Here is a 137539-nt window from a genome sequence, read left to right as displayed (position 1 = left end):
AAATGTATGTCCACACATACATTTTGTACAAGAAACTTGTACAAGTATGTTTACATTAGCATCTTTCATTATAGCAAAAAAAAAAAAAAAACACCAATAAAAACAAAAAATAGGTGTCTCCCTAGAGGCATAGGGATTAAGTCTCAGAGGTATCACGCTATCACCACTACAGCCTGAGTTCCATCCAGGCCAGGAAACTAACATGGTGCAGCAGACCTCTCCTGTTTCCCCGCTGCTCCCCTCAGCAGTGTATTGCAGTCAATCTGCCTGTTCTGCGCCCCACTGTCTCTGGTGACTCCTCTCACCCCTTCCTCCCCCCACACCTCTGGTCTACATCTCAGTTTTTGTATGCATAAATAAATAAAAATAAATCTTTAAAAATAAATAAATAATAAAAATAGCCAAAAGGTAAAAGCAGTCCAAATATATATCAACTGATAAATAAATAAATTGTGATCTATACATAGAATACTATATGGCAAAATAAAAAGATAGCAGTGATACATGCTACAGTTTTGACAAAGGTGGCAAACATCATGCTAAGGGTAAGAAGCCAGACACAAAGGGTGACACATTGTATGATTCCTTTTATATAGTATATACAAAATAGAGAAATTCATACTGATAGAGAGCAAATTAGAGGTTACTGGGGGATGGGGTCAGTGGGACTGTGGAGTGATTAATGGCTATAGAGTGTTTATATGATATGATGAAAAAAACTTTGAAATTCAAAAGATAGTGATTGCACAACATTGTGAATACACGATATACCACTAAACCGCACACTTTAAAATGCTTAGTTGTATGTTACATAATCTTACCTCCAAAAAGGGGGATTTTATACAAAATCTCCCTTGTAATCCTATTGCCTGGCTCTACTACCCCTTTTCAGTGGTAACCACTGTTTTGCTGTTAGTTTTTTTTTTTTTAACTCCATTTACAATGACTATTAATGGAGAGAAGCTTTTAATTTAACAAAGACAAATTTCATAAATATTTTCCTTTATGATTTCTACTTTAAAGTATTTTATTTTGAAAATTCTATCTTATCCCAATAACCTAAACATATTGTCCCATACATTTTTCTAAAAGTTTAAACATTTTGCTTTTCATATTTAGATCTTTAATCCAATTGAACCACCTTTTAGTATATGGAATAAAATAAAAATCTAGTTTTGGGCCTCCCTGGTGCAAGGGGTTAAGTCTCAGCACTATCAGCAGCCACTGCAGCACAAGTCCGATCCCTGATCAGGGAGCTGACCCACATGGCGCAGCAGATCTCTCCTTCCTCACCTGCTGCTCCCCTCAGCAGTATGTTTCAGTAGATCTGTCTGTTCTGCTTCCCACTGTCTCTGGTGAATCCTGTCACCCCCATACCTCTAGTCTAAACCCCTATTTGTCTATGCCAAATAAATAAATAAATAAATAATTTTAAAAAGGCTTCATATCCATAAACATAATATGTCTTTTATTTATGCTTTTAGCATCTTTCAATAAAATGCTGTAGTATTTCTCAGAAATTCCTTAAATATTTTTGTTTGATTTATTTCTAGTGAAAATTTTCATTGTAGGGCCTCCCTGGTGGCTCAGGCAGTTGAGCGCAGCACTGTGAAGCTATCCGCAGCCTCTGCAGTATGGGTTTGATCCCAGCCGGCTGGGGAGATACCCACATGGTGCAGTAGACCTCTCATGTCTCACCCACTGCTCCCTCAGCAGTGTATTTCTTCAGTCTGCCTGTTCTGTTCCCCTCTCTCTCTGATGAATCCTCTCACCCTCCTGCACATCTGGTCCGTACCCCAGTTCTTGTATGCATGAATAAACAAATCTTTAAAAAATAAATAAAAATTTAATTGTATTATAAAAGATTTTATAAAATTACATATATTTTTGCTAATTGCTACTGGTATAAAGGAAACCAATTATTTTGTTATTAATCTTGCAACCTGTAACATTTCTAAGTTTCCTCTCTGTATTAATAATGTGTTGGGTTTTCTATATAGGCAATCAAATCCTTATAAATAATACATTCTTTTTTTTCCCCTTTTATGGTCAGGTTAGCAATACACACATACACACACACTGCTTGGTTTGATTTTCAAAACTTTTGTTTCAGATTTTTCCAAAGATGTCAGTGAGATTCACCAATAATTTTCCTTTCTTGTACTGCCCATGTCTAATATTGTTATTAAGGTTATATGAAGACTCATAAAATAGTTTGAAAGTGTACTTTCTTTTTTTCTCGTCTCTGGAAAGGTGTAGTTGTTTTTAACATTGGTTATAACTTTTTATCCAGGTAATAACTGACTCAAAGTTTTTCTACTCTCGGGGCCTCCCCGGGTGCGCAGCGGTTGAGCGCTGGGTTGCGAAGCTGCCCGCAGCCTATGCAGTGCTGGTTCGATCCCCGGCTGCTCCCCGGCTACCAGAGGAGGGTCCCACATGGCGCGCAGACCTCTCCTGCCGCCTGCTGCTCCCCTCAGCAGTATACTTCGGTCCTTCTGCCTGCTCTGCTCCCTGCTCTGGCTCTGGTGAATTCTCTCACCCTCCGGCGCTTCTGACTGTACCCAGTACTTGTTTAAATAAATAAATAAATCTTTAAAAAAAAAAAAAAAAGTTTTTCTACTCTCAAAAACAATTTGTACAATTTGTGCCTTTGGCCCTTGTAGGGTAAATGATTATCAGGTTTTCTCCCCTCAGGCTATTAGGATTGCATGCCTGATGGTGTATACCCACATTTTTTTACATTGTTATATTCAGTTGTGTTCAATTCTGTGGGCCACGGCTACAGTATTTACATTTGCCAAGAGAAGAGTGACAGCAAGAAGAAGAGCAGAGAAGCAGAGGCAGGAGAGAACGCCAGTGAGCCTAGTCAAGAGCGAAGATTCACCCAAGACTGGGAGTCCAGCCCGCCTCCTGGCTCCCCAGCACCCTTGCCTGCCGTGTACCTGGTTGCCACACTACATGTAAGAGCTCAATAAAAGCCTGAAAAAGCCACCCAGGGCTCCAGGACTCTCCTTTACCCCTCTGCTCGGATCATAGAGAACCAGCTCTGTGCCTTCCTGGCACTGCAGCCCTCCAGTCTTCTACTGGGCAAACTTCTACTCATCCTTCAGGTATCATGAACTCCACATTCTTAGAAAGCTCTTTGCTGACTCACATTAGATTAGCTGTCCTAAGCTACGGGATATGTCCCATATCTCATATATTATTTCCTCTATCATAACTCACATCAAATTTCGGTTTTACCAAATGTTAACATTCTCATCTGGACCACACACTACATGGACAGAGACCTAACTTTTGTCACCACTCTACCAGTGTTTAATACATTGATGGTACAATGTCAGCCATGATAAATATTTGTTGGCTGTGTGATTAAGTGAATGAATGACTGAAACAATCTCAAAATAGGACACGAATCAAGTTATCCTGGGCAAGCTTGAGCTCTCTATGAAAGCTTCTGCTTCGGAACAAGGAAGAGGATAAGAAGCAAGAAAGACCACAGCCCCAGTTGTGCAAGCAGAAGCTTGTGGAAGGAAATGATTGCGCCATCTAGTCTTTGTACAGAAGCCTCGTATGAAAAGACAGTGACACGACAGTACTGTGTCAGCATCAGGAAGCCTGTGCTCACGGGTGATCTGCTGGAACCCTAGTGATGTGACTAGTGGTGTCCCTGAGCTCTGAGAGATTCTGGGACCATCATTCTGCCACCTGAGAGTCAACTCCAGGTGCTAAGTAGGGGCCTGGAGAAGACAACAGGAATTCCTGGAGATTCTCTTATGGAAAGGGGCCTAGACAGGGCTAGATTTCCCTTTATACAGTTGGCAGAGATCCCAAAAAAAGATAAGTTTAAATGGGGGGGGAATAGGATTAAAAACATTTTTTACTGCGTGACCAAACTGTATCCAAACCTAAGAAATTAGGTTATACCTTCAAAATTCCCAAACCTACTCAAGCCAGAGAAAGCGCGGTATTTTCTACAGGCCAGGAGAGAAACCTCCCTCATTATGTCCTGACTCCTCTGACTCAGGTTTAGTGATTGTCATGTATAGTCTGCATCTGAACCTTAGTACCAGGAGGTGCCTTGGACAGGAACAAGAAATTCACTTACCCACCAGAAAGACATCTGTAGGGTCAGGATAGGGCACAGAGCCGGTTCTTTATGATTCGAGCAAACCAAGTAAAGGAGAGTCCTGGAGCCCTCGGTAGGTTTCTCAGGCTTTTATTGAGCTTTACATGTAGAATGGCAAGCAGGTACAGGCAGGCAGGGGTGCTGGGGGGCCAGGAGGCGGGTAGGCCTCCAAGACCTCAGCAAGTCTTCACTGTGGGAATCTCTGGCTTTCTTTCTCCCCTTCTCTCTCCTGCCTCTGCTTCTCTTGGTGACTCTCTCAGTACTCTTCCCATGGCCCACAGAATTAAATAAGACAGTTTGCAACAATGTAACAACTGAAGGTGCCCCATCAGGCAGGGCAATCCTAACCATGGGAGGGCAGAAAAGCCTGAAAATCATTTACCCTACAATCTACCCCCCTCAGGATTTTCTGCCATACAATCTATATAGAAGTATATACAAGTTTCCTTTAACAAATACAAAGACTGCAGCCATGGCCCACAAAAGAAAATAGCATACAACTGAATAATAAAAAATACAATAGAACACAGATAATTCCAGGCAGGGCACCAACCTAGTGGCAAAAAACAATTATCGAGGGCCTCCCTGGTGGCGCAGCGGTTGAGCGCTGGGTTGCAAAGCTGCCTGCGACCTCTGCGGCGCCGGTTCGATCCCCGGCTGCTCCCCGGCTACCAGAGGAGGGTCCCACATGGCGCGCAGACCTCTCCTGCCGCCCGCTGCTCCCCTCAGCAGTGTTCTTTGCCTGCTGTGCTCTGCCTGCTGTGCTCCCCGCTCTGGCTCTGGTGAATTCTCTCACCCTCCCGCGCTTCTGACTGTACCCAGTGCATGTATAAACAAAACAAACAAACAAACAAATAAATAAAGCATGCCTCTATAAAATAAAAAAATTAAAAAAAAAAAAGACAATTATCGACACCAGCAGATGATCCACCATTTCTGCTGCCTAAGGCACTGCTCATGTGAGGCGGGAACCACTCAGGCATCTGCTGTCACATGCCAGGAGCCATCAGGCTTCCTGGCCTTCTCTGGCTGTGGTCTAGGCCACAAGCCATATACCGCATCCACCCCCAGGACGCACTCACTCTTGGACTGGCGATTCTGTACTCTTTGGGGGTAATCGCCCAACCCTCAGGGTTTCTGTCTGCAGTTGCTGCAACACTCGGCTTTCATAGCCACCAATGAGACACAGAGACCCCTGCACTCAGGCCAACCCATTGCACAAGCACATGGGTCGGGGATCCGTGGATACAAACTCCACATGCGGCCTCTCTTGGGTCCCCTCTTTGGCTGTGGGCTCCACCACAAGCCATGTTCCCCATCCGCCCCCCAAGAACAGGTTCCTCAACAACTCACCCTCACTCAACAGTGAGCAGGGCGTCACCCACAGGTGATTTTAAGAGACTCACTGGCCTTCTTTAGCATACTTAGGCTGCTTAACAGCCACTCAGGGCTTCCCAATCTCAACACCAGCTTTTGCCTTTCTAAGTTGGCTTTTCCTCTGCCTGGCTGCTGGGCAGTACACAGGCTGCTTTTGGCCACCAAGGCCTACTGGCCACCCCCAGATTCCCATCTCCTGGCCAACAATATCATCCTCCCCCAGGGTCCCCAAAACAGAACATTACCCTGCCAAAGTTCCTCCGCCTTCTGGCGGGATTGTCAGTCCAAGTCCATCAGTCTTTTCCTGCATCAGCACTGGGCGAGCTCTGAATCGTGGTCCTTGCTTCCCTGACGATTCTGCTGCCTCAGGGGTCATGGGCTGGTCCTCGCCGACCATCTCCTCCACTTGAGGTTTCGTCCTGCAGCTCCTGTACTTTGTCCACCTCCTGTGCTCCTGCAGCATCTTCAGCTCTTTCCACAGCTCCTGGACTCTGGTCACCACCTGTGCTGCCATGGCACATCCAGCGTTGTCACAGGCAAACCGTCTGCTGCGCCTCAGTCCCTCCTGAGATCTTCGGAGGGCTCCATACCCGGCTATTATCTTGAATTATCTTGCCGCCTTACACCAACTGTAGTGGCAGGATGGGCCACTGAGCAGGGTATCTATTTGATCAGAGCAGACAGGGTGGTTAAAGGAGAGTCCTGGAGCCCTTGGTGGCTTTCTCAGGCTTTTATTGAGCTTTACATGTAGTGTGGCAGACAGGTACACGGCAAGCAGGGGTGCGGGGGTGCCAGGAGGCCAGAAAGCCTCCAAGCTCCAGGCAAGTCTTCACTCTAGGCTTCTCTGGCCTTCTTTCTCCCCTTCTCTCTCCTGACTCTCTCCTGCCTCTGCCTCTCTTGGTGACTATCTCAATACTCCTCCAGTGGCCCACAGAAGTAAACAACACAGCTTACAACAATGTAACAACTGAGGGTGCCCCATCAGGCAGGGCAATCCTAATGGTGGGATGGCAGAAAAGCCTGAAAACCATTTACCCTACAACGTCCCACTTACCTATCTGGTGTGACTCTCTAGCATCAGTAAGCTCCTTGAGCTTCAGCAGCTCTGAATACACTGGCAAACGGACCTTTAGACTTGCAATGAGCACCTTCCAGCTCTGATCCTACATGGTTCTTTGCTCACTCATTCAACAAACCTTACTTGAACACCTTGGTAAGACACCATGGTTGGGTCAGTCCCTGGTCTCTACATAGACAACCAATTCCAAGTGACCTAGAAACCTTGATCTATAGAGTAGACCTGCAGGCTGATGGCTTAAGCCTGCTAGTGTTAAATTTCCTTTCCAATGTTTCAAAGGCGAGTAGGGTGATAGAGAGAGGAGGTGTTTGAGAGGACTTGTTTTACATGTGCATGTTGATTAAGTCATGGAGTGTGGTCACCATCACTATGACATCTCTCACTGCATAGAACTCACAGCGACCAGGACAAGCCCACATCTGAGGGGGAAGATGGGGGGGGGCGGTTAAGACCCTGGGATCCTAGTCCCCACTCTTCTCTGAGTTTTATGACTTCATAACCAGACCAAGGCCATGTTAGTTATTCACTGCCATGCCAGGACCTTCCTTTTTTGGGGTACCATATGGGCATTTAACTGCATTGTCCTTTGATTCAATTGACAATTATGAAAAAGACTTTCAGCCCGACACTCACACAAGGTTTGATAGGCAGGATATCATAATAGGTGAAAGTGGAGTTGTAAATGAAATATCACAAGTGTGTGTAATAAAATAGCAGATTATAAAAAAAATGCAGAGGGAATTCTGGTAATGAATTTTTATAACCCTTAATTAATGAAATTTTTAGCAATACGATTCCTTTTATGCAAATTTCAAAATAAAGTAAAATTAAGCAATGTGTTTTTTGGAGAATCATACACAGATGGAAAAATTACAAACCAAAACAAGGATATTATTCACATAAGATCAAGGATGTGGTTACCCCTGAGGTTTGGGGGAGGTGCTATAGAGAGCACACTAAAGGTTTCTAGGTTGTTGACAATGTACTATATTTTAACCTGAGTGGTATGTTTTTTAATGCAAAATCATAAGGCAAAGAGAATAAAGAAGAGCCAATAGCAGCAAAATGTTGGAAATTGGAAAGCTGAAAAGCAAATGGTAACATTCAGTGGATCAGAGAATGCTGGGGAAAACAGAGAAACAAGTAAATTCACATCACAGAAGCTGCACAAGAATTAGTGACACTTGTCACCTATGCACATGAGCAGGGGACTTAAAACAAAACTTTTGGCTGAAAGTCTACCTCAGAGAGTTAAACCCCAGACATCTCTCAGAGGAGAGGTGGGTACCCACCCATACCAGAAGGGGCCTCGCAACCTCCTACAAGGCCCAGCCAGTGCCCATCCAGATTGACAGAGTCTCCATGACCTTCTGAGGACCCCATCAGCACTTGCTTCAACCTACAGAGGCCTTGTTATCTCCCCCCTGAAATAGCAAAAGTCTGAGAATTTATACCCTGGAGGGTACCAATTAGAGAGTCTCTGGACTGGGGGACACCAGAATACAAGAGTGGCATCCGGTTCTCTCACGTTCATTCAGTGAAAGTTTAAAGTTTCCCATTAAGAGTTGAGATTCTTAGTCTTTCCTCCCCCATAGCTCACAGAACCCTGGCAGCCAGACTAAAACCTTCTAGAGAAGAGACTGTAAAGGGAATACTAGGATAAAAGAAAAGACCTAAAAATAGTGACAGGAGTTCCCGAGTAACAGCCCAGGTAGGTGACCATAGGAGACGTCACAACCTGCATCATATCCCCTGGGCAGGGCCACTTCAGCGTACTCTTGCTACTTCCACCTGCTTGTATCTGAGTCTCTTTGCTGAGGTTTCTCTCCAAAGCCAGGGAAGGCTACTCTACCCAGGCACAGGCTGGCCAGAAGTGCTAGGGACACACTACCCTCCTCCCCAGGAGCAGCCCTCAACCAATGACTGTTGAGATTTGATATATAATACTCCAGCTCCCTTGCCCTTGCATGCAACAACCAAGGTGTGTATGTTATACCAATTCTCCAGAGCTCCTCTGAATGATTAAGCATTGGTCACTCTCAGTCATAGCTAGCATATGGCTGCCTGCCCTTCTTTGTCTCACTTCCGGAACTGTTGTGTTTCCACTGAATATTTTCCATTGAATAACTGTCTCTATGCTTTTGGGTGGGGAGGGGGGTCCCCAAACTAAGACAATCACATTACAGTTTAAAAGCCCCATGAAAATTGAACAGAACTTCTAATAAGCCTTTTAGTGCCCCTTTAAAAAATATAAGCAGATAGTCAAGGATCACCATAAATTTAAGGAAAAATTCTAACTTAAAATACAGAGATCGGAATAAACAAAAATAAAAGAACTTGAAGAAAACTGACTAAAAGGAGATATTAGTAATATCGTCAAGAGAAAAGAAAACAGGACCTCCCTGGTAGCCTAGAGGTTAAGTCTCAGTGCTATCACTACTACAGGCTTGAGTTCAATCCCTGGCCAGGGAACTAAACCACATGGCGCAGCAGACCTCTCCTGTCTCACCTGCTGCTCCCCTCAGCAGTGTATTTCAGTAGATCCTCCTGTTCTGCTCCCCACTCTGTCTCTGGTGAATCCTCTCATCCCCCGGTACCTCTGGCCAACACCCAGTTCTATGCAAAATAAATAAATAATTTTTTTTAAGAAAAGAATACACTAGTATTAATATCTTCAAGACAATTAAGAAAATACATTCCTCAAAAAAAAAAAAAAAAAGAAAATACATTCCTGAAATAAGACCAGAATACTATAAAAATAACTTTTACAGAACAAAACAGAACTCTTAAAAAATTTTATAATTAATGCAGGAATGAAAAACATGCTAGGAAATTTGGAAACTAAAGTTGATAAAATCTCCTAAAAAGTAAAGCAAAAAGAAAATGACAATGAAAAATGAGAGATAAAAAGGAATGAAAAATTTAGAGAATTACTCCAAGAGGTCTAATATCTGATTATGAGATTTGTGTTAAAAGAAAATGGAGAGGGCCTCCCCGGTGGCGCAGCGGTTGAGCACTGGGTTGCAAAGCTGCCGGCGACCTCTGCGGCGCCGGTTCGATCCCCGGCTGCTCCCCGGCCACCAGAGGAGGGTCCCACATGGCGCGCAGACCTCTCCTGCCGCCCGCTGCTCCCCTCAGCAGTGTACTTTGGTCCTTCTGCCTGCTCGGCTCCCTGCTCTGGCTCTGGTGAATTCTCTCACCCTCCTGCGCTTCTGACTGTACCCAGTGCATGTATAAACAAAACGAACGAACAAACAAATAAATAAATAAAAACATGCCTCTATTAAAAAAAAAAAAAAAAAAGAAAATGGAGAAAGTTGGAAGGATCAAAGAAATAATTGAAGAAAATTTTCCATAACTGAGACATGAGTTACTACAGTAAATGAAAATATGCCAGATCCAGAGTTATATCATTATCAGATTTCGCCACTGAAGATAAAAGACCCTAAAAACTTCTTGAGAGCATAAAACAATTTTTATACAAAGGGTTAGAAGCCGGAGTGCTATCCACCCGAGGCAGGAACCAGGTGGAGCAATGCTTTCAATCCTCTGGGAGAAATGTTTTTGCAATCTAGTATTAAATGCCAAACAAAAATATCAATTAAATATAAGTATGGGGGGCCTCCCCAATGGCACAGCGGGTTCAGCACAGTGCTGTGAAGCTGTCTGCAGCCTCTGCAGCGCGCATTCCATTCCCGGCAGGCCAGTGAGATACCCACATGGGAAGGCATACCTTTACTGTCTCGCCCACTGCTCCCCCCAAGCAGTGCTTTCGGTCCGTGTGCCTGTTCTGCTCCTCGCTCTGTCTCTGGTGAATCCTCTCACCCTTCTGTACCTCTGGCCTGTACCCCAGCTCTCTTATAAATAAATAAAATCTTAAAAAATAATAAGAATAGGATAAATATACATTTAGACAAGCAAGATCTCACAGCATTTACTTCCTACACACATTTTCTCAGGAAACATTTATAGGATGTACTCCATTACATCAAGGAGATAAACAAAACAGAGACTTGATATATCTGAAACAGGAGATCCAATACAAAAGAGGAGGGAGAGAATTCCCAGGAAGACAATAAAGGGAGACCCCAAAGACCACACTTGTTTGGCAGGCCTGGAAGGCAGCCAGTCCCCACTGGATCTGGTCAGAGGCTTCAAGAGTAAATTTCATGCAGATGATACAATAGATTGCTTAACGTGTTTGAACAAACTGAGAAGAGATACATACTGGGGGCTGAATGCATGGCGAAATATACAAACAATACACAACAGGCAGTTTTTTGGTCAAGGGAAAATAAGAGGTTATGCAGTGAGTACTGCCTGAGCAAATAATCCATCTGACTAATGGAATATCTAGTCCAATGAACATCCATTGGACTGATGAGGGATGAGAAATGGGCATCACTTGGGGATGTTGTTTTCCATAACTAACCCTGTAGAACTATTTGAATCTTTAAACTATGTACATGAATAATAAATAATAATAATAATAATAGTATGAAATTAATACCAAAATAAACAACTAAGTAAAACAAAGGCTGGGATGTCTAAATAGGAATAGAGGTGAAAATAGGATTCAGTGGCCTGTTGTTTTTTCTAAAAAAACCTCATCAAATACATGGCTTTTTTTTTTTTTTATTTTCTTCATTGAAGTTTTTAAACTGAAGTACAACATGCATGCCCAGAGTGCTCACCTATCATAATTTTATATGATGAACATAGTCTTGTAAACACCATCTAGATAAAAAAAAAATAGAACATTACAGAATATTAGCTCGGGCCTCCCTGGTGGCGCAGGCGGTTGAGCACCGCACTGTGAAGCTGTCCTCAGCCTTAGCCTCTGCAGCGCAGGTTCGATCCTGGCCTGCTGGCGAGAATCCCACATGGCGAAGCAGACCTCACCTGTCTCACCCACTGCTCCCCTCAGCAGTGTATTTCATCAGTCTGCCTGTTCTGTTCCCCACTCTGTTTCTGGTGAGTCCTCTCACCCTCCCACACATCTGGCCTGTACCCCGGTTCTTGTATAAATAAATAAATCTTTAAAAAAAATTACCTCATCAGATGGCCACATATACGCATACTCCAATCAGTACCCACAAGGGTAATCCCTCCCTGATGCTAACATCATAGAATAATGTTGACTATTTTGTATTTAATGAATCATACAGCATGTTGTCTTTTTGTGTGTGACTTCATTGTGTCAATGAGACTTATCCATATTATGTGTAGCTGTAGTTCATCCATCCTTGTTGCTATAACATTCCTTTGGAGTTTGTCCCAATTTATCTTTTCTACTTTGATGGTATGTGTGTAGTTTCTAGCCTAGAGCTACCATGGCTAGTGCAGCTATGAAGATTTGAGTAAATATTCCAGGTAGACATTATACGTATTTCTACAGGATAGATAGACTTAAGAGTGGTATTTTGTGGTCATTGATAGTGCCAGTTTTCCAAAGTGGTTGGACCAATTTAGATTCCCACCAATAGAGTGTAAGAGCATTCTAGTTGCTCTACATCCTTGCCAACTCTTACTATTGTTAGTCTTTTTTATTTTAGTCATTCTGGGGATATGTAGTGGGATTGCACTGTGGTTTCCATAAGCTTTCCCTGATGACTAATGAAGTTGAGTACTATTTTATGGGCTTACTGGCCATTTGAATATCATCTTTCACCAAGTATCTCTTCAAGTTTTTTCTTCCTTTTTCTATTGTGTTTTATCCTTTTCCTTTTGATTTGTGGAAATTCTTTTTCTTTTTTAAAAAGATGTATTTATTTATGCATACAAGAACTGGGGTACAGGCCAGAGGAGTGAGGAGTGAGAGGATTCACCAGTGACAAAGTAGGGAACAGAACAGGCGGATCTACTGAAATACGCTGCTGAGGGGAGCAGTGGGTGAGACAGGAGAGTTCTGCTGCACCATGTGGGTAGCTCTCTGGCCGGCCGGGGATCAGGGATCTAACTCATGTTGCAGAGGCTGCAGATAGCTTCACAGTGCTGTGCTTTACCCCTTATTCCACAAGGGAGGCCCTGTAGAAATTCTTTACTAATTTTCATGTTGGCCTTTTGTTATCTATATGGATTATAAATATTTTCTTTCACTTTAAGGGTTACCTGTTTTATTTTTGAACTATGTTACACAAATGAAAACAACACCCAAACTATATGTTCTCTACACATCAAATATAAAACCATGTATAAGTTAAAAATAAAAGGATACCAAAAAATGTGCAAACATTAATCAAAATAAAGCAGGGGGCTGATATTAATACTGACAATTAGGCTTCATGATAAGGAATATTACCAATTATAAAGAGGGTCATAATGATAAAGAAATCAATTTTTGAAGAATAAAGCAATCCTAAATGTTCATGCATTAAACCTAGCTTCAAAATATATATATCAGGGCTTCCCTGGTGGTGCGGGGGTTAAGACACACACTATGAAGCTATCCACAGGCACTGCAGCATGAATTCGATCCCCTGCCAGGGGGATGGCACAGCAGACCTCTCCTGACTTGGACTTGCCCACTGCTCCCCTCAGCAGTGTATTTCAGTCAATCCGCCTGTTCTGTTTTCCACTCTGTCTCTGGTGAATCCTCTCATCCCCCAAACCTCTGGCCTGTACCCCAGTTCTTGTATGCATAAATAAATAAATCTTTAAAAAAATACAAAATACATATAGCAAAACTTATAGAACTAAAAGGAAAAAAATAAACACACAATTACAGCTGGAAACGTCAACACTCCCATCTCAGTAATCAATAAAAAAATGAGACAGGCGATCTGAGAAGATATGAAGACCTCAATACACTATCAACTAATTTGACCTAATGGATATTTATAGAACATTCTACCCAACCACAGAAGAACAACCTTCTTCCCAGGGGTACATGGAGCATTCATCTGGTTAGATCATATTCTGGGTTATAAAATAAATTAAAAATAATTGAAACCATAAAAAGCATGTTCTCTGAACCACAACTGAATTAAATTGGAAATCAATAACAGAAAGATATCTGCAAAATCTCCCAAATACTTGTAAATTAAACACACTTTTAAATAACCCATGGGTCTAAGAGGAAGTCACAAGGGAAATTAAAAACATTTTCAGTTGAATAAAAATGAAAACACAGCAGCTTGTCTGCCCGCCTGTGACTATGCAGGTGTTTCTTTTCACAAACTTTGCAAAGTAGCAGCAGCAGCAGCAGCAGCTCTTTCTGCCTGCTTGTGTCTGTGCAAACACCTTCTTCCCTTTTCCTACTAAACCTGTCCTTTAAAAATGTAAAAAAAAAAGAAAACACAGCACCTCAAAAATTGTGGTATACAAAGTGGTACTTAAACAGAAATCTAAACAGTAAACTAGCAAACAAGTTTCAAATCTGTAATAAAATCTTCCACTTTAAGAAAAGAGAAAAGAGAAGAGCAAATTAAACCCAAAACAAACAAGGAAGGAAATAAGAGAGATTAGAGCAGAAATCAATAAAATTGACAATACAAAAACAATAGTGAAAAATCAATGACACCAAATGAGGGTTCTTTGAAAAGATCATTAAAATCAATAAATTACCAGACAGACACATCAAGAAAAACATATTAAAAAAAAACTAGGGCCTCCCTGGTGGTGCAAGGGGTTAAGCACAGCACTGTGAAGATATCCGCAGCCTCTGCAGCACGAGTTAGATCCCTGGCCAGCCAGGGAGCTACCCACATGGTGCAGCAGACCTCTTCTCACTTGCCCGCTGCTCCCCTCAGCAGGGTATTTCAGTCAATTTGCCTGTTCTATTCCCTACTCTGTCTCTGGTGAATCTTCTGACCCCCTACACCTTTGGCCTATACCCCAGTTCTTGTATGCATAAATACATAAATCTTTAAAAAATAATCTATAAGGGCAGAAATCAGATCAGCACTTACAGAAGCTTCACGTTGGGAGAGAGGATGGACTCCAAAGGAGCAGGGCAGGACTTTTGAAGGGGGATGAAAGGACTGGGTTACACATGTGATTGTATCCATTTGCCATAACACATAAAACTGTACACATAAAACTGTACACCCCAAAAGAGTGAATATTATATTTCAAGTAACTTGATGTTAAAGATAATACAGGAAGAGTGCGTTTTAGGCAGGAGTATTTCATGAGACTTTTGTTTTAAATGTGTGTTTGTTCTGTATTGCAGGGTAGCATGTGGTTTTTATGTCCTAAGTTGTGGTTAAAAAGCAAGCAAGCAAGCAAGTCATGACCCTAGAATGTGCCAAGGTCTTTCTGACCTGGAAACTGTGTACTAGACACACCCTTTGCCTGAAATGCTGGGCTAATTCATACCCCTACTTCAAGTCCGCCTTATAGCCCTGTCCAGGCCACTCTAACAAGTAATGAAGTGTCTCCCCACTCTCTACAGCTTTCTCTCTCTTTCCTTCATATCACTTATTACTGTAATTTCTTTCTTCTGAAGCGCTATATCAAATATGTTGATTTACAGATTATAATCAGATAATAGCTTTATCCTCTTCCCCACCCCCCATGCCCCCAATCTCCCTCTGGCCCTTGGAATCTGTTCTGGAACAGTTCTCCTGACCTATATCCAGAAGACCACAGAGTGTATCTCTTAACCTCTGGTCTAAAAGGTCCTCAAGACTTCATTTTTAATTGTTTCTCGGGGGCCTCCCTGGTGGTGCAAGGGTTAAAAACACAGTGCTATCAAGCCATCCCTGGCCACTGCAGCAAGAGTTCAATAGCCAGATGGCCAGGGAGCTACCCACATGACTCAGCAGACCTCTCCTGTCTCGCTAGCTGCTCCCCTCAGCAGTGTATTTCAGTGTGCCTGCCCGTTCTGTTCCCCACTCTGTCTCTGGTGAATCCTCTCACCCTCTGTACCTCTGGCTTACACCCCAGTTCTTGTATGCATAAATAAATAAATCTTTATATAAATAAATAAATAAATAAATAGTTTCTTGGTCAGCTAAGACTGGCTGGACATGGAAAGATTTGGTAGGAAGTCAGCAGTCTGATGGGCTTCTCCAAGCATTTCTTTCCTGCTTCGCTCAGTGTCCCATCCTTGTCATCAGTGACAGAAGAAGGGAGGTGAGGAAGTAGAAATGTTTTAGATGCCAGTCACAGTCCAGAAATGGTTTTGGTTTCCTCGGCTGTAGCAGATGTTCAGATTGATTTTTACTCTTGTGGGATGTTTGTGGGGTTTTATAGCCCTCAGTTACTGTCTTTCACCTGCACTTTGCATCCCAAACCTTGAATTTGTCTAGGTGTTGAGTTGCCTGCAGTTCTCCACCACTTCCTTTGATCCAGACCTTACTATGTGCCTTGGCAGCTGTTCCATCAAAAAGTGGAGTCTGGAGTCCTGCTGGGCCCTCCACACCAGCCAATCGTGCCCAGTCCTTGCAGCCAGCCCAGTTAGTCTGCCCGCAACGACCCCCACTGCAGTGATGGACGCCATCTTGAAGATGCGGATGGTAAAGCTCCACAGGGAATGTGCTCTCTACTGTGCCTGGTGGGCCGAGGCTGGAAGAAGCAGGCTGAGGACTGCGGCAAGCTGCTGGAGGACAAGCAGCAGGCCTTCCAGAAGAAGTTAAAAGGAGCTGAGGATGAGGTGGAAAAGTATTCTGAGCCCGTGAAGGATGCGCAGGAGAAACTGGAATAGGCCAAGAAGGCCACCAAGGCGCAGGCAGATGTGGCTTCCCTGAACCACGGCATGCAGCTGGTAGAGGAAGACCTGAGCTAGGCACAAGAGTGCCTCACGACTGCTCTGTAAAACCTGGAGGAAGCTGAGAAAGCTGCTGATGAGAATGAGAGAAAATGAAGGTCTTGAAAACCAAGCCATGAAGGATGAGGAAAATAGGGAACTGCAGAGATGCCACTGAAGGAGGCCAAGCATGGTGCTGAGCATTCAGACCACAAATGTGAAGAAGCTGGTGACCTTGGAAGGGGAGCTGGAGCTCAGAGGAGAGCAGAGGTGGCTGAGAGCTGAGCCAGGCAGCTTCAGGAGGAACTTCAACCATGGGCCAGGCCTTCAAGTTCCTGATGACCTCAGAGAAGGAGTAGTCCCCAAAACAGATAAATATAAAGAGATCAAACTGCTGGAGGAGAAACTAAAGGAGCCTGAGACCCAAGCAGAGTTTGCTAAAAGATCTGCAGCAAAGCTGGAGAAAACTGTCCACAGCCTGGAATAGACTGTGGCCAGTGCCGGGGAGGAGAGTGTGGACATTCACCAGACCTTGGATCAGACCCACTGGAACTCAGCACCTCTGAGAGCCCCTGGCCAGGCTAGAGTGCCACCCCAATGTAATAAAACTGATATTGGGGTATCAGGGAGGTGGATGAAAAGGAGGTGGAATTTGTTTCCATACTTGCTGAATCTGGATTGACCCGGTGACATACTTTGGTCAATAGAGAAAGGTAGACACAGCCTTGCGCCCGTTCTAAGCCTCACCCTTGGGAAGCCTTGCCATACACTTCTGCTCTCAAACCTGGAACCCTGCCAGCAAACAGGCTCATAGTAGTCTTCTGGATGACAACATCTGTGGCCCAGATACCTCTTGTCACCTCGGCAACACCCAGTTGCCCTCCAGAAGCTGAGCTGTCTAACTCACCAGCAGCTGATCAAAAACATATAAGTGAGCTTCGCAGAGATAAAAAGAGTTGCATACTTGAGCTCAGCCCCTGCTGCTCACACAGAATCAGGAACTAACTGAATGGTTGTTTTAAGACACTGAGCTTTGGGATAATTTGATACATAGCAATTAGCTCACTGATACAGTCTGTTAAGAAGTTATTTGTGCCAGTTGGATTCTTTTCATAATTTGCATGGCTTTAATTTTTTGTATGTCCTTATGATTATTTTTTAAAAAGTAAATAATAGGACAAGTATTATTGTTTGTTTTCATCTCTCAAGCTGACTCTCTTTTTCTTGGCATAGGCTCTTTGACTCCAAGCGGTCTGGCTCCTGAGCTAATGCTAGTAAACACCATCCATTCTGTTCCCTGTCATACTGACAATATTTCCTGGACTGTATGTAAGCCAGTTTGAAAAGGCGGACTTAAAATAAGGTGTCTAGCGAAAGCCAACCATGTTGATGCTGGACATGCTGTAACAAACAGAAGAGGAATAAGATGGAATGTCAGCTATAATTTGTATTTCAAATAGCAGCAGCCGGTATTTGAAGCTCTCCTTATAACTAAGACTCTTACTCTACCAAAGAGTTGAGTCACCCATAACTAATGCAAAACATTTTCATTATTCGTATTCAGATAAATAAAATGCAAATGTTCTTTAATTAAAAAAAAATAAAATAAGGTGTCTATATATTGCCTTTCCAAAAATTATTTCTAAATAATAGGCAGCACTTCCCAACATATAAAAAGCTCTTTCGAATCAATAAGAAAAAGACTGACAACCAGTAGAAAAGGGTCAAATGGTTTTTCAGTCATTTGATTGAAGTTGAAACATGCTCATTTTCACTCATAACTCATTAAATGTACATTAAAATAACAATGATGGGGCCTCCCTGGTGGCACAGGAGTTAAAGTCTCAGTGCTATCAAGCTATCACCAACCATTGTGACATGAGTTCGATCCCTAGCCAGGGAGCTAACCCACATGGCACAGCAGACCTCTCCTGTCTCACCTGCTGCCCCCTCAGCAGTGTATTTCAGTAGATCTGCCTATTCTGCTCCCCACTCTGTCTCTGGGGAATCCTCTCACCCCCCCACCCCCCCATACCTCTGGCCTACACCCCTGTTCTTGTATGCATAAATAAAAAGAAATCTTTAAAAAATAAAATAAAATAACAATGACATACTATTTTTCACCCATCACATAAACAAAGATAAAAGAGTTTAATAACACACTCAGTTGGTAGCGGCAGGGGAAAGAAATTGGTACTGTCGCATGTTTTTTTAAACATTTTTTTTAAAAATTGAGGTAACATTAGGCCTCCCTAGTGGTGCAAAAGGTTGAGCGCAGCACTATGAAGCTGTCCCCGCAGCCTTTGCAGCGCAGGTTCAATTCCCGGCCAGCCAGGGAGATACCCACACGGCATGGCAGACCCCTCCTGTCTCACCTGCTGCTCCCCTCAGCAGTGTTTTCAGTCCATCTGCTTGTTCTGCTCCCCACTCTGTCTCTGGTGTATTCCCTCACCCTCCCATGCCACTGGCCTGTACCCCAGTTCTTGTAAAAATAAATAAATCTTTTAAAAAATTGTGATAACACTGGTTTACATCATTGTTTATGTTTTAGAAGCATAGGATCTCCCTGCTAAGGTGTTGTTACCACATCACACCTACCTCTAAAATACCCATAGTCCACCACCACAGTCCACTAAGCTCCCAGCCCACTTCATTCTTGCCTCTCCCCTCCCTTCAGGTAGCCTCAGATCTGTAGTTTGCCCTCTAGGATTAGTTCTTGGTTTGGCTTTAGCTGACCCTTTGTTTGGCTTCTGTATATTCCACCTAAAAATGACATTATCGGGCCTCCCCTGGTGGCGCAGTGGTTGAGCACTGGGCTGCGAAGCTGCATGCAACCTCTGCAGCGCTGGTTCAATCCCTGGCTGCCAGCGAGGGTCCCACATGCGCGACAGACCTCTCTTGCCATGTCTGCTGCTCCCCTCAGCAGTGTATTTTGTCAATCTGCCTGTTCTATTTCCCGCTCTGGCTCTGGTGAATTCTCTCACCCTCCCATGCTTCTGATTGTACCCAGTGCTTGTATAAATAAATCTTAAAAATAAAATAGGTCCTTCTGACCTATTTTGCTTTGTGTAATCCCTTCCAGCTCCATCCATGTTGCCACAAATAGCAAGAATTTATCTTTTTTGATAGTTGCATAGTATTCCATTTTATATTGTTGGAGACCCCTAAGATGTGAAGTGTGGGGACAAGGAAAATGTCAGGGTCATGACAGGAAGACTGGTCAACTTGGACCAGAAGACTGGCCCATGTCCAGATCACTATGTCCTTTCTTGTGTCAGCAAAACTATGCCTACAAAACAAACTAGATTAGAAAAGAGAACAGAACAACCTGATAACATAGAAACTTGGTGGTGAATGTGTGCGGGAATAATGCTGAATACTAAGTAATAATAGAATGAATCATTGTCTTGTAACCAACCCAGGGGGTGTGTTTTTTACAATAAAAATGAGTTGCACTGGACACTCGGAGCACTTGTGCCATGGAGCCCTGCATCCCCTGGTCCTGCTTCTCTTAACCTCTATTGTTTCTTGGTTCATTCGGCTCCCTCTCTTAGACCGTGCTCACGGGACTGGTTCCAGCAGTGTATGTATACCACATCTTCCTGATCGCCTCATCTATATCTGGGCACTCAGGTTTTTTCCATACCTATTGTAAATAGTGCTGCAATGAACATGGGAGTTAATGTTCCCCTTCAAATTAGAATTCTACTATTCTTTGGGTAAATACCTAGGAGTGGAATTGCTGGATCATATGTCAGATCTATTTCTTTTCTTTCTTTTTTTTTTTTTTTCAAGAATTATTTATTTATTTATACAAGCACTGGGTACAGTCAGAAGCGCGGGAGGGTGAGAGAATTCACCAGAGCCAGAGCAGGGAGCAGAGCAGGCAGAAGGACCGAAGTACACTGCTGAGGGGAGCAGCGGGCGGCAGGAGAGGTCTGCGCGCCATGTGGGACCCTTCTCTGGTGGCTTGGGAGCAGCCGGGGATCGAACCGGCGCTGCAGAGGCTGCGGGCAGCTTCTCAACCCAGCGCTCAACCACTGCGCCACCGGGGAGGCCCCCTCTGCCATTTTTGATTTGATTATTTGTTTTCTTGTTGAGTTGAATGAGTTCTTTGTTGATCTTGGATATCAGCCCCTCTTCAGATGTATTGTGTGCAAATATTTCCTCCCATTCAGTAGCATTTTTTTTTAAAGATTTATTTATTTATTTATACAAGCACTGGGTACAGTCAGAAGCATGGGAGGGTGAGAGAATTCACCAGAGCCAGAGTGGGGAACAGAACAGGCAGACTGACCAAACACACTGCTGAGGGGAGCAGCGGGAGGCAGGAGAGGTCTGTGCGCCATGTGGGACCCTCGCCAGTGGCCGGGGATCGAACAGGCGCTGCAGAGGCTGTGGGCAGCTTCACAGCCCAGCGCTCAACTGCTGCGCCACCAGGGGAGGCCCTCAGTAGCATTTCTTTTTGTTTTAGTGACAGTTCTTTTTTTTTTTTTTTTGCTGTGCAGAAGCATTTTAGTTTGATGTAGTCCCAATTATTTATGTTCTTTTTGTTTTCCTTGCTGTTGGGGACAAGTCCACAAAGACATCGCTGATGCCTATGTCATGAGTGTTTTCCTCCATTTATTTTTGTCACATACTGTTGACATTACACTGGTACAATCTCTAACAGAAGGCAATTTTACAACACCTACCAAAATCAAATATTTGCATATTCTTTGACCTGGCAATTCTACTTCAAAGAACATACACCTACACTGCACATTTTTGAGAATTGAAGGGAACACTTACAAATAAGAGCTAACTCAGACATCTGCAAGTACAGTCACCCTAACCATGAATTATAAACAAGGATATTCATTGCCATGTTATGTGTGTTGGTAAAATATTGGAAATAACTCAATTATTCCCCAACAGATAATGGTTAAACAAAAATACCATATATCACTACAACGGAATGCAAACACAATGACTAAGAAAGAGGCAGCTCTGTAAACACTAATTTCAAAATATTAAGTGTAAAAAAGCAAGGCAGAAAAAATATGACTCATTATGTATTTATAAAGAATATTTATATAAACCTGCCTGTATATAAAGATACCATCTCAGGAAGAATATTAGCTTTGGGGACCTTCAAACAGGTACAATTCTGGTGACCTTTTTAAAGATAAAGAATACAAAAGATACAAGTACAGAATACATATAGGCCTGGGAAAGGGCCTGAGCAAGTGACGGACTCAGATGCAGAAGTGTCATTGGCTTCAAGGTAAGTTGTAAGAGAGCCTGAAAGAGAGATGGACGAATGGCAGGACCAGGGCGAAATGGGGGTTGTGCCATTATCTCTTAGGGATTCTGCACATGTTATCTACTCCATAGGAATGAGTCTCCTGTAAATTAATTGCAGTGTGAAATCAATATAATACCTACACCATCAGGACAAACAGGACGGTAATTTCTCAAGAGAAAGATGCATTCATTCCTTTCTCTAGAGACTGTCATTTTCAAGATTAAAAAAAAAAAATGGTATCTTTTGTTGGTTGTTTGAGCTAAGTATAGTGAGGACAACTGCTTTTTTTTTTTTAATGTCAATAGCTTCTTCCTGTCATAAGTAAAGTCTGAATCTTAAAAGTGGCCTTAAGCTTTTATTTCTCAGATATTGTTGATCTTATTTTTTTTTTACTGTTTTTAGAAATGGTTGATCTTATAGCTTGACCTGATTGATGTTTTTATAACACCCTAATTTTCTTTCATAGACCCTCGATTTTCTCTTATCTAGGTGGAAGTTTATTATTGTGTGCATGAAGTTTTCAACTTCTCTTTGTCTGCTTCCTCCATGTTTTTTTATTTTGATTTTTTTATTAGTATTCAAAGTCTTCCTCAAGTGCCTGGTGGTTTTAACTGAACACACATTAAGAGAAAGCCATCAATAAAATTGTAGGTCCTCTGATACCTTGGTGGGAAGTAATAGCCCTTACTAAAGGGTAATTGCAAACCCAGATTTAAAAAAAAAAAAATTGAACAACACCTAAATGTCAATATCTGTCTTATTTTTTTCTTCAGGAGGTCAATTTCCTCTGAGACCCTCACTAAGACCCTTATATTCTTTTTTTTTTAAAGATCTATTTATGTATTCAAGAACTGGGGTACAGGGCAGAGGTGCTGGCGGGTGAGAGGATTCACCAGAGACAGAATGGGGAACAGAACAGGCAGACTGACTGAAATACACTGCTGAGGGGAGCAGTCAGCCAGTCAGAAGAGGTCTGCTGAGCCACGTGTGTTGCTCCCTGACCAGCCGGGGATCAAACTCGTGCTGCAGTGACTGATAGCTTCACAGGTTGCGTCTTAACACCTTGTGCCACCAGGGAGGCTCAAGACCCCTATATTCTTTTTTTTTTTTTTTAAGATTGATTGATTGATTGATTGATTGATTTATACAAGCACTGGGTACAGTCAGGCCGGGGATCGAACTGGTGCTGCAGAGGCTGTGGGCAGCCTCACAGTCCAGCGCTCAACCGCTGTGCCACCAGGGGAGGCCCAAGACCCCTATATTCTTTATGGAACCTCATCTCTGTTCTCAGTTGGGCTTGGTATCCCCCAAGGCCAGATTCTGGTGTGACCTCTTTAGTCTTCTCCCAGCTTGATGAGCTGGCCTGGGGGATTGTGTGGTTACTGATAGTCAGGGGAAACTAACTGCAGGTACTTATCTTCACAAAGTTTAGTCCATCCTCCCTTTGTATCAGCTTTCAAAGGGAACTGGAGCTTCAACTCCTGTATCTTCCCAAAGTCCTGCCTCCAGAATCAGCTTGCTTCTCATTGCCCATAGCTACTCACTCTTAGGTTTTGCTTTCTTGGGTTGGCGAAGTCAGTTATCTGTCTTCTCTTAGTTCTATCAGCTTTCCACTTCCTAAAATGTTGGCATCTGTCTTATCTCATACTGTCTCTTTTCCTCCTCCCTGTAGGCCTATTCCATATCTATTCCTTTACTGTTATTTCAGTAAAGCAAAGGGAAGCCTAGCAAAGGGCAAGAGAAATCTGAATGCCCAATTCTCAAGATTGAACCAAAAGAATTTAAAATTACCTTTGTATTCAAAATGAAGCTAGTATTTGCCCTTGGATCAAGACATACCTTTGTTTTGGGAAGGACTACTTTTGTAAGTATTTTACTTAACATTGGGTCATTCATTTATTCATTCAAAAATATTTTCAGGGCCTCCCTGGTGGCACAGCGGTTGAGCACTTGGCTGTGAAGCTGCCCACAGCCTCTGCAGCACTGGTTCAATCCCCGGCCACCGGTGAGGGTCCCACATGGCGTGACAGACCTCTCCTGCCACGCCCACTGCTCCCCTCAGCAGTGTATTTCAGTCAGTCTGCCTGTTCTGTTCCCCGCTCTGGCTCTGGTGAATTCTCTCACCCTCCCACGCTTCTGACTGTACCCAGTGCTTGTAATAAGTAAATAAATCTTTTTAAAAAATATATTTTCAAGTGTTCAATACACTGCACAAACTGGACAAGACAGTGTTGGTCTCCATCTTATTGGGGCTTATATTGTAGTTTCAAGAAAGGACAGACACGGAACCTCCCTGATGGCCTAGGGGTTGAATCTTAGCACTATCATCTCTATGGCCTAAGCTCAATTCCAGGCCAGGGAGCTGGCCACATATGGCGCAGCAGACCTCTCCTGTCTCACCCACTGCTCCTCTCAACAATGTATTTCAGCCAGTCTGCCTGTTCTGTTCCCACTCTGTCTCTGGTAAATCCTCTCACCCCCTGCACTGCTGGCCTGTATCCCAGTTCTTCTATGCAATAAATAAATAAATAAATAAATAAATAAATAAATAAATCTTTTAAAAAAAATAAAAGGACAGACACAGAAAACCAACAAGTAAATATTGTAAATATTACTATATTTACAATAGTAAATATTAATAAGGACAACAAAAGACAGATAAAGAATAACTCTATGACTTTCTTTTACATGCAAATAAGAGTATTGTTAGTATTCGCTGCTCCCATCCCCCACTTCCCACTCACTGTTCACAACCCACTCCAGTTAATCTTCTGCCTCTTACTCACCCTAAGTTCCCCCAATAACTTCTACATAACTAAACCCAAAGGATTTTCCATACCTCTTCTTCCTTTATTACCATTCCTAGATGACAAATGGACTTTGACTTTCTTAGAACACTTATCCTTTGACCTCTCTGACACTATACTTTCCTGATACTGCTTTCATTTCTCTAATTACTCTTTTTTTTATTATTATTATTTATTTATTTATTTATACAAGCACTGGGTACAGTCAGAAGCGCGGGAGGGTGAGAGAATTCACCAGAGCCAGAGCGGGGAGCAGAGCAGGCAGAAGGACCGAAGTACACTGCTGAGGGGAGCAGCGGGCGGCAGGAGAGGTCTGCGCACCATGTGGGACCCTCCTCCGGTGGCCGGGGAGCAGTCGGGGATCGAACCGGCGCTGCAGAGACTGCGGTCAGCTTTGCAACCCAGCACTCAGCCGCTGCAGCACTGGGGAGGCCCTTTCTAATTACTCTTGATCTTCATTGCCTTCTTTATTCTGACATTAAATACTGGAGCTCTCCAAAGTTTGGTCATGGGCTGGCTTCTCTTTTCACTTTATAAATGCTAAGAGATCTCATCCTTAAGAACTAGAATTTGGGGGGCCTTCCTGGTGGTGCAAGGGGTTAAGCACAGCGCTGTGAAGCTGTCCGCAGCCACTGCAGCACAAGTTCGATCCCCGGCCAGGGAGGTGACCCACATGGCGCAGCAGACCTTTCCTGACTTGCCCACTGCTCCCCTCAGCAGTGTATTCCAGTGGATCTGCTTTTTCTGCTCTGCACTCTGTCTCTGGTGAATCCTCTCACCCCCTGCACCTCTGGCCTGTACCCCCATTCTTGTATGTATAAATAAATAAATCTTTTTTAAAAAAAGAACTGGAATTTTATTTATTTTTTATAAAGATTTATTTATTTATACATACAAGAACTGGGGTACAAGCCAGAGGTGGGGGGGGTTGAGAAGATTCACCAGAGACAGAGTGGGGGACAGAACAGGTACAATGGCTGAAATACACTGCTGAGGGGAGCAGCGGGTGAGACAGGAGAGGTCTGCTGCACCATGGGAGTCACCTCCCTAGCTAGGGATCGAACTGTGCTGTAGTGGCTGCAGGTGGCTTCATAGTGCTACACCTTAACCCCTTGCGCCAACAGGGAGGCCCCCCGATTGTATTTTTTAACACAGCTTCAACTCCCTCACTGCTTCATCCTTTCCCAAAACTCTTGGCAAACTCTGACTCTCTGCTAACTCCCATTGCACTCACTTGACTGAACATGTGCAGAAGGAAAGAAAACCACATCGATACTGACTGTCCTTGCCTTGAAATTAAGGTAAAGCTCAAGCAGACCTCAGTGCTGGTTCACAATCATACTGTACTTCCTCCATCCAGTGGTCCTCACCCTAGAGTGCACAGACCTCGATAATTACACAAAGACCTTACAAGTATGAGAGCAAGCCAGTTATATAGGTATTATAGTATCCTCACTAGAGTTAAAAACTAAGGTCCTACATCCTTGCCCAGCAGGCAAGTTTGGGAGGCTTGAATGGATGAGGGGAATAGATGGGACTACCACGGGAACAGACACGTTAAGCTGATGACCCAAATCTTGAGTCAGTACATGCCCAAGGCTAGCTCTCCTAGCCATTCACTGATGCCTGGAGTATAAATAGTGCCTCAGGATGCTCTCTCAGCACAGATGACCTTTCCTGTCCTGCCCCTGCTCCTCTAAGCAGTGTATCTCAATAAATCCCCCTTTTCTGAGGCTTCCCTGGTGGTGCAGGGGTTAAGTCTCAGCGCTATCAAGTTATTGCCTGCCACTGCCATATGAGTTAAATCCCCAGCAAATCCTGTTGCTCCCCTCAGCAGTGTATTTCAGTCAATCTGCCTGTTCTGCTCCCCGCTCTGTTTCTGGTGAATCTTCTCACCCCCCACACCTCTGACATAAGCCCAAGTGCTTTTATGCATAAATAAATAAAACCAATGCTTTTTAAAAAATCCCCTTTTTCTCTTCTCCACTCTGTTGAATTCACTCACCCCAGCATGCCTGGGCTACAACCCAATTCTTCCCCATAATAGGTATTTTCACATTCTCTATTTCTAGATGTTCTTTTCCTAAAACTGATTTGCCTAAAAACTCTTCTGCAGAATCTCATCTCTTACCTCTCGTTCAGCATTGCCCATTTGCTATTCTCCCAAGGGAAAGAAATGTAAAAACATCTGGGTTGGAAACAAAAGTACAATTTGAAATATTTGAAATACTGTTTTTGAAAGTAAATGACAATAGTGATTGAGGAATAAACCATTTAAGCAAGTCAGGTGGTTTCTAATACTTTGCTTTCAATGAAGTTAAAAGAGACTATAATTGAGTTGTCAGCCTGAATATCATTAAAGTAATTTTAATGATAATTCACTATGTGGTTTGGTATATAATTCAGAAGGAGTTCAAAGAAGTGAATGTCATTGTATAATAAAAGTATTTCCATTCCCATTTACTAATTTATGTTAACAAGGACTCTTAGTTCTTACGCTAATGAAAAAGAAAAAATAGAAAGAGCATTGATACTGAATGCTGTCTCATTCCAGAATTATGATTCAATGATAAATGAACTAGCTGAAAACCCATTAAAATATGCATCCTAAGTAAAATTATATATTTATATTTAGTAACTATCAAAGTTAATAATGTGCTGGTATAATTTTGAGCAACTTGTACTACTGCTAATAGTTCAGTACAGAAGAAAAATATAAATATTTAGAATTGTTATGGTTAAGAAATTATTTTTCAAAGGCAAGATATGAAAACAAGACTTTCAGGTATAAAACAAATTAAATTGGGATAAAATTCTATTGTGGAAATGAATGATATATGAATTCAAGGAGAAAAATAATGTAAGATGTCCAACTGTTAAAGAAGACTTGATTTGTATGTCTTTAAAAAGGAGGATGTTGAGCCTCCCTGGTCGTGCAGAGGTTGTCTCAGTGCTATCAAGCTATCACCAGTCACTGCAGCACAAGTTTGATCCCTGGCCAGGGAGGTGACCCACATGGCGTAGCAGACCTCTCCTGTCTTGCGCACTGCTCACCTCATCAGTGTATTTCAGTTGACTTGCCTGTTCTGCTTCCCACTCTGTCTCTGGTGAATCCTCTCACCCCCACACCTCTGGCCTGCACCCCAGTTCTTGTATCCATAAATAAATAAAAATAAATCTTAAATTTTTTTTTAAAAAGTAAAAAGGAGGATGTTGAATATCACACAGTTAGAGCGTGTAGATTCCACATTTCAAAAAGAATATAAACAGTTTTGGTTTTGAATGTCAGTATTTACAATACATCAGAATTTGTATTTAAACTCTTTGTAGTTATTTCAATTTACCAGGAAAAAAATTAGATATGAAGTTAAAAATACACAACAGGTCACATAGTTTTCCAAAACGTTTTTAGAAAATACATGAGTAAAAAAAAAAAATTGAAAATTGATGGACTTGTACCAGTATTGGTCTTATACCCAGGCAAGAAGGGATTCTGCCTTGAGCCTCACATTTTAGAGGACCCACACGTCATCACACAAAAAGAATATATTTGTTTTTTTTTAAGATATGTTTTATTTATTTATGCATACAAGAACTGGGGTACAGGCCAGAAGTGTTGGGGGGGGAAGAGAGGATTCACCAGAGATAGAGCGGGGAGCAGAACAGGCAGATTGACTGAAATACACTGCTGAGGGGAGCAGCTGGCAAGCCAGGAGAGGTCTGCTGCGCCATCTGGGTTAGCTCACTGGCAGGGTATCAAACTCATGCTGCAGTGGCTGCAGACAGCTTCATAGTGCTGAGCCTTAACCTCCTGCACCACCAGGGAAGTCCCCAAAAGGAATATATTTGTAAAGAACACACAGGTATCTCTGTTATTAAGGATCTGGCACTTAGTTTCAGCATGGTGTATTTGTTATTTATTGTTGTATATGAAATTGATACCGGAATTGTCAGGTCTAGTCTCCCAGGCAGGAACGGATCCCAGGCTGCAGGGCAGCGCTGAGTCCCAGCCACTAGACCACCCAGGGTTGGTGTCTCACGAAGCCGCAGCAGGAACTTCGCAGACGCTCAGGCAAGCAAGCGAGAAGAGGCAGGTTTGTTTAGAAGAAAAAGTTTATTGAGGAGAAAAAGGGCAGAAATAAAGTGGGACTCCCAGGCCAGGGAACCAGGCCTGGGAGGGGCAAGGAAGCCAAAGTGGAATTGTGTTTCAGGGAATATATACCTTTTTTCCCTCATTATTCTAAAACTTCACCAGTCTCTCTGTGATTGGTTAGTTCTCGGCTGTCTCACTTAATTTGCTACTGAGTGCGGGATCTTCACATTCCTTATCTAACAGCTTTCTCTTTCCCCATTAGTTGCATCTTTAAATTTATGGCCCAGTCTTCTGGATGGGCATCCCTGCATTGAAGTTAAACAGCTGCCCTTCTAATGTGACCATAAATTAAACCACTCTCCATTTCTCCAATCTCCGCCTCCCTTTACCACCTGAAGGAAACCAGGACCAGCATTAACAATGTTGTCCTTGGTCCTGGCATGTTTGTTTTTCCTAATGGAATTGGTTATATTTCTTTGGTTGTCCTTATCTTTGAAGCCTCCCTAAATTCTTCAGAGGTCCCCTCCTGCACTGTCCCTAAAACTGCCTAATAACCCTAGCTTGCCCTGTCTCAAAATGACCCCAAACTTAGTGGCTCAGAACAACACACATTAATACTTCATGATTTCTGTGGATCAGAAACCTGGAGAAGCTTCAATGGAGCCTCTGCTTCAAGGTCTCACACAAAACTGCAAGTAAGGTGTTGCCACTGAACTAATGTGAAGTTTCAAGTGGAGAAGGGGCTTTTTCTAAACTTACTCCCAGTTGTTGGCTGGATTTGGTCTTAAAAGGTTATTGGACTGGACCTCCCTGGTGGCGCAGCGGTTGAGCGCTGGGTTGCGAAGCTGCCCGCGACCTCTGCGGCGCGGTTCGATCCCCGGCTACTCCCCGGCCACCAGAGGAGGGTCCCACATGGCGCGCAGACCTCTCCTGCCGCCCGCTGCTCCCCTCAGCAGTGTACTTCGGTCCTTCTGCCTGCTCTGCTCCCCGCTCTGGCTCTGGTGAATTCTCTCACCCTCCCGCGCTTCTGACTGTACCCAGTGCATGTATAAACAAAACAAACAAACAAACAAATAAATAAATAAAGCATGCCTCTATTAAAAAAAAAAAAAAAGGTTATTGGACTAAGAGCATCAGTTTTTTGTTGACTGTTATCCAGCGGCCACCATCAGTTTCTTGCGATATGGGCTTCTTCAACAAAGCAACTTACTTCATTAAAGTCAGCAACAGAGTACCGGTAAAGAAAGTCACGTCTTTTAGAATAGTCTCAGAAGGGACATTCCATCATTTTGCCACATTCTGTTTATTAAAAGCAAGTTACGAGGTCTGGTCCACACTCAATGGGAAGCAATAACACAAGGGCATGTATATCAAAAGGAGGGGGATCACTGGCAGCCATCTTAGATTGCTGATCACTAAACATGGTGTGACCATAAATCTAAACATCTGCTGTTATAACTAAGCTATCCATGTCAGAAAATTAAAAATCAAAATTTAATAGGGCCCTGGTGGTACAAGGGGTTAAGTCTCAGCATTATCAGGTTATTGCCAGCCACTGTAGAAGAGTTCGATCCCTTGCCAGGGAGCTAACGCACATGGCGCAGCAGACCTCTCCTGTCTCACCCACTGCTCCCCTCAGCAGTGTATTTCAGTCAATCTGCCTGTTCTGTTTCCCACTCTATCTGCGGTGAATCTTCTCATCCCTCACATCTCCTGCCTATACCCCAGCTCTTGTATGCATAAATAAATAAATCTTTTAAAAAAAAATCAACATTTACTAAGCATGACCATGATGGTTAATCTGATGATGGTCATCAATGGACACTAAGGTAAATGGATGGAGAGCTGATTATGTGCCAGATAATTGGAAATTGTAGTGTTACAAGTGGTGACTTTATGGTGGCGATACTGCCAGATGGGGTTGGCAGTACCAGGAGTGAGATGGATTCATCTCTTGATGAATCTTTGGCATTCCTTGGCTTGTAGAAATATCAGCCTTATCTCTACCTTCATATAAATCTGGTGTTCTTCTTGTATGCAGGTCTGTGTCCAAATCTCTCCTTTGTATAAGGATCTCAGACATATGGGAAATCTGACCTGGTCTTAATTTAACCAATTACATCTGCAACAACCTTATTTCCCAATAAGGTCTCAGGCACTGGGGTTTAGGACTTCAATATATGAATCAAAGGGGGAGGCACAATTCAAACCATTATAGATGGTATTTTGAGGTTGAGAGAGAATGGACCAAATATACCAAATGTTCATAAATCAGGAATCACGATAAAAAGATAACAAGGCCTCCCTGGTGGTGCAAGGGGTTAGGACGCAAACTATGAGGCTGTATGCGGCCACTGCAGCAAGAGTTTGATCCCCGGCTTACCAGGGAGCAGCCCACATTGCGCAGCAGACCTCTCCTGTCTCACCCTCTGCTCCCCTCAGCAGTGTACTTCAGTCAATCTGCCTGTTCTGTTCCCCGCTCCGTCTCTGGTGAATCCTCTCACTGCACCCCCCAACACACACCTCTGCCCCCTCCCCCACCTCTGGCCTATGCCCCAGTTCTTGTATGCATAAATAAATAAAATCTTTTAAAAAAAGATAAGAGTTCTTGATATTGTTCTTAAATGTTTTATGCCAGTTTGCAGTTATTTCAAAATGTTTTAAATACAAAAAAATGGTGCTGAGTTTACCTGTTTATTACAAAAGATCTTGGTACTGAACTGACCATGGGGAGAGAACTGAAAAGAGATGAGTGTTTGTATAGGGCCTCCCCGGTGGCGGTGGCGCAGCGGGTTGCGCGCAGCGCTGTGAAGCTGCCTTTGCTGCCTCTGCAGCCTCTGCAGAGCAGGTTCAATTCCTGGCCGGCCAGGGAAATACCCACATGGTGCAGCAGACCACTGCTCCCCTCAGCAGCGTACTTCACTCAGTCTGCCTGTTCTGTTTCCCACTCTGTCTCTGGTGAATCCTCTCACCCTCCTGCACCTCTGGCCTGTACCCCAGTTCTTGTAAAAAATAAATAAATCTTTTTTTTAAAGGTGTTTCTATAATCTTATTGCAAACTTGCCTGAACCATCAATGAGGGTACCAGAAATTAATACATTATAGTTTATTTCATTTGTCCCTCATAATACTGTGAAACAAGAAGCTTTTGTGAGTTTACAAAAACTGAAGAAAGATCAGGCGATTTGCCCAAGGGCACGCTCACACAATTACTAAGAGACAAACTGAAACATACTTAAAAATGTAAAATTTGAACAAAAACTGATTGAAACCTGCATCACCAAATCAGAAGTGGTTAAGAGATTTCTGGATAGACACCAAGGGAAGCATGTAAAGTGAGGAAGCAGAGAAAGGAAATTATTTGATTGACCACAGCTTAAAATCTTGGTATTTGTTTTTTTAAAAAAAATTATTTTTATTTATTTATGCATACAAGAACTGGGATGTAGGCCAGAGGTATGGGTGGATGAGAGGTTTCACCAGAGACAGAGTGGGGAACAGAACAGGCAAATCTACTGAAATACACTGCTGAAGGGAGTAGCTGGTGAGACAGGAGAGGTCTGCTTCACCTTGTGGATAGGTCCCTGGCCGGGATGAAACCCATGCTGCAGTGGCTGGTGCTAGCTTGATAGCACTGAGACTTTAACCCCTGTGCCACCAGGAAGGCCCCAAGTCTAGTTATTTGTGATCAATTATCCTCAGTGGGTTTTGGTGTTGTATCTTGAGGCATTTACTGGCTCAGATTTCGGTTTGTTAAGTAGGCCACTGGGGCTTTAGAGCCATCTCAGTCTATTATCCTCCTTGTTTAATTAATTTAACACACAAATTAGTGAATCCTAATCCAGTTTCTTGACTTGTAATGTGCTCCCCTTGAGGCAGCAGCAGAGGACAAAATAAATTGACTCTAAACAAAATTTTAATGTTGTTTGTATGTTTTGGGTGTGACCTACATTCCAAAGTAAACAGGTCTAACTATTTTTTTTAAAGATTTATTTATTGGCCTCCCTGGTGGCGCAAGGGGTTAAACACCGCACTATGGAGCAAACCGCAGCCTCTGCAGCATGAGTTCAATCCCCAGCTGACCAGGGAGCAACCCACATGGTGAAGCAGACTTCTCCTATCTTGCCTACTGCTCCCCTCAGCAGTGTATTTCAGTCAGCCTGCCTGTTCTGTTCCCCACTCTGTCTCTGGTGGATCCTCTCACCCCCCCCTCCCCCGTCTCTGGCCTGTACCCCAGCTCTTGTATGCATAAATAAATAAATCTTTAAAAAAAGAAAAAGATTTATTTATTTATGCATACAAGAACTGGGGTATAGGCCAGAGGTGCGGGGGGGTGAGAGGATTCACCAGAGACAGAGTGGGGAACAGAACAGACAGATTAACTTAAATACACTACTGAGGGGAGCAGCAGGCGAGTCAGGAGAGGTCTGCTGTGCCATGTGGGTCAGCTCCCTGGCTGAAGATTGAAGTCGTGCTGTAGTGGCTGCGGATAGCTTCATAGGTTGCATCTCAGCCCCTTGTGCCACCAGGGAGGCCCTGAACCAGACTTTCTGATGGGGGTTGGAGGGATGCTGCTGGCGAGGAGGAAGGAGCAGGGAGGCCATGTTGAAAGGGGAGAAGGAACTGGAAGCCACACAGGTGGATGCTTCTCCTGGTCTTTGGCAGGCAGGATGATCCTGTTGGAGACCCCTAAGGCGTGAAGTGCTGAGACAAGGAAAATGTTGGGGTCATGACAGGAAGACTAGTCAACATGGGCCAGAAGACTGGCCCGTGTCCAGATTGCGATGTCCTTTCTTGTGTCAGCGAAACTACACCTAAGGAACAAACTGTTTAGATTATAAAAGAGACCAGAACAACCTGATAATGCAGAACCTTGGCAGTGAACGTGTGCCAGAATAATGCTGAATACTAAGAAATGAGAGTGAACAATTGTCTTGTAACCAACTTAGGGGATAGTGAAATGCTTTTGTATTGCTCAAGGTCAAGGGGAAACTATTCTGCTATTGGTTTCCTCTTTGTGTAATTTGAAAACCTTTGCTGGGAGAGAACACATCCACAGAGTTTAGTGAGAATGAAAAGGATGGTGAGTCAGAAGGGGAGGATCCCCAAGGGGAAAAACACAAGAAATATGGGGAGATAAAAGAAAGCTGGCCACTGCCCGCTTTGTGAGATCACCCCATACAAGAACAGGATAAGGAGACTCCATTAGCCCCTCCATCTTATTAGAAACAAAAAATGTGGCCCCTTTACTGGCCTTTGGTCCTAAAAAAGGTATGGGTAGTGTTAATATAAATAGCATTAGGGAAGCTATATAAAATGGTGATCTTGAGGCATATCTTAATCCAGTCATTATTATACTGTTTGGACCAGGAATCAATCCACAATGTCCTGAAGGAGGAGTTCAGTAGGATTATCAAGCTATCTCTTTGAAAACTCTGTCAGTCAGTATGGTACCAGCTCTCCATCACTAAGGGAGTGCTGGATGGGATGGTTCAAGCAGAACGCTTTATCCCTTATGATTAGAATCTGCTAGCCAGAACCTGTCTGTCACCTGCAGAATTTCTACAGTTCATAACCTGGTGGGGGGATGAAGCCTAGCAGCAGGCCTAGTGCAATGCTGCTGCTCAGCCCCCTGTGAACATCACATAAACAATTGTTAGATTCAGGAGCTTGGAATGGAGTCCAAGCACAGCTACGATATGATGATCAGGCTGTGGCTCAGGTTCGAGTCTGCTATCTTAAAACATAGGACAGGATCTCCCCTCCCAGGAAGGTCATCACCCCTTCTTTTGTGCAGATTAAGCAAGGACCTACCGAACCATATGTAGAATTCATAGCCCAATTAAAACAATAAATCTTGCTAAGACATTGTCATGCATGGCTTGTGAGATCTTCTTTTAAAAACACTGGCCTTGGGCCTCCCCGGTGGCGCAGTGGTTGAGCGCTGGGTTGCGAAGCTGCCGGCGACCTCTGCGGCGCCGGTTCGATCCCCGGCTGCTCCCCGGCCACCTGAGGAGGGTCCCACATGGCGCGCAGACCTCTCCTGCCGCCCGCTGCTCCCCTCAGCAGTGTCCTTCGGTCCTTCTGCCTGCTCTGCTCCCCGCTCTGGCTCTGGTGAATTCTCTCACCCTCCCGCGCTTCTGACTGTACCCAGTGCTTGTATAAACAAATAAATAAAACATGCCTCTATAAAAAAAAAAAACAAAAAAAAAACACTGGCCTTTATTAATGCCAATAGGGACTGCCAAAAGGCCCTGCAGCCAGTCTAAGCTGCTAATGGGGTACTGAAAGATTATATAAAAACATACCAGGATAGGGCCTCCCTGGTGGCGCAGCAGTTGAGGGCTGGGTTGCGAAGCTGCCTGCAGCCTCTGTGGCGCCGGTTCGATCCCCAGGTACCGGCGAGGGTCCCACATGGTGCGCAGACCTCTCCTGCAGCACCTGCTGTTCCCCTCCGCAGTGTATTTCGCCAGTCTGCCTGTTCTACTCTGGCTCTGGTGAATTCTTTCACCTTTCTGCGCTTCTGACTGTACCCAGTGCTTGTATAAATAAATCTTTAAAAAAAAAAGAAAACATACCAGGATATTGGATCTCATTCATACAATGCTAATCTTCTTGCAGCTGCCGTCAAAAATTTGAATATGAATCAAATTAAGGGCAATTGTTTTAATTGTGGAAACCAGGTCATTTAAAGTGGGACTGCAGATATCGCAGAAACTCAAGAGGGTATCATAAGAACTTTATGGAAACAAAAGCCCCTGGAATATGCCCCTGTTGACAGAAAGGAAAACACTGGGCCCATGACTGTCATTCCAAATTTACTAAGCAAGGTCAGTTTCTTGAATCTACTCTGGAAATGTGGGCCCAACAATCACAATACAAGGCATCACATCCAACAATATTCAATCCAGACTCGTCAACATTTAGGTCCAAATTGTTCACAAACCTTGTCCCTGCCATGGCAGGAAGTGCAGCCTTCAACTTAAGTATTTCTGATCATCTGCTGCTCACCCCTGCAGAAGGAGTGGTTAAACTCCCCACAGGTGTCTATGGGCCATACCCCCAGGAACAGTAAGATTAGTTATTGGCTGTGGTAGTTACAACCCTAAAAGGCATAAAAGTTCATATTGGGATAACAGATAAAGAGTATGATGGGCATATTCAAATTATGGCTTCTAGTACTTACCCATCTCAGTTGAGTGCAGGAGATAGAACTGCACAGCTGCTGTTCCTACCTTATATTAAAGTCAATTCTTCACAACACAAAAGGACTAGGGGCGGGGGGGCCTCCCCTGGTGGCACTAGCAGTTGAATGCTGGGCTGCGAAGCTGCCTGCAGCCTCTGCAGCGCCGGTTCAATCCCCAGCCGCTGGGCGAGGGTCCCACATGGTGTGACAGACCTGACCTTTCCTGCTGCACCCCCTGTTCCCCTCAGCAGTGTATTTCATCAGTCTGCCTGTTCTGTTCCCCGCTCTGACTCTGGTGAATTCCCTCACCCACCCGCACTTCTGACTGTACCCAGTGCCTGTATAAATAAATCTTAAAAAAAAAAAAAAACACTGGGGGGTTTGGTAGTACAAATACTCAAATCTGGTACAATGCAGTCCTTCAGCTTCAATGCCCAGAGAGTGATCTTCTCACACAAGGAAAGAAATTTAAAGGGCTTATAGATACAGGGACGGATATTTATGTGATCTCAAAAAAATTCTGGCCTGTCTCCTGTCCTCTCCAAAAAATGGACACGCTGGTTTCTGGAATGGGGTCTCTTGCCGCTGTGCTACAAAGCTCTCACATACGCAAGTATCAGTGTCCTTAAGGTCAGCTGGGCTCCTTTCCACCTCTGGTCTTTGACATTGCTTTTATTTTTTTTTTAAAGATTTATTTATTTATTTATTTATTTATACAAGTACTGGGTACAGTCAGAAGCGGGGGAGGGTGAGAGAATTCACCAGAGCCAGAGCAGGGAACAGAATAGGCAGAGTGATGAAATACACTACTGAGGGGAGAAGCGGGCATGGCAGGAGAGGTCTGCCGCCCATATGCGGGACCCTCGCCAGCGGCCAGGGGTTGAACCTGCGCTGCAGAGGCTGCGGGCAGCCGCTGCGCCACCAGGGGAGGCCCCCTGACATTGCTTTTAACTTGTGGGGCAGAGACTTAAACAAATGGGGAGTGTTCGTACACATTCCCTCGGTTTTCCCCAGTCCAAGCAAATTATATTGGACATGGACTATAATCCCTTAAAAGGACTAGGAAAAAATGAACAAGGAAATTCACGACCTTTACAAATTGAACCTAATGAAGGTCGCTGGGGTTCAGGGTTTCTAAATTTATCATAGGGGCTGCTGCAGTGCGTCTGTGTCCCATTCCACTTAAGAGGCTGATGGAAAAACCTATTTGGGTAGGACAGTGGCTCCTATCCATAGAAAAGCTGGACGAGTTAAAACAATTGGTTTTAAAACAGCTTACTTTGGGACGTATAGAACCCTTAGTAAGTCAGTGGAACTCACCTGTTTTGGGAATAAAAAAGAAATTTAAAAAATGGAGAATACTGACTGTGGTCATTCATTAAATGTGGTCATTCAACCAACGGGCGCTTTACAGCCAGGGCTCCCTTCATCCACCACGATCCCTAAGGTTGGCATTTGAGGATAACTGATCTCAAAGACTGTTTTTTCACAATTCCATTGGTTCTAAAAGACCATAAAAAATGTGCATTTTCCATCCCAACTTATATTAATATATCTCCTTATGAAAGATACCAGTAAAAGGTACTATCCCAAAAAATGCTAAATAGTCCAACAATCTGTCAAATGTTTGCGGTGGGGGGGGGGCTCTATGCCCTCTGAGTTAATTTCCCTAAAGCCTCTATCATTCATTATATGGATGACATCGTCATGGCTACTGCCACTAGTCAAGAGCTGGATACAGTTTTCCAAGAGGTTCAACCGTATTTGTCCTTTGCAGGCTTGCAAATTGCATCAGATAAGATTCAGGATCGGCCCCCCATCTCTATTTAGGTACAAAAATTATGTACAATACGATTATCCCACAAAAACTTTAAAATAGAAGAGATAAATTAAAAACGTTAAATGACTTTCAAAAATTGCTTGGGGATATTAATTGGTTTCACCCTTCACTGGGCATTAATACATATGCGTTAAGCCATTCATTTGACACACTTTTTTAAAGATTTATTTTATTTATACAATAGCTGGGGTACAGGCCAGATGCACGGGAGGGTGAGAGGATTCACCAGAGACAGAGCGGGGAATAGAACAGGCAGACTGACAAAATACACTGCTGAAGGGAGCAGCAGGCGAGACAGGAGAGGTCTGCTGCACCATGTGGGATTCTCACGGGCCCGCCGGGATCGAACCCACACTGCAGAGGCTATGAAAAGTTTCACAGTGCTGCAGCACGGCGCTCAACCACCTGCGCCACCAGAGAGGCCCTATTTGACACCCTTAAAGGAGATCCGGCCTTACATAGTCCTCCTTCTCTCACCCCTGAGGCAGAAAAGGAGCTTGAATGGATAGAGGAGTATATTCATAAAGCTCAGTTACAGTGTATTCTTCTTGATTCTACTGTGGGTCTCTTAATCTTCCCCACAAAACATTTTCCTACAGGACTGCTAAGCCAAGGTAAAGGATGGATTAAATGGATTTTTTTTGCCCAACACACAAACTAAGCAATTATTAACTTTTGACAAAATTAGAGAGGTGATGTTAAGAGGGCATAGATGCCTTCAAACTCTGTTGAGACCCTGATCACATTGTTTTGTCCTTATCAAGAAAACAGATTGATAGTGCCCTCAGTGAAAATCTTAAATGACAGATAGGTCTCTGTAATTATCTGGGGATCTTGGATTGTCACTACCTTTCTTCCAAATTGTTTAACTTCCTTAAATCCACTTCGTGAATTTTACCAAAAAAATTTCTGTCATTCCTCTGCTAGATACAGTCACATATTTTACAGATGGCAGCAGTCCATTCTCCTTATCGCTCAACAGGTAAAATTGTATGCCAACTGTATGCTCTTAACTGACAAATCTCAAGCCCTTATTATTGTTACTGATTCTCAGTATGTTAGTCACACTCTTCCTGTTCTAAAAACTTTACACGTTTCTGCACAAGAGCCTCCTATTAACTCCTTATTGTTGGACATCCAGATGTTACTGCTTTGTCACACTACATAAATTTATTTATTTTTAAAACATTGTTTCTTTCTTTCTTTCTTTTTTTTTTTTTTTGAAGATTTATTTATTTATTTATACAAGCACTAGGTACAGTCAGAAGTGTGGGAGGGTGAGAGAATTCACCAGAGCCAGAGCAGGGAGCAGAGCAGGCAGAAGGACCGAAGTACACTGCTGAGGGGAGCAGCGGGCGGCAGGAGATGTCTGCGCACCATGTGGGACCCTCCTCCAGTGGCCGGGGAGCAGCCAGGGATCGAACCGGAGCTGCAGAGGCTGTGGAGCTTCGCAACCCAGCGCTCAACCGCTGTGCCACCGGGGAGGCCCTCTTTTTTTTTTTTTTAAGAATTATTTATTTATACAAGCACTGAGTACAGTCAGAAGCGCGGGAGGGTGAGTGAATTCACCAGAGCCAGAGTGGAGAGCAGAAAAGGTAGACTGACAAAGTACACTGCTGAGGGGAGCAGCGGGCGGCAGGAGGGGTTTGCGTGCCATGTGGAACCCTCGCCGGCAGCTGGGGATTGAATCTGCGCTGCAAAGGTTGCAGGCAGTTTCACAGCCCAGCACTCAACCACTGCACCACGGGGGAGGCCCACACTACCTAAATTTACATTACATTACTCACATTAGACCTCATTTTCACCTGCCTGACCCATTAGCACATGGTAACGCCCAGACAAATCATTTGGTAGCTCCTGTACTTGCCGAAGCTTAACACTGGCATCAGCTCACCCATGTGAAGGCCAAAGGGCTTCGAAAAAAATTTGCATTGACTAAGTCACAAACCAAGTTCACTGTCTGACAGTGTCCGTCTTGCTCTCCCTTAGTGACTCCCCCATTTCATTCCTGTGTAAATCCTAGAGGCCTCTGTTCCAATGAGTCATGGCAGATAGAGGTAACTCACATCCCAGATTTTGGTAGTTTATGTTCATGTCTCTGTAGACACATATTCTGGGTCCTTATGGGCTACCCTGTCATAGAGAAAAACTGCCCAACATGTAATTTCACATTTATTGTCTTGTTTTGCTTTACTTTTTTGTTTAGGCTTTACTCTACTTTTTATTTTTCCTCCTGGATGGGGGAATTAGGGTCAAGTCAGACAGAAGATGATGCTCCCATGCCCCTTAATCCTGGCATTGCTGAGCAAAGGCTTCCATTCCAGTCTCCTTGATCCAGCCAGCTGTCAGACTAAGTAAGAGTGCCAGTGAAAGAGGGCAATGTGGATGAGGAGGATGTGTTCTTGGCATTTGCCTGGAGTCCCTCTCCTCCCAGGGGTCCCCTGCATCAGACCTTGGACAAGGCTTTCTTTACCTTGCTGGTCCTCATCTTGACACTACGATGCTGGAAGCTGGATGCAGGCTGCTGTGGCTGCTTCCATGGGCAAAATTTGGGGACTGGCTCTTAGGAACACCTCAGAAGGAGAAGGAGCTGGAATTGTCACCACCTCTCCTATAAACATCCCATTTCCCTGCCTCGGAGGTGAGAGGAGAGACAGGAGGGAAATGGGAGGGTTGGGGACACTATGCAGGGACCCAGTTGTCTTAAAATTTCTGTGCCTGGTAAATAATTTTTTAAAAGCTTGTACTCCTTACATAAACATCTAATAATCTTCATAAATTAAAATTATTTCAAGGATGTAATTCTGGCATAGTGAACACATTGATATTTAAAGTAAAATAATTAGGGGCCTCCCCGGTGGCACAACGGGTTGAGGTCGGGTGAAGTCTGCTGCGCCACGTGGGTAGCTCTCTGGCTGGGTATCAAACTCATATTGCAGTTGAGACAGGGCAAGCTAGGGTTATTAGGCAGTTTTAGGGATAGTGCAGGAGGGGACCTCTGAAGAATTTGGGGAGGCTTCAGAGATAAGGACAAGCAAGGGAAAGTAACCCATTCCATTAGGAAAAACAAACATGCCAGGACCAAGGACAACATTGTTAATGCTGGTCCTGGTTTCCTTCAGGTGGTAAAGGGAGGTGGAGATTGGAGAAATGGAGAGTGGTTTAATTTATGGACACATTAGAAGGGCAGCTGTTTAACTTCAATGCAGGGATGCCCATCCAGAGGACTGGGCCATAAATTTAAAGATACAACAAATGGGGAAAGAGAAAGCTGTTAGATAAGGAACGTGAAGATCCCCCTACTCAGTAGCAAATTAAGTGAGACAGCCGAGAACTAACCAATCACAAAGAGACTGGGGCAGCTTTAGAATAATGAGGGAAAAAAGGTATATATTCCCTAAGACACGACTCCACTTTGGCTTCCTTGCCCCTCCCAGGCCTGGTTCCCTGGCCTGGGAGTCCCACTTTATTTCTGTTCTTTTTCTCCTCAATAAACTTTTTCTTTCTATAAACGAACCTGCCTCTTCTCGCTTGCTTGCCTGAGCGTCTGCGAAGTTCCTGCTGCGGCTTCGTGAGACACCAACCCTGGGGGGGGTCTAGTGGCTGGGACTCAGAGCTGCCCTGCAGCCTGGGATCCGTTCCTGGCTGGGAGACTAGACCTGACAATTCCGGTATCACAGTGACTGTGGATAGCTTCACAGGTTGTGTCTTAACCCCTTGTGCTACCAGGGAGGCCCTACAGCCCAGTTCTTGTATGCATAAATAAATAAATCTGTATAAAACAAACAAACCTGGCCTCCCAGTGGTGCAGTGGGTTGAGCGCAGCACTGTGAAGCTGTCTGCAGCCTCTGCAGCACAGGTTCAATTCCCGGCCGGCCAGGGAGATACCCACATGGCATGGCAGACCTCATCTGTTGCACCCGCTGCTCCCCTCAGCAGAGCTTTCAGTCCGTCTGCCTGTTCTGCTCCCCACTCTGTCTCTGATGAATCCTCTCACCTTCTGCGCCTCTGGCCTATACCCCAGCTATTGTATAAATAAAATAAAATAAAAATAATTAAATCACCTTTTGACTGTCCAGGGCTACCGAAATATTACTACCATCAATTTAAAAATAGATAAGTAAGCTGTTCACATTTGAGGATCTTTTTCTTTTTTTTTAAGATTTATTTATTTATACAAGCACTGGGTACAGTCAGAAGTGCAGGAGGGTGAGAGAATTCACCAGAGCCAGAGCGGGGAACAGAACAGGCAGGCTGACTAGAAATACACTGCTGAGGGGAGAAGCGGGTGGGGCAGGAGAGGTCTGTGCGCCATGTGGGACCCACCATGTGGGACCCACTGGCAGCCAGGGATGGAGCCGGTGGCTGCAGAGGCTGCAGGCAACTTCGCAGCCCAGCACTCAATTGCTGTGCCACCAGGGGAGGCCCTCTTTCTTTTCCTTCTTTCATCATTCTCTTTTTTCCCTGAACTCCTATTACCAACTCATTTCCCCACTGACTATTTTAAAAGATTCTTTTTGACCAATCTATCATACTTTCCTGCATATACATGTACATTGAGGTGAAAGATAGTTTCCTTTCTTGTAACCATAAGACTCTAGCTTAAAATTTTCCCCCTGGGTTATCATTATAATTATTATGAGACCAGAACTAATCAAATATTATGAAATGTACACATTTTTTACAATTGTTGAAAATAAAGGTACATTTTTAATGAGATAGACGAGGAGGTTTATGGTACCTTGTCTCCTCATTCAAGGAAAAGATAAGATTATCCCTAGGAGAGATAATGTTTGAGAACAATGTTTTTTTTTTATTTTTTTTTTATTTTTAAATGAGTGAGAAATTCTACCTCAAGAGGAAAAAGGAAGAGGGGGGACCTCTATTGCGGGCATTTACTCAAGTAGGCCAATTTGGAGAACGTTGATCATCTGGAGATTAAATCCCTTATGTTTCCCAAGTCTGAGTATCCTTTGGAAAGTCTCCATGTTCCCCATTTGAAGACTGTAGGCTTAGACGAGTGGAGAGAAATGGTGTGGAATTTTTTAATGAGTGGAAGGGCTGGAGGTTCTGGGACACTGAGGGATGGGGATGTACGGGCCTCAGTGGTTCTAGAAAGCGTCAGGATGCTGTCCACTGGTAGAATGTGCAAGGATACAGCAGGTGGGAATCTCGGGGATTGGAACTGTGTTAACTTTTCCTGTTTCCTCTTTGGAAAGCTCATCTTGGAAACAGCCTCGCCTCCACAGCCCCCCAGCCTCCCTAAAGCTGGACAAGGTGGGAGTGCGAGAGAGGCGGCGTCACCGTCGGCTTCTTCTCTCTTCCTTCTTTCCTCAGCTCTCCCAGGGGAAGAGGCGACGACGAGACCCGAGCTCTCTGACGAGCCTCATTTCATCTCAGCCCTCACAGCGGCAACTTGAACAAGATTCTCCTCAAAGCCCCCGCCCCCATCGCCCGCCGTCGGCCCTGACGCTCCCGGGCACAGCGGGGCCCCGGCCCAGCACCGCCGGCGCGCGGGGCTCGCCCCAGAGAAGGGCGGACACCCACCGAGGCCCCACCCCTCTGCTTGGTCAGTAGTTCTGTGGTGGAGCTTGAAAAACAGATCGAGAACAAGCGCAATTATTACAACAGCACAATTTGCCTAGCGCCGTGTGCTCATTTGTATGCGTGTGTCGTGACTCCATGACAGGGAGCGGGAGGCCCCCCGCGCCCGGCAGCTGGCGGACAACGGCTCCGCGGCGGCGGCGCGGCCTGGGACGGGAAGGGCCGGCGCATTCGCAGAAGCCGCGGAAACGAGTACCTGGCAGGTAGGACAGCAGCGCCGGAAGACTTGACGGTAGCCCAGCGGAAGGAAAGGCTTTTCTTTCTCTCTTCAGAGACTTCCGCCCTTCGGTGAACCCCGGGGCAGGCTAGCAGGGCGCGACTCCTTAGGTGCGCGGTTCCGCTTCCCCCTCGCCGCCTAGAAAAGGTGGCGCAGTCCTCCGGCACGTGACGGGCTGACGGTTGGGCCAGATATAGGAAGTTTCTGATTGGCTGAGTCGCAGAAGCACCGGGAGAAAAGAGCTCCCGAACCCAGTCAAAGCCGTACGGCAAAATGGCGCCCGCCATTCGGAGCCCCAGCAGGGACCACCCCGCCCCCTGCAGGTCAGCGGAAAGGATCCGCAGACTACGTAGACCGCGCTGGAGAAGCTCGGGGGGCGGGTCTGCCATCACTTCCGGCCATGGGGAAGGGACTGGGTGCCGTGCGACAATATGGCCGCGCCTAGGTATCTGTTGGCGGAAGCTCTGTGACTTCCGGCCCAGAGTGGGACCCGCGGTGGGAGGGGAAAGGAAGGCGGAGGGAACCATGCGAGGTTCTGAGATCTGCGGTGAGGGTCGCCTCGAGAGACCGTTTCTGAGGTGGGGGCCGGATGGTGGAGGGAACGAGGGGGGGGGGCGGGAATGTCAAGGGAAAGGTAGTAGGGAGTCCCGGGTGCTGAATCTGAGGGGCAAGCTGTGGTGCCTTCCTATCCTTGAAGGGAAGTGGGGTGGCCGGGTGCTAAACTGGGGGAGGGGGACTTGGCGGGAAGGTGATCACTAGATCCACTAGGAAGGATTGGGATCTAAGGTTGGGATCTGAGAGAAATCGGAAGAGCCCAGTGCGGGGCTCACAATCAGTACAGGTCACCGAAAGAGAATGGGGAAAATTAGGGTGGGGTGTGCGGCAGGGGACTTGAGATGAAATGTCTCCAGTCTAAAGCACCTGCTTGAGAAGAACCATCAGAAGGTGGAATATGGAGATAGTTGAGGAGAAAAGGAAATGGATTGTTGAGAGGGAACCTTCTTTTGCCTCAGAGAGTCTAGGAGTTGGGGTGATCCTTCAGAATGGGTAAGGGTGTAGATTTGACGTTTGAAAGCGAAGCGGGGAAAACAAGGGAGGTGGTGCCAACGGAGATGTATCCGTGACGGGATGTCAAAGAATTCTGGAATGCAACGTGGGAAGTGGTCCAGGTGTTGGAAGGAAGAATCAACTTGCCAACTACCCGAAAGACAGGATATTGACGTGAGAGGGGTGGAGCTGGGGGTGGGGACATACGACTTTTGAGGCACTGTAGTAAAGGGCTCAAAAAACTTATGGTACTAATGGTTGATGGTGATAAGCAGTGGGGACACTGTTGGGTAGGACTGGGTATTACTGAAACCTAAGGAGGTTGAAAACGAGCTGAAGGGATGGGGCTATGCTGGAGGGGCGTTTTCTGAGGCCCCACCCCCTTCCAGCAGGAATTCTGAAATCCCCAACACTTCCTCCCTCTGGGGGATTTGATCCCCCATGGCCACCGCTAACAGCATCATCGTGCTGGATGATGAAGATGAAGCTGCTGCTCAGCCAGGGCCCTCCCACCCACCCCCCAATCCAGCCTCACCCCTGGCAGAAGCCCCTGGTTCCTCCCAGCCCCCTGTGGCTGGAGGAAGCAGTAGTTCTGGCGGCAAGAAATGCTACAAGTTGGAGAATGAAAAGCTGTTTGAAGAGGTGAGCTTTAGGGGAGAAGACTCTTGATGCTCCAGGGAGGGGGATGGCTGACAGGCTCTCCTGTCCTTTCTTCCCCACTAACCCCACCTTGCCTTCTTTCTCTCAACCCCTTCCCTTGTCTCTTTCTCCTTCCCTTCTTCTGCTGAACCCTCCAGTTCCTTGAACTGTGTAAGACACAGACGGCAGACCACCCTGAGGTGGTCACATTCCTCTGTACCCGGCAGCAGCGTGCCCACCCTCAGTTTTTGGCCTCAGCGGAGTTCTACAACATTCTCTCTCGAGTCCTATCCCGGGCCCAGAGTCGGCCAGCTAAATTCTATGTCTACGTTAATGAGCTTTGCACTGTACTTAAGGCCCACTCGGTCAAGAAAAAGCTGAACCTGGCACCAGCTGCTACCACCTCTAGTGAGCCCTCTGGGAATGACCCTCGCACAGACCCCTCTTCGGACCCCACAAATGCTGAGACCACTGCCTCTGAAGCCTCAAGGACCCGTGGTTCCCGGCGGCAGATCCAGCGCTTGGAGCAGCTGCTGGCCCTCTATGTGGCAGAGATCCGGCGGCTGCAGGAAAAGGAGCTGGACCTCTCAGAATTAGATGACCCAAACTCCACATACCTGCAGGAGGCCAAGTTGAAGCGGAAACTGATCCGCCTCTTTGGGCGGCTGTGTGAGCTGAAAGAGTGCTCTTCACTAACGGGCAGAGTCATAGAGCAGCGTATCCCCTACCGTGGCACTCGCTACCCAGAGGTTAACAGGCGCATTGAGCGGCTCATCAATAAGCCAGGGCCTGATACCTTCCCTGACTATGGAGATGTGCTGAGGGCGGTAGAGAAAGCAGCTACACGGCATAGCCTTGGCCTCCCCCGACAGCAGCTCCAGCTCATGGCTCAGGATGCCTTTCGCGATGTGGGCATCAGGTTACAGGAGCGACGCCACCTCGATCTCATCTACAACTTTGGCTGTCACCTCACAGATGACTATAGGCCAGGTAGGGATTAATGGGACATATGAGGGACATAACCCTCATATGTCAGGTGTGTGGTGGAGGGGAGTGTCCCTAGTCCCTTTTCTTGGGATTTGGGCTGAGTGCTCTGACTTTGTATCTTCCCATCTAGGCATTGACCCTGCACTGTCAGATCCTGCCCTAGCCCGGCGCCTGCGGGAAAACCGGAGCTTGGCTATGAGCCGGCTGGATGAGGTCATCTCCAAATATGCAATGATGCAAGACAACAGTGAAGAGGGTGAGAGACAGAGGAGAAGAGCCCGGCACCCCCAAGCCAGCTCTTCTCACTCTGCAGACTCTCCCAGAGCGCCCTTGGATTCTGGTGAGGTATGGAGGCCATATGTCCTTCAGAGAGACCTTATCCTTCCCCTGCACTAGCCACCAGAGAGTCCAGAGTAACTGATGGGGGAGTGTGCAGAAGGAATGCAAGAACCAGACCCTCTGGGGTGAGGGATTCCTTAGAGAGCCCCCTTTGTAACCCCAGGGCCCTAGTGGAATGGTATCCCAGGAGTGTGCTGTCACCTCCAAGACTGAGAGAGATGATGAAGATGAGGAAAGTGAGGAGGAGGAGGAAGAGGAAGAGGCCACAGATTCTGAGGAAGAGGAGGATCTGGAACAGATCCAGGAAGGTCAGGGGGATGATGAAGAGGAGGAGGTGAAAGCAGGTATGTCTCGTGTCAGTTCCCTCTACTCCGTTGGGCATGAGCCACCTGTTTGAGACCCTTCCCCTCCTCCTCTTACTTGTAGTGTCCTCTCAGCAGTATTCTTCCCCCTAGTTCTCATGCTGCCCATCCCCCATTTTCTTCTTTTCCAGATAAGGTTGGAGATAAGAGCCCTGTGTCCCCACCACAGATTTCTACTGAGAACCTGGAACCTAGCAAGGGGATCAGCAGGTCTTCGGAAGAGCAGCAAAACAAAGGACTCATAATGTCACCTTCTTCATTGTCAGAAGAACCCTTGGTCCCCTCTACCATAGATGCTGAAAGCAATGGAGAACACCTTGAGGAGCTGCGCCTGACAGAAGAGAGCCCTATGTCCCAGCTCTTTGAGCTGGAAATTGAAGCCTTGCCCCTGGATGCCACCCCTTCCCCTGAGGAGAGGGACATTTCCACTTCCAGGAAGCAATCAGAGGACACCCTCACCACTGTCTTGGAGAATGGAGCAGCCATGGTCTCTTCTACTTCCTTCAATGGAGGTGTCTCTCCTCACTCCTGGGGAAACTCCAGTCCCCCCTGCAAGAAATCTCGGAAGGAAAAGAAGCAAACAGAAACAGGACCATTAGGAAACAGGTAACAAGGGGAGGAAGAGGGAAGTCCAGGTGGGATGGCAGCAGGCTTTCTGAGAGGAGTATTGGGAGAGACTGGAAACTCCCCCTCCAACCTTAAGCTCACCATATCCCTCCACACATTTATATTTCTGTCCCTAGCTATGTGGAGAGGGAAAGGCCAGTGCTTGAGAAGAATGGGAAGAAGATATGTACCCTGCCCAGCCCTCCTTCTCCTTCAGCTTCCATGACCCCAGTTGCCGATTCCTCCACAAGGGTGGATTCTCCTAGTCATGTCCTGGTGACCAGCTCCCTCTGTAGCCCATCTCCAGCTGGGCTGTCCCAAATTCCCCAACCACAACCCTCCCGGCCTGGTACTTACAAGGTAAGGGGCAGGGAGGGTACTGTTTTTCCTCACTTCATTCTTTCATCGTCTATTCAGTTTCAGACCCTCTGTCTGAATATTTATTTATTTATACAAGAACTGGGGTACAGGCCAGATGCGCGGGAGGGTGAGAGGATTCACCAGAGACAGAGCGGGGAACAGAACAGGCAGACCGACGAAATACACTGCTGAGGGGAGCAGCGGGCACCACAGGAGAGGTCTGCTTCATCATGTGGGACCCTCCCCAGCCGGCCAGGATCGAACCGGCGCTGCAGAGGCTGCGGGTAGCTTCACAGCTTCACAGCGCGGCGCTCAACCTCCTGCACCACCAGGGGAGGCCCCCCTCCATTTTTTCATCGGTGATAAATCCTTGCCTCTTCCCCCTGTATTTCAGACCTATTTGTCTCTCTATCCCCTACAGACAAGTGTGGCCACACAGTGTGATCCAGAGGAGATCATCGTGCTCTCAGACTCTGATTAGCTGCCTCCCCCAATCCCTGCTTCCCAAAATGTTCTGGTATTGTATTGGAGGATGGTGGAAAGCAGATGACTGAGGAAGGACTGGACTGAGCTAATCCCCCTTTGGTGGTGTTTCTTAAAAACAAAAACAGCAAGAGTTGAAGTTTTACACAAAAACATTAATAAACAATAAAGTTCTTTTCCTATTGTATGCCTGTCTTTCCTTGTTCTCCCTCTCATGCTCTCACCACTTGGCACCCACTGTTCTCTACTCAGTTAGGTCAGCCCCCAGTACCTCTGGGTCTGTCCTTTCTAGCCCACCCTTGGCACGCCTCTCTTGGAGGTTCCTCACTCGCAGGCCTTCCCTTTCACCCTCTGCCTGACATTAAAAACAAATTTGAGCTTCAGTCTTCTGAAAGCTCCTCTCTTTCTCGCTTGGAGCAGTAGGAGTAAAAAGGCCAATCAGGACTGACTCAAGGTTATTTGGCCAATCCAGGCCGGGAGGAGGGGGCGGGGCTTCAGGAGGACTGTCATAAACTGGGAGAGACCTGGGCGATTCGATGCCGCAAAAGCGCTAATGGCCAAAGCTTGGGGGCGGAGTCTCGGTAGCGACGGCCGAAACCCGTCACCTATGGGAAGAGGCAGGCTTACAGAATTAAAGGGGAATAAGTGTTTCGGCCAAACCTAGTCCTCAGTGCTCAGCTACAAAAGGGATGTGGTATCTTTAAGGTGGAATGAAGCGCCAGTTCTCTTTAAAGGAGAAGTGGGCGAGTCGGCCGAGTATTGCCCAGCAGCACGGGCGGGGTGCCCGCCTGTACCTTTAAAGCCGGAGGGGCGGGAGGCGGAGCGGAGGCGGAGGGCGGAGGGAGTCGGCGCAAGATGGCGGCGGGAGGGGCCCAGGCTGCGGCTCTGGCGGCCGAGTGAGGGGCGGGGGGGCCCGGGGGCGCGCGGCCCGGTAAGCGGGGACGCGCGGGGTTGCGGGGCGCCTTCCGGGTGGGAGAGGAGGTCGAAGTAGCGCCTGGGGCGGAGCAGAGGGGGCGGGGTCGGTGTGGGCGGGGGTAGACAAGAGGCGGGGCCGAAGGGGCCACGGGGGCGGGCCCTGAAGGGGGGCGGGGCCGAGGGTGCGGGGCGGGTCTTGAAAGGGGCGGGGCCAGTGTGCGCGTGGGGTGAAGGGGGCGTGGCCGGCGAAGGAACCGGGGTGTATAGCTTATAAGGAAATGGGAGGATGGTTTTCAGTACGAGGGCAGACGTACCCCCCTTCCAAGAAAAGGGTGCGGAACACCAAAAAGACACCCCACTCCCCAGGAACTTCTTGTTTCTCTAACTTCCAAAGAAAGAACATTGGATTTGGAGTCAGGACAACTGCGTTAGGTGGTGCAGCCACTTACTGGCTGTGTGACCTTGTATCATCTCTTAATTTTTCTGAGGCTCAGTTCATCTGTCAAATGGGGTCAGGAGGACTCTCAGTTTCACAGTGGTGGTGTGAAGTTACTCAGATAATAGGTGTGAACGTGTTTTTAAACTGTAAAGGGCTGTATATTTATGAGATGTTTTCATTCTTCTCTCTTTTTTTCCCCCAGAGACCCCCCCGGCCGCCCTCCTCTTTTCTTTGTTCCTGTGGCTGGGGGGGGTTATCCCCTCCCTCCACACCATGGAGCCATCTCCTCTGTCTCCCAGCGGGGCAGCACTCCCCCTGCCTCTATCACTGGCCCCACCCCCACTGCCCCTGCCTGCAGCTGCAGTGGTACATGTGTCCTTCCCTGAGGTAACCAGCGCCCTCTTGGAGTCCCTCAATCAGCAGCGGCTGCAGGGCCAGCTCTGTGACGTGTCCATCCGAGTACAGGGCCGGGAATTCAGGGCTCACCGTGCTGTTCTGGCTGCCTCCTCCCCTTACTTCCACGACCAGGTCCTACTCAAGGGCATGACCTCCATCTCGCTGCCCAGCGTCATGGACCCAGGGGCCTTCGAGACTGTTCTGGCTTCAGCTTACACTGGCCGCCTCAGCATGGCCGCTGCTGACATTGTCAACTTCCTCACTGTGGGGTCTGTGCTGCAAATGTGGCACATCGTGGACAAATGTACTGAACTCCTCCGTGAAGGCCGGGCCTCAGCTACTACCACCACCATCACCACTGCTGCGGCTACCTCGGTCACTGTCCCTGGTGCTGGGGTGCCTTCAGGGAGTGGGGGCACTGTGGCCTCTGCCACAGTGGGCTCGGTGCGCTCCCATGCCTCCAGTCGGGCCAGTGAGAATCAGTCCCCTAGCAGCAGCAACTACTTCAGTCCCCGGGAGTCTGCTGATTTCTCATCTTCCTCCCAGGAAGCATTTACAGCTTCTACAGTGGGTAGTGTGGAGCGTCGTGGAGGTGGCCCTGTATTCCCAGCCCCTGTGGTTGGCAGTGGGGGGGCTACTTCTGGAAAGCTGCTGCTGGAGGCGGATGAGCTATGTGATGATGGGGGAGATGGGAGAGGTGCTGTGGTCCCTGGGGCTGGGCTCCGGCGACCCACCTATGCACCCCCTAGCATCATGCCCCAGAAACACTGGGTATATGTGAAAAGGGGTGGAAACTGTCCAGCGCCGACACCCCTGGTTCCACAAGACCCAGATCTGGAAGAGGATGAGGAGGAGGAAGACCTGGTGTTGACCTGTGAGGATGATGAAGATGAAGAGCTAGGGGGTGGGTCCAGGGTTCCAGCAGGGGGTGGACCTGAGGCTACCCTTAGCATAAGCGATGTCCGGACCCTGACTGAACCTCCAGAGAAGGGAGAGGAACAGGTCAATTTCTGTGAGTCTTCTAATGACTTTGGCCCCTATGAGGGTGGAGGTCCTGGGGCAGGGCTTGATGATTCAGGGGGGCCAACTCCTTCCTCCTATGCCCCCTCCCACCCTCCCCGGCCCCTGCTTCCACTGGACATGCAGGGCAACCAGATCCTAGTCTTCCCATCATCTTCATCCTCCTCCTCACAGGCTCCAGGCCAGCCACCAGGGATCCAAACTGAACACGGGGCGGTGACCATGGGGAGCACATCCGCAGGAGGTCTGGGTGTGCCCAGTGGCCCTGGTGGGACCCCTGGAGGGACAGGCAGTGGGGATGGGAATAAGATCTTCCTGTGCCACTGCGGGAAGGCCTTCTCCCACAAGAGCATGCGTGACAGGCATGTGAACATGCACCTCAACCTGCGGCCCTTTGACTGCCCCGTGTGCAACAAAAAGTTCAAGATGAAGCACCACCTGACTGAGCACATGAAGACGCACACAGGCCTCAAGCCCTACGAATGCAGTGTCTGCGCCAAGAAGTTCATGTGGCGAGACAGCTTCATGCGCCACAGGGGACATTGTGAGCGCCGACACAGGCTAGGTGGGGGCGGGGCTGGGGCTGCACCGGGACCTGGGGGCCCTGCTGGGCCAGCCTTACCTCCCAAGAGAGAGTCCCCTGGGGTGGGCGGTGGAAGCAGCGATGAAGCCAGTGGAGTCACCACACCTTCCAGCCGAAGGGTCTGGTCCCCACCCAGTGTCCCCAAGGTGGAGATGGGATTCAGTGGGGGTGGAGGAGCAAATTGACGGGTGGTAGCTTTCAGGGAAGAGGGATCAGGGAGTAAGAGCCAGGGGGCTGTGATCCCCAGATGACCCCCCACTACAGTTACTGTCTTCCTTTTCTCTATGGACTTGTATATATTCTGGAGGGGGAACCACGTTGCACCATTGGCCGCCCCATTCCACTCCTCAGCCCCTTAGAGTATCCCCAGAACTCAGTCTTTCCTTCCCCTCAGATGGGAACACTGAAGCCCTAGCTCCAGAGTAGGGCACATATCGGGGGTGGGAGGGGGAGAGGGGGGCTTGTTGAGCATCCTGGAGCCACAGGGTCAAGGGTCAGGTGGTTGTAGTCTGTACCTGAAGTCTGTGTTGTATTGTTGTGGAGACCAGGCCTTTCAGTCTCACACCCTTGTCCTAGAATCTACCCTGCCCCTCCCCCCAAAGATGTGCCCTTTATTTCTACCCTATCCTTCCTCCATCCCTCCTTTGGCGCCCCCCCCCCCAAAAAAAACAAAACTCAGTTCTCACTGAGGAGGGGTTGGAGAGAAGGAGTAAGTCGTAGGAGTACAAAGTTTTTATTTTAAATTTTATTTTTTTTAAACGGTGATTAAAATATTTATTGGTCATTTCACTTGGCTTCTTTACAGCCCCTCTGTGTTTGCTGGGAACACGGCACAGGTGGGGGAAGGCGAAGTAATGTTCGTGGGGGAGTGGGTGGTTGGGGGAGCATAGGGTTGGGAGGTCTCTGGGATTCAGGGGGGTGGTGTTGGGTGCTCCAGGAGGGCAGAGCTGAGGTGCCACACCCGAACTGGAGAGGATGGCCCCGGATACCAACCTGCCCGGCCGGTAGGGAAGCACCTGCCTCCCAGAAGCTCTCCGCTAATCGAAGCGGGGATTTCCTCGGCTCCTCCTGCTGGCCTTTGGGCGAAAGAGAAAGTGAAAGGGGAAGAGGAGGCTTGAAGACTGAGAAGATCGCGGCGCGATGAAGCCCCTATCCCTGCTCCTCATAGTGGCTTTGGGTGAGCGGACCCCGCGACTTAACGCTCAGGAACTGGGGGGGAAGCAGAGGGAGGTTTCCCTCCGCGCACGCGACACGCGCGGCGGGGTCGGGTGAGTTCTCCTGAGTTGGGGCCTCCCGCTCCCTCGCGCCCCTCTCCCCAGGCCTGCAGACCGTGGTCGTAGCGGGGCGCGCGGTCATCGAGTGCTGGTTCGTGGAGGATGCGGGGGGCGGCCGCCTGGCCAAGAAGCCCGCGGCCCTGATGGTGCACCAGGGCCCGGGGCCACTACCTCCTCGGCCCGACCTCGACCCCAAGCTCTACCTCAAGGTGCTCGGTGAGTCTTTCCGGTCTCTCCTCCATCTTGGGCTCCTCCGCCGAAACCCCGTCTTCCTTAGGGCACTCAGTGACCTGTGGCCTCAGTGTCTCGCTCTGTAAGACGAATCTGGATCACACGTCGAACCTCTCGCTACCGGGCAGTCTGTGCCTTTGCAATTCCCTGGCGCTGCCCTCCCGCCCCTTTGCGCGCGGTGACTTTACAGCTGCGGCTCCCCTTCCCCGCACTTGACAGATCCCCCCAGCACCCTCCAGGCCGCCTTCAAGCGCTTCCCCCGGGACGCCCCGGCGCCGCACTGCGAGATGAGCCGCTACGTCCTGCTCCCCGCCTCGGCGGAGTGGGCCGGCGGCCTGACCCCCGAGGAGAGCTGCCCCAGAGCCCTGGACGGCACTTGGTACATGGTCAGCGTGTCCAGCCCGGTCGTCAGCCTCTCCAGCCTCCTGCTGTTGCAGCCCGAGCCTCAGCCGGAGCCCGTTCTCTTCACCGTGGCGACAGGTAGCTGGCCGGGGAGCGGGGAGAGGGGGGAGGTCGTGAGGGTCGCGATCGCGGTGTGGACTGGAGCCCAGTTTCCTTATTTGTAAAGCGAGGCAGTTCGGCTAATTAAACCGCCTCTGGCTTCTTCCAGCCCCCGCCGAGTAAAATAAATCCGGAGGTTTGGGGCGGGGTTTGGAGAGAGGCGGGGTTTCCCGGCGCCCGACCTGGAAAAACTTGTCGGGAGACGAGCGTGGGAGGCGTCAGAGGCGGGAACTTTTCTTCAGCCCTTTCCCTTTGGCGCGAGGTGGCGCCATCTCTTTGCGGCACTTAGTGGGCTCGAGTAGAGGGAAGGTCGCAGCGAGAGACCCGAGCTTCCCACGGCTGGGGCTGCGTGGCCCGTTTGAGGCCCAGGCGCCGGGCACAGAGTTGGGCTGGGGCGCCGGGAGGGAATGGGAGACAGAGCAGGAATGGGGACACCTAGGGGCAGCGGCGGCTGGGTGGGATACGGGTAGAGCCCTCGCCTTCCCTCTCTCCTGTGTGATTTTATGTAAGTAACACGGCCTGGCCGGTAGGGCAACCCCAACAGAGCCCTTGCACCCTTGCTTCCCCGCCACCCTCCTCCTCGCCGAGAATCACCCACAGGACCAGGGAGACGGACCCAGCAGCCACACCCAACCCCCACCCCTGCCTGCACCTCCGGTCTTGGTTTGGAGGCCCGACCCTGGGCGGGGCAGAGGCAATTTGCTCCTGGTGGGGGCTGTCGCTCCCTCCAGCGGTAGGAGTACTCCCCAGAGCTCCTGGCTTCCCCACCTGGTGGTGAGAAAGTCCCTTCTGAGCCCGTTTTTCTAAGTGTGGAATGTGGATGCTATTTCCCATCTGTCTCTGTTGTGTCTTGATAGTTGTGACTATCAAGGGAGGCACTTTGTTAATTTATTCACTGATGCAATAAATATTTCTTAGCACCAAGAATAAATTAGGGCCCAGTTCTCAGTCCAGGCTACAAATAACTCCTCTTGGAAGTTTCTAAATATACTGAAACCTGGGTCCCCTTACAGGCGAATTAAAATCAGAATCTCTAAAATAAATAAATAAATAAATAAATAAAATCAGAATCTCTTGGGTGTCCTCCTCCTGCTCTTTAAGGGTCACAATGTTATTAAATGCAGATTCTGCTCTGTAGAAGGTTCTCAGTTGAATTGTCATAGATACTGTAAGGCAGCCTAGAGAGCAGCCGGGGTAGGAAGGCAGCCCAGTTAGGGATCCATGGAATGGCCTACAGGGAAGATTATCTGCATTTCATAGACCACCAGGGGTAAAAACTTCCTGTGCTCAGTCTTCCTTTTCAAGCATTTCTATTTGTTAGGGACTTAAGAAAATCAAATTTGTTTTAATGTAAAATTTTAAAATGGGGGCCTCCCTGGTGGCACAGGGGGTTGAGCACAGCACCACGGGGCGGTCCACAAGCTCTGCAGCTTGAGATTGATCCCCCGCTGGCTGGGGAGTGGCCCACATGGCCCAGCAGACCTCTCCTGTCTCGCCTGCTGCTCCCCTCAGCAATCTGTTTCATTCGGTCTGCCTGTTCTGTTCCCCGCTCTGTCTCTGGTGGATCCCCTCACCCCCACATCTCTGGCCTGTACCCCAGTTCTTGTATGCATAAATAAATCTTTAAAATTTTTTTTAATGGAATATATACCTGGATTACAGATCATTGATGATTTTGCTAATATGTATTTATACACTATTTTTTTTAAACTAGTCCAGACCTATCATGCTGCGAATTCATAGGGAATGGGGTCCAGCAAATCAGCACATTTCCATGGGTTCTCACAAAATGTGCTTCTCTGGGTAGAGCAGGCAGGTGTTGCAGCTGAACTCAAGTACCTTTCTCTTTGGCTTCCTTCATTTTTTTCTGATCATTTTCTTTCATACTTTTCAGGGAGCTATCTCCACTCTTAGCGTGCTTAATATGCTCAATGGAATATTCTCTTGGCAAGAATTTTGCCCTTGTTTGTTTACAATAATGCCAACTGCATGCTAGTGCATTGGGTGAGAGGATTCACTAGAGACAGAGTGGGGAGCAGAACAGGTGGATTGACTGAAATACTCTGCTGAGGGGAGCAGTGGGCGAGACAGGAGAGGTCTGCTGCACCACATGGGTTAGCTCCCTGCCCGGGAATTGAACTCATGCAGCAGTGGCTAGGGATAGCTTGATAGGTCTGAGACTTTAATCCCTGCGCCACCAGGGAGGCCCTAACTCTCATGAATCTTTTAAAATGGAAGCCTCCATGGTGGCCTACAAGTTAAGTCTCAGTGCCATCTCCATCAAGGCCTAAGTTTGATCCTGGTCAAGGAGTTAATCCACATGGCAGCAGCAAACCGCTCTTGTCTCTGCCCACTATTCCCCTCAGCAGTGTATTTCAGTCAATCTGCCTGTTCTGTTTCCCACTCTGTCTCTGGTAACTCCTCTCACACCCTACACCTCTGGCCTATACCCCAGTTCTTTTATACAAAAAAAAAAAAAGAACAAAAACAAACCTTTTAAAATGTTGTTATACAAAATTTCAAAGACACAAAATTAGAAAAGTATATTTAGCTGCCATATACCCATCACCCAAGAGCACAGTTTTGTTTGTTGGTGTTTTTTTTTTTTTTTTTTGTACACTTTACCAAAATGTTTCACTATCTTCCCCCACCTTCTTTCCTTTTTTTTTTTTAAGTGTTTCATATATGCCAGGCATCATATTACTTTACTCATAAGTACTTCAGTAGGCATCTCTATTAAACAAGGTGGTAACAAAAGCCAGAAACCATTATCATACTTAACAAAAAAATTCTGTACTATTTATTTCATTTCTAGCCTGTATTAAAATTTTCCTGTTGTACAAGGATACAATTTTACAGTTGATTTGCTTGAATCAGGAGCCAAAAACAAGTCTGTGGTATTATATTTGATTGTTGTTATCTGTGCAGGCTGCTATAGCATAATAGCCTAGACTGGGTGACTGGGTGGCTTAAATGACAGGAATTATTTTCTCATAACTGTGGAGCCTAGCAGATCAAGTTTAAGGTGCTAGCAGGGTCAATGTCTGGTGAAAACTCTCCCTTTTGTGTTACAGGCCCCCTTACAGGCCATGTCTTCAGAGCAGTTCTAACAGACAGGGAACATACGTTTATGATCTCATTTAATCTTTACCACCTCCTCACACCCTTTATATCCAAACATAGTAACACTCGCTTGCGGGCGGGGAGAGGATTGGGGGTTAAAGCTTTAGATATGAATTTGGGAATAAGGGGGACACAAATATTCAGCACCTATCAGTTGTTTTGTCTTGAGTCTTTTTTATTCTATCATTGCCTGCCCCATTTGTCCTGTAAAATTTCCCTACATTTTCTATTTGGCCAATTGTTTCCTCATGGTGTCATTTCCCCTCTTCATCTTTCTTCCACACTTCCTGCATATCGGTAGTTAGATCTAGAAGCTTGAGTAGATTTCGGTTTAAATACTTTTTTTAGATTTATTTGTGCATACAAGAATTGGGGCGCAGGCCAGAGGTACGGGAGGATGAGCGGATTCACCAGATAGAGTGGGGAGCAGAACAGGCAGATCTACTGAAATACACTGCTGAGGGGAACAGCAGGCGAGACAGGAGAGGTCTGCTGTGCTATGAGGTTTATCTTCCTGGCAGGGGATGGAACTTATGTTGCAGGGGCTGGCAATAGCTTGATAGTGCTGTGTCTTTATTAACCCCTGTATTACCAGGGAGGCCCTGGGTTTATATAATTTAAATAATGCTTTATATGATTGTTGTTGTTTTTTTAAAAGATTGATTTATTTATGCATACAAGAAACGGGGTACAGGCCAGAGATATAGGGTGAGGGGTGTGTGTGTGTGTGTGTGAGGAATCACCAGAGAGAGACAGAGTGGGGAACAGAACAGGCAGCAGGCAGATTGACTGAAATACACTGCTGAGGGCAGTGTAGTGGGCGAGACAGAAGAGGTCTGCTGCGCCATGTGGGTTGCTCCCTGGCCAGTCTGGGATCGAACTCGTGCTGCAGAGGCTGCGAATTGCTTCATAGTGCTTAACCCCTTGTGCCACCAGGGAGGCCCTATATGCTTGTTTTTAATGAGAAAACAAAAATCTATATAATGCAAGCTGCAAAAACAGAATTTTTCTTGCTGTTCAGACCATTTTTACAGAGTAGAGTTTGTGGCATGCAGGCCTCAAATTGTTTCTAAAACCCCTACTAAAGCACACTATTAGTTTAAAGGTTAAACTGTAAGAACTCTAGGTTTTATTAATCCTATGGATTGTTCTTAACAATTCAAAAGTATGTGTCTGGATTTTTATAAACTAGGTGAAATTCCCTACTTTTTAAAACTCTGTTGAACTAAAGCAGTCCCATAAAGCCAAGAGAAATTTAATCTTGTAAACTTAGACACTAGGCTTAAAAATTGCATACTCACTAGAGAAAAAAGATTACTTGGAGGACCCTGACATTTCTGGGAGGAAGTAGCCATGGAACTGACCTTGAGAGACATGGGATATTTAGATATTTGGGAAGGGATGTTGTAAACCTAAGGAAACATATCCAAAGCAAAGACTTATAAAATGATTAGCATTTCCACTAGTCACAGAAAGGCATTTAATGTGACTGCTTCATAGGGTGTGAAGGAAGCCTGGGAAGGTAGATGGAGGCTGGAGGCTGGATTACCAAGTGCCCGGAAAGGCAGGCTTACAGATGATAGTGAGCCATCAGAAGTTGAATGTGTCTGTGTACATGTGTGCAATTTTCCCCCAAACTATGTTATTTTGATTCTTACAAAAGGTAGCAAGGTCAGATCATTGATAAATAAGGAAAATATACATTAAATGATTTTCCCATGGACTTTCCCAGCAAGTTCATGATGATAATAATGATGATAGTCCAAGAGCTAGAAAATAGTAGCAGCTAACATTTATCAGGCATTTTCTACATGCCAGGTCCTGTTCAAAGCACTTCGCATGCATATTGTCATTTATTCCTCTCAACAACCGTAAGAAATTGGTGTTGATATTATTCGCATGTCACAGATGAAGAAATCTGTGACACAAAGCAGCTAGGTAACTTGCTCAAGGACAAAAAGCTTGTAAGAAAGGGGCTAGGAATTGAACCAAGGCCATCTAGCCCCAGCCTGTGCCTTTAGTGACTGGCTTTCTAAGTTGTTGGGAATTTTAAACAGGTGAATGACTGGATCAGACTTGTAGCCACACTGCTTGGCTATAATTTGGAGGATAAATCAAAGCAGAGACACTGAGGATAGGGAGACCTGAGAGGAGGCCGTTGCAATTATCCAAATGTACATCGATGAGAACTTTCATTGGAAACAGAACTTGAGATATGTTTGGGAGATAGAAGTAGGAAGTGGTGAGGAAAGAGTATTATACATTATACTTGGCAACGTGCTTGTCTGTCTTCCTTATTAAACTGGAAGCAATTGGAGGGCAGGGGTTACCTCTTCTTCACTACTTTGTCTTCTACCACAACACGCTGAACATCCTAGGTGCTCAACACATGCTTGTAGAGTGAATGACTTAGAGGAGGCAGAGCGGCTCCGTAACATATGGCTCCCCCATAACAACCCCATGAGATAGGTACTCTTCGCATTATCGTTCCTATTTTAGAGATTAGGAACCTAGCCATGGAAAAGTGAGATAACTATAGCCATATAAATAGCTAAAGTTAGGGTTAACCAGGACAGCCAGGCTCCAGGCACTTCCCCTCTGAACACTGCCACATAGAGCAGAGAGGTCTAGACAGAGCCAGAACCCTCCAGAGTCAGTAAACACTCTGGACATCACCACGGGATTGAAATCATGAGTCACCAAGATCTTCATAGCAACCAAGAAAGGTCTGGCTGGCTCTCCAAGGCTGGCTCAGGCTGTGTCAGGAGATCTCGCTGCCCCCACAGCTCCCGTGGGCTGAGTCCAGAGCAGCCTTCAAGAGCTATACCCAGTCACTGCCCCTGTTCACCTCTAGTCTCTGTTCATTCAACCACTCTGGGTCCTACCAATACAGAACACCAATCCAGGGGGTGGGGCAATGCAGGGAGGACTGGGAGATGGTATCAGAAAAGGGCATCCTCTGACAGGTAGTACTTAGTTTTGCCCTACCTGTGTAACTCCATTTTTTTTTTCCTTGTGTTTTTTCCCCCCTTCTTTCTCTCATGTCCTTCCCACTCCCCTCTCTCCCTCTTCCACAGCTGTGCTGTCTGTCTTCACCAACACACCCTCCCCTCAAATCCGACTGGGACGAGATACACTGCTGGACTTGAGTTTTGCCTACACGCCCCCCACTTCCCAGGCTGCTACAGCTCCGGCCCCAGGCCCCCCTCCCTTTGGGCTGGAGTGGCGACGTCAGCACCTGGGTAAAGGGTACCTGCTCCTGGCTGCCACTCCTGGGCTGGATGGACAGATGCCAGCTGCCCAAGAGGGAGCAGTGGCATTTGCAGCTTGGGATGATAATGAGCCATGGGGTCCATGGACTGGAAATGGGAGCCTCTGGCTACCTGCAGTGCGGCCCTCTCAGGAGGGCTCCTATCTGGCCACTGTCCACCTGCCATACCTGCAAGGGCAGGTCACCCTGGAGCTTGCTGTGCAGAGTGAGTGATGGGACAGGTGTTCCCACAGGTAGGGGGTGGGCATTGGGATTATGGGGACACCAAAATAGTAGTGGGTAGGGATGGTGGAGAAGAGTGGAGGGAGACAGATTAAGGTCTCTCAGAGTCACAAGGGCAATGGCTAGAAAGTTCCTGGGAATCTGTGGGGCTCTGGGATGAAGGTTCCCCAAATCTCAGGGAATAGGGGTCCCTGAGATAGGAGGCTTGGACATAGGAATTCCTATGAAGTGCCAATGGAGAGATAGTAGATTCCCTACTCCTAGAGAAAAGAACCCAAGCCCCCCTCAATTTTGGGGAATCCAGAGGGCAAACTGAGGGTCTCTGAGGGAGGACAGTGTGGACTGATTACTACCATGCCCCTTTCCTACTCTCTTTCCAGAGCCACCCAAAGTATCTCTGACACCAGCACCTCTTGTATGGGCTGCCGCTGGGGAGGCCCCCCCAGAGTTGCTCTGCCTTGTGTCCCATTTTTACCCCTCCAAGGGCCTCAAGGTGGAATGGGAGCTCCACGGTGGCCCAGCAGGTGGCTATCAAAAGGCTGAGGGGCGAAAGTGGCTCTCCGCGGTTCGCCACCACTCTGACGGCTCCATCAGCCTCTCGGGGCACTTCCAGCCACCCCCAGTCACCGCTGAGCAGCACGGGGCACGCTATGCCTGCCGTGTCTACCACCCAAGCCTGCCCGCTTTGGGGCGCAAAGCAGAGGTCACCCTGGAGGTAGCAGGTAAGAGCCAAAGCATCCAAAATCTGGAGTCAAGCACCTGGGAAGACAGGGAACTTATTCCAGTCTCCTCTGCCGCTAGGTCTCTCTGGGCCCTCCCTAGAGGACGGAGTTGGCCTCTTCCTGTCTGCCTTTTTGCTCCTCGGGCTCTTCAAGGCACTGAGCTGGGTTGGTGAGTGTGGGCCCCACCCAACCAGGACCCTCCACTGTGGGATATCCCCTGCCCACTCCCAGAGGCCTGACATCCATCCTGCTGCCCTCCCATCACGCCTCTCCCCCATCCTTTCTCAATCTCTCTCCACAGCTGCCTACCTGAATACACCCAAGGATTCAAAGGAGGAGAAGGTAACAACGCTTGCCCCTCCCTTATTTTTCCCTTCTCATTTGGTTCTGTCCCCCCAACTATTCACCCTTGGAGGGAGGCTGCAGGTGTGATGGGTGGGGCCCAGGCTTGGAATTCACAGACCTGTTAGATCCTGCTGCCCTGAGCATGCTACTTATTTTCCTTGGGTGTGGAGACTAAAAAAAATTACTTAGGTATCAATGTCCCACAGGACTATAATGCAAACCATATATGTACATTTAAAGGATCTAGTAGCAACATTAAAAAGGAAAGGTGGATTTTAATAATTTATTTCATCCAAGATATTAAACATATTATTTCAACATGTAATAAATAGAAGAAAAAACAATCCCCTCCCACCAACCCGATCCTAAATCTTCAAATACAGAAGTTTAATCTGTCAGCACATCTTGGTGTAAGCCACATTCTAATACAGATACCTGTGGGTGGTGGTTACTGTATTTGAAGGTGAACCTCAGAGTTTTGTTGGGAGGACTGGAAGAGACAGATGCAGTGACACTGGCAATGTCTGCCAGGAAGAAAACAATAGTTAGCCCTGTGGTTCTCCCATCCTGTGCCCATGTTGGTTCATTTACCTCTAGCTTGATCAGGAGTAGTTTACCCCACTTTCTAAAGCCCCCAATTCCTCACTTCCTCTTACTTCTCTTCCAGAAAACACAGTGAGGGCATTCACCACCATCCTGGGGAAACCACCGTTATTTCTGGCCTCAGCTACTGTGGTAGCACCCTCATCAACCATCATCTGTTCCTGCCCTCTCCAGTCTCTCCACAAGTGACTGGAATACTTTTTTATTGTTGTTGGCATATTTTTTTTTTAGATAAAAATCTATGGCATTCATCTTCTTAGAGCTTCAGGGCAGTGGTTCTCAAAATTTTTGGTCTCAGGATCTCTTAAAAATTATCAAGGACTCTTAAAGAGCATTTCTTAGGAGGGTTGTAACTACTTGTTCTAGCACTTAGAAAAATTTGAAACATGAAACTAGGGCCACCCTGGTGGTCAAGGGGTTAAGCACAGCACTGTGAAAGAGACACAGCCACTGCAGCAGGAGTTACCAGGGAGCTACCCATATGGCTCAGCGGACCTCTCCTTTCTCTCCTGCTGCTCCCCTCAGCAGTGTGTTTCAGTCAGTCTGCCTATTCTGCTCCCCACTTTGTCTCTGGTGAATCCTCTCACACCCCCACCCCCATCTCAGGCCTGTACCCCAGTTCTTGTACACAGAAATAAATTAAAAAAAAAAAACAAAAACATTGGGCTTCCCTGGTGGCACAGGCAGTTGATCGCAGCGCTGTGCAGCTGTCCACAGCCTCTGCAGCACCGGTTTGATCCCCACCGGCCTCGGAGCAACCCACATGGTGAGCAGACCTCTCCTGTCTTGCCCTCTGCTCCCCTCAGCAGTGTGTTTGATTGGCCTGCCTGTTCCGTTCCCGGCTCTGTCTCTGGTGAGTCCTCTCACCCTCCCGCGCATCTGGACTGTACCCCCAGCTCTTGTATAAATAAAATAAATCTTTAAAAAAGACAAAGTTGGAAACTTACTAAAAAAAAAAAACAAAACAAACATGAACCTATATAAGTACATATTCCATTAACCTTGAGGGCAATAATGCCAGTTCACATCTTGTACCTTCTGGAAAACACTATATTCTTAGAGAACGAGAGAGAAAAAAGCAGGTAACATCTTAGCATTACTGTAAAAAGTCTTAACCTGGTACAGTAGTCACAGGAACCTCTGGGACAGGGAGCACACTTGGAGAACTGGTGCCCTAGAGGCCAAACCCATTCTTCTTGCCATTGGCCTATGCATCCCATGCTCAGCCACGGCGTACACTTCTGCCCACCTGTGCCCTCCAGCCCTCCTCTCCTACAATGGACTAACCGCCTCCTGCCAGCCCTGGGTGCCAGTGATCCGTTCCCTCTGCCAGCTTGACCCTCGTCCTCCCCCGGCTCCAGTCCAGGTCAGCCTCAGCACTCCCTACAGACCGCCATGTGTCCCACAGTGCGGTTCTTTGCGGTTGTGTTAAGTGATCGTGCGAGTCCTTGGTAAATGCCTGTCCCCCTCCCGCCCCCCGCCCGACTGCGGGCTCCTCGAGGCCGGGCCCGTCCACTGCAGTATCCCCCGCGCCTGCAGAGCCTGACGGCCACTGGAGGGCGCTCGATACAAGAAAGTAGTTTTTTCCCGCCCACAGCATTCAAAAACCGGGGTTCGGTCTTGTAACTACTGCTGGAAGGAGCTGCGGCTCGGCTTGGGGGCCTCCGAGCACAGGCCCGCGGCCAGGCCGACGGCGGCGCGTCTAACCGGGTGGGAATAAAGCTGTTTCCAAGGGCTGGCGCAGGCCACGCCGGGGTCTCCCTTTCCAAGAAAAACCCGTCTCCCAATCACTTCTGGTCCCGTCCAGTTACCCCGACATCTGGGCCACACGCAGCCGCCCCTGCAAGCTCGCGGTGGGCGCCACTACCGCGCGCCCCACACCCCGGGCAGCGGGCCAGGGCCCAGCGGGGAGCGCAGATCCCGGCCCGCGCCGGAAACTCCGGAGCGCGAATCTGGAACCGGATGCGGCGGCTTCCTGCTCCGCCCTCCCGAGGCGGGAGCCCAGGGCGCTCCCGAAAACCCGGAGTGGACTCGGGCCGCTCCGCGCGTGGGTGGGGGTGGGGCGCGCAGCCCCGCGGGGTGGAGGGCTGCGCCCGCCCGGCCTAAAGCGCCTCCCCGGCGGCTCCCGCCGTGCGTGGAGTGGCGGGTGTCGTTCTGCCCCTGCCCGCCCCCGGGGGCTGGGGCGTAGAATCTTATCCAAGTTCAGGGAGGGGCGACGTGGGCCGCGGGTCCCCGAGTCGGGGCGGGGGGGGCGTGAGGACCGCGGAGCCGGGGCCGGGACTCCTGGCTCGCGGCCCCCGGCGCCCAGCGCTCCCCTAGTCCGCGGCCCTGGCTCCTGTCCTCACTTCCTTCCCCTTTTGGCTCCTGCTCTCGGAGCGGGCGGACGTGGGGGGAGCGGAAAGGGCGGGAGGCCCGGGAGCCTGGCGGGGGGGGCTTAACGGGGGTGCGGAAAAGCCGGGGAGGGTACTCGGTCGCGGGCCGGAGACCGACGAGAACAGCGGCCCGGGGACCCGCGCTGCCCCCCACCCCTCCCAAGCAGGTCAGAGCCCCGTGATCCTGCCCGTTCCCGTGACCCCTTCATCCCCCAAGTGCACCGGGGCCCCCATATTCCGCCCTGGCGTTGCCCCCCGCCCTCAGCCTCCCTGCTGGATTGCCGTCCGGTTTCCTAGACACCCACACGCGTCCTCCCCGCCCGGATCCCGCGCCCACCTGACTCTCCACCCGTTCCCCCTCCGGTCTCTCCCCAGGCGCCCCCATGGGCCGACCCCGCTGATTCCTTCATCCGGCCATGCTCCCGCGGCCCCTGCGGCTGCTTTGGGACACGAGCCCCCCCGGGGGAGTCGTGTTGAGCAGCTTCCGGAGCCGAGACCCCGAAGAGGGTGGGGGCCCAGGTGGCCTGGGCGCGGGCGGGGGGCAGGAGGACGAGGAGGAGGAGGAAGAAGACGAGGTGAGACGCAGGCGGGGGGAGGCAGGGGCCGCGCGAACTTGGGAGACTCTTTTCTCTCGAGTCGGTGTCCCGGCCTCCCTTCCCTGCCTCGGTTATTTCCTCTCTCTGGGCGTCTGCCAGCTCCCCGCCGCGGGGAGGCCCGGCGTTTCTCCGGATCTTTGTGACTGAGTGATTTGGGGCCTGCCCGTAGGAACCTGCCCTGTTGCCGCCTGGAGGGGCTGTCCAGCGGGTCCTCGGCCCCCAGCGCCTCCGCCCCACGCGCCCGTCGCTCTGGGCCTTGTGTCTTGGTCCCTGTCCCTCCTTGTTTTTGTTTGGCGGGGAGGGGTTTGTTTCCACAGTAACCGGCTCCTCTGACTCTGGGATTGGGGAGGGAACCCTTCGATTTCGTGACCCCTCCCCCTTCTCCCTCCTGGCCCTGTGTGGAGGCGGAAAGCCAAGGTTCGCGGAACTTGGAGCGAGTTCCCAGGCTGAGTGGAGGTGGTCACCTGCTCTCCTCAGGGACTAATGGTGGTGGCCAGGAGCAGGATTTGGGGACATGGGAGGGGCCAGAAGTTGGATTTGGGGCCCCGAGGCCCTGGACTCCTGGGTCCCAAGGCTGGGTGAGGGCAGGGTGACTGGCAGGGCTGGTTTTTCGGGATCCGTTGGGAGGAGGGGCTGGGGCCACGTGACACTGAGTCTACAACCCCCCCCCCCATCATCCCCACTTCCCCTTCTCTTTCCTGTCCTGGGATCGGAGCCGCCACCTCGCAGGGGGCTGGGGGCTGGGGGCTAAGGGGAAGTACTAATTCTTCGGGCTTGGCCAGTTCCCGCGGGGAAGGGCGGAGCATGGGGCTGTGCCTATGACTGAGGTTTCAGCTTCTCAAGGTCTCTGCCTCTTGACTTTCGGCCTCTGGCCTCCCCTCCTGTCCTTTACACCTTGCTTCTCTGTGTTGGGACTCAGCTCTGGGGGGAAGGGGCTACGGTGGCCTCCAGGATCAGGGTTCCTGCCTTCCACCAGCCCCCCCACTTCAAGCCCCTCGACTCCACCGGGCCCTGAGGCGGCTTGGGGGGGGCTGTCTGGGCCCCAGTGTGGGAGACCTGGGGTCACCAGCCCGCCCCGCCCCTCGCACTCGCTGGTACTGTCCCCTGCCATCACAGGTGAGGGGCACAGAGGGAGGAGTAGAACCTGGGGTGAGGGCTGGGGACAGTGGGGGTGCTGTGGGGCTGTCTGACACCCCTTCCTTGCTCCTCCAGGCCCCTGTGACTGCCTGGGATGAGGAGGAGGATGGTGCCACATTTACTGTCACCAGCCGCCAGTATCGACCTCTTAATCCCTTGGTGAGATCATAACTTTGGCTTCTTACCTCTGACCCATCACCTCCAGCTCTTTGTCCTGTGGCCGATTTTCTGGCCAGAGTGCTAGGTTAGAAGTCCAGACACCTGATTGTGCTATGTGACTTAGGCTGTCTTTTACTCTCTTCTAAGTAGTGTAAGCCTGGATGATCTAGGTCTAGAATTGGCCCCAGAGATCCAGAAGCAGGATTGAAGAAAGGATTAGTGACTGGCCCTCTGTCTCCCTCAGGCCCCAACGCCTCCCCCGCGTTCCTCCAGAAGGCTCCGTGCTGGCACACTGGACGCCCTGGTCAGATACCTGCTGGATGCTCGGACTGCAGGGGCTGACATGACCTTCACATCAGCCTTCCTGGCTACCCACCGGGCCTTCACCTCCACGCCTGCCCTACTAGGACTTGTGGCTGACAGGTCAGTCATAAGGGACTTGGTCCTGGAGGCATCTAGACTTTCTAATCAGTATCCCAGCAAAAATAGTCACAGCCACTGGACTTTGGGAAAATATAAACAGATAGGTTCTCTTTCCCTCCCCAGGTTGGAAGCCCTTGAATCTTATCCTACCGATGAACTTGAGCGAACCAAAGGGTAAGTGACCCCAGCTTCTTTACCTCACATTCCCCTCTGCCTGAGCTCTAGCTTGACATCTGATCCCTGGCTGATTCACCTTCTCCCAGGGTAGCCATCTCTGTCCTGTCAACCTGGCTGGCCTCTCACCCTGAGGATTTTGGCTCTGAGGTCAAGGGTCAGCTTGACCGGCTTGAGAGCTTCTTGCTTCGGACAGGGTATGCAGCAGGGGAGGGTGTTGGGGGGGGCAGCGCTGACCTCATCCGCAACCTCCGGTCCCGGGTGGACCCCCAGGCCCCCGACCTTCCTAAGCCCCTGGCCCTCCCCGGCGATCCCCCTGCTGACCCCACGGATGTCCTGGTGTTCCTCGCTGACCACTTGGCCGAACAGCTGACCCTGCTAGATGCGGTGAGACCCTGACCTCTGACCCCATGCCCCCTGTCCCCTTACTAACCTCTCCTTGACTCCAGATCCTTTCCTTGCTTCCAACCCTTGATCCAGCTCCCAGCCTCCTCCATCCACCCAGTTTTGACCTTTCCCCTTTCCCCTTGGGCATTACCCTCCAACCCTGTGCCCCTCTGGTTCCTTGGCCACCTGAGATCCTCACAGCCCCGATATTAGAAGGCTGACCCCACTTGATGATGAATTTTAACCTCTGACCTTTGATCTGCAGGAACTGTTTCTCAATCTGGTCCCCTCTCAGTGCCTGGGGGGCCTATGGGGTCACAGAGACCGGCCAGGACATTCCCACCTCTGCCCATCTGTCCGGGCTACTATCACACAGTTCAACAAGGTGGCAGGGGCAGTGGTCAGCTCTGTCCTGGGGGCTACCCCAACCGGAGAGGGACCTGGGGAGGTGACCATACGGCCACTCCGTCCCCCCCAGAGGGCCCGGCTTCTGGAGAAGTGGATTCGAGTGGCAGAGGTAAGAGAACCGATGGGCCCTGTTGGGGGCCAGGGTGTAGAGGGGAGTCCCACAGCTGTGGCCTCCCTCTGTGACTCCCACAGGAATGTCGTCTGCTCCGAAACTTCTCCTCAGTTTACGCTGTCGTGTCAGCCCTGCAGTCCAGCCCCATCCACAGGCTTCGGGCAGCCTGGGGAGAAGCAGCCAGGTTGGGCACTGGACTGGGAGTGAGGGTTGGGATTGCCTCTGCCAAGCCCATCCTCAAGGCTACTGCCCTCCATCCCCTAGGGACAGCCTCAGAGTCTTCTCCAGCCTCTGTCAGATTTTCTCTGAGGAGGATAATTATTCTCAGAGCCGGGAGCTGCTCCTGCAGGTGAGCCCTATTCCCTGGCGTTCCCAGCTACATCTGCTTTCCACTCCCACCACCACATCTCCTTCTTCTGCCACCACCAGGATGTGAAACTGCAGCCCTCTCTGGAGACAAATTCCAAGAAAACCCCGAGGCCTGGCTCCCGGAGAGGGGTGAGTGACTGGGGGGAGGGGGTGGTTAAAATGAGTAAGAAGTGTGTGTGTGGGGGAGCTGTGTGAATGATGGAAAGGGGAGGCAAGTAGGGTGTGGACAATTAAATGTGTTCTCTGAAGCAATGGGATGGGGACGTGCATGGGGTGGAGAACCCCTGGATCAGTGGCAGGGGCAACTGACTCTTGCCTCTGACCTCAGGGTGTGGTGCCCTACCTTGGTACCTTCTTAAAGGACCTGGTGATGCTGGATGCAGCCTCCAAGGATGAGCTGGAGGTCAGTAGTGTGTGTGTGTGTGTGTGTGTGTATGTGTGTGTGTGTGTGTGTGTAAACATGATGTGATGGCTCAGGGTCAGACAGCCCTCCCTTTGTGAAGAGGCTGTGGTAGTTGAGCATGCGACCCTGGAGCCAGATTGTAGGGTTCTGGTGCTCTTACTTTGGAAGTTGCTAAGCCTCTCTGTGCCTTAGTGAGCTATAAAGGAGAAACTCATCAACTTATTATTATGAGGGTTAAGCGAGTTAATATTTGCTGAGTGTTAAAACATATTTGAGATGTTTGTTGAACAAATACGAGGACACAGTTTCTACCTGATTTGAAAACTTTGAAGGTTGAATAATTAGGGCCTGGTGGATGTGAGGGAAGAGGTGGAGGGAAGTGTATGTGAGCTGGATGTGGGTGTGCAGGTGCTTGGGAGAGTACATCTCTCTCCCATCCCCTTTGTTCTTGCAGAATGGATACATTAATTTTGACAAACGGAGAAAGGTGAGTGGAATGCATGGGTGATGCCAGACACCCCCTAGCCATGTCCCAGGAAAGGGAGAAAAGGGTGAGTCAGGTGTCCCTGAGATTTTACTCCTACAGTTTGAGGCTCTTTTGTAGGAGTTTGCTGTCCTTTCTGAGCTTCAGCGGCTCCAGAACGAATGTCGCGGCTATGACCTCCGACCTGACCCTGACATCCAGCGGTGGCTTCAGGGACTCCGGCCACTAACAGAGGCTCAGAGGTGACTGGCTGGGTGAAGTTGGGACTCAGGCTGGGCCTGGGAGTGTGTCCTGTCCTCATCTCTGTCCATTTCTCCCTCTCCCAGCCATCGTGTGTCTTATGAGGTGGAGTCATCTGGTACCAGTGAATCTCCTGCCCCAAGGGTGCTTCGACCAGCAGTGGTCATCTCACATTGGACAGAGTGAGTCAGCAGTCGGGGGATAGGCTTTTGGAGGCTTACCCTTCTTTCTCTGACTGTCCCAATCTCACCCCTGTAGGGTTCTGGGCTCTGTTGGGGGTCCCACCTCCCTTGTGTCCTGGGACCGGCCCAGTGTAGGGGGAGATGAGGTGCCTGGAACTCCTGCTCCTTTACTAACCCGGCTGGCCCAGGTGAGCTCTGCTCCTGACCTCTGACCTCAACACTGACCCTGACTTTGTGTATGTTTCTTCCTTGATCTCCCTGCCTTCACCCCAGTCCCCATGTTGTTTGTCCCCAGCACATGAAGTGGCCGTCTGTCTCATCTCTGGACTCCGCCCTGGAAAGCACTCCACCCCTGCACAGCCCGGCTGACTCCAGCCACCTCTCTCCCCCAGCTTCCTCCCCTAGGCCTTCTCGAGGTCACCGCCGCTCTGCTTCCTGTGGCTCCCCACTCAGTGGCGGTGCAGAAGGGGCCTCCAAGGGCACAGGATACGGGGGTGGGGGGTCTGGGCCAGGGGCTTCTGATTGCCGAATCATCCGAGTCCAGATGGAGCTGGGGGAAGATGGCAGCGTCTACAAGAGCATCCTGGTGAGGGAGGCATGGGCTAGGAGGGGGCGGTGAAGGGTGGTGCCTCGTGGGACAATATAGATGTAGTTTTAGGTTTAACTAGCTAAACGGGACGACGATTCTACTTTGAAATGGGATCTTGGGTTTTAGCAGCTATGTTTTATTTGATGGCTATTTTGCTGCTGCACCTGGAACTTTGGGTGGACATATTCTTTTTTTTTTTTTAAAGATTTATTTATTTATGCATACAAGAGCTGGGGGACAGGCCAGAGGTGCGGGCAGCGAGAGGATTTACGAGAGACAGAGTGGGGAATAGAACAGACAGATTGAAATACACTGCTAAAGGGAGCAGCGGGCGAGGCAGGAGAGGTCTGCTGCCCCATGTGGGTTGCTCCTTGGCCGGCCCGGGTTGGAACTCATGCTGCAGATGCTGCGGATTACTTCATAGTGCGGTGTTTAACCCCTTGCGCCACCAAGGAGGCCCTGGATGGCCATATTCTATTTGTTGAATCAATCAGTTTCCCCACAGAGAGCAGCTCTATTTCACTAGGATGGCTTGTCAAGTTCAGGGAACCACCATATTGGGTCTCCTTGTTCACTCTAAATGAACGGTGCACATGGATAACCTGTGCGTAGATAACAGTAGCCAGGGTTGAAAGGATAGGAAGGAGAGATCATCATGGCCGATTCACTGCTCTTTTCGTCTCCTCTCCTGACAGGTGACAAGCCAGGACAAGGCTCCAAGTGTCATCAGTCGTGTCCTTAAGAAAAACAATCGTGATTCTGCAGTGGCTTCGGAGTATGAGCTGGTACAGCTGCTACCAGGGGAGCGAGGTCAGAGGCTATGAGGGAATGCAGGCTTGGGGGTAGAGTGGTCCCCAGCAGTGGGATTGCTTCCACATCTGGGCGGTTGTGAGGCAATGACTGTGTTTGTGCTTGATACCCCTTCTCTGAACCTGCAGAGCTGACTATCCCACCCTCGGCTAATGTCTTCTATGCTATGGATGGGGCCTCCCATGATTTCGTCCTGCGGCAGCGGCGAAGGTCCTCTACTGCTCCACCTGGCCTCCCCAGTGGCCCCTCTGCCTCAGGAACTCCTCCAAGTGAGGGAGGAGGGGGTTCTTTTCCCAGAATCAAGGCCACAGGGAGGAAGATTGCCCGGGCACTGTTCTAAGGAGGAAGTCCTGCTGGCTTACAGAACTCATGGTGGCCTTACCAGATGTGGGTAGCCATCCCGAATGTTGGCAGTTATGTCGCACTGAGAAGAAATGCAGCAAAGTAGCAGCCACCCTGGGGCAGTGAAGTGACACTGACTTGCCAGATAGCCGAGAAATCCAGCCCTGTGGGAACTGGCAATCTTGGTAACCAAGTAGGATACCTGTGTATACCTCCCCTATTTCCATGAACACAGCACATGGCTAGTGCTGGAAGCAGCAATCAGTTTCTGATTCCTGGCCACATCCTAGCATGTAAAGAGCATGGAAAAGCCTAGGAGAGGAAAAGCCTAGTGGCTCTGAGCCCTGGGGTGACGGGATGGCAAGAAGTGGGTTCAAGTATTCTTTTCCTACAAGGTCCCTGTCACTGTGACAACACTAAGATAATAAAACAAAACACTACCTGAATTTCACTTCCCTGTTCTTGCAGTGTGTATGATTAGCCACTAGAAGTGGGGGTGGGGAGTTGGCTCAAGGCAGATGCCACAGAACAAGGCTGTGTCCAATGTTTTCTATCCCCAGAAGAGCTCCAAGTCAGATATTGTGGAAAATGATTTCCTCAGAAAGGTTTATACCTTCCCAGCAACATCTCCTCCTCTGGCCCCTTTCTTTCTTTCCTCAGTTGTCACAGACCCATGTCAAGTACTAGCCACCCAATTAGAGTGACTGGCATGAAGAACTCCCCTGACTGCAAATTTTTAAGGCACAATTTTAAGACAAAGAAATAGAACAACTTTGTGGACAATGTACAACTTTGGAGAACTTACAACCTCACAAAGCATTATGTGATGGAATTTTAAATCAGTTTTGCTACACTCAAATTCTAGGGAGAGGCTAAAAAGAAGTAAGATTCCAAGGTGCTCTCTCGGAGGATGACAAATAATCATAGCAGGGAGGACCACTACGTTTCACTGTGGGGTCTCAAGTTTGAGAACTGGAAGTTCTTTAGCCAGCTGACATCCCCACAGATTGTGTTGTTGCTGATGTTTCCTTAAGCAATGTGCCAACCAAAATAGGGGAGCATTGAGGCAAGAAGTAAGTTTGAGACATCTTAAGAATTTGGACCTGATGGAGTAATGTAGGTGGTGTGCATACAAGGTGGATGATGTAGGGGGGGGGGGAAGACGACACAATTATGACAGAAGTGGCTGGTTGGAAAACAGCCAGGTATTTTCACATTTTATTAGCTACAGTATAGACCCTAGAGCTGCCTCATTCCCTCCCCTCCCCTCCCCCCTACCATGGGGTCAGGCCTTCCCAGAAGCCCCTGCCTTTGCTGCCTGGGCCCGCTGGAACTCCTGTTGCAGCTGAGCAAGGGTCTCCCTCTGTTGTTCTGATTGCCGCTCAAGGTCTCGGAGCTGGGATTCGTATCTCTTACTGAAGAGAGGAAAGAGAGAGAGAGACAATTGAGGAATCAGAGGTGCTTACTGATGAGGGTGCTGAGAGAGTTGGGTGAAAAAGTTGAGATTGAGGGAGGAGGGGGGCTAAATGAGAGGGGTTGGAGGAACCAGACAACTGGGGGCTACTCCAGAGAGCTACTCTACAAAGGTTTCTCCACAACTCTAAGAGTGTCAGGTGCATCACAGGGTGGCAGTAGACTCACATTTCAGCTGTGATATAGTCCAGCCTCTTCCCAACTGTGGCCCGAGCCTCCCCCAGCTCCTGTTTGACCAGCACGGGACCCAGAAGTTTAAAGACCACGTTGGACCCATCTAGCAGGGCCAGTTCCTGGAGGAGTGGGACATACATCTTCAGAATCATTGCTAATACAGGTCCCTCCCCGCCCCACAAATCCCAGTCTCTCACCTCCTTCACGATATTGTTTTCTGTTAGTTGTGCCTCCAGCTTCTGCCGCCCTGACATGGATTTACTCAAATCTAGAGTATGAGAAGAAAGATTTGGCTAAGGTATAAAAAGCGCCACCCGATCCCCACCAATCCCAGTCAGGAGAAAATGGAACCGAGGAAACAGACAAGAATGAAGGAGGAGGAGGGGACCCGGGTGGGAAAGACAACATCTGGGTATAGCTTCGGATTGTGAGTGAGTGAAGGGACTGGGACGAGGCTACACCGACCCTGCTCCCTTACCCTTTTGTAGCTGTTGATATTTCTCCACTTCTCCCTGTAACTTCTTCTGAATCAGTTCAGCCATGGCGGGGACGAAAGTCTGCGGGGAGTGGGAGAGGGGCGGCTGGATTTCACTCTGGAAAGGACCCGAGGTCTCGTCCCTGGCCTGGCCTGCGGAAATGACAGTACGCTTGAAAGGCAGCCTCTACCGGTTCGGAATATCCACTCTACTCCGGCTCCAGGGCGTGGCGGGCGAAATGAGACCCCCCAAACCCACAACCGAAACCGGGTCCTACTCACGTTCTCCTCTCAGTATTGAAAACCCGGAAGTAAACAAAGAATGCTGGGAAAAGACGGCGCCGGAAGTTGTCGCCTGACTCATTCTGGGAATTGTAGTTCTGACGTGTTTAGTCAGTGGCGTTCTGCTAAAACTGACTGGACTCGGAAGGTTTTAAGCAAGGTTGGAAACGAAGCTGGATAAAGAAATTGCACATTTCTTTGTCCCTGACCCGGACTTGCCTTTTCTCGTAACTTGGTTCTCAGCTGACGCTCGGGAGGGAGAGGCCAAGTCTTGCCCCTGCCCTCAACGGGGCGCATGCCCTTATCCAAAATGGCGCCTAGACGGCTTCATACCTGGTACGTGCTGATTGGAGAAGACCAGAGGACTTCCGGGAGGTTGCAGCCGTACTGTGGGACAGCTGAGAGCGATTTGCACGTGGGTCGTTGTTCGGGTGGGCTAGATGGAGACAGCCCCCAAGCCAGGCAAGGGTGTCCCACCCAAGAAGAACAAACCTAAGGCGAAGAAGGTACAGACCTCCCTGGGATGGAAGGGAAGTTTATAGCTGCGGGGTCGAAGGGGCGGGGCGCGGGCAGAGGCGCATCAAGGCTTCTGATGTGCCCGTAGAAACCCCGGCGATACTGGGAAGAAGAGAGCACCCCATCCGCCGCCGAAACCTCTTCAGGACCTCCTCGTAAAAAGAAGAGGAGTCGAGAGCTTTGTCCTCAAAAGCCAAAGAACTCTCACGTCCCTAAGTCCCGAATCTCCAAGAAGCCACAGGTGCCAAAGAAACACCGACAACGGAGGAAACCGGAGCCTCAGCGCACTTTGTCTGGGGTGAGCCTGGGACCTGAGGGGGTGGCGGTGCAGGTCGCCTTGTGTTTTGAGAGTGCGAGGGATGGGGTCAGCCCGAGTCTATCTACTAATAGTCTCCTCCCTGCCCTAGGCCCAGGACCCATTTCCAGGTCCCGCCCCTATCCCTGTGGAGGCGGCCCAGAAGTTTTGTCGCATAGATAAATCCAAAAAGGTGAGGACCAGCCGGAGAGTGGGGAGGGGTTGCAGTAAGGGTGAGTTGGAGGAATCAGGGACCCCATATAGCCTCAGGTTTTTCTTCCACTCTTCCTCCACCCATGATGTTATAGCTGCCACATTCTAAACCTAAAACCCGAAGCCGAATTGAGGTGGCCGAAGCTGAGGAAGAGGAAGTAAGTGCCAAAGCTGCTCGTTCTGAACTACTGCTTGCTGAGGAACCCGGGTAAGTGGACCTTAACCCCACCCCCAACCCCTGCTTTATGCTCCTCTCCTTTCTCATTTGTATGTGGTACACTCATTTCATATTAGAGAACCTTGCTGCAACTCCAACACTCACTTGCAGGTTTCTCGAAGGGGAAGATGGGGAGGACACAGCAAAGATTCGGCAGGCTGACATCGTGGAGGCTGTGGACATTGCGAGTGCAGCCAAAGTGAGCCTGAGAATGGGAAAGGGGTGAATGGGTTGACTGAGGAGCAGAGCAAGTGGGTGCTGGGTAGTAAAAGAAGGAATTACTGAAAGAAACCAATTACTTCTGGGTATTCTTTTTGTTTTTACTTCTCTTTTTCCCAGCACTTTGACTTAAACTTGCGGCAGTTTGGACCCTACCGCCTGAATTACTCTAGAACTGGGAGGTAAGGTTGAAATCCACTGAGCCTGTAGCCAGAATGTGGCCATGTCTCTTAATCGCTTCAGCCATGCCTGCCTCAGTCATACCACTCAGCATGTTTGGGCTGTTGACGTGGGGAGGGTCGTTGGGATTTGCTTGCCTGTGAGGGTGAGCATACATAACAGTATTTCTCCTCTCACCTGGAGAGGAGGGGCTGACATGGGCAGACCTCAGATGGTCTGATGACGCTCCCCTGCATTGACATCCTGTCTGTCCCCCGCCAACAATAGACACCTGGCTCTTGGAGGACGCCGGGGTCATGTGGCAGCTTTTGATTGGGTGACCAAGAGGCTTACCTGTGAGATCAACGTCATGGAGGCGGTGCGGGACATCCGGTCAGTGAGGGTGGGAGAGGCCAATCCCTGACTGAATAACAGCCCGTGAATCCCTTTCCCATTGAACCCTTCTGCCCCCTGCTCCCCACTCCAGGTTTCTGCATTCAGAGGCACTGCTCGCAGTGGCTCAGAACCGCTGGCTTTACATCTATGACAACCAGGGCATCGAGCTCCATTGCATCCGCCGTTGTGACCGCATCACCCGACTTGAGTTCCTACCCTTCCACTTCCTCCTGGCCACAGCTGTGAGTGTCTGTGGAGCACAGGGTCTGGGTAGCAACTCCAGGGAAGACTGCTCATCCTCTGGGACCCGGGAAGAGGGAGGACAGAGGGCAGTCAGGACTCGTTCTCTCTCTTAGTCAGAGACGGGGTTTCTGACCTACCTGGACGTGTCAGTGGGGAAGATTGTGGCAGCTCTGAATGCAAAGGCTGGACGGCTTGACGTCATGACTCAGAACCCTTACAATGCCGTCATCCATCTTGGACACAGCAATGGTCAGTCAGTGGCTAACACTCTCCTGATCGGCTTTTTTCTATATTTGTACTTCCCAAGACTCTTAAAATTGCTCTTTTGTCTCCTTTTCTTTCTTATCTCCTTGACTGTTCTTCTTTCTCTAGCATAATCACCTCATCGCCCCATTAGGAACCTTAGCTTTTCTCCTCTGACCCAGGTACTGTATCCTTATGGAGTCCAGCTATGAAGGAGCCACTGGCGAAGATTCTTTGTCACCGTGGAGGGGTTCGGGCAGCGGCAGTAGATTCTACAGGCACGTAAGTCACATGCTGGGGCAGAGGTGCTGGGAGGGGTAGCAGGTCATAGCCAGGCAGAAAGTTATGGAGGGCAGCGTGTCTTTAGAAGAGCAGACTGTAGTTAGACTGTCTGGGCTTAAATCCTAGTGTTAGCCACTGACCAGCCAGGGAAGTGTGAGTCATAGCACCCATAACTTCTGTGTGCTTCACACTTTCCTCCCCCTCCACGTCTGGCTGACTTTTACACAAGTTCCTGTGTCTTTTCCTTTAATTCCTTTTATCCATCAGGCTTTCACTGGGTACCTGTGGCAGCTGGGCTTTTTGCTAAGGTTTGGGAGGGGTATAAGGATGTACTGGCCATGGAGCCTTCCCTGGTGCACTGTTCCACTTATCCTCCATTTGTAAAACAAGTCACTGGACCTTGTAAGAATGGTTGCCAGGTGGTGCATTTCACTTCTGCTCAGCTGTCTTTTGTCATTCCAAACTCAGTGTGTCCATTATGGGACCAGTTACTCTACTCCCAAGGTTTCTCCTTGCCTGCTCCCTTTTTGCCACGTTTTCCTGTCTCTTGGAATTTGATCCCTCTAATTAGCTACTTAGCCCCATGTCCTTCAACCATTATAGCAGGATCAAAAGTGTCATTTACTGAGTGCTTTCTGGGTTTGGACTCTGCTAGTTGCTTTGCTCTTGAGCCCCTGTGAAGTCCTGACTGCTTTAACCCTTGAGCTTCGTTCCTAGGTCTGTTCTTTCCATCCTGCTCTCTCTGGGGACATGCGTGCTCACGAGCAGTTTCCATTGTCTTTTGGTGCCGTTGTCAGAATAAGCTTTCCTTCTTTTTTTTTAAAGGTTTATGTTATTTATTTATGCATATAAGAGTTGGGGTGTAGGGCCAGAGGTGCAGAGGGTGAGAGGATTCACCAGAGACAGAGTGGGGAACAGAACAGGCAGACTGACTGAAATACACTGCTGAGGGGAGCAGTAGGCGAGACAGGAGAGGTCTACTGCACCATGCGGGTAGCTCCCTGGCTGGGGATCGAACTTGTGCTGCAGTGGCTGCGGATAGCTTCATAGTGATGAGTCTCCCCCCTTATGCCACCAGGGAGGGCCCTAGTCTTTCCTTGTTTCACCCTGCTGCTCAGGAACCTTCTACATGAAGTATGTCACCTAACTCCATTTTTAAGTTATTTTAGAGAACATCAGGAAAAGGTGGCCACCAACTTAGGAAAGCCTAATATATGCTTGGACCGCCCCTCCCCCCATCTTTGTGGACAAATGATCTGGCCCCACTCTTTTGACTTCATAGCTGTGCCAGCCTGGCTCTGGGAGAGGGCAGAACCTGCCTTCTATATGCCCCAGGCCTAAGCTGTGGTTGACCTGCCCTGGGCTGCCTAGGTTAGCTGCTTCTGTGTTGTGATCACTGCACAGAGGTTTGTTCAACAACTGAAGCTGAATGGTTCTGCCACTTGATCTCAGGCCTATCCTGCTTATCTCTGACCCTCCTCAGAAGTGCCGCAGACAAGCCACAGGGACTTCAGAGATGAGTTTATTACCTTTCTCATAAGGTTTTCTGGAAACTTGAATCTTGGGTGCATTGGATTCTCTAAACTGTTTCTTGTGGCCTGGATGCGCATCTGGCCTGTGGACTGGTATTTGTGTAGGAGGATCCCAACACAGTGTGTGAGGGCAGGAACAACCTATGCCCCTAGTGCTGGTTCACTGAAGGGTGTGCCCTTGAGTCCCGGGAGCCCGGCTATTCCTTGTTTACACTCATGACCTTGCCTGCTGGTGGAGTTAGAGCCAGGGCCCCCATCGTCTGGTCTTGTCAGAAGTATCCTGCTGGGCCACTGTTCAGCCTCACTACAGGGTGGGTCTCCACTCATAGAATTCTTCAGTCCCCTTCTGGGTTCACAGCTCTTTGGCAAACATACATCCCCTGGCCTGGTACATCCCCTTTCAGCCTTTCTTTCTGAAGGATGACTAGAGCAAGGGTAGAAACTCATGTCTCTAAAAAGTAGACAACTTAGGCAGTGCACAATTCCTTGAGAGGATTTGGCCACCAACCTTGCCCTCCTTCAGGGAAAAGGTGCGTGTGTGGGGTGGAGGGAGTGCAGGGCCCTCAGGCATACTACTTCATGGCTTCCTGAGGCTTTCTCAGATCCATGAAGTCTTTGGTGCCAGAGAGCATTGTTGGAGACTTTGGGTTCTCGGTCCACTGCTTACGAGTTCCTGGTATGTCCATCCTGAGCCTCTTGAACATATTTCATACCCATTCTGAAAACAAATCTGTTTTTTCTGGCTCCACTCTGATGTTAATTCATTTGTACCTACTATATCTATTTCTTGTGCTTTCTTGGGAGTTAACCTAGAATGACTCAAATACCAGTTTTCCCACAAAGTGCACCCTGACCACGGCAGTCCACCCTTCGCTCTGCCAGGTTGCTGTGCTGTCTGGACAGTGGAACTTCACATTCAGGCCCAGGTTGTCTTGTGTTCTTTGACACATGTTGAGTAGGTAAGAGGGTAGACACTAATGAAATAAGTCTGACTTAAATTCTAGCTCTCCCACTCACCCTGATTTCCTTTTTCCATGTTTCAGTTTCCTCATCTCAGAGAAAAATAAAAATAATAGAGTTGGAGCAGGGAGCAAAATGAGTGAAAGGGATCAAGAGGTACAGACTTCCAGTTAAAAAATAAATTTAAGTCACAGGGATGTGATGTACAGCGCAGGAACTTTACTCAATACTGTCTGTCAGGGCCTCCCTGGTGGTGCAGGGGGTTAAGACGCAACACTATGAAGCTAGCCACAGCCATTGCAGCACAAGTTCGATCCCCGGCTGGCCAGGGAGTTACCCACATGGCGCAGCAGACCTCTCCTGCCTCGTCCGCTGCTCCCCTCAGCAGTGTATTTCAGTCAGTCTGCCTGTTCTGTTCCCCACTCTGTCTCTGGTGAATCCTCTCACCCTCCCTACACCTCTGGCCTGTACCCCAGTTCTTGTATGCATGAATAAGTCTTTTAAAAAAATAAGCTGTATGTATATACACACACATCGATATATGTAAAATGTACCTATTGTGGTTGCACAACAATGTGAATGTGCTTGGTGGCATGAAATTGTAGAGTCAAAATTGGTTAAATGGCAAGTTTTATGTTACGTGTGTTTTACCATGCACAAATAGGACAGAGTTGTGTCACCCCTAACTGCGAGGATACCTGCGGAGTGTTTGGTGTGATGGGAGCAGTAAATATCATTATTGGTCTTTTTCTCCCCACCTGTGCTTCATACCTAGACTTGCCCACAGGTCTGTGATTGAGCCCCTCTCTTTCTTTCCCCAGGTACATGGCCACTTCTGGCCTGGACCACCAGCTGAAGATCTTTGACTTGCGAGGGACATTCCAGCCCCTGACCGCTCGGACCCTGCCCCAGGGAGCAGGGCACCTGGCCTTCTCCCAGCGGGGACTGCTGGCTGCGGGAATGGGTGATGTGGTCAACATATGGGCAGGGCAGGGCAAGGCCAGCCCACCCTCCCTGGAGAAGCCCTACCTCACCCACCACCTCTCAGGCCATGTACATGGCCTTCAGTTCTGCCCCTTTGAAGATGTGCTAGGGGTCGGGCACAGTGGGGGCATCACCAGCATGCTGGTCCCTGGTAAGTGGGCCCGGGGATGGGACTCACAGTAAATGAACTCAGGATGGAAACTAGAGTAGGCCTGAGAGCCACAGGCAGGGCTTGGTCAGGCTGGAGCTGCTGGACAAGAGTTCCTATTGATGGCTCCATGCTCCTTCCTCCCGCCAGGGGCTGCTGAGCCCAACTTTGACGGCCTGGAGAGTAACCCATACAGGAGCAGGAAGCAGCGCCAGGAGTGGGAGGTGAAGGCCCTGTTAGAGAAGGTGAGGACGTGCTTGCGTGTGGTCTGGGGTTGAGGGTAGGGAAAGCTCCCCATACTGGGGGTTGTGGGAATGGTGGTCTCTGGCTTCTGTTCCTCTTGGGGGTCTTCCTCTTGTGACTCCTTACCCATTTTTGTCCCTCTGTGATACCTCCAGGTCCCTGCAGAGCTCATTTGTCTAGATCCACGAGCCCTGGCAGAGGTTGATGTCATCTCTTTGGAGCAGGAAAAGAAGGAGCGGATAGAGAGGCTGGTACGGCGCTCCTCTCACCCCCACACCTCTCCCCATATCCCCAAAGCTCGGGTGAGTTGTTGGGTACTGCCAGTTCCTTGCCTCTGGGGCTTTTGTGGATTTTACTATCTACTCTTCTAGGGCTATGACCCAGAAGCCAAGGCCCCCTTCCAACCAAGGCCAAAGCAGAAGGGGCGCAGCTCAACAGCAAGCCTGGTAAAGAGGAAGAGGAAGGTCATGGATGAGGAACACCGGGTAAATGAGCATTTTGTGCCTCTGTTTGTGCCTCTGGCCTGTCCAGCCTGCCCGTCTCACCTCCCCCATTCCCTTCCCCCCACCAGGACAAAGTCCGTCAGAGCCTTGAACAGCAGCCACAGAAGCAAGATAAGGCGAAGCCTACTGGGCACCGGCCATCTGTCCTGGATAGATTTGTACGCTGAGCCAGGCTCCAGGGTGGCATGAAAATCATCTCTCCCTAAGATAGCTTTTGGGGAAATGAGCCTGTTTCCTGGAATAAAGAGGGGGTCGTGAGCCCAGTCCCTGACTGGGGCAGACATCTGGTTCCAGGGGTGGGTTGGCATTAAAGAGGAAGGTGGTTTTTTTTTTTAGATACTGTGTCTGGATCATCCTTGTTCCTCTTCCCTGGTCCAGCCTGGAGCTACTTTAGGATCTGAGGGGTTTGGGTATCCTGCCTCCACCCTTACCCATTGCAGTTGCTGTGGCCTTAGCCTTGCTCTTTAGAGGTCTTCCTCCTCAGAGAGGCTGCCCTCTGCCACCCACATCCTTTGAGCAGTCCTGGCAGTCTCTAGGCTCTCCAGGTTTGTGTTCTGGGGATCCTGGTGAGGAACACACTACACTTGAAGAGGTAGAAAGACAAGTTTATTGAGGGGCGTGTGTCCCTCTTCTGCCATGGCTGGAGGGGACAGCTCCAGCATTTCTTTGTTCTTCCTGATGACCATCTTGGGGTTGGCAGACCAGTCCCCTAGGTTTCTCCTCTATTCTTCAGTCTCTAGTACTAAACATCCGGACAGAAAATTATGATTGCCACCAGTGAGGGCCCAGTCTTGGGCCTGTGAGAAAAGGTCATGAGGGTCCGAAGATGGTGGATAGGCCCTCAGCTCCTCCACCTGTGGCCCCAGCACTCAGCTGTGAAGCCAGGCTATTATCCGACAACGCGTGATGCCCAGGACTCCCTGAAACCAAGAGCACAAGGGTGCAGTCCTACCCCCTTTGGAGCTGCCCACCAGCTTCCAGGCTTCCTGCATCTTCCAGGGGTCCAACTTGTGGGAGGTCAGCAGGAACTTCCCATAGCAGCACCGGTCCAGGGGGTAGTGGGTGGCACCAGCTAGCCTGACACAGTGGGTTGGGGAGAGGCCTCCTCGTCGGGCACTCACCCCCACAAAGACATCCTCCAGTGGCAGAGAGGGTGCCCGGCTGGCCACTCTGAGCACAAGCTGCACAGCGGAAGCAGACAACACATAGCCTGTGCCAGAGGCATAGGGTGGAAAGGCACCCCAGGTGGGAGGCCACTGCTCCTCTGATATCTGGTGCTTGTACCCCGGTGTCCGAGAGGGGTACACCCGCCAGTGTACACGGCCCAGGTACAAAAGAGGCACGGGCTGGTGCCCCAAGGTGAAGTGTCCTTCCCATTGTTCATGTCCCACCTCAAGCCCTCCTTGGCCCCTCTGCCATCGCTGCGAGTGTCCCTCTCGCCGGAGCAGCTCTGATACCAGTTCAGGGACGTTGACGAACACATCGTCATCAGTTTTGAGGATGTAGCGGGCCATGGGGCAGTGTTTCTCTGCCCAGTTCAGTCCACTGAGGGTCTTGAGAGTAAGGTTGCGGTAGGAGTCCTGGAAGGCTGCCTGCACGATGTCCCCGTGGGCTTCAGACTCGAGGGCCAGCTCCTTGTGCTCCGAGTCCCAGGCAGGATGCCCCCTGCTCGGCTCTCCCAGCAAAAAGAGAGTCTGCACCCTGAGCCCCTGGGCCTCCCGCAGCCTGCCCCATGAGGACCGAATGGCGTTCCTTTGGTTGAGGTTCTCCGTGGCGGAGCACACCAGGATAAGCAGGAAGGGTGGGGCGCCGGGAGTCCTGCAGGCGGCCTCGTTGGGGATCAAGAGGCGGGGCAGGGCTAGGGGCGGCCCGGGCGAGGCTGGGGCTGGAAGCAAGGAGGCTAGCGAGAGGCTCAGCAGCTCCTCCTCGATACCGGAAAGCCCCAGGAGGGTCCAAACAATCACCAGTAGCAGGGCGGCTACGAGAAATCGCCGGGAGAGGCTGAAGGGCATGGTGTGTGACAGTCAGAGGGGAGCTGGAGGGAGGGAGAGGGTGGTTAGCCCGGGTCTCGGTGGCCTGGGTCCCAAACCGGCCCGAGGCGGGGCGGGCGGAGCATGCGGCCAGCGCCTACCCTGGGAGGTGGGGAGCGGGATGAGGGGGAAGACCGGAGCTGGAGAGGGAGCGAGGTTACCTTGTGGCGGCCCCGCGGCCCCGGAGCTCCGCGCCATGGCTTCCAGATGGCGACTCTTCCCGCCGCCCCTCCCCACACGCGCGGCGGGGGCCTGCCCCTCTCGCTGGAAGCCGCGGCAACGTGCCAGACTCCCCCGGGCGGGAACAGACTTCAACCCCTTTGCTAGAGGAACGCTGCGGAGCCTGTGGAACCGGCAGCAGCCTGCTTCCCCAACCAATCACGCCGGGAAGCCTGATGCTGGAGGTTGCTCTTCCGGGTCAGTGAAATCACCATCTCCCCAAAATTTGACTCCCAGCCCTCATCCTTTAGAAACTAGGTCTCTTTAAGTGGCCCAAACGAGCTACTCACCCCCAACAACCAGCGGCCCAGCTCTATCACCATGTGGCACGCCACCCCCCAGGAGCCTGATTGTCTAGACGCTGGTCAGGCTCCACCTCCAGGCTGGGTGGTTGGTTGTCACCTTTCATTTATCTTAAGAGGGCAGAGCCCCACCAGGTGAAGGGTTGCTTCAGGTGGGGCTGCAATTGGTAACTTGTTTTAACTAAGACCAAGGATACTCAATGTTTGGGCAGCTGAGTGGGTAACATCAGGAAAGAGGGGAGAATGCCTAACAGGGCTGAGTGACAGCATTCCACACCAGTATCCCCACAACAGAGAACCACACAGATCATAGCCGTATAAACTATTTATTTGCAGGGCCTAGAGATTTATTTCTTCTTGGACACACCCACAGTACGGCCACGGCGTCCTGTGGTCTTGGTGTGCTGGCCTCTGACGCGAAGTCTGCAAGTGAGAAAAGAGAATAGCCATGGGTCATACCAGTACAGAGAAGAAATCTCTGGGAATGTGGGGGAGTCAGGGAGATGAGAACCCTACCCCCACTCACCCCCAGAAGTGGCGCAGCCCTCTGTGGGCCCGTATCTTCTTCAGTCGCTCCAGGTCTTCACGGAGCTTGTTGTCCAGACCGTTGGCCAGGACCTGGATTTGGAAGGTGGAAGGATGTTCGTCTTACTCTACCTCCCACGACCAGTTCTAAGTGAACTCCTGCCTATTTTTCTACAATCTTTCCACACACACCTGGCTGTATTTCCCGTCTTTCACGTCCTTCTGTCTGTTCAAGAACCAGTCAGGAATCTTGTACTGGCGTGGATTCTGCATAATGGTGATCACGCGTTCCACCTGGCAGGCAGGACAAGGGTCAGATCTGGAGTTGGTGTCCCCCCTCCCAGCCCACCAGTCCCCTTCCCTGTCCTCACCTCATCCTCTGTCAGCTCTCCAGCCCTCTTGGTGAGGTCGATGTCTGCTTTCCTCAACACCACATGAGCATATCTTCGCCCCACACCCTGAGAAGATTTTGTAATTGAGTTTTAGTCTGCATTCTTTTTTTTTTTTTTAAAGATTTACTTTATTTATTTATACAAGCACTGGGTACAGTCAGAAGCGTGGGAGGGTGAGAGAATTCACCAGAGTCAGAGCGGAGAACAGAACAGGCAGACTGACGAAATACACTGCTGAGGGGAGCAGCGGGCGGCAGGTGAGGTCTGCGCGCCATGTGGGACCCTCCTCCGGTGACTAGGGAGCAGCCAGGGATTGAACCGGCGCTGCAGAGGCTGCGGGCAGCTTTGCAACCCAGCGCTCAACCACTGCGCCACTGGGGAGGCCCAGCCTGCATTCTTTGAGTCCCACTACCCAGCGCTTTGCATTTTCCACACTGCCCTCTTGCATTTCCCACACTGCCCTCGCCTCACTTGTTTTTCCAGATGTGAAGCCTAAATACAACCTATAAAGGGGATCAGGAGTACAGCTGGACCAAGAACAGGAACTTGGGGGTAGGTAACCCAAAAGCAGATCTTTTTCACACTGCCCAGAACATACAGTCATTGAACATGTTGTTGGACATAATAGCAGCAGCATTAAAGACCATACCGTTTTTAATCTCTACACTATGGAAGATGCCTGGCTCCCCAAGCAGATTGCAGCATAAAAGCAGGAAGACTAGGGTCTCTCCTGAGTTAACAGGACTGATCAGGAGGCAAAACTGTCAGTTGCTTGGGGTCACTAAGGGCTACAATGTTTGGGCAGGTTACCACATGCCCCCATGACCAAAGTTTTCCAAGGTCATAAACTTTGTCAGTGCCTAGAGATGACCGGAAGCTAATCCCTAAATCAAACTCAAGAGGGAATTAATGTTTACAGTGGTGGCACCACACCAACACCAGTACATCTTTCCACCTGAATTCACAAACCAGATTTGGTTTGGTGTGAACAATGGTGTGCTGGGTAGACTTAAGCACCTTCTTCCCACCCCCATGTAAGGTTATCTAGAATCTCAGGATGTGACCTTATTTGTACTAGGATTTTTGGAAATGTAATTTATTAATATGAGGTCATAATGGATTTGGGTAGGCCCTAAGTCCAATGTCTTGATACCATAAAAAATGAACAGAGAAGGCCACATAAGAGGCAAGAAGGCTGGAGTGATGCAGCTGCAAGATTAAGAACTCCAAGGCCTGACGGCAACCACCACTGGAGGGATTCCTAGAGCTTTCAGTGGGAGTCTGGCTTCACTGATGGATTTGGGTGTTTTAAGTCAACTCTGTGGTAATTTATCTTAATAGCCCCAGGACCTCTCTAAAACCCCTCCCTCGTGGCACACGGGACTATGAAGCTATCACCAGCCACTGCAGCACCAGTTACACCCCCGGCCAGGAAGCTACCCTCATGGCACAGCAGACCTCTCCTGTCTTGCCCGCTGCTCCCCTCAGCAGCATATTTCAGTCAATCTGCCTGTCCTGCTCCCCTGTCTCTGATGAATCTTCACTGCCCACCACCTCTGGCCTGCACCCCAGCTCCCTGTATGCATAAATAAAAATAAGTCTTTTAAAAAAAATGATTTGGGGGCCTCCCCGGTGGTACAGCGGTTGACCACTGGCCTGCGAAGCTGACCGCAGGCTCGATCCCCGGGTTCAATCCTGGGCTGCCAGCGAGGGTCCCATATGGCACGCAGACCTCTCCTGCCTCGCCTGCTGTTCCCCACAGCAGTATATTTCGTCAGTCTGCCTGTTCTGTTCCCTGCTCTGGCGAATTCTCTTACCCTCCCGCGCTTCTGACTATACCCTGTGCTTGTATAAATAAATCTTTAAAAAAAAGATTTGGGAATCAGATTATCAGAAGTTTGACTCAGAAAGATTAGGGTCTAAGTTCCTCATACGTAAATTTACAGATTAGAGTAGGCCTGAGATTTAGGTTGCAAATTTTTAGCTAGATGATATATCCATGGGAGGTGATAATTTCCACTACTTTTGAACTTTCAAAGTTTTCCAATCAAAAAATTTTAAAGTTGCTGTCAAGCTCAAGTTTTTGAAAGTGTGTTTTCACACTCTAGATACTGGCTTACCAGCCTAAGTCAGTCCTCCTTTCCTCAGTCCCAAGGAGCCCACTGGGATTTTCTATATCCAGAAGAGTAAATTCAGGGACCATTATTTAACTCTTTTTAGTAGAAGACCACAAAGTGTAAGTGTTGATATCCACCTACTATTAATCTCTAGAAAGTAGCTGGAACATTATTACTCCCGAAGGCATTGGTATTTTAGCAGAACAAAAATTCCTTATAAACAAGGCCAGTGGGCGGGCACCTTCCAGTCACTATGACCAACTAACCAACCTCTCCCAATTTTCTGAACAATTCACCTGGCAGCTCTCACCCAGATTTAGAGAGAGGATGAAGATTAGCCAGTCTTAAATAACAACCACAGCCAAAGTCTACATGTGGAGACAATACAACTAGGAATGGACTGCAGCATAACCTTGCAGGATCTGTATTACCACTTTATACCTTCTGCCTGTGTCAACTTCCATTCTTTACCCTTCCATTGGTCAATCAATGACCTCTGTTGAGGAACCCCTCTCCCCCGAAATTTTCTTCAAATACTTCCCCCATTCTAAATCCTTAACCAAAGACCACCAAGTTTTAATTCTCACCAGCAGAAAAACTAGCTGTTTCTCCTGGTTCGCCACAAAAGGAACAAACTCATTTATCTTTAGGCACCTTTCCCTAAAGGTGATAAGGGACAACAGGATCCTTATGAAAATTTTTAAAAATTTGGTTATTTATTCATGCATACAAGAACTGGGTGGGGTGTAGGCCAAAAGTGCAGGGAGTGATTTACCAGAGACAGAGTGGGGAGCAGAGGGTGAGACAGGAGGGGTCTGCTGCACCATAAGCGTTTAGCTCCCTGGCCAGGGATCGAACTCATGCTGCAGTGACTGGTGACAGCCTGATAGTGCTGAGACTTTCACCCCTGAGCCACTGGGGAGGCCTCCCTTAAGAAATTTGTTATCATAACACTCATTAACTACCTTACCTAAAGGTGCTTTGGTTACACTGTGGTTAGCTACAAAGATTATGGCGCACACTAACTAAAGCATCAACCAAACCAATGAACTTCAAAGAGGAAGGGTTTAACAGAAGCATCCTGTTAACCACACTCATCTTTTACATTCACTATCTCACTGAAGTACAGCAACCCTTGAAAAATGTACTGTACTTTACACTGCTACCAGGTCTCACAGGTTGCAGTCTTATCTACTATTGAAGAACAAATGAAAGCTGTGCTCCCTGCAGTACAGAAGAAAATAAAGGGTATGTCGATCTTGTAAGTCAAACGTAAACCAACAACTTACCCATAAAATATTTATCGGTTTCCTTTAAACTCTTTGAAACTAGACTACACTACCCCAGGTAACAAACACTCCCTAACAGGGTATTAGCACCTATCATACCCAAGAAGCTGAGGATTGTGAGCAAGACAGGTTAATTATCCTTTTCCCCACAGAAGGCACAATTAGGTAGAGCCAGTTCTAGAACTGCATGTCTTGATTAACGGAAAAATGATGTCTCCATCCAGAAGGCTTGAAGTTCATCAGGGAGAGAGCCAAGTTTGTACCCACTCATTGTTAACTCACGCAACTAGCCAAATACTGGTTTCCACTTCCACTGGAAAAAGGCAACGACTTCACCTCTGGCTTCTGAGTAAATATCCAGGCTCTATGGTAATGACACCCCTCCCACCTACTGGCTTCTTCACACTTAGAATCTGTTAGCATTTCCACTCAATCTTCTAGATGTAGTTATTATTACTAGCAATTAAGTTTCACAGGAAGGATGGCTGTTATGCACAGACGAGTGACAGAAATCAAACCTAGAATGGAGCTCTCAAGCTGGATAATGGTTCCAGGAAAACTGTAGTGAATCCCAGAAGACAACAAACCCACTTGCACCATCCTCTGAACTGACCTGAGACTACTCTTTGGGCTTTCATTACTTACCTTTTGGAGTAAATGTGGTAATGGGTTTAGTTGCTCCTTTTTTGAAACCCTGAGGTGATCTCATTGGGACTTAAATATTCTCAACCTCGTCCGATTTATGGCTTGTATCTTAACAACCTACATTTCACTTACATTTCTCTACTCCTTACCCTCCTTTACCTTAATTGCGGTGATGGCAAAAGCTATTTTCCGCCGCCCATCGATGTTGGTGTTGAGTACTCGCAAAATGTGCTGGAATTTCTCAGGAATCACTAGAGACTGACAGAGATGGGGGAGAAATCAGACACCGTGAAGTACCATCAAAACTTAACCTCAAGCAGGGAGCCTGTCACACAGGGTGCAACGACCCCTTTTCATGAACTGCACAGCAAACTCCTCAGTCCTGCGGACATCAGGTACATGAAGTGCGCAGGACTGAGAACATGCAACCTCTGGGGAGAGGGCAAGTTTCCTGCCTGGTCCCAAAAGTACACTCTGAGTAGCAGAGACCGGAGATGCCCATACAAGCCCAAGACTTTAGCGTGTTTCCAGCGCCTACGGGGTGACTTTTCCTCTGGACCCACTCCCCAGAGCTAGATGTCTTTACTCGTCCCTTCGCAGATGAGGGGTCCAAGGCTCCACACAGACGTTGCAGGCCCCCAGGATAGGATGTTTTTGGCCCCCTGATAGCAGATCATCCCTGCTCGAGTTCCGATGTCGCTGGATTCCCGCACGAACTCCAGTCTTACCATGGCGGCGGCCAAGCAGCGGCGTGTAGGCCTCCTGTGGAAGAGAGAGCGGAAGTTACGTAACAGTCTTATATACCCTACTCGGCGGAAGAGGCGGAGCGATCTTGGCAAAGTGCTTCCTGAAACTGCTTCTGGACTAGCCGACTAGAGACAGACTGAATGGGCCACCACAACTTCCGGTACGGTTTCTCTTTACAGTTCGTAAAGTTCTCGAGTGAGAGGGCAGCGAAGGTTCCGGGGTGAGATTGTCCCCAAGACTTCCAATTCGCTTTTACTCTCGGGTGAAGTGGTTAAAGCGGAATGGTGGAGACTGTAGTGAAAAAATTTAACTAAATATTTGGGAGCGATTTCACTCTGCGTAAGACATCTCAAGACTTGTAGTTCCACTCCGGGGAACGGACTCGCCGGGACTGACAGCTGCCGGAAGTGAGGCTGCGCGGAATGGCCGCCGCTGCGACCATGGCCGCAGCCGCCCGGGAGCTGGTATTGCGAGCTGGGGCCTCGGATATGGAAGAGGAGGAGGGCCCGCTGGTGAGAACGCAGGACTGTTTCTTCTCCAAATTCTTGTCCGGCCGTCCTCCCGTGCAGACAGGCCTGGGCTGGGTTTAATACGAGGGTAGTGCTTGGCTGCTACCGGTGATGCTGCTTGTTTGGTTCTGTGTACACCTCCCTGGCATCACCTAAACCTGAGTGGAGACCAGAATGGCGAGATTCAAGCTGGGGGGCAAAATTTCAATTAACTTACAGATTTTCGGGCAGAATAGAGAAGCAGTGTAGTGTAAAGTTTAGGAATATGTCTGGAGCCAGACTGCCTGGGTTGTAATTTCAGTTCTGTCACTTACATGCAGTGTGCCCTTGGGCATATTAACCAGCCCCTCTGTGCTATCACTTCACACCTATTAGGAGAAAGAAATAAGACCTGCCATAAAGGTTGTCGGTTAGATGAACGAGGATTAGAATGAGTATATATACGTCGGCACCTGGCATACACCTAAAAACTGTGTGTTAACTGACATTTCTGCAAAAGCTGGGACTCCCCAGAGGGATTGGGATAGTAAACCTAAGAGCAGGAGTCTGGGATTCAAACTAAATGCAGTTCTGCTCTGTCCCCTGAAATACTTAATTGTTCTCATTCATACACCTATACTGTTTTTCTGCATTTCCTATTCCATCAGGCCTAAATGGTAGATTGGTTTCCATGTGAGTGTTTTGGGATTTTTTTTGACTCAGTACCTACGGCTTACCCCCCATCCCCATACACATTTGAAGTTTGGGTTTATCCCATTATATTTTCTTCCCCTCTCTCTCTGTATCCTCTCCCATTAACCTGTCCCTCTCCAGGGGGGTGGTCCTTGTCTTCAGGAACCATTGCAACTTGGAGAGTTGGACATCACCTCTGATGAATTCATCCTGGATGAAGTAGATGGTAAGTGATGGTCCAGGGTGGATATAAGTGCCTGCAGTCTGAGAGGGTTGGGGGCTGGAAATGATAAGTCAGGGATTGGTGTGCAGATGATCAGTGTGGGAAGAGGGAGCTGTGGAGCTAGACCCTTATGACAAACTTCTGTTTCCAGTTCACATTCAGGCAAATCTGGAGGATGAATTAGTAAAGGAAGCTCTTAAAACGGTGAGATTTTATACTAAACTGCCCTCAACTAACACTTCCCTCAAGGGAAAAAAAAAAAGGAAATTGTCTCTTGCTCTTAAAATAACACCCCTTTAGTCCTTTGTTGATTCTATTCCAGTGACTTCTATCTCACCTTTCATGTTTATGTTGTACCAGGGTGTGGATCTCCGTCACTATTCAAAGCAGGTTGAACTGGAGCTACAACAGATTGAACAGAAGTCCATTCGGGATTGTATCCTCCCAACAGAGTAAAGGGTGCTATTATTAAAATGGGGATTTTGTAGAATGTGCTATGGGCTTCCAGCTTCTGCTTGAGGTTTCTATCACCTTAGGGAGAAATTACAAGGGTCTTGCAAATCTGAGATCATTCTCCATCTTCATAATGGGCCCCTTGACTTTTTGTGGGTCAGATATCCAAGAGAGTGAGAACATAGCATCTCTGCACAACCAGATCACAGCCTGCGATGCTGTTCTAGAGGTTAGTAACAATCACCCCTGAAAACACTGAAACAGTTCGTGGTCTCTGATGCCATGATCTCTTGAGGTTATCAGCCTCAGGTGGAGACAGAGTCACTTTCAGGAAAACCTCAGCAGCCTTTTCTGATACTTGCAAATGACTTTTAGGGTACTCTTCCTTCATCACTTATATTACCTGGTGATACCGGAGACTACCAGTAAACATAGGTGACCCACTTGTTCTCTGCCAACCCTGTGGTGCTCCAACAAACCTTTCCCTCTTCCCCTCTTCCCCTCAGCGCATGGAACAGATGTTGGGGGCTTTTCAGAGTGACCTCAGTTCCATCAGCTCGGAGATCCGGACACTGCAGGAGCAGTCTGGAGCCATGAACATTCGACTTCGGAACCGCCAGGCAGTTCGTGGGAAACTTGGGGAGCTTGTTGATGGCCTGGTAGTGCCCTCTGTGCTGGTCACGTAAGTCACTGGTTTGAAGGGTCACAATATCTATAGCAGGTAGATAGACTGGGGTGACCTACCCTACTTACATGTGGATCTCCTGGCTCTAGGTCTTCGAGTGCCTTTTAGAAACAGATGGGTAGGTTAGCAGCTCTTTCTAACCTTGGTGCATACTATAGGCATCAAAAGTTAGGAATCATCCAGAGTTGAGTATATAGTAAGGAAGTCCAAGTCCAAGGGGTCCAAGAACAGAGAACTTAGTACTTGTATCCTGACTGCATGCTATGATGTGAGAGGGGAGAGGAGTCAGAAACTGGATTTCAGGGATATGGTTTGAAGTCCTGTGATGCCTGGGTCTTCTTCCTAACCCATCCCATTGCTCCTTGCAGGGCAATTCTGGAAGCACCAGTGACAGAGCCCAGGTTCCTGGAACAGCTGCAGGAGCTCGATGCCAAGGCAGCTGCGGTTCGAGAGCAGGAATCTAGAGGCACAGCAGCCTGCGCTGACGTCAGAGGCGTGCTTGACAGGCTCCGGGTCAAGGTGGGGGCTGTCTAGTCACCTGAGATGACTAGAACTTGCTCCCCGATTCTTTCACTCTGGATTTCCTTGGCAGAGCTCATGGTAGCCTGTCCCCTGCCATTACCTGTCAGAACTCCCCCTCACCTCTTTGGGCTCCACTGAAAATCCCAAGATTACTGAAGAGATATTCTCCACCCTCCCTCTTCTATGTTTAACATTTGTCGTGTCCCCCACTTACTATCTGCCTCCCAAACAGTTACAGCTTTATGCCCTGTGTTTGGCCCCCACATCTAGGCAGTGACGAAGATCCGCGAGTTCATCCTTCAGAAGATTTATTCCTTCAGAAAACCAATGACCAACTATCAGATCCCCCAGACGGCTCTGCTGAAGTACAGGTCACCATTCAAGGAAGGGCATGGGATGGTCTCTGAGCGTCCAAGCAGCTCCCCATCATGTCTGCTTTCTTGGGCAGGCAGGGAGACTGACCCATCCCTGGCCCCCCAGGTTCTTCTATCAATTCCTGCTGGGCAATGAACGAGCAACAGCGAAGGAGATCAGGGATGAATATGTGGAGACACTGAGCAAGATCTACCTGTCTTACTACCGCTCTTACTTGGGGCGCCTCATGAAGGTCCAGGTGAGACCGAGGAGAAGGGGGTGCTCCTGAGTACACTGGCTGGGAGGTGGAACCACCGCTGGGCAGGGGGCCTGTGTGCTGTTGGAGGAGATGGTGACCGGTGCTCTTTTCTTTTCTCTAGTACGAGGAAGTTGCTGAGAAGGATGACCTAATGGGTGTGGAAGATACAGCAAAGAAAGATATCCTAGAGCTGAGAACCCTTATATTAGGCCTTGAGAGTGAGGGTGCTTCTGGGTCCGACCTGCAAGGCACTGCTTCTCACCTTTATTGTGGGACTGGAACTTTTGATACTGCGATGAAGGCTACAGCATCCTCCCCAGATCATTTTGACAGTAATTTTGCATATGGTGTTAGGGGTTGTAGAGGCTCCAGGAAGCCCATTCACAGATGTCAGGTGAAGTGGGGCCTTGGTATTGGGCAAGGGGGGCATCTAGGCTCTATCTAGCTGCTGGGGTCCTCCCCAGAGGTATTGAGTGACTTTTTTTTAAAGATTTATTTATGCATACAAGAACTGGGGAACAGCCTAGGGGTGCAGGGTGTGAGAGGATTCACCAGAGACAGAGTGGGGAGCAGAACAGGCAGACTGAAGAAATATACTGCTAAGGGGAGCAGCGGGTGAGTCAGGAGAGGTCTGCTGCGCCATGCGGGCAGCTCCCCGGCTGGCAAGGGATCGAACTTGTGCTGTAGTGGCTGCGGATAGCTTCATAGGTGTGTCTCAACCCCTTGTGCCACGAGGGAGGCCCTTGAGTGACTTTCCAAATTACTTGTGACCTTATTGTTCCCTGACTCTGACCCTTCACGGTTCTTCTCGAAGCCATCCCTCCGCAGCAGGAACACTATCTTCACCCTGGGTACCCGGGGCTCTGTCATCTCCCCCACGGAACTGGAGGCCCCCATCCTGGTGCCCCACACCGCCCAGCGGGGAGAACAGAGGGTAGGAAAAGGAGGAATGAGCTTCAGTCATGATGGGACCACTGAGCATGGAGGGGGTGGCTGGGGAAATCCTGAGCTCAGGGCAAAGCATCCCACCTGCCTGCCCTACATAAATCCCCTCAGACCAGGGGGTGGCCTCTAGTTGTCCTCATGAGTTCTGTGATGTGAAGAGAGATGAGGGGAGAGGCTTCCTGAGGGGATGACAGGTCATGAGGCAGGGTGGGGTGGGCTACAGCCTCTTGTGTTCCCCACCCCAACTTTAGTTCCCATTCAGGATGCTCTTTCAGTCTGGACTTGGGTGGATGGGAAGGGTTTTACCCAGGTTTGATGATTTGCCCCCATATCCTGGAGGAGTCAGTGTCTGTCTGTTTACCCCTCCCACCCTAGTACCCATTTGAGGCGCTCTTCCGCAGCCAGCACTACGCCCTCCTAGACAACTCCTGCCGTGAATATCTTTTCATCTGTGAATTCTTTATTGTGTCTGGCCCAGCTGCTCACGACCTCTTCCATGCTGTCATGGGCCGCACACTCAGCATGACGCTGGTGAGATACCCGTCTCCTGTGCTCTTTGGCGCTTTGCCCTAGTTCTCAGCAGTGCCACAGTGGGATCATAACTCTAGTGGTACTGCAACCCCTCATTTCTAAAATCTCTAAACCTTGTAGTCACGATGTATTCCCCATGAAACCCTCAAAGCCGGGAGTTTGTAAGACACCCTTCCTGCTGAGCCACACCCAGGCAGCAGCACTTGAAAACTGAGGGGCCCTAACCCATGGTGCTCAGCTCTGAATTCTCTGCTAGCTTGAAAGCAGAGATCCTGGCAAGTAAGGCCACTGAGTGACCAGTTGTCAGGGAAGGGGGGGCTCATTGCCCCTTTTAGATCTCTTATGCCTCTCCCTGCCTCCCCTCCCATCCATCCCTCCCAGTGCTGCAGCCTGAGGAGAATTTGCATTTGTCCATAGCTGTTGGGAATGTCATAGTAAAATTCCTTTTCAATCCCTTACCTGTTCTTAAATCACAGAAACATCTGGAGTCCTATCTCGCAGACTGTTACGATGCCATTGCTGTTTTTCTGTGTATCCACATCGTCCTCCGATTCCGCAACATTGCAGCAAAGAGGGATGTTCCTGCCCTGGACAGGTCACTGAGTTCTGGTCCTTGTTGCCCTGCTGCCTTGAACTCTTAGTCTAACGTGACTCTGCCCTGTCCCTTGCAAGGCTCCTGACAGCGATCGCCCTTATCCCCCATCCTTCTGCTTGGAGCCAGTGTTGAGGCTTCGGGGTCCATCTTTCACACCCAGTTGTACCATCACCTGTAATCACCTGTTAATCAGATTTCCCCACAGAAACCCCACCCCTTCTCCCCACCATCACCTTTCTTGCCCTCTAGTCTGACTCTGATAAGCCCACAGGTACTGGGAACAGGTGCTTGCTTTGCTGTGGCCACGGTTTGAACTTATCCTGGAGATGAATGTCCAGAGTGTCCGAAGCACTGACCCTCAGCGCCTTGGGGGACTGGATACTCGGCCCCACTATGTAAGGGAGAGTGAGGGTAATAAAGGGGTTCCTGAAAGGCAGGTGTAAGCTTCACAGTGGTAGGTGGCCAGGGTCACAGTTGTGTGGTGGGTCTGGCTGGATGTTTAGACACACGTTGAGAGGGGACAGTCGAGTGTGGGCCAGCTCAGAGTGGGTTGGGTGTTGTCTGTAGGGGTTGGAGGTGGGAGTCACACAGGTTGATTGACCAGCCTCAAGGGAGTCAGGAGGCTGTATTGGTTGAGCCGGGAGTTGATATGATGTTTCCTCCCACTTCCTCCCAGATCACGCGCCGATATGCAGAGTTCTCCTCTGCCCTGGTGAGCATCAATCAGACAATTCCCAATGAGCGAGCGATGCAGCTTCTGGGACAACTACAGGTGAGCGTAGGGCCAGACATGTCCCAGCAGCAGGGTGGCTGCCGTGGGCTGCAGTGTGAGGAGGGGCCCTGGCCTGCTCACATCACCTCCTCTCGGCTCTTTCAGGTGGAAGTGGAGAACTTTGTCCTCCGTGTGGCAGCTGAGTTCTCCTCAAGGAAGGAGCAGCTTGTGTTTCTGATCAACAACTATGACATGATGCTGGGTGTGCTGATGGTAAAAACCTCCCCCTTTCCTTGATTCCCTGCCCAGAGAACTCAGGATCCCCCCTGCTCTGTTAGCTCCATGTGGGCAGAGATGACGTGGCCTTGTTTGAGTTTTGTTCCTGGAGTCTGAACAATGACTAATGAGGAAAGGGGAAACCTGAAGTGAAGGGCTGCTTCTCCTTAAACTTGAGATTTCCCATTGGCTTCCCCTAGGAGCGGGCTGCAGATGACAGCAAAGAGGTTGAGAGTTTCCAGCAGCTGCTCAATGCTCGGACACAGGTAGGGATGTGGGGAAAGGAAGAGGATGTCTTGTGTGCTCTTTCAGTTCAGAGTGTGTGTGACACAGAATTGGAATAATTATTAACTCTTGGTTCACAACATGCTGTCATTATTGGTCTATTTTTTTTTTTTGAAGTTTTATTTATGCATAGAAGAACTGGGGTGCAGGCCAGAGGTGTGGGGTGCAAGAGGATTCACCAGAGACAGAGCAGGAAGCAGAACAGGCAGATCCACTGAAAAACACTGCTGAGGGGAGCAGTGGGCGAGACAGGAGAGGTCTGCTGCGCCATGTGAGTCAGCTCCCTGGCTGGGGTGCGAACTCAAGCCATTGTGGTGATAGCACTGAGACTTAACCACTATGCTACCAGGGAGACCCAATTATTGGTCTATTTTAACTTTCTTTAGTATTTTTTAAATAATGCTGACATCTGGGCCTCCCTGGTGGCTCAGGGGTTAAAGACAGCACTATTAAGCTATCCCAGCCACTGCAGCACGAGTTCGATCCCCAGCCAATAACCAACTTCAGAGTATGAATTCCTCCTCCCCATCTCCCTACAACTTGGTCAGAGATAGCTTTGACCTAAATATTTTTTTTATCATGCCCTTGCTTTAAAAACTATAGCTATAGGTATTCTAAAACAGTCATTCCTATGTTTGGGGGATGTCATAAAAATGGAATCACATTATTTTTTTAGACATACTTTTTCTAATATTGTCTTACTACATAAGGCTATAGCTCTTTTTTCACTGCTATCTGATGTTACACTGTATGAATATAATCTCCTGTAAGTAGACATTGGATTATGTCCACTTTTTGCTACCATGAGCATTGTTTTATGAACCGTTGTCTCTTAGCACACATAGATGTAGTTAAGTTTTATCAGATTCCTCTTGAAAGTAGTACCTTGCTGTTTATAGGGTTTGCTTTATGAGATAATGCCAATTGCCAATGCCAAATGGTCTTCCTAAGTGGTCATATCAATTTATTCCTTACCTGCAACATCTAAGAATTCTCAAGTGTATTTCCTCTAACTTGTGGTCTCATAAAACAATCTTTTTTTTTTTTAAAGGTTTATTTATTTATGCATACAAGAACCATGGTACAGGCCAGAGGTGTGGGGGGTGAGAGGATTCACCAGAAACAGAGTGGGGAACAGAACAGGCAGATTGACCGAAGTACACTGCTGTGGGGAGCAGCGGGCGATTCAGGAAATGTCTGCTATGCCATGTGTGTTCTCCTTGGCTGGCCTGGGGCTCGAACTCGTGCTACAGTGGCTGTGGACAGCTTTATAGGTTGTGTCTTAACCCCTTGCACCACCAGGGAGGCCTTATCAAACATTCTTTGCCTTTCTGGTGGGCATCTCACTGTGGTCTTGACTTGCATTTACCTGATTACTGGTGAGATCGAACACCATTTCAAATGTTAAGTAGCCATACAAGTTTTTCTTTCCTCTAAGGTGTCCTGTAATTGTGTATGACCTATTAAAAGTTGGAGTGTTTGGGCGCAGCGGTGAAGCGCTGGGTTGCAAAACTGCCCGCAGCCTCTGCAGCGCTGGTTCGATTCCCAGCCGCCAGGCAAGGGTCCCACATGGCGTGCAGACCTCTCCTGCCGCCTGCTGCTCCCCGCAGCAGTGTACTTTGTCAGTCTGCCTGTTCTGTTCCCTGCTCTGGCTCTGGTGAATTCTCTCACTCTCCCTTGCTTCTGACTATACCCAGTGCTTGTATAAATAAATAAAGAAATCTTTGGGCCTCCCCGGTGGCGCAGCGGTTGAGTGCTGGGTTGCAAAGCTGCCCGCAGCCTCTGCAGCGCCAGTTCGATCCCCGGCTGCTCCCCGGCCACTGGAGGAGGGTCCCACATGGCGCGCAGACCTCTCCTGCCGCCCGCTGCTCCCCTCAGCAGTGTACTTCAGTCCTTCTGCCTGTTCTGCTCCCCGCTCTGGCTCTGGTGAATTCTCTCACCCTCCCGCGCTTCTGACTGTACCCAGTGCTTGTATAAATAAATAAATAAATCTTTAAAAAAAAAAAAAAAAAAAATAAAGAAATCTTTGGGGGGGGGGAAACAGTGACACTTAAGAAATCTCTAACCTTTAAAAAAAAAAGTTGGAGTGTTTGCTTTTCCTTTTGATTTATAAGAGTTCTTCACATATTTTACATATTGATCTCTTGTTGGATACATATGTTGCATATAGCTTTCAGTATGCGTTTTTCACTTCTTTTATGATTGATGAATAGGAATTCATAATTATAACAGAGTTGAATTTATTAACCTTGTCTTTATTCTTGTGACTTGTTTTAAGAAATCTCTTATTATCCCAAGGTCAGAAAAACAATTATACTACATTTTCTTCTTAATATTGTAGAATTTTTGTTTTACCTTTAGGGTCTAAATTTGCCTAGAAGTGATTTTTTGTGTATTATGTGAGGTAGGAATCTAATTTAGTTTTTTTCTATATGATAATGATTTACCCTAAACCATTTCTAGAAAATCCCTTTTCTTTTCCTACTTGATCTGCAGTGCTGTCCCTTCACATAGCAACACTCCACAAAGATGTGCTTCTTGCCTCGATTCTGTTCCATTGGTCAATATGTCTGCAGTACAGTTTTTTTTTTTAAGATTTATTTATTCATTTATACTAGATCTGGGGTACAGGTCAGAAGCGCGGGAGGGTGAGAGAATTCACCAGAGACAGAGCGGGGAGCAGAGCAGGCAGACAGACCAAAGACACTGCTGAGGGGAGCAGCGTGCGAAGCAGGAGAGGTCTGCCCCACCTTGTGGGAATCTCCCTGGTCAGCAGGGAATTGAACCGGCGCTGCAGATACTGTGGACAGCTTCACAGCGCGTTGCTCAACTGCTGCGCCACCGGGGAGGCCCTGCAGTACAGTTTTAATTATTATGCTTAATAGAGAAAATTCTCTTGCCTTTTTAAATCAGTATCTTGAGTATTTTGATCTTTGATTTTTCATTTAAGTTTTATCATTCGCTTGTAAGTTTTCACATTAAAAAATTAAGGATTTTGGGCCTCCCTGGTGGTGCAAGGGTTTGAGCACTGCACTATGAAGCAATCTGCAGCCTCTGCAGCATGAGTTCAATCCCCTGCCGGCCAGGGAGCAACCCACATGGCATGGCAGACCTCTCCTGTCTCGCCCACTGCTCCCCTCAGCAGTGTATTTCAGTCAGCCCACCTGTTCTGTTCCCCACTCTGTCTCTGGTGAATCTTCTCACTACCACCCCCCATTCTGTCCTATACCCCAGCTCTTGTATGCATAAATAAATAAATCATTAAAAAAATTAAGGCTTTTGATTAGAATCACATTGATCAATTTGAATTGATTTGGGAGAATTGACACAGTGAATTTGAAGCTTCCTGTCCATGACCATGGGCTCCTGCTCCAATTTTTTTTTTTTTTTTTTGTGGGACCCTCACCGGTGGCGGGGAATCAAACTGGCGCTGCAGAGGCTGTGAACAGCCTCGCAACCCAGCGCTCAACCGCTGTGCCACCAGGGGAGGCCCTCCTGCTACATTTTAAAAGCTGTTTTCTAATGTATTTTGATAACCTCTTACAATTGTTAACATAAAGACATCACAAATATCTCATTAGTTATATGTGTGATACATAGGTTCAGTTTCACTGGGAATAAATTTTTCTAATCCTCTGCCATTAATTTTATGTCTTTGATCTCTTTCTGTTCTGGCTAGGACCTCTATGACAATATGGAATAGTTGAATACTAGGGTAATAGTAAGGAAGCTTATGCTGTTCCTCATTTAAAAAGATTTCTATCATCATTTCCCAGTTAAGAGTAATGTTGCTGTAGGGTTTTATGTAGATCTGCTCTTGCTATCAGGTTGAGAAAATGCCATTTAATCTATAGTGTGCTAATAATTATCGCTAGTTATTCCTACTAAGAATAAATATACATTTACTTAGGAATAACTTATTTAGGAATAATTACTAGGAATAATATTAGGAATGACTAAGAATAATTTTTTAAAAGAATTTATTTATTATTTATGCATACAAGAACTGGGGTACAGGCCAGAGGTGAGGGGGTTGAGAGGATCACCAGAGACAGTGGGGACACAACAGGTGGATTGCCTGAAATACACTGCTGAGGGGATCAGCAGGTGAGTCAGGAGAGGTCTGCTGTGCCATGTGGGTCAGTTCCCTGGCCAGGGATTGAACTTGTGCTGCAGTGGCTGGGAATAGCTAATCCCTTGCACCACCAGGGAGGCCCAAGAATGACTAAGAACAATGACTACATTTTTCCTGTAATTGTTTGGACTTCTACTCTATTCTTTTAGAATATGTCCTTTAAGCAAACTGTTGTTATTTAAATGTGATCTTTTTAAAAAGGCATTTTCTTCTTGTTTGAACTGGTTTATAGAAATGCCATTGATTTTTATATATTAGTCATATAACCAACTAGCTTTCTAAATTATCATTCCTCATGTTTCCAGAGGTATATATGTTTCTATGGAGGCATTCATCATCATGAATTATAGGAGTTTTAGTTCTTTCTTCCTGATCTATATGCCCTTCCTTTGCTGCACTGCCTGGCACCTCCAGTACACAGCTGAATAGTTGAATAGAAGTGGTGATAGTGAGAACCCTTTTCTTTTCTTTTTTTAAGATTTATTTATGCATTCAAGAACTGGGGTGTAAGCCAGAGGTGTGGAGGGTGAGAGAATTCACCAGAGACAAAGTGGGGAGCAGAACAGGCTGATCTACTGAAATACTCACTGAGGGGAGCAGCAGGGCGAGGCAGGAGAAATCTGCTGCCCCTTGTGGGTTGCTCTCTGGCTTGTGGGGGTGCTACAGTGGTTGGCCATAGCTTGATAGTGCTGTTTTTAACCCTTGCGCCACCAGGGAGACCCCCGTTATCTTTTCTTAATTGTAAGAGGAATGTTTTCATCATTTCCCCACTAAGAATAATGTTTCTGTAGGCTTTAAATTTTGTTTTGTTATTTAGAAAGTCCAGTTCCCCATGTCTATTTTTGTCTCCCCACCATTTCCATTTGTCTGACCACCACTACTACTAAGTCCTGTTATAACATTCCATACATAGTTAAGACCAAGCAAGGGGTGGAGTTTCATCTTTAAAAACTAAACAAGCATTTTGGATAACACATTCTTGGCATGGGAACCTGGACATTTATCAGACACAGGGAAATTCTCACTCTGCAGATATCAACTGTGACAGAAAAGAAATAAGAGGGAAAATTTTAACAAGCTGTTCAAACTATTTTCTTAAAGAGGCTTCCTTCACTGCCAGAGATCTTGAATACCCTCCTGGTGGGTCATCCACAAGCAGTTCTTCACATAATTGAATGTGGCTTCTACTTTGGGAAGAGGACCACTTTTTCTATACTTTCTTGCATTTTTGCTTTCACATCTATAGAACTAGGTCCTTTTGGTGTTCTAGGAGTTTTTTTTTTCTTGTTTTCTGAAGGATACTTGATCTTTTGATCTTGGTGTTGACGGTTTTGAGTCTTTTCCATTTTTTTTTAAAAGATCTATTTACGCATACAAGAGTCGGGGTACAGGCCAGAGGTGTGGGGGTGAGAGGATTCACCAGAGACAGTGTGGGGAGCAGAACAGGCAGATCAACTGAAATATACTGCTGAGGGGAACAGTTGGTGAGACAGGAGAGGTTTGCTGCGCCATGTGGGTCACCCCCATGGCCAAGGATTGAATATGCTACAGTACTTATGGACAGCTTCATAGTGCTGACGCTTAACCCCTTACGCCACCCTAGTCTTTTCCATTCTGGTTTGATTTTTGTGCATTTTTGATGAGCATCTCATATAGATTTCTTTTTTTTTTCTTTTTCTTTTTTTAAAGATTTATTTATGCATACAAGAGCTGGGGTACAGGCCAGAGGTGTGGGGGTGTGTGTGAGAGGATTCATCAGAGACAGAGTGGGGAACAGAACAGGCAGACTGACCGAAGTATACTGCTGAGGAGAGCAGCAGGCGAGTCAGAAGAGGTCTGCTGCGCCATGTGGGTTGCTCCCTGGCTGGCTGGGGATCGAACTCATGCTGTAGAGGCTGCAGATAGCTTCATAAGTTGTGTCTTAACCCCTTGTGCCACCAGGGAGGCCCCAGATTTTTTTTTTTTTAAAGATTTATTTATGGGCCTCCCTGGTGGCACAGGGGTTTAAGATGCAACCTGTGAAGTTAACAGCAGCCACTGCAGCACAAGTTCGATCCCCAGCTAGGGAGCAACCCACCCACCATGGTGCAGCAGACCTCTCCTGTCTCACCCGCTGCTCCCCTCAGCAGTGTACTTTGATCAGTCTGCCTGTTCTGTTCCCCACTCTGTCTCTGGTGAAGCCTCTCACCCCCCTCCCCCACACCTCTAGCCTGTACTCCACCTCTTGTATACATAAAAAAAAGTAAAAAAAAATCTCGGGGTCTCCCCAGTGGCGCAGCGGTTGAGCGCTGGACAGCCTCTGCAGTGCTGGTTCGATCCCCGGCCGCCGGCAAGGGTCCCACATGGCGCGCAGACCTCGATTTATGCATACAAGAGCTGTGGTGCTGCAGTAGTTACAGATAGCTTCACAGTGCTAAGACTTAACCCCTTGCACCACCAGGAAGGCCGACATGTAGATTTCTTTTTTTTTTTTTTTTTTTTATAGAGGCATGTTTATTTATTTATTTATTTATTTGTTTGTTTTGTTTATACATGCACTGGGTACAGTCAGAAGCGCGGGAGGGTGAGAGAATTCACCAGAGCCAGAGCGGGGAGCAGAACAGGCAGAAAGACCGAAGCACACTGCTGAGGGGAGCAGCGGGCGGCAGGAGAGGTCTGCGCGCCATGTGGGACCCTCCTCAGGTGGCCGGGGAGCAGCCGGGGATCGAACCGGCGCCGCAGAGGCCGCGGGCAGCTTAGCAACCCAGCGCTCAACCGCTGCGCCACCGGGGAGGCCCAGTAGATTTCTTTACTGCTCTTTCTTCAGTTCCTTCATCATCAAATCATTATCGTCATCAGCAATAAGGTTTTTTCCTTTTCTATGGGACCTTGCTCTCACCTCCAGGGGCAAAATGCTTTCCAGTTATACTTGGGAGTTTCTCATCCTCCTTCTCTTTATCTTCTGACTCCACATCTTCCTTCATAGCTACTAAGTGCTGTGTCACTCATCTGCATAGGCCCTGAGCCACAATTCAACTGTCAGACCTTAGGTGGTGGTATTGCCAAACCAAGAACAACTGTTGGTTGTACAGATGTTTTCAAAGTTGCCAGTGTTGCTGTAATTGTACTGCCTTCTGTGGCAACAGTTAGTGCATCCTCAGCACCTGCCCCCAGCTGACTGTTCTTGAAGATCACTGCTGCTGGTTTTCATCATACCCACCTTAAAGGGATCATCTTTGTCCGCCTGCAGTTCATAACTGAAAAGATCATTCTGGACCTCAGGGGTGTCATGTTCATGTCCACTAATCTTTCATGGGGTGGCGACATGCACTTAGGTGGGAGAGAAGGCAACTTTGCTGAACAGCTCACAGAACAGAATCATACCAGGGTGCTGTATGATTCTGTCGATCCTTTTTATCAGGTTAAGAAGATTCCTTTCTACCTGTAGTTTGCCAAGAATGGTAGTTTTTTGTTGTTGTTATTTTTTAAATGAATGGGTACTTAAAAAAAAAAAATGAATGGGTACTTAATGTTTAACCAAGAATGTGTGCTTTTTGTGTAACTGTTGAGGTAATTATAGTTTATTTCCTGAAATATATAATGTACGGTATTTACGGATTTTAGAATGTTAACCCATTCTGGATTTGGTCTAATTCATTTAGAATTTTTGCTTCTTTGTGCAGAGGTAAGATTAACCTGTGATTTTCCTGTTTTGTGCTGTGTTTTTGTGGTTTTAGTATCAAAGTCATACTGGCTTCTGGAAAGAAGCTGGAATGAAGGTGGTCCTCTCTTCTGAATGAGTTTAAGATTGAAATCTCTTCCTTGAAAGTTTCATAGAACTTGCCAGCCAGAGCTTTTGGAAATATTTTAAACTATAAAATTCCCTTTAAGTACTATTTTTATTGACTTCTGTAGATCTGAACATGTAGCATTTTTATTATCATTCAGTCTTAAGAATTTTCATATTTTGATTTATAAGATTTTTGGAGGAATTTTTGAAATTTCTAAAAGTAGATTTCTTTTAAAAAATATATTTATTTTGTAGAAAAACTGGGGTGTGGGGCAGGTGGGGGGGGGGTGTTAGTGGATTCACCAGAGACAGAATGGGGAGCAGGATGGGTGGATTTTACTGAAATATACTGCTGAGGGGAACAGCGGGCAAGATAGGAGAAGTCTGCTATGCCTCGTGGGTTTGCTCCCCGGCCACAGGTGGATGAGACTTTAACCCCTGCACCACCAGGGAAGCCCCCAAGAACATTCTCTTTTGCTGGATAGAGAACTTTTAAGGAAAACATCCAAGTCTAGACTAGTGCTGTCCTATAGAAATATAATGCATGACACAAATAGAAGCTAAGTGATTTTAAATTTCCAAGTAGCTGTATTTTAAAGAGTAAAAAGAAACAAGTGAAATGAGTTTATTTTATTTAAAGCACTATATCCAAAATAGTATCTTTTCAGCATATAAGCAACAAAATTAATGATTTATTTAAAATCTTTTCCATGTGAGGTCTCTAGTCTGGTGTCTATTTTGTATTTGTAGTACTTTTCAGTTATGATTGGCCATATTTCAGGTTATCAGTTGCTACATGTGACTCATGGCTCCTGTGTTAGATAGGACAGGTCATCTCTGTGAGCTGGACTCCCTTTGCAGTCTACCCCGTGAACCTCCCCTCCCCCAGGTCTATTGTTAAGAATGTGTGTGTGCTACTGCATTGTAATAGGTTGACTTTGGTTATTTAATCTTTGTCCAAAATCACATAACAGATAACGAAAGGTCCTTTATACAAAGATCCTTTCTTGAGAATGTTTCCCTAGTCTTAAAAAAGTTACCTGACAACCTTTATTAGATATATAAGTGGATGTTTTGTGGAAAGAGTAGAAAATGTTGTAGTAGTTTATTTTTATTTATTTATTTATTTTTAAAACTTTTCTTACAATTTTTTTTAAGATTTATTTATTCATTCATTCATTCATTTATTTATTTCTTTATTTCTTTATACAAACACTGGGTACAGTCAGAAGGACAGGAGGGCGAGAGAATTCACCAGAGCCAGAGCGGGGAGCAGAGCAGGCAGAAGGGCTGAAGTACACTGCTGAGGGGAGCAGCGGGCGGCAGGAGAGGTCTGCGCGCCATGTGGGACCCTCCTCTGTTGGCGGGGGAGCAGCTGGGGATTGAACCGGCGCTGCAGAGGCTGCGGGCAGCTTCGTAACCCAGCGCTCAACCACTACGCCACCGGGGAGGCCCAGTAGTTTATTTTTAAAGGGAATAAAAGTTTTACTTTCACCTTACTAGATCTGGACTGGGTTTCTTTTTTGTCTTTTTTTAGTGGGTGTTTTATTTTTCCTCTTAAACTATGTTTTTTTCCCTCTTTCTTCAGTTTTAACTTTTTTTTTTCAAAGATTTATTTATTTATGCATATAAGAGCTGGGGTACAGAGATGTGGGGGGTGAGAGGATACACCAGAGTCAGAGTGGGGAACAGAACATGCAGACTGACTGAAATACACTGCTGAGGGGAGCAGCAGGTGAAACAGGAGAGGTCTGCTGCGCCATGTGGGTTGCTCCCTGGCAGGCCGGGGATCGAAGTCATGCTGCAGAGACTGCAGATTGCTTCATAGTGTGGTGCTTAACCCCTTGCGCCACAACGGAGGCCCAGTTTTAACTTTTTACTTGCAGATTTTTCAAACATTCACATGTAGAGAATAATGCAGTGAACCCACAGGTTTTCAGCCAGTAACAACTCACAGTTTTGTTTCATCTGTTTCAGTCTCTATTGTTCTTGTTGCAACTGTGCCCCCTCTCATTATTATTTTTTTAAAGATTTATTTATTTATGCATACAAGAACTGGGGTACAGGCCAGAGGTGCGGAGAGGGCCAGAGGTCTGTGGTGGGTCCTAACCAGAGACAGAGTGGGGAGCAGAACAGGCAGATTTACTGAAATACACTGCTGAAGGGAGTAGCGGGTGAGGCAGGAGAGGTCTGCTGTGCCATGTGGGTCACCCCCTGGCTGGCGGGGATTGAATTTGTACTACAGTGGCCGGCAACAGCCTGATAGTGCTTGCTGTCTTTAACCCTGAACCACCAGGGAGGCCCCTATTTTGAATTAAATCCTATACATCAGGGCCTCCCTGGTGGTGCAGGGTTTGGGATGCAACCTATGAGGCTATCCACAGCCACTGCAGCACGAGTTCAGTTCGATCCCTGGCCAGCAAGGGAGCAGCCCACATGGCGCAGCAGACCTCTCCTGTCTTGCCGGCTGCTCCCCTCAGCAGTGTGCTTTGGTCAGTCTACCTGTTCTTGTTCCCTACTCTGTCTCTGGCGAATCCTCTCACCCCCCTGCCCCCACACCTCTGACCTGTACCCCAGCTCTTGTATGCATAAATAAATAAATCTTTTTTAAAAAAAAAAACAGTAGGGCCTCCCTGGTGGCGCAGTGGTTGAGCGCTGGTTTGTCAAGCCGCCCGCAGCCTCTGCAGCACTGGTTCGATCCCTGGCCTCCAGTGAGGGTCCCGCTTGGCACACAGACCTCTCCTGCCGCCAGCTGCTCCCCTCAGCAGTGTACTTCATCAGTCTTCCTGTTCTGCTCTCCGCTCTGGCTCTGGTGAATTCTCTCACCCTCCCGTGCTTCTGAATGTGCCCCAGTGCTTGTACAAATAAATAAATCTTTAAAAAAAAAACACATTAAAAATAAATAAATAAATAAATTCTATACATCATATTACTTCTTCTGTATCAGGGGGTGTTTAAAATACCACAACACCTTATCATGCCTAAAAAAAAAAATCACGCTTAAAATAGCATATTCAGATTTTCCCAGTTTTCATAAATGATTTTTATGATTCAAATCAAGATCCTTATATGTTTCATACATGTCATTTTTTTAAAAAGATTTATTTATTTATGCATACAAGAGCAGGGATACAGGCCAGAGATGTGGGGGGTGAGAGGATTCGAGAGGATTCACCAGAGACAGAGTGGGGAACAGAACAGGCAGATTGACCGAAGTACACTGCTGAGGGGAGCAGTGGGCGAGTCAGGAGAGGTCTGTTGTGCCGTGTGGGTAGCTCCCTGGCCGGCCAGGAATTGAACTTGTGCTGCAGAGGCTGTGGATTGCTTCATAGTGCGGTGCCACCAGGGAGGCCCACATGTCACTTTTTATTTTTATTTTTTTAAATATTTATTTATGTATTTATATAAGAGCCCGGGTACAGGCCAGAGGTGTGGGGAGGTGGTGAGAGGATTCACCAGAGACAGAGTGGGGAACAGAAGAGGCAGATTGATCAAAGTACACTGCTGAGGGGAGCAGTGGGCGAGCCAGGAGAGGTCTGCTGTGCCATGTGGGCTGCTCCCTGGCAGGCCCAGGATCGAACTCGTGCTGCAGTGGTTGCAGACAGCCTCACAGGTTGCATCTTAACCCCTTGCGCCTCCAGGGAGGCCCCACATGTCACCTTTTTTTTTTTTTAAGATATATTTATTTATACAAGCACTGGATACAGTCAGAAGCGCGGGAGGGTGAGAGAATTCACCAGAGCCAGAGTGGGGAACAGAACAGGCAGACTGACAAAATATACTGCTGAGGGGAGCAGCGGGCACTGCAGGAGAGGTCTGCGCGCCATGTGGGACCCTTGCCGGCAGCAGGGGATCAAACCAGCTTCACAGCCCAGCGCTCAACTGCTGCGCCACCGGGGGAGGCCCACATGTCACTTTAAAAAGTGATTAAAATCTATAGATTTACCTTCCATCTTTGCCCCTCTTCTGCAACTTATTTGTAAAGAAACTGAGTCACTGAGTCACACTTGTCATTAAGATGATGTAGTTTGGATCTTGCTGGTTGCATGCCAGTGTGCTAACTTCCTCTTTTCCCATAAATGTTTGGTTAGATGGAAAGGGTTGGTCAGACTCCAGCTAGATTTTTTACAAGGATATTTGAAAGGTAGTGGCATGTACTTCCATAGGGGCACATAATGTCATCTTGGTCTCTTTTTGTCAGTCATCAGTGATCACTGCCTGGATCCATTAGATTTCCATAGCTTGAAATGTCTCAAAATTGTCCCTCTCCTTATCTGTGTATGTTCCATTCGGTGTCATTTTCTTCTGTTATAAATTATAGTTTGCGGTATCATTCTTCAGGTATTTCTAATCTGCTATTTATGACTTTTTATTTAAAAACATTTTTTATCATTTCTTAAAATGTTCTATTTTGTTTCAAGTCGGTCCTATTCTGATCTTGTTAATAGGTCATTTTTGTGTCTGTATCTTTAACTTTCTTGAACATTCCATACAGCACGGGATAGCTACTGTGTATCTGACAGTTCTAATGTTGACAGCCTGTGGAGGTCCAAGTCCACTGTTTATTGTCTATACTGACTCATGATAGCTTGCTTATTACCTCTGTGTCTGGTCATCTTTGAGTTCATTGTTTGATAATCAGGGGAAGTCCATGGGTCTAAACTGGGGTTAAGGATATTTCCCTTCAGCAAGGATTTGCCTCTGATTTTACATTTTGCCTCTGATTTTGCATCTGGCTCCACCACCTGGATCTGCTGGCACATCTTTGAAAGTTTCACAAAGAGACCCAGGCTCAGCCTCCCACTCAAGGCTGGCATCAGACTCCAATTTTCTGACAGCAAAGTTGTCAGAGCCATTTTCCTTCTGATGCCCTGCCTCTCCCAGCCACCCATCCCTCTGGTTGTAGCTCTGGTCCCAATTTATTGTGGCCCTGATCCCAGCTCAAGTTTCATTTTTTGTTTTGGGGGGCAGAGGGATCCTTGGAGATTCCCCCCTACCTCTTATGAGATCAATGGTGTCTTAAAGTATCCAGCCTTCCCAGAATTTAGCTGTTCTGCTTATGGGAGTGTTGTCAAGTACCTAGTTGGTATTGATGCCTGAATTGGGGCTATCTGCTGACACCGAGACTCTTGGCTCTATGTGTATGTCTCTCCAGGAATTCATTGAAGAATTGCTGTCTCCTCCTTTTGGGGGCCTGGTCACATTTGTGAAAGAGGCTGAGGCATTGATTGAGCGTGGACAGGCTGAGCAACTTCGAGGGGAAGAAGGTATAAGGATGGTGTGGTAGTGGTGGGGTCAAAGGTAAAGGGAGTAGAAAAATGTGAGGATGCATAATACATGGGAGGGAGCAGAGCAGGAAAGAGTGGGTTGGGAGAACCCAGAAGACAGATCAGATGGTGAGGATGGTTGTGCCTTGGGGAGGACTTGTTGGGGGGTTGCAGATCATGTAGCCTAGTGCCTCTCTGATACTATCTCTTTGCCTCTGCTGTTAGCCCGGGTTACTCAGTTGATCCGTGGGTTTGGTAGTTCCTGGAAATCATCGGTGGAGTCTCTGAGTCAGGATGTAATGCGGAGCTTCACCAACTTCAGAAATGGAACCAGTATCATCCAGGTGATCTGCAACTCCCAGCCCCCACTCCCATCTCATCCCATCAATAATTTTTCCCCTGGGCACAGCATCATCAAAATGACCCTTGATCGTCAGCTGCCAGTTGTGCCCTAAGTTCTGGATGAGCCCTAACCTGATTCCTAACATCCTTAGCACCACCCCACCAGTCTGATCCCTCCATGGCTTTATCTGACCAGGGAGCATTGACCCAGCTGATCCAGCTCTATCATCGCTTCCACCGGGTACTGTCTCAGCCCCAGCTGCGAGCCCTCCCTGCGCGGGCCGAGCTCATCAACATTCACCACCTTATGGTGGAGCTCAAGAAGCACAAGCCCAACTTCTGATGTGCTGGACCTGGGATCCACCATGGACTTTTGTACTCCATTCCATAACCTCCTTACCTGGGGTCTCCCTTCGAGTTCTCACCTTGCCTCCCAGGTCCTTGACACGCCTCAGCCTGCTTTCATCCTCGGGATCCTGCCTCATTAGGACATCTTGGATCTCTTGGCTGTCTGAATCTCCCAGAGTCTTCAGGTTCCCCAGAACTACTTCCCCCTGGAATTCCAAAATGACCTTTATTATTTTCCTAATTTTTTTCAACCCCTCTTCCCTCTACCTCCTATTCCTCATACCCTCAAGGCTGTTTTCTTTCCCCAGTAAAACCTTTACTTCCTCCACCTCTTGTTCCCTCAACTCTTGTCTCCATGTCCTATGCTGTGAAGCCTCAACTTATGGAATTGGTGGCAAGGGGAGATTGCCTTGTGGATGTTGAGTTTGTTTATTTTCACTCAGTGGATTTCCTTTCTGTAGCTTATTGACCTAAGATCTCAGCAATGTGAACACTAACCAATCCCCGCCTGGTTTGAGAGTTACTCCAAGGTCAGTCTGCAGAGAACAATAAATATTTAATATGACATAACACTCCTTTCTCATTTCCTTTCTCCTTCCTCCTGGGGCCTTCAAGTATCTCCATCTCTACTCTGGGGTCATCGTCCCTTTCTGACTACCTCCTGGGCTGGCACCCCTTATGGTGGGTGTCCAAAGGGAGGGGCATAGAGTAACCTCTAACTTCTAGTTACTTCAGGCCAGAGAAGTGGCAGGGTTGGTGTAGGGGCAGGAATGGACACGGTGCAGGTTTTCTATGATCCAGCAGACCAGGTAAAGGAGGAGTCAGAGTCCTCAATGGTTTTGCAGGTTTTTATTGGGATTACCAGGTACATGGCAGTCAGGGGCGCTGGGGGGGCTGGTAGGCTGGCAGGCCTCCCAGCCCCCAGCAGGTCTTCACTCTGGGCTCTCTGGCCTTCTCTCGGCTTCTGCTTCTCTTGCTTCTCTCTTGGCTTCTGTTCATTCTCGGCTTCTCTTTCGGCTTCTGCTGGCATCCCTGTGACGCCGCCCTTAAAAGCCCAGTCTCAGCCCAGGTGAATCCCATTTACCTATGCCCACACCCTATTCCAGGTGCCCACCATCAGGCATGCATTCAGGAACACAAAGATGCATCATCTATCCTAATGGCGGGAGGGCAGAAAAGCCTGACATTTTTCCTTACCCTACAGTTGGTTTTAGGGAGCAGGATATTTTATGAGTAACTTACCTAGTGGAAGAAGGTGGCCCCTGGTTAAAATGACAGATGCATCAAGGGCTGGGAATATGGGTGTGTATGTAGCCTTACGCACTGTCCCAAGGGCTCCCTGACAGGGGGTTCTCCTTGCACCTGCCCTTGCAAGCTGACCTTGGATTGCCTCTTCCTTCAGCATCAGCTCCCAAGTTCCTCTGGTTCAGCCCATGGGGGAGGGCTGTAGCACCCACACCTCAGGAACCAGCGTTCCCATCTTACTCATTTCTGTGTGACTCAGAGTCTTCCTGTTGCTGCCACCTATAGGCCTCCTTTGAACTTAATCTCTGGACTGGAGAGATACTGGGGCGCTTTTGAGCCCTATGGGGGAAGGCGCAGGCAGTAAGGGCCATGGGCACTTGGAGATTTTCCTCCTCCCCGTGGCCTGTCATTGCCTCCCTGGCCCCACCGAGAGCGGTGGAAGGAAAGCAGTTCCTACTTCCCGCCTAGGCCGCTCGGCTACTGGCCCGGGCCGCGGAGGCAGCGAGGGGAGGGGTCCTGGGGGGCACCGCGCGCTGGTGGGGGAGCAGAGGAAAGGTGGGTGCCTTCCGGGTGACCCCAGAGGGCTCCCGGCCAGCGGGCTCTCCCGATTGGCTGGCGCGATGGGGAGGCGTGGCAAGACCGCTGGGGCCGCCCACTCCCGCTCCCGCCTTTGCTAAGCTCCGCCCCGTCCTCCAGAACAGCGCTCCGATTGGCTGTGGCGGCCGTATCTCAGGACTTCGGCCTCCCCGCGGCGCCGAGCTTTCCTGCGCGGGAGCGCACAAACTGCGGAGGGCGGGGGGATGCGGGAGCGAGGCCGCGTCCTCAGCTGACCTCCTCCCCGGCCGCCTTCACCTGGCGGCTTTTCCCCTCCGCCCCTCGTCCTTCCAGGTCTACCCTGCCTGCCTGCCCGACATCCCCGAGGTCGCCCACTGCTGGGCGGCGGCGTGCTGGGCTCTGAGGGGCTCGGGCCGGCCCGGGAATCCTTTGTCCCTCACTTCCTGCTGCACTTGGCGTCCTCCGACCCCCGCGCACCCCGCGCACCCCGCGCACCCCGCCCTTTCTAGGTTTCCGTGGCGCAGGGCTTCCGTGACAAGTGCGGAGGACGGGCCCGGGGTTGGGGCTCCGCGCGACGGGATGTGACAGGCAGTCTTGACAAAGGGCAGGTTTCCAGACTACGGGGATCCGGAACCCCGCGAGGGAGACTGGCGGCTTCGTCGAGCGTCAGCTGTTGCTGTGATGGGAGAAACGTGCAGGCAGCACCTTGTTCTCTCGTCGCGCTGACTCACCTTCTTTCCGCGCCGAGCCGAAATCCTCAGACTGGGCTGCACAGCATGCATTCGTGCAGGCCTCCCTAAGGGCACTGCTGGAGCATGAGGAGGGTCGTGATTCTGGGGCCCGGGGGCATTCAAGTTATATCGGAGCACACAGTTTTAGGGGAACTTTTCCGGGGGTCCGTTGGTTCCTGAGAGGGAAATGTGGGTGCGACGGAAAGGAGGCACAAGAGCGTGAAAGGAGCCGCTACACCCACACTGACCTCCAGGGGGCAGCATCGCTCAGGGCATGGAGCCGTTCTCCATCCGCCCCAGCCGTCCAGCAGGCCGGCTGCCTGGTGTTGATGGAGAAGGCTGGGAGACTTGGTCCACTCCCCCTCACGCTGAAGCAACCGAGGGGCTTTCGCTTCAGCTTAAAAACCGTCAGCCCTGTGAACTGAAACTCGTGACTTCTGGCGAACATCACCGCCTCTCAAACTTCTCCCTCTCTCCCAGACTTGCTGGCCTCAAAGACCCCAGAAGCATCTAGTAGGATCACACCCTCGGTCAGGACTGTGTCAGCTACCCTCCTTCCCTTTGCTAATTTCCGGCACCGGTGTCTGTATCTGGTGCACAGCCCTCTCAGAAGGTGCCCTTCTGGGGTGTCACAGTGCCCCAACCCATTCGTCTCCAGGGAGCTCTGTCCTTTAAAGAAACATCTCCCTCTATCTCTCCACCCCTGTGCCCTCCATCTCTCCACCCCTGTGCCCTCCATCTCTCCACCTCTGTGCCCTTCACTTGCCCTGAGTTATTTCTTAACCCAGCTCTGTGAAACGTTTACTCAGTGTTAACAGCTCTATATCTGCATAATGTGGTGCCCACTCAGCATCAATTTAGAGTTATTGAATGTGTACCCTGAGAACTAAAGGAAGAAAGGGCATCCTTTCCCCTCCATCCTGTCAGAATGAACCCAGCTGCCCTCCATTTAAGAATGATGGCTTTTCCGGCCCTCCTGGTGGCTCAGGATTAAGTCTCAGCGCTATTGATGGAGGACAAGAATAGAAAGACTGGAAAGGAGGTGCCCCAATACCAAAACCTGACTCACACAAGGAGGTGGGGGGTCGAGGGGAATAACATGACCTTTAACCCAGCTGTAGAGGTCGGGACCCTTAGGCACCAGTACCTTATCACAAGGCTTGAGACTCAAGCAGGATCAGATGCTATAGGGAGTGGAGCACAGACCTGAGGGTAAAGATATGGAGACTGGGCCCACCTTGGAATCTCTGGTCCCTTTCTAGTTTTGCCTAATTATCCCTAATCAGCAACAAACAGGCCGCTCCACAGAGAAGTGAGCCCCTCCTGAAGAGAAAAGGACTGTATCAGTTCAGTCTCTGCACAGGCTGGGGGCAGCATCCCCTCTGCCCACCTGTGACTATGCAGATGCCTCTTTTCACCAGCTCTCTCCCTCTGCAGGGCAACAGCTTTCTGGCTGTCCCTGATCTATACCATGCTGGGACTTCTCTTCACTGACCTCCCTCAGCAGATGCAGCTCTCCTCAAGGCTGCCTGCCTGCAACCATGCAGGCCTCTCTCAGCAAATCTGTCCCTTTCCCTAATAAACCTGCTCTTTAAATATCACTACCGTCTCTGTCTCGTGGAGAAACTCGCCTGGGAAACTCACTGAGTGCTGCCGAAACAGGAACTCTGGCGAAACCTTTCCCAGAGTGAACCCAAGGACCCCGCACTCTACGAAATTACATCACTATCAAGCTATCACCAGCCACTGTGGCATAAGTTCCACCCCCCAGCCAGGGAGCAAACCCACATGGCATAGCAGACCTCTCCTATCTTGCCCTCTGCTCCCCTCAGCAGTGTATCTCAGTAGATCCACCTGCTCTGCTCCCCACTCTGGTAAATCTTCTCGCCGCCCCCCTCCACTTCTGGCCTACACCCCAGTTCTTATATACATAAATAAATAAAATAAATCTTAAAAAAAACAGAGGGGGCCTCCCCGGTGGCACAGCGGTTGAGCGCTGGGCTGGTTTCAATCCCCAGCCGCTGCCAGCGAGGCTCTCACATGGCGCTCAGACCTCTCCTGCTGCGCCGGCTGCTCCCCTCAGCAGTGTACTTGGTCAGTCTGCCTATTCTGCTCCCAGCTCTGGCTCTAGTGAATTCTCTCACCCTCCCACACTGCTGACTGTACCCACTGCTTGTATAAATAAATAAATAAATAAATAAATAAATAAATAAATAAATAAATAAATCTTTTTAAAAAAGGCTTTTCTCATTGCAGGAGATCAGGCATTGGGGGAAACAAGCAAATTGGCTGTGTTCCAACATAGATTTCTTTCTTTTTTTTTTTAAGATTAATTTTATTTATGCATACAAGAGCTGGGGTAAAGGCCAGAGGTATGGGGAGGTGAAAGGATTCACCAGAGACAGAGTGGGGAGCAGAACAGGCAAACTGACTGAAATACACCGCTGAGGGGAGCAGTGGGCGAGACAGGAAAGGACTGCTGCACCATGTGGGTCATCTCCCTGGTGGGGGATTGAACTTGTGCTGCAGAGGCTGGGGATTGCTTCATAGTGCTGAGACTTAATCCCTTGTGCCACCAGGGAGGCCCCCAACTTAGATTTCAAGGAAAAAAGGAGAAAAGACCAAGACAAAACTTTAAGAGGAAGAATAGAAATCCACTCCTTTCTCCCTGGGAATGATGAATATAGCAATTTGTGTTGTATTTTAGCCTTTGCAGTGTTTTCAGATACAGTATTCATTAAATCAAACCATGTTTATGATTCCCTTCTCTGTTCTCTGTGACTGGCAATGTGGATTCAGCAGCAAATAAATCAAAGTCCTTGATGTCATCCAGCAGATATTTCATCTCACTGAAATCATACCCTTGGAGAAGGTGTCCTTCCCATTTCACATGCTTGAATACGTAACTAGCCTAGCACCATACAGCCACTTAGTGGCTTGAACTTTTTCTGCCCACATTCACCTCTTGTTTCATGAGTTCAGGCAATTCAATTCATGGAGCTGAGGAGGCCACACTGGCTGTAGAGAAATAGCAAATTAAAGAGTAAGTATAAATTATTGGAAGGATATTTAAAGAAATGAAGGAAAAGCTGAACAGGCAGACTCTGACAAGGACAGGATGTAGGTGGCAGGGGCCAAGGGACAGAGGCTGGTGGGTAGGGAAGCACATGTTTTCCTGACCTGGCTGCCTTTCCTCTCTGAGACTTCACTGGCTCTAATGCAGGGATCCTAAAGGATCTGTGAATGAAAGTGAGGAAAATGACATTTTATTTTTACTAACCTCGAGCTGAAATTTAGCATTTCCTTCAATGATAAATGCAGATCTCAAACTAATGGAGGACAAAAATAGAAAAACTGAAAAAGAGGTGCCACAAGACCAGAGATTAGCATAGCCATTGACACAGCTATGGAAACCAAGATCCTTAGGCACCAATGCCTAGATTACAAAGCATAAGAGCCAGGGCCTCCCCGGTAGCGGTAGCATAGTGGGTTGAGTGTAGTGAAGCTGTCAGCAGCTTCTGCAGCACAGGTTCGATTCCTGGCCCTCCAAGGAGATACGCCCGCTGCTCCCCTCAGCAGTGTTTTTGGTCCGTCTGCCTGTTCTGCTCCCGCTTTGTCTCTGGTGAATTCTCTCCCCCTCCTGCACCTCTAGCCTGTACCCCAGTTCTTGTATTCATAAATAAATCTTTTAAAAAAAAAAAGCATAAGACCCAAGCAGGTATCAGACTGCTGTAGGGAGTGTCCAGAGCACAGGCCCAAGGGCAAAGATATGGAGATAGAGTCCAACAGACCCCAAAGGTAAAGATGTGGGATTGAGCCCCTTGTGGAATCTCTAGTCCCTTTCAGATTCTGCATAGTTGTCCAAAATCAGCAACTAACTGTATCAGTGCAGACTCTGCACAGGCTCAGAGCAGCACTCCTTCTGCCCACCTGTGACTATGCAGGTGCCTCTTTTCACCAACTCTGACCCTCTGCAGGGCAGCAGCTTCCTGCCTGCCCGTGACCTGTCCCATGCCGGGACTTCTCCTCACTGACCTCCCTCAGCAGAGGCAGCTCTCCTCAAGGCCGCCCGCCTGCAACCATGCAGGCCACTCTCAGTAAACCTTCCCCTTTCTGGGCAGCTCTTTCTGCCTGCTTGTGTCTATTCAAGTTTCCTTTATTCCTCTGTCCCTTTCCCTAATAAACTTGCTCTTTAAATATAACTAACGTCTCTATCTTGTGGAGAAACTTGCCTGGGAAACTTGCCGCATGTCGCTGAAACAGGAGCTCTGGTGAAACCTTTCCCAGAGTGAACCCCAGGGCCCCGCATTCCAAACCCACAGATTCCAAAAACAACAACAAAACCACAGCATTATTTGTCGTACCTGTGGCTGTCTCTGGCTGGTCTCATTATAGTCCAGCATAAGCCCTGCAAATGTTGCATCTGTAGGCAGTGACCCCAGCTCCTCTTTATGCCCCTGTGCTTGAGCCCCTTGGCAGCTGGTTTTGATGGCTGAGTTCTGTTCTTCATCTGCAGAAGGTTCACATGGAAGGATTTCCCATCCTTCAAGAAAACTGCATTTCCTGGTCACTCCTAAGCTAACTTGAAGGCTTCTCTGGTCCTGATTTTTTTTTAATCATTTACTATCTATAGATTTCTAATCACTTAACTTGGAAGTGTCACAGTCTTCATTTTTTAAAAAATTTATTTATGCGTACGAGAACTGGGGTACAGGCCAGAGGTGCTGGGAGCGGGGGGAGGGGGTGAGAGGATTCACCAGAGACAGAGTAGGGAACAGAACTGGCAGATTGACTGTTTCCATTTTTATTTCTGTTTTCCTTGCAGCCATAGGCTTACTCAGGGCCTACAGAGAGCTGACCACCCAACCTGAGCTGCTAGAATTGAGGTAAAGATAGGTCTCAGACACAGAATGCATTTTCTCATCTCTAGCCACTGCTAAGGTTCTTGGGTATGTTTGAGTCGGACCTACTCCACCACTTTTCTTTTGATTAACTCAAGATAAACTGATTTGGGCTTATAACTACATCTGCAAAATCCCTTCCCAGCAACACCTAGACTAAAATTGAAGTGAAAACTGGAAGAGGGTGTGCTAAGGATCAATTAGGACAGTGATTCCAAGGCTCCCAGGCCTCACAAGCCCCATTTGTTGCTGTTAATATAAATCAACCAACAATGTCCTTTGGGTTTGGCCTCTGAGGATGTGACGTGGGAAGAGTGGTCTCAATGAGGGTTTAAGGAAGAGACCAGGTTTTTCCAGGCCTAGGGTCAAAAGGCGAACTTTTTCTTTCTGAAGAGCAGATGGATTTGAGGACAAATGCCTTTGCTGACCAGGGGGCACTGAGGAAAGCCTCTGATCCTCTCAGCCTTTTCTTCCTTTCCCTTCAAATCTCCTCAGCCTGATCATCTAATCCCATGCATTGCTTAAGCAGTGACATGGTGGCCACCAAACTACTTCCATCCGGGATCTGTATACAGTAGTCTATGTGTCCTTGTTCCTCCAGGGCAGTGCCCCACCAGGTCTGCCTATCAGAGAGAAGGCGCGTCCTAATAACGTCCCAACTTGGAACACTCTACTCAGAGGTCTTCTCTGATCTCGTTCACTACTAGTGGATCATCTTTATTCTTTTTTTTTTTAATAGAGGCATGTTTTATTTATTTATTTGTTCGTTTGTTTTTTTTATACAAGCACCAGGTACAGTCAGAAGCGTGGGAGGGTGAGAGAATTCACCAGAGTCAGAGCGGGGAGCAGAGCAGGCAGACTGATGAAATACACTGCTGAGGGGAGCAGCGGGCGAGACAGGAGAGGTCTGCGCTGCCATGTGGGACCCTCCTCCAGTGGCCAGGGAGCAGCCGGGGATCGAACTGGCGCCGCAGAGGCCGCGGGCAGCTACGCAACCCAGAGCTCAACCACTGCGCCACCGGGGAGGCCCACTAGTGGATCATCTTTAAAATGCACAGGATGGGGGCCTCCTCGGTGGTGCAGCGGTTGAGCGCTGGGTTGCGAAGCTGCCTGCGGCCTCTGTGGTGCCGGCTCGATCCCTGGCTGCTCCCCGGCCACCGGAGGAGGGTCCCACATGGCGCACAGACCTCTCCTGCCGCCCGCTGCTCCCCTCAGCAGTGTACCTTGGTCCTTCTGCCTGCTCTGCTCCCCGCTCTGGCTCTGGTGAATTCTCTCACCCTCCTGCACTTCTGACTGTACCTGGTGCTTGTATAAACAAAACAAACAAACAAACAAACAAACAAACAAACAAATAAATAAAGCATGCCTCTATTAAAAATAAATAAATAAATAAATAAATCCACAGGATGAAACCTATTTCTTTTTTTTTTTTTAATTTTTTTTTTAATAGAGGCATGTTTTATTTATTTGTTTGTTTGTTTGTTTTGTTTATACATGCACTGGGTACAGTCAGAAGCGCGGGAGGGTGAGAGAATTCACCAGAGCCAGAGCAGGGAGCAGAGCAGGCAGAAGGACCGAAGTACACTGCTGAGGGGAGCAGCGGGCGGCAGGAGAGGTCTGCGCGCCATGTGGGACCCTCCTCTGGTGGCCGGGGAGCAGCCGGGGATCAAACCGGCGCTGCAGAGGCCGCGGGCAGCTTTGCAACCCAGCGCTCAACCACTGCGCCACCGGGGAGGCCCGGATGAAACCTATTTCTGATGACAGTTCATGGCACATTCTGGGTGGTCCTCTCTCCTTATAGGTCTTCTGTCCAAACACTTTTCTTTAAAGAAAAAAAAAAAAAGACCTATTATGCATACAAGAACTAGGGTGTAGGCCAGAGGTGTAGGGGGTAAGAGGATTTGTTACAGGACAGGGAGTACCCTAGAACCCCCAAACCTACCTGCTCTAAATAGATTCTGCCATCCACCGCATCAACACGAAACATGTAAGACTTTAATGGAAAGGAACTTTAATACAATTAGTAAACAATACAGAAAAGACAAAGAATATAGTTTCTAGATCAAGCACCCACAGTCACCCATCCCCTTGTGGATAAAAGTTCACCCAAATGGGACTGGCCCAGAGCAAGGCCTGAAAGCTGGCCACAGGTCTAAAGCAACTTCCAGTGGGGACCCACAGAGAAGGAACAGAAACAACCAGACAAGTCTGGGAGAAAAAGAGCAAAATCAAAATCAAGATAAAGACTGGCATTAATAATCTTCCCACTGGTCAATCACCCACCTCTGTTTCAACCAGTCCACGACCAAAAGGCAAGCGTAGTTTCTTCACATGTCTCTGCTTCATGTGCCTCCTCCAGGTCTCTTTCTGGCTCCATCCTGCTTCCTTCCTTCCTCAGTCCCCTCTGAAGCTTCTTCTCCCTGCTCAGCTCCACTCTCCTCTGGATGGGGCAGGGAACCTGACACTTCCCCTTTTCCTGGGGACCACCCTGTTATAGATTCACCAGAGACAATGGGGAGCAGAACAGGCAGATCTACTGAAATACAGTACTGAGGGGAGCAGCAGGTAAGGCAGGAGAGGTCTGCTATGCCATGTGGGTAGCTCCCATGTGGGGATCAAACTCATGCTGCCAGAACTCATGCTGCCAGCATGGTGGCTTGCTACTGCTGCGACTTAAGCCCTGTGTCACCAGGGAGGCCCCAGGCACTTTTCTTGCAGAGAAACTTCTTGCAGTTTTTGCTTTTGAGGCATCATATTCCCCCTTCGGGTGAAACTATGCCACCTTGACATGTCATTTGTAGCCTCTAATTTCACCTTCATTTAAAAACTTTAATTCAAGAGCCACAGATTCCCTCTTCCAGTAATTGCAAAACCCATTGTTTTGAAGATTTGATTCTCTCTGTAAAACTTGACCTTAATTCTTCCGAGAATAATGCAAAAGTTGGATATAAACGATGTAAATTCATTCACTGTCATATCTGGAAGCAAACCAGACACATAATACATTTTATTTCTATCTTTTTCAATATGACACCATCTCCATTCTGCCTTTCTTTTATCTCCCCTCATTTGGGGATCAATAGGTTTGGGGGTTTTCACTGCAGAGTTTCCTTTAGCATCAATGTCTTGTACATTTGTAGTAGAATTAGATGTGGTGTGGTATTGTTAAAGATGCCATAATTGGCCTGTTATGTTGCAACAAGATCTTCCTTGTTCTGGGAAACCAAGCCTTCTCATCTAGCTCCCATTCAAAGGGGGTGCCAGCCAGCTGCTGTCCCAAATAATCCATTTACTACCAGGATCCTCTTACGTGGTGTTGGCCTTGGTGTCTTTGTGTGATTCTTGCATTTGAAACACTCATCAGACCTGTCTTTCTCACCCAAGTGCTTCCCACTTGTGTTTCCTACCTGGCAGTATCCAGGTGAATGCAGAGCTTCTTCACCAGGGCCCGGGAGCCACTCCAGAGCAGAGCGGATCTGGGTGGCTGTCCACAAACTGCTTTAAACTTTTTTTTTTTTAAGATTTTATTTTTTTATGCATACAAGAACTGGGGTACAGGCCAGAGGTGTGGGGAACAAAACAGGCAGATTGACTGAAATGCACTGTTGAGGAGAGCAGCCGGGGAGAGAGGAGAGGTCTGCTGCGCCATGTGGGTCGCCCCCTGGCTGGCCGGGGATCAAACTCATGCTGTCGAGGCTGCGGATATCTTCATAGTACTGTGCCTAACCCCTTGTGCCACCAGAGAAGCCCTACTGCTTTAAACTATTTTTTTTAAAGATGTATCCATTTATGCATATAAGAATGGGGTACAGGCCAAAGGTGTGGGGGGTGAGAGGATTCACCAGAGACAGAGTGGGGAGCCAAACAGGCAGACTGACTGAAATACACTGCCGAGGGGAGCAGCGGGCGAGACAGGAGAGGTCTGCTGGGCCATGTGGGTTGCTCCCTGGCCGGCCAAGGATTGAACTCGTGCTGCAGGGGCTGCGGACAGCCCCATAGGTTGTGTCCTAACCCCTTGCACCACCAGGGAGGCCCCTGCTTTAAACTTTTAACACACTAAGCATCAAATCATCACAGCAACCCTGTGAGGTAAGTGGTGTTACTATCTCCCTTGTATAGACGAGGAAACTGAGACCCAAGTTGTAGACGGCTGGTTGTGACCAGGCTGGGATTTGAGTCTGGGCAGGCCCGCTAGAGGCCACGTCCTTAACCACTGCTTTTCACAGCTTCCAAGAGACTAACTGGATGAAATCCAATCTGCCTCTCATCCGTTTTTATCATTTGAGAGTGGGAATGTAAACTCCCAGCCCACTTACTTGATTGCACTGCTGTCTCCACTGTGCTTTGTACTTTCTGGCTTTGCCCCAGCCCTCCACTTGCCCCTTCCCTGGGCCACCCTCACGCCTCCTAATAACCTGCAAATCTCCTCATACCCTTAACTTCTCCTTGGAGTGCTCCCTCTACTTCCTGGCTTGAACTGAAATTTATCTCTCCCTCGAGGGCACTACCTCCTCTGCAGACTTCTGAAACCAGAGCTGTTTATTTTCTTCTAGGTGAGGGTGCTTGCCTTGCTCCAGATCGCTGCTTCCAGACTCCTCCTCGAAACCCCAGTTTCTAGTTTAAAATAACCCTGTGCTTCTCACACTCAGCCATTGGGCTAAATTGCCCTGTTCCTTCCTCTTTATTACCTTCTGCCCCCTGCCAAACCTCTCCACCAGGGGACTCTGGCATCCACCAGTCTACCTCTTCCCATCTCGTTGCTCACCTGGAAGACCCCATGCTCCACCTGGCATCTCAACACCTTGGTGAATTCCCCCCAGAATCTTCACCACGACAACTCCGTTGCACATTCTCACCATCACACCCTGGACCTTATCATCTGAGGCAGCCCCTGCTTGAGAATCGTTCAAACAGCCTGTGGCAGCCCCTTCTCCAACCTTCCATCTGGCTACTCCTCACAACCTTTTGTCAGTCTCTTGGGACCTCCAGATCCGGGATGCCTCCTTCTTTCCACCCATTGGCCCCTCCTCACCCAGCTTCAGCTGCACGGTCCTGCAGTCAGGAACTGCCTTGATAATATCCCAAACCCTTGTCCTTCTATTTTTTATCCTTTGCACCTCGCTGGCCAAATCTTTCCTTTAGAGGAAACCAGTGATCTGTTTTCATCAGGACTTAACTCTGAGAGCTATGACGTGTAGGAGAAAGTCACACAACCAGGAAGTGGTGACCACTCCTCGCTCATGATCCTCCACCCTAAGGTGCTCCCTGCCTTGTAATGACCCAGCCACATTGCTCTGGTCATTGGCTACCTTAAACCCTGATCCTGGAATCTATGAGGCTCCTCTCTGTTTGTCACCTCACCCTCTGCTAATGATGTTGTTCCAATGTCACAGAGAAATGTCATCAGAAGTGAACTCCTCAGCACCTGTGCCCACCCTCTCCTTTTTCCACATGTTAGTCTCAGGCTGTGGTTTACTAACTCTGGTGTGCATCAGAATCGCCTGAAAGGTCTGTTAAAACATGTATCTGGGGGGCCTCCCTGGTGGCACAAGGGGTTAAGATGCAATCTATGATGCTAGCCATAGCCACTGCAACACGAGTTCGATCCCCGGCAGGTAGCGACCCACATGGCGCAGCAGACCTCTCCTGACTCACCCGCTGCTCCCCTCAGCAGTGTATTTCAGTCAATCTGCCTGTTCAGTTCCCCACTCTGTCTCTGGTGAATCCTCTCACCCCCTGAACCTCTGGCCTGTAACTCCAGTTCTTGTATGCATAAATAAATAAATCTTTAAAAAAAAGTTTCTGAGTCATCAGTTTGGGGGGGGGGGTTGGCTAGAATTTTCATTTGTAACTAGTTTCCATGTGCTGCTTGACCTGGGGACTCCACTTCCTCCTCTCACTGCTCCCTGCATCTATTAATCATCTCGTCCAGCCCCCCCTTCTCACATACACAGATTGTGGGCTTTGCACCACCAGGGAGGCCCGATGTTACTTTCTTAACTGTGATAATATCATATGTGATCATATCATAATTATATAGGAGAAAGTCCTTATTTTCAGGAACTGTATACTGAATATTAAAGTATGAAACATGATTTCCTATAGTCTCACATGTTCAAGAATATATATAAATACATAAAAACTTGTGTGTATGTGTGAATGATAACACCTGTTAAATCTAAATAAAATGGCAAATATGTAAATGATAATAGTATGATGGCTTCCACTTTTCTGTGTGTCTGAAATTTTTCCTAATAAAAAGTGAGGGAAACACTCTCTCTGCAATGCCTCACTTCTACTGCCTCCCCAATCCTTTTAGGTTGGCATCTGCCTCTCCCATGCCACTCAACTGCTTTTGCAATGAAATCATGTCATTAAATCCATTTTCTAGTTTTCCCTACTTACATCCCCACCAGTATTCAACATCATTGGCCAATTCTTTCTGGAAAGTCTTCTTTGGCTTATAGGACTGAACACTCTGGTTTGCCTCCTCTTTCTCAGGCCGCTCCTCTGTGGCTCATCCTGCTCTATCTGGCCATATTGGGGATCACCAGGCATGGGGGCCCCTCCCTCTCTCCCCTTGGCAGGCTGCACTCTCCCTCCAAAGGATCAGTCACATCTTACCTAGGGCTTCAGTTGACACAGCTGATCACTCTCAAATGTCTGTCTTTCCTCTGACCTCCAGACTTAGGTACCTAATGCCTTCCTGGTCCACTTACTTGGATATCTCAAAAGTATACCACAAACTTAGCATATCTGAAACGGAATTATCATCTTCCCCCACAAACTGTATCATCCTCAGCTCTGGAGCACAGGAGCCCTGTGCTGATCCATAAACTTTAGGAATTTTACCTGTCACACACACACACACACACACAAAAAACCAAACAAGGGCCTCCCCTGGTGGCGCAGGTCGTTGAGCGCTGTGCTGTGAAGCTGTCCGCAGCCTCTGCAGTGCTGATTTGATCCTGGCCATCCGGCTGGGGTCCCACATGGCGCGGCAGACCTCTCTAGTCTCGCCCACTGCTCCCCTCCCCTCAGCAGTGTATTTCATCAGTCTGCCTGTTCTGTTCTGTTCTGTTCCCTGCTCTGTCTCTGGTGAATCCTCTCACCCGCGCATCTGGCCGTACCCCGGTTCTTTCATAAATAACTAAATAAATCTTTTAAAAAAAACCCAAAAAACAAAACAACAACAACAACAAAAAAACCTCATACACGACATTTAGACGACACTTGGGTCCTCTGACTTGGGATCCAGCCCTCGGAGCTGGCATAGCACAGCCTGACCCTGAACATCTGTTCTCTTAACTAACACTGCTTAGCCCCCAGGGATATGCTTCTGCAATTGCTCGCCCTGTATCCTGGAGACAAAAGATCACTTACCAAGCCCTGTGAAAGTTTGAGGTACTTTCTCCACCAGATTCTGAGGCACACATTGCTATGGAGTGAAGAGAGAAATTAATCAGTGGAAGAAATTTGGTAAGAAAATAAAACTTTATTTGTCAAGTGATTAAAAAAAAAAAAAAAAAAGGAAGGCCTCCTTGGTAGTGCAGGGGGTTAAGTCTCAGCATTATTAAGCTGTCACCAGCTACTACAGCACGAATTTGATCCCTGGCCAGGAGCCACCCACATGGTGCAGCAGATCTCTCCTGTCTCAATGGCTGCTCCCCTCAGCAGTGTATTTCAGAGGATCTGCCTGTTCTGCTCCCCACTCTGTCTCTCGTGAATCCTCTCACCCCCGGCACCTCTGGCCTACACCCCAGTTCTTGTATGCATAAATAAATAAATCTTAAAAAAAAAAAAACCTGACATCACTGGGTCCCCAAATCACCTTTTTTTTTTCTTTTTTTAAGATTTATTTATTCATGCATTCAAGATCTGGGGTACAGGCCAGAGGTGCGAGGGTTGGGTGGGGGAGGGTGAGAGGATTCACCAGAGACAGAGTGGGGAGCAGAACAGGCAGACTGACTGAAACACACTGCTGAGGGGAGCAGTGGGCAAAACAGGAGAGGTCGGCTGCACCATGTGGGTCCGCTTCTTGGCCGGCTGGGGATCAAACTCGTGCTACAGTGGCTGCAGTTAGTTTCACAGTGCTGCAACTTAACCCTTTGCACCACCAGGGAGGCCCTCAGCTAAGTTTCTCGCCACGCCCGCAGCACCAGCTACCAGACCCCCGCGGAGGAGCCTGCGAGGATTTCTGCTGCGGCCACTGAGTCACGGCAGGGCGCGTCCCACACACTGGAGCGGAGAGCAGCGGTCCCGGCGCGTCCTGCACAAATGCCTGACCCCCAAATCACGGGGTGGTTCATGCTGTGTAAGCCAATAAGGTTTGAGTACTTTGTTGTACAGCGATAGATAATTTTTTTACACCTGGATCCCTGCGTTCAGCCTCACCCCTCCGCCCTCCCTCGGAGCCTGCGCTCGCTCAGGTCACCGTGGCTGGAGTCGCTCATTGCCACAGCCAATGGACGTTCCTCATCTTCAGTTCGGTTTTTCTTCTCTGGGGCACTTGACCCAATTAACTAACTACTCTTTAAAGTTCTTTTCTCTGTTGAGTTCTGCGAAACTTGGAAACTTCTCTTTCCCGCCTTCCCTCCCCCATTCTTTTCACCTCTTCAGACCTCACTGGCTGGTCTTAGGGGCTGCGCTCCTTGATTTGGTCCATGCTTCCTTCTCTCCCCTCATCTGGCATTGGCGGGGCAGGGGAGGGCGGTGGGGGGGGGGGGGGGTGGGGGGGGAGTGGGCGGGCCCTCTCACACCCATTTTCTAAACTGGTGACATCTAAATGTGTATTTCTTGCCCAGATTGCTCCCTTGCTCTGCCTCCCAGATATCTAGCTCATGAATCTGCACATCTGAATATCTCCAACTGCTTAAAAACTAATGTTTCAATTTAAACTTACCAAGAGCGTGAACTATTGCTGAATTCGAATTCATCTTTTCTCCCAAACTGCTCCTCATTATTCTTGGTTTTGTTGTCGTTTTTGGAGTTTGTGGGTTTGGAGTGCAAGGTCCTCAGGTTCACTCTGGGAAAGGTTTCACCAGAGCTCCAGTTTCAGCAACTCATGGTGAGTTCCCCAGGCGAGTTTCTCCATGAGACAGAGACATGTTATATTTATTTAATTAATTTATTTATTTTAAGATTTATTTATTTATTTATACAAGCACTGGGTACAGTCAGAAGTGCAGGAGGGGGAGAGAATTCACCAGAGCCAGAGCAGGGAGCAGAACAGGCAAACTGACAAAGTACACTGCTGAGGGGAGCAGCAGGCACAGCAGGAGAGGTCTTCACGCCATGTGGGACCCTTGCCGGTGGCTGGGGATCGAACTGGTGCTTCAGAGGCTGCGGACAGCTTCACAACCCAGCGCTCAACCGCTGCGCCACCGGGGAGGTCCTTGTTATATTTAAAGGGCAGGTTTATTAGGGAAAGGAACAAAAGAGTACAAGGCACTTGCCGAGACACAAGCGGGCAGGAAGAGCTGCCCCAAAGGGACAGGTTTGCTGAGAGAGGCCTGCGTGGTGGTTGCAGGTGGGCGGCCTTGAGGGGAGCTCCCTCTGCTGAGGGAGGTCATTGAAGTTCAGCCCTGGCATGGGACAGGTCACGGGCAGGTAGGAGGCTGCTGCCCTGCGGAGGAGAGAGTTGGTGAAAAGTAGCACCTGCAGAGTCACGGGTGGGCAGTGGGAGTGCTGCCCCGAGCCAGTGCAGAGACTGCACTGATATAGTCTTCTTCTGTTTGGGAGGGGCTCACTCCTTGTGAGCCTTTGGGTTAGTTGCTGATTTTGGACAACTATGCAGAATGTGAAAGGGACGGGAGATTCCACAATGGGCTCAACCTCCACATCTTTACCTTGGGATGCGCACTCTCATCTACCTGGATGCTATGCTTTGGAATCTAGGCATTGGCTCCTAAGGATCTTGGTTTCCATAGCTGGGTCGATGGCTGTGCTAATCTCTTCTACCCACACCTCCTGTGTGAGCCAGGTTTCTGGTGTTATGGCACCTCCTTTTCAGTTTTTCCTATTCCTGTCCTCCATCAGTTTCAGTAGACAGAATCACTAACCTGCCAGTTGCTTAAGCTATGTCCAGAAACCCCCACCCCCACCCACAACCTTTCAGGTCACAGTCTTTCTTGCTCTTCCCCCAGCTTCTAATGACCAAGACTTGGTGCTTTCACTCTCCAGCTTTTTTTCATATCAGAATTCCCCCAGCTCTGCTGCCACTGCCTGCTTAGCCACCTCAGGCCTATCCCCCAGCCCCTGGCACCATACACCCTCCAGCCTTGCAGGGGTGAATCACCAGCACCCCTGGGGCTTGCAGCCACAGCTCAGGAGCCTCCTCCCTGCCATGGTTCTTGACCTACTTCCTTGACCTCACCTCTTTCCAGCTCCTAACTCTTGGCCTTATAACCCCCATCTAAATTTCATCTCTGGACCTTTGGATCCAGGGTTTGAACCCAGTTTTCCCAGATAGGTAGTGATACAGCTTTCTGTGCTTCAGAGAGAATTTTTACCCTGGCTCTGCCCCTAACTCCAAATCTTAGCCACTTGGCCAGCCACAGGTTGTCTGTGCCAGTCCCCAAGAGTGGCATTGCTCAGGTGTCATCTTTGATAGCTGTCTCTTTACTGGCCTCTGCTTCTAGTTTTACCACCCCTCTTTAGCCCATGCCCCCCAACAGCTGCCAGAGGGATGTTTCTGAAGGGATATTGAAACTTCTCCCTCTCTTATTCACAGTTCCTTAATGGTTACTTGCCCCTTCAGGTGAAATCTCTACTTGTTCACCTGGCACACAAGATGTATGCTTTCAAGATCTGACTCAATGTTTGAAGCTGGAGTGTCTCTACAACGTGGTGGAAAGAGCACAGGATAGAGCTGCTTCAAATCTGAGTTCTGCTATTTGTTGGCTGTGTGACTTTTGGGTAGTTACACAACCTCTCTGGAGCAGAGTTTTCTTTTTTTTAAGATTTATTTTTATTTTTATGCATAGAAGAACTAGGGTATAGGCCAGAGTATGGGGGGGGGGAGGGTGAGAGGACCCACCAGAGAGAGTGGGGACAGAAGAGGCAGACTGACTGAAATACACTGCTGAGGGGAGCAGCAGGCAAGACAGGAGAGGTCTGCTGTGCTATGTGGTAGCTCCCTGGTGGGCAGGGGATCAAACTCATGCTGCAGTGGCTGGCAAGACCTCTTTTTGCTAACCATGCCTGTCTTGGTTAACAAGCCACCTTAATATTTAGTATTTTTATTAAATATTTATTTATTTATTCATATAAGAACTGGGGTACAGGCCAGAGGTGTGGGGGTGGTAGTGAGAGGGTTCACCAGAGACAGAGTAGGGATCAGAACAGGCAGATTAACTGAACCACATTCCTGAGGGGAGCAACGGGTGAGACAGGAGAGGTCTGCTGCGCCATGTGGGTCAGCTCCCTGGCCAGGGATCAAACTCGTCTGCAGTGGCTGCAGACAGCTTCATAGGTTGCCCCTTAACCCTTTGAGCCACCAGGGACACCCAATATTTAGTATCTTAAAACAACAGAAATTATTGTTTCTCAGTTCTGCAGTTTGGCTGGTGAGTTCTGCTTCATCTAGTGCATGTGGTTGGTGGTTCCAAAACAGCCTCACACAGTGGAGATTGGCTGCTGGTGGAGCCCAGCCACCACTGTCATCTGTGGGCCTCAGTTCTGAGTTCCAAGAAATCGTGTTCCAAGTGGCAAAAGTGGAAGCTTCAAGTCTCGTAAGACTTACCCTTAGAAATTACATATCAATCCTGCCACATTCTGTTAATGAGATCAGTTCACAGGACCAGCCCATATCCAAGGGAGAGGAAAAAGACTTCTTACATCTTGATGAGAAGGGACAGAATTTGCTGTTGTCTTTAATCTGCCACTCCTTTTTTTGCTCTCTCACTCATCTCTATCATAGCTCTGATTACATGTATTTTCTTTTCTTTTTTTTAAAAGAGATTTATTTATGCATACACGAGCTGGGGTATAAACCAGAGATGCAGGGGGTGAGAGGATTCACCAGAGACAGAGTGGGGCACAGAACAGGCAGATTGATTGAAATACACTGCTGAAGGGAACAGCGGACGAGACAGGAGAGGTCTACCTCACCATGTGGGTTGCTCCCTGGCCTGCCCGGGATGGAGATTGTGCTGCAGAGGCTATGGATTGCTTTGTAGTGTGGTGCTTAACCCCTTGCACCACCAAAGAGGCCTTGATTCCATGTATTTTCAAGGTGTTCTCCTGTATCTGTCTCTGGACCAGCCTCTATCTTAGAACTCAAAAACTGGCAACCCACTCAAGTCTCTCATTTTATTCACAGAATGTTTTTATTATTCTTTTGAATTAATTGAAACAACTAAAAATGAAGAGATTTCACAGAAAATTTGGGGTTTATCATTTCTCTTGAAGGAAAAATTAATGTGCAAAGCTAGTTCTGAATTCCTAATTGACAACACCTAACCAGGAATGACTGAACCTCCAGGTGGGGAGGGTCTCCTTCCGAGTCCTCCAGCCTGACCTTGGCACTTTGCACATTGCCTGCCTGACCCCTAGTGAGGACTATAAGAATGTGAAATTGCAACCCTTGATTTGAAGGCAGACTCTGGATCTTCTCAAATATAGGCACTTGCATTGGCAAGTGAGATTCTTACAAGATTTTAAAAGTTAAGATTGAGGGCCTCCTTGGTGGCTCAGGGGTTAAAGGTGGCTCATGAGTTCCATCCCCGGCCAGGGAGCTACCCACATGGTGGCGCAGACCTCTCCTATCTCTCCCACTGCTCCCCTTAGCAGTGTATTTCATTAGATCTGCCTGTTCTGATCCCCACTACTTTGTCTCTGGTGAATCCTCTCACTCTCCTCTCCACCACACACACCTCTGGCCTACACCTAGTTTTTGTTTGAATATTATTAAAAAATTTATTTATTTATGCATAGAAGAACTGGGGTATAGGCCCTAGGTGTGAGGTGTGGGCCTAGGTGTGATCCCTGGCCAGCTAGGGATCGAACTCATGTTGCAGGGGCTGCAGATTTCTTCATAGTGCTGTACTTAACCCCTGTGCCACCAGGGAGGCTTGTATGCATACATAAATAAATCTTTAAAAAAATAAAACATTAAAGTTAGGATTGAAAAAGAATGTGTATGCAGCTCAAGGTGAGGCCTGTCAATCATAGCAATAGCATCATCAACAACAGGGGTCTCCTAGGGGAAGGTTCTCTAGGCCAGGTACAGTTCTATGCACTGCAACTTATTTAACTCCCACAGCGAGGCTATGAGGTAGACACTTTTAATATTTGAGGTATAGAGCAGTTAAGTAACTTGCCTAAAACTGTCAGTATAAATAGGAGGAGACTTCACGTGGCAGAGGAGGAATAGGCAGGATGTCACGTCTCTCCGCCTACACTGCACTGTCACTGTTCCTTCTAAGGAGACTGACAACCAACTTCCATTTAGCACTTTCCTATTTAGTCACTCACTCACTTAATTATCACAACTCAATTAAGCAAATCCTCACTTTTGCATCATCTCTTAGCTTTATATCTTTTCTTTTCAAAGATTTATTTATTTATGCACACAGGAGCTGAAGTAGGGCCTCCCCCCGTGGCGGTGGCGCAGCGGTTGAGCGCTGGGTTGCGAAGCTGCCCGCAGCCTCTGCAGCACCAGTTCGATCCCCGGCTGCTCCCCGGCCACCTGAGGAGGGTCCCACATGGCGCGCAGGCCTCTCCTGCCGCCCGCTGCTCCCCTCAGCAGTGTACTTCGGTCCTTCTGCCTGCTCTGCTCCCCGCTCTGACTCTGGTGAATTCTCTCACCCTCCCGCGCTTCTGACTGTACCCAGTGCTTGTATAAATCAATCAATCAATCAATCAATCAATCAATCAATAAATCTTTTTTAAAAAAAAAAAAAGAGCTGAAGTATAGGCCAGAGGTGCGGGGCGTGAGAGGATTCACCAGAGACAGAGTGGGGAACAGAACAGGCAGACTGACTGAAATACACTGCTGAGGGGAGCAGCAGGTGAGACAGGAGAGGTCTGCTGCACCACATGGGTTGCTCCCTGACTGGCAGGGGGTTGAACTTGTGCAGTGCTGCAGTGGCTGCAGATAGTGTCATAGTGCCAGGACACTTAACCTCTTGCACCACCTGGGAGGCCCCAGCTTTATATCTTTTCTTTAGAAATAAAGGCATTGGGCCTCCCTGGTGGCGCAGGGATTAAAGACGGCGCTATCAAGCTATCACCAGCCACTGCAGCACAAGTTCCATCCCCTGGCAAGGGAGCTACTCACTTGGCACAGCAGACCTCTCCTGTCTCAGACTCCACTGCTCCCCTCAGCAGTGTATTTCAGTAGATCTGCCTGTTCTGCTCCCCACTCTCTTTGGTGAATCCTCTCACCCCCCACACCTCTGGCCTATACTTCAGCTCTTGTATGCGTAAACAAATAAATCTTAAAAAAAAAAGGGCATTATAGTCACAGTTAAAGCCTATCTCATTTCTCTCCTTCCTTGTGGCTGAAGCTGTTAGAAATTATTCCCAGGAAAGGAGGGCTTGGGGTCAAAATAAGGGGGTTGTAATTGTAAGGGGAATATAAAAATAAGATTTAAATTAAAAAAAAAGATATTATTCCCAGGACTATTTTGTACTCTTAACAAATATGTTTATTTTCCTAAACATGTATCATTTTTTGTGTATTTTAATAGTTGTATAACTATCTTACAGTATCCAGTTTTGAAACTGTTTTTACTCTTTTTTTTCCTCCTCAACACATGGCAAGTTTATTAAGGAAAACAGAAAAGGGAAAGACAGACGCCTGTATAAACATAGGCAGCCAGTCTTAAAGGACAAGAACTACCCGTTTTGGGCCTCCCCTGGTGGCGCAGCTGTTGAGCGCTGGGCTGCCAAGCTGCCTGCAGCCTCTGCAGTGCCGTTTGATCCCAAAGGCTGGGCGAGGGTCCCACATGGCGAGACAGACCTCTCCTGCCCTCCCGCTGCTCCCCTCAGCAGTTTATTTCAGTACATCTGCTTGTTCTGTTCCCCCCCTCTGGCTCTGGTGAATTCTTTCACCCTCCCCCGCTTCTGACTGTACCCAGTGCTTGTATAAATAAATAAATAAATCTTTAAAAAAAAAAAGAACTGCCTGTTTTTACTCTTTTGTATTGGTAAATTAGTTATCACATATTTATTTTAACTGCTGTGTAGGGGTCCATTGAAGAAAAAACACACTACTTATCCACTCTTTTACCTTAAGTACAATTAGGTGGGTTCCACTTATCTTGACAGTCAAATGATACCGAAATGCCTGTGAAATCCTTGCTTCCTTGCACACATGTAGAATGTGCTGGGCACACAGCCGGGAGCAAGGTCTCTAGGTGTGACAGTGTGTCCATCTTTAGCATTAAATATTGCCAAATTTCTCTGCAAATTTTTTTTAAAGATTCATTTATGCACACAAGAGCTGGGGTACAGGCCAGAGGTGCAGGGGGTGAGAGGATTCACCAGAGACAGAGTGGGGAACAGAACAGGCAGACTGACTGAAATACACTGCTGAGGGGAGCAGCGGGAGCGGCAGGAGAGGTCTGCTCGCCATGTGGGTCATCTCCCTGGCTGGGGATCGAACTCATGCTGCAGAGGCTGCAATGAGCTTCACAGGTTGGGTCTCTCTTGTACCACCAGGGAGGCCCTCTCTGCAAATCTGTTATAACTGTTCATACTTCACCCCAAAACTATGAGTTCCTACTCTCCCACATCGGTCAACATTTGATGTCATCAGAGTCATTTTAATTTTGCTGATTTAGTATGTGTAAATAGTAACTGTAGTTTCCATCTACATTTTATTACTAGTGACATGGAGTGTCTTTCCATGTGTTTATTGTCCATCTGGGTCTCCTCTTCTGTGACTTGCCTTTTCATAGCTTTTGCTTATTTTTTCCCACCTTGTCCTTTTCTTATTTATTTCCTTAGTGAGCTCTTTATGCATCCCAGAGAACAATTCTTTTTTGGTCATAAAGATTGTAAATATTCTCTAATTGTGCACTTACATTTTTATTTCATTCTGATGCCTCTTTTCCTGCAGAAGTTAAAAAGTCTAACACAGTCATATGTGTCAGTCTTTTAATTTTTTTACCTTGTTTAAGAAATCCTCCCCTACTCTGAATCATCTCTAAATTCTATTTCCTTTGAACACTTTTAAGTTCTGTTTTTCACATATCTAATTTATCTGACATTACTTTTGGTTATTTGTAATGAAGGGATCTATTTCTTTCCATTTGGATAGTCAACAAATTTGAGACAATTTAACAAATATCCAGTGTTCTTCTTTGTCATATACCAAGTTCTCGTATTTTGAGGGTCTGATTTCAAGAAGTTCTATTCTGTAACTGTGGCCTATTTATTTGCTTAGCTTGGACTATACTTCTCTCATCACTAGCTTTAGAATTATGTTGTGGCCAGATGACTACTCCACTTCACATTTGTTTTAACTTTTATTGTCCTTTCACCCTCCCATGAAAAGTTTAAGAGTGACTTGTCAACTTTGATAAAAGATCTTGTTGAGGAGTTGATTAGAATTATACTGAATTTGGGCCTCCTTGGTGGTGCAAGAGGTTAAGTCACAGCACTGTGAAGCTATCCCCAGCCACTGCAGCATGAGTTCAATTTCTGGCCAGGGAGCTACCCACATGCTGCAGGAGACTTCTCCTGACTTGCCTGCTGCTCCCCTCAGCAGTGTTTTCTGTCCGTCTGCCTGTTCTGCTCTCAGCTCTGTCTCTGTTGAATCCTCTCTCCCCCGCCCCCCGCACCTCTGGTCTACACCCCAGCTCTTGTATGCATAAATAAATAAAATAAGTATTAAAAACAAACAAAAAGAATTGTACTGAATTTATATATTTGACAAAAATTACCAACTTTATATTAAATTTTTCTCTTCATGAGCATATGTTTTTTTCTCTATCTTTTCATGTCTTCCTTTCAAAATGTTCTCCAATGAGGGTTTTATAGTTTTCTTTATAAAGTCCATGCACATATTGATGAAATTTAACTTTAGTGAGGAACTAAAGTAGTTTTTACACATTTGTTTGTTTTTATTTATTTATGCATATAAGAGCTGAGGTGTAGGCAAGAGATGTGGGGGTTGTGAGGATTCACCAGAGTCAGAGTATAGAGCAGAACAAGCGGATCTACTGAAATACACTGCTGAGGGGAGCAGAGGGCAAGACAGGAGAGGTCTGCTGCGCCATGTGGATTAGCTCCTTGGTGGGGGATCGAACTAGCTATAGTGGCTGGTGATAGCTTCACAGTGCTGAGACTTAACCCTTTTGCACCATCAGTGAGGGCCTACACATGTTTGTTTATTTTCTTTTAAAGATTTATTTATTTATGCATACATGAGCTATGGTGTAGGCCAGAGGAGTGTGTGTGTTTGGGGGAGAGGATTCACCAGACAGAAGGGGAGCAGAACAGGTGGATCTACTGAAATACACTGCTGAGGGGAGCAGCGGGCGAGGCAGGAGAGGTCTGCTGTACCATGTGGGTTAGCTCCTTGACAGGGGATTCGAACTCATGCTGCAGTGGCTGGAGATATCTTCATAGTGCTGAGACTTAACCCCTTGCACCACCAGGGAGGCCCCACATTTTTATTTTTAATGATGCATGCCTAAACATGTTGTAGTACAATGTAACAACAATAAAACAGTGAATCAAAAAGATCGCATAACTATTTTGTTATATTTATTAAGTATTTTATAGTTTTTGTTGCTATTATAAATGGTATTTTCTTGAAATATTTTTATTTATTAATGTGGTATATGCATATTGATGTTTGTACATTTATCTTGGCCCCAGAAATGGGTGTACTAGTTCTAGTTATTTGTGGGTTCTCATAAATCTTGGTCAATAATCATCATCTATGTATAGTGATGATTTAATTTCTTTTTCTTTTTTCTTTTTACTTTTGTTTTAAAAGATTTATTTATTTATACAAGAACTGGGGTATAGGGCAGAGGTTGCGGGGGGGTGAGAGAATTCACCAGAGACAGAGAGGTGAGCAGAATAGGCAGACAGACCGAAAACACTGCAGAGGGGTGTAGCCAGCGATACAGGAGCGGTCTGCTGCACCATGTGGGTATCTCCCTGGCTGGCTGGGAATCAAACCCATGTTACAGAGGCTTTTGACAGCTTCACAGTGCTGTGCTGAACTGTCACCAAGGCACCAAGGAGGCCCAATTTCCTCTTTTTCTTATTGTACATTTTTAAATCACTCAGTTCAGATCCCCCAGCACACCTTGAATAGAAACAGTGAAAACTATCATCCTTTTCTTGGCTTTTGAAGCTATTTTCTATTCCTAGTTAGATTTTTTTTTTTAAATCATGTTCAACTTTATCTACAGCATTCTTTGTACCTCTTGGGACAGTCATGATTTTTTTCTTTTAATATGTCAATCTTGTAAATATCGTTAATAGATTTGTTAAGTAGACCATCTTTGTATTCTTGAAAAAACCTTGTTTGGTCATGCACATGCACATACACACCCTTCACATACACGTTTGCACAAATTGCAGTGGTTTCAGTTTGTTAATATTTTATTTAGTATTTTCAGTGTTACAAGTATGATTTGACCCACTTCTTCCATTGTATGGAGCAGTTCAAATAATTAAACTTTTCCTTTAAGAATAACACATTCATGGGGCCTCCCTGGTGGCGCAGTGGGTTGAGCACCACACTGTGAAGCTGTCCTTGGCCTCTGCAGCACGGGTTTGATTCCCGGCCAGCCAGGGAGAAAACCACATGGTGAGGCAGACCTCTCCTGTCTCACCCGCTGCTCCCCTCAGCAGTGTATTTCAGTCAGTCTGCCTGTTCTGTTCCCTGCTCTGTCTCTGCTGAATCCTCTTACCCCCTGCAACTCTGGCCTGTACCCCAGTTCTTGTATAAATAAATAAATCATTTTTAAAAAGGAATAAATACATTCATGAAACCATCTAGATATTGTATGTGAATTTTTAACTTCTTGTTCAATTTATTAGAATTTATAGATCTGCTCAGGTTTTCTATTTCTTCTTGAGCCACTTTGGCTGCCTTTCATCTAATTTTCCCATCTCTTCAGGATCAAGACTTCATCTCCTGTCCCTGGGTACCTGGCAAGAAAGTTCTTAGTTAAAGAACCAGTTCCCTGCAGACCCCTTCTGGTAACTGTGACTATAGCCATAGTCAGCTCATCCTCTAGTTTTCAGTTTCATCTTTGCTTCTAGCACCTGGGATTTTACTTTCCTTTTGAGAACTCAGTTACATGCTTACTCTCCCCACCCATATTTTATGCAGTATTTCTAGGTGATGGTGCTTTTAGATTTTCTAATTCCTCTATTTTACTTGATTCTGTAGTTGTCCCCATTTTATTTTATTTTTAAATATTTATTTATTTATGCATACAAGAACTGGGGTACAGGCCAGAGGTGTGGGGAGTGAGAGGATTCACCAGAGACAGAGTGGGGAGCAGAACAGGCAGACTGAAATACACTGCTGAGGGGAGCAGTGGGTGAGATAGGAGAGGTGTGCTGCACCATGTGGGTAGCTCCTTGGCCGGGGATCGAACTCATGCTGCAGTGGCTGCAGATTGCTCCATAAGTTGGGTCTTAACCCTTTGCACCACTAGGGAGGCCCTGAAGTTGTCCCCATTTTATGCATAAGAAAGCTAGCTTCTGAGTGGCCTAGTAGCCTGATGAAGGTCACACCACTAATAACTTTTAACCTAGTATTGAACCCAGATATTCTGGTTCTGAGTCCTGCACTGTTAATCCAGGCTGCCTCAGAAGCCAAAGAGGCACTAAAAAGTGAGAGGGGGGCCTCATAGGCAAGGTGGAGAATGAAGCCAGGTCTGTGGATGTGCGCGATGTGGAAAACGGGAGGGAATGGTGTCAAGGAAATGGTGTGTGGGGTTCCTGGGTTGCAGCTGCTGGATGGGGAATCAAGGCTCAGTCATTCCTCTCTGAGATTCTGACTTCTGTAGCCTCCTGCCCCAGATCCTGACACACATGCATCTGTTCAACCAATATTTCAACTCAGTATTATGGAGTACCCAGTGCTGGAGCCAGGGAATGTCAAGAGTAAGCATCTGCAGTCAGGGGGCCTGCCCCTGGGGAACTCACTTACTTTCTAGGGGGGAGACATCCATAGAATAATCACTCACAGATGTAGAACTGTAACTGTGCCAAGTGCATCCACGGAAGTGCACAAATGTGGGAGCTCAAAAAAGGGAGATTTGACCCTGAAGGGCAGGCCAGCTTCCCTGAGCATATAGCAAATGAGCTGGGCAGCTGAAATGAAGAGAAGCGAACTGGGAGAAATAGAAGGAGACTTTCAGGCAAAGGGCCCAGACTGCACAAAGACTGTTGCTAGGAAGCACTATGCAGAAAGGGAGTGAGGGAGGAGTAAGTGGTGGGAGAAGACGCCTGAA

At 48.3% G+C, this 137539-nt stretch overlaps 10 protein-coding genes and 1 pseudogene across 19 annotated transcripts; 8 read left to right on the top strand and 3 right to left on the bottom strand.

Annotated features, from left to right (window-relative positions):
* Window positions 1–16018: 16018 nt before the first annotated feature.
* On the top strand, window positions 16019–16957 carry LOC119251398 (tropomyosin beta chain-like; annotated as a pseudogene).
* A 12688-nt stretch (window positions 16958–29645) lies between these two features.
* On the top strand, window positions 29646–40105 carry SMIM40 (small integral membrane protein 40). The gene is given in 3 exon segments (XM_054698146.1): window positions 29646–29699; window positions 39864–39984; window positions 39987–40105. Coding segments are annotated over 3 exon segments (294 nt in total).
* A 3172-nt stretch (window positions 40106–43277) lies between these two features.
* Window positions 43278–48329, top strand: DAXX (death domain associated protein). 3 transcript variants are annotated; one of them, XM_037519524.2, is made up of 8 exons: window positions 43278–43295; window positions 44746–44998; window positions 45154–45985; window positions 46113–46327; window positions 46485–46665; window positions 46815–47289; window positions 47427–47649; window positions 48071–48329. In XM_037519524.2, exons 2-8 carry the CDS (start codon window positions 44798–44800, stop codon window positions 48128–48130), a joined length of 2187 nt encoding a protein of 728 aa, XP_037375421.1. In that variant the 5' UTR covers window positions 43278–43295; window positions 44746–44797; the 3' UTR covers window positions 48131–48329. The 3 variants fall into 3 exon arrangements, with proteins under 3 accessions (XP_037375421.1, XP_037375420.1, XP_037375419.1); XM_037519523.2 differs by lacking the exon at window positions 43278–43295 and adding an exon at window positions 43719–43887 and having other exon boundaries at window positions 44749–44998; XM_037519522.2 differs by lacking the exon at window positions 43278–43295 and adding an exon at window positions 43719–43887.
* Window positions 48330–49040: 711 nt separating this feature from the next.
* ZBTB22 (zinc finger and BTB domain containing 22) lies at window positions 49041–52338 on the top strand. The gene is made up of 2 exons (XM_037519520.2): window positions 49041–49063; window positions 49689–52338. Exon 2 carries the CDS (start codon window positions 49760–49762, stop codon window positions 51668–51670), a length of 1911 nt encoding a protein of 636 aa, XP_037375417.1. The 5' UTR covers window positions 49041–49063; window positions 49689–49759; the 3' UTR covers window positions 51671–52338.
* A 58-nt stretch (window positions 52339–52396) lies between these two features.
* On the top strand, window positions 52397–62709 carry TAPBP (TAP binding protein). Of its 2 annotated transcripts, XM_037519521.2 has the most exons (8): window positions 52399–52662; window positions 52805–52975; window positions 53210–53470; window positions 59692–60090; window positions 60488–60829; window positions 60909–60998; window positions 61131–61171; window positions 61842–62709. In XM_037519521.2, the coding sequence occupies exons 1-8, from the start codon at window positions 52626–52628 to the stop codon at window positions 61851–61853; spliced, it is 1353 nt and encodes a 450-aa protein (XP_037375418.1). In that variant the 5' UTR covers window positions 52399–52625; the 3' UTR covers window positions 61854–62709. The 2 variants fall into 2 exon arrangements, with proteins under 2 accessions (XP_054554696.1, XP_037375418.1); XM_054698721.1 differs by lacking the exon at window positions 61131–61171 and having other exon boundaries at window positions 52397–52662.
* A 1567-nt stretch (window positions 62710–64276) lies between these two features.
* On the top strand, window positions 64277–71412 carry RGL2 (ral guanine nucleotide dissociation stimulator like 2). 3 transcript variants are annotated; one of them, XM_037519509.2, is made up of 18 exons: window positions 64277–64316; window positions 64525–64724; window positions 65958–66041; window positions 66286–66464; window positions 66588–66638; window positions 66728–67025; window positions 67291–67542; window positions 67626–67729; window positions 67810–67894; window positions 67975–68043; window positions 68243–68317; window positions 68772–68804; window positions 68922–69043; window positions 69128–69223; window positions 69300–69411; window positions 69519–69809; window positions 70508–70622; window positions 70751–71412. In XM_037519509.2, exons 2-18 carry the CDS (start codon window positions 64566–64568, stop codon window positions 70960–70962), a joined length of 2337 nt encoding a protein of 778 aa, XP_037375406.1. In that variant the 5' UTR covers window positions 64277–64316; window positions 64525–64565; the 3' UTR covers window positions 70963–71412. The 3 variants fall into 3 exon arrangements, with proteins under 3 accessions (XP_037375406.1, XP_037375407.2, XP_054554693.1); XM_037519510.2 differs by lacking the exon at window positions 69300–69411 and having other exon boundaries at window positions 69497–69809; XM_054698718.1 differs by lacking the exon at window positions 70751–71412 and having other exon boundaries at window positions 69616–69809; window positions 70508–70547.
* Window positions 71413–72166: 754 nt separating this feature from the next.
* Window positions 72167–73535, bottom strand: PFDN6 (prefoldin subunit 6). Its single transcript, XM_037519517.2, has 5 exons — window positions 73369–73535; window positions 73090–73239; window positions 72809–72879; window positions 72606–72730; window positions 72167–72379 (listed from the first exon to the last, which is right to left on the bottom strand). The coding sequence occupies exons 1-5, from the start codon at window positions 73448–73450 to the stop codon at window positions 72250–72252; spliced, it is 558 nt and encodes a 185-aa protein (XP_037375414.1). The 5' UTR covers window positions 73451–73535; the 3' UTR covers window positions 72167–72249.
* A 200-nt stretch (window positions 73536–73735) lies between these two features.
* Window positions 73736–81342, top strand: WDR46 (WD repeat domain 46). Its single transcript, XM_037519513.2, has 15 exons — window positions 73736–73874; window positions 73973–74182; window positions 74292–74372; window positions 74488–74600; window positions 74721–74808; window positions 74949–75010; window positions 75276–75380; window positions 75475–75625; window positions 75740–75875; window positions 76052–76151; window positions 79465–79778; window positions 79926–80020; window positions 80174–80269; window positions 80390–80503; window positions 80590–81342. The coding sequence occupies exons 1-15, from the start codon at window positions 73809–73811 to the stop codon at window positions 80686–80688; spliced, it is 1830 nt and encodes a 609-aa protein (XP_037375410.1). The 5' UTR covers window positions 73736–73808; the 3' UTR covers window positions 80689–81342.
* On the bottom strand, window positions 79713–83352 carry B3GALT4 (beta-1,3-galactosyltransferase 4). 3 transcript variants are annotated; one of them, XM_037519515.2, is made up of 2 exons: window positions 82713–83352; window positions 79713–82556 (listed from the first exon to the last, which is right to left on the bottom strand). In XM_037519515.2, exon 2 carries the CDS (start codon window positions 82531–82533, stop codon window positions 81391–81393), a length of 1143 nt encoding a protein of 380 aa, XP_037375412.1. In that variant the 5' UTR covers window positions 82534–82556; window positions 82713–83352; the 3' UTR covers window positions 79713–81390. The 3 variants fall into 3 exon arrangements, with proteins under 3 accessions (XP_037375412.1, XP_037375411.1, XP_037375413.1); XM_037519514.2 differs by having other exon boundaries at window positions 79713–82499; XM_037519516.2 differs by having other exon boundaries at window positions 83061–83352.
* Window positions 83353–83388: 36 nt separating this feature from the next.
* RPS18 (ribosomal protein S18) lies at window positions 83389–88864 on the bottom strand. Its single transcript, XM_037519518.2, has 6 exons — window positions 88769–88864; window positions 88200–88298; window positions 83969–84055; window positions 83790–83891; window positions 83599–83690; window positions 83389–83495 (listed from the first exon to the last, which is right to left on the bottom strand). The coding sequence occupies exons 1-6, from the start codon at window positions 88769–88771 to the stop codon at window positions 83420–83422; spliced, it is 459 nt and encodes a 152-aa protein (XP_037375415.1). The 5' UTR covers window positions 88772–88864; the 3' UTR covers window positions 83389–83419.
* A 50-nt stretch (window positions 88865–88914) lies between these two features.
* On the top strand, window positions 88915–110243 carry VPS52 (VPS52 subunit of GARP complex). Of its 3 annotated transcripts, none has more exons than XM_037519512.2 (20): window positions 88915–88947; window positions 90110–90194; window positions 90343–90395; window positions 90552–90627; window positions 90806–90873; window positions 91151–91326; window positions 91698–91848; window positions 92122–92222; window positions 92332–92464; window positions 92586–92643; window positions 93265–93398; window positions 93785–93940; window positions 94417–94535; window positions 94807–94930; window positions 95212–95307; window positions 95413–95520; window positions 95724–95789; window positions 108868–108979; window positions 109205–109323; window positions 109518–110243. In XM_037519512.2, exons 6-20 carry the CDS (start codon window positions 91154–91156, stop codon window positions 109662–109664), a joined length of 1797 nt encoding a protein of 598 aa, XP_037375409.1. In that variant the 5' UTR covers window positions 88915–88947; window positions 90110–90194; window positions 90343–90395; window positions 90552–90627; window positions 90806–90873; window positions 91151–91153; the 3' UTR covers window positions 109665–110243. The 3 variants fall into 3 exon arrangements, with proteins under 3 accessions (XP_037375409.1, XP_037375408.1, XP_054554694.1); XM_037519511.2 differs by lacking the exon at window positions 88915–88947 and adding an exon at window positions 88962–89299; XM_054698719.1 differs by lacking the exons at window positions 88915–88947; window positions 108868–108979; window positions 109205–109323; window positions 109518–110243 and adding exons at window positions 88962–89299; window positions 104938–105021.
* The last annotated feature ends 27296 nt before the right edge of the window (window positions 110244–137539 follow it).

The sequence above is a fragment of the Talpa occidentalis genome, unplaced genomic scaffold (assembly GCF_014898055.3).
Source record: "Talpa occidentalis isolate TD23 unplaced genomic scaffold, MPIMG_talOcc4v2.1 talOcc4.2, whole genome shotgun sequence".
Lineage (NCBI taxonomy): Eukaryota > Metazoa > Chordata > Mammalia > Eulipotyphla > Talpidae > Talpa > Talpa occidentalis.
The sequence above is the reverse complement of the archived record's forward strand: the minus strand, read 5'-3'. Positions and strand labels throughout refer to the sequence as shown.

What these genes read in the sequence shown, in the direction of transcription:
- DAXX (XM_037519524.2), top strand. Translation starts at nt 44,798, where the DNA reads ATGGCCACCGCTAACAGCATCATCGTGCTGGATGATGAAGATGAAGCT. An exon ending in ACAGGACCATTAGGAAACAG is followed by an intron (nt 47,290 to 47,426) that starts GTAACAAGGGGA and finishes TTCTGTCCCTAG; the next exon opens with CTATGTGGAGAGGGAAAGGC. An exon ending in CCCGGCCTGGTACTTACAAG is followed by an intron (nt 47,650 to 48,070) that starts GTAAGGGGCAGG and finishes TATCCCCTACAG; the next exon opens with ACAAGTGTGGCCACACAGTG.
- ZBTB22 (XM_037519520.2), top strand. Translation starts at nt 49,760, where the DNA reads ATGGAGCCATCTCCTCTGTCTCCCAGCGGGGCAGCACTCCCCCTGCCT.
- TAPBP (XM_054698721.1), top strand. Translation starts at nt 52,626, where the DNA reads ATGAAGCCCCTATCCCTGCTCCTCATAGTGGCTTTGG. An exon ending in GCTCCTCATAGTGGCTTTGG is followed by an intron (nt 52,663 to 52,804) that starts GTGAGCGGACCC and finishes CCCTCTCCCCAG; the next exon opens with GCCTGCAGACCGTGGTCGTA. An exon ending in GCTCTACCTCAAGGTGCTCG is followed by an intron (nt 52,976 to 53,209) that starts GTGAGTCTTTCC and finishes CGCACTTGACAG; the next exon opens with ATCCCCCCAGCACCCTCCAG.
- RGL2 (XM_037519509.2), top strand. Translation starts at nt 64,566, where the DNA reads ATGCTCCCGCGGCCCCTGCGGCTGCTTTGGGACACGAGCCCCCCCGGG. An exon ending in AGCTGACCCTGCTAGATGCG is followed by an intron (nt 67,026 to 67,290) that starts GTGAGACCCTGA and finishes TTTGATCTGCAG; the next exon opens with GAACTGTTTCTCAATCTGGT. An exon ending in CCTCCAAGGATGAGCTGGAG is followed by an intron (nt 68,318 to 68,771) that starts GTCAGTAGTGTG and finishes TTGTTCTTGCAG; the next exon opens with AATGGATACATTAATTTTGA.
- PFDN6 (XM_037519517.2), bottom strand. Translation starts at nt 73,450, where the DNA reads ATGAGTCAGGCGACAACTTCCGGCGCCGTCTTTTCCCAGCATTCTTTG. An exon ending in TTCAATACTGAGAGGAGAAC is followed by an intron (nt 73,240 to 73,368) that starts GTGAGTAGGACC and finishes TCATTTCCGCAG; the next exon opens with GCCAGGCCAGGGACGAGACC. An exon ending in ATATCAACAGCTACAAAAGG is followed by an intron (nt 72,880 to 73,089) that starts GTAAGGGAGCAG and finishes CTCATACTCTAG; the next exon opens with ATTTGAGTAAATCCATGTCA.
- WDR46 (XM_037519513.2), top strand. Translation starts at nt 73,809, where the DNA reads ATGGAGACAGCCCCCAAGCCAGGCAAGGGTGTCCCACCCAAGAAGAAC. An exon ending in ACTTCCTCCTGGCCACAGCT is followed by an intron (nt 75,626 to 75,739) that starts GTGAGTGTCTGT and finishes TCTCTCTCTTAG; the next exon opens with TCAGAGACGGGGTTTCTGAC. An exon ending in TGAAGGCCCTGTTAGAGAAG is followed by an intron (nt 80,021 to 80,173) that starts GTGAGGACGTGC and finishes TGATACCTCCAG; the next exon opens with GTCCCTGCAGAGCTCATTTG.
- B3GALT4 (XM_037519514.2), bottom strand. Translation starts at nt 82,749, where the DNA reads ATGGCGCGGAGCTCCGGGGCCGCGGGGCCGCCACAAG. An exon ending in GGCCGCGGGGCCGCCACAAG is followed by an intron (nt 82,500 to 82,712) that starts GTAACCTCGCTC and finishes GATTTCTCGTAG; the next exon opens with CCGCCCTGCTACTGGTGATT.
- RPS18 (XM_037519518.2), bottom strand. An exon ending in TTGCCATCACCGCAATTAAG is followed by an intron (nt 84,056 to 88,199) that starts GTAAAGGAGGGT and finishes AAATCTTCTCAG; the next exon opens with GGTGTGGGGCGAAGATATGC. An exon ending in AAGACGGGAAATACAGCCAG is followed by an intron (nt 83,691 to 83,789) that starts GTGTGTGTGGAA and finishes TTCCAAATCCAG; the next exon opens with GTCCTGGCCAACGGTCTGGA.
- VPS52 (XM_037519511.2), top strand. Translation starts at nt 89,210, where the DNA reads ATGGCCGCCGCTGCGACCATGGCCGCAGCCGCCCGGGAGCTGGTATTG. An exon ending in GGCGCCTCATGAAGGTCCAG is followed by an intron (nt 92,465 to 92,585) that starts GTGAGACCGAGG and finishes TCTTTTCTCTAG; the next exon opens with TACGAGGAAGTTGCTGAGAA. An exon ending in GGAAGATACAGCAAAGAAAG is followed by an intron (nt 92,644 to 93,264) that starts ATATCCTAGAGC and finishes CTGACCCTTCAC; the next exon opens with GGTTCTTCTCGAAGCCATCC.